The sequence below is a fragment of the Triturus cristatus genome, chromosome 5_2, assembly GCF_964204655.1.
Source record: "Triturus cristatus chromosome 5_2, aTriCri1.1, whole genome shotgun sequence".
In the NCBI taxonomy this organism is placed as follows: domain Eukaryota; kingdom Metazoa; phylum Chordata; class Amphibia; order Caudata; family Salamandridae; genus Triturus; species Triturus cristatus.
This window is the reverse complement of record NC_140588.1, coordinates 501,030,639-501,174,817: the sequence shown is the minus strand read 5'-3', so window position 1 is coordinate 501,174,817 and position 144,179 is coordinate 501,030,639. Positions and strand designations below refer to the sequence as shown.

The 144,179-nt window shown below is 44.4% G+C and overlaps 1 protein-coding gene across 1 annotated transcript; it reads right to left on the bottom strand.

Moving 5' to 3' along the window:
* Positions 1 to 29,506: 29,506 nt before the first annotated feature.
* On the bottom strand, positions 29,507 to 141,126 carry RP9 (RP9 pre-mRNA splicing factor). Its single transcript, XM_085607499.1, has 6 exons — positions 140,759 to 141,126; positions 91,797 to 91,827; positions 64,128 to 64,257; positions 55,407 to 55,498; positions 45,685 to 45,746; positions 29,507 to 30,309 (listed from the first exon to the last, which is right to left on the bottom strand). The coding sequence occupies exons 1-6, from the start codon at positions 140,944 to 140,946 to the stop codon at positions 30,123 to 30,125; spliced, it is 690 nt and encodes a 229-aa protein (XP_085463625.1). The 5' UTR covers positions 140,947 to 141,126; the 3' UTR covers positions 29,507 to 30,122.
* Between the last annotated feature and the right edge of the window lie 3,053 nt (positions 141,127 to 144,179).

Below are 144,179 nucleotides of genomic sequence, written 5' to 3'. Positions count from 1 at the left end.
TGCTAATGCAGTGCTCCAACAGTTTCAAAATGCAAGGATGTGCCGTATTTACAATAATCCATTGCACCCCTGCGTTTCCATTAGCGATGGCACTAAATTTAGCTGCCTAACACCAACGCAGGAACCCTTGCACCATATTGCAAGGGTGCCTGCATTGTAGAGCATGATTGTTCATGTGCAGGAAGGTGTCCCTTCCTGCACATAAACAATTACTAATGGCGATTTGTAACTTCTGCGTGTGCTGCATTCTGCAGCACACATCAAAGTTGCAACTCGTCATTATTTAATGATTGTTCATTTGCAGGAAGGGACACCTTCCTGCACATGAACAATCACTAGTGGCGATTTGCTGTTATTTTAGATGCTGCCACATATTTTCGCCACCCTTGTAAATAGGGGGCAGCATCAAAAAGCAATGGGTATTGTGGCGGAACGTCCACCGCAACACCCATTGCTCACCGCTTTCACACAAATGCTGCATGTATAGGGACATTATTTACAAGGTGGCATTAAACCTTAAGAGGCTTAACGCCCTCTTGTAAATAAAGTAAAAGGCTTGACGCCACCAGAACGTCTCAAACAATGACGTTCTGGTGGCGTTAACTCCTTGTAAATATGCCCCCCCCCAAGGGTCATAAAGCTGACCTCCTGTTTGGGCTTTAGCAACACTAACCCTAGGCTTTGTCCTGCATTCCCAGCTGGCCGGTTCCCGCTGTAACTGCCCAGGACCCTGCTCGAATGAGTCTTTAACAAGTGCTGATCAAAAATCCTGGACCATTGGCTGGCGACTGCTCTGAACTTTGCCTGAAACCTGGGACTTAAAAACGTTTTGCTCTGAAAACCGACGGGGGACTGGGACCAACCTGACAGGTCGAAGGTGCTTTGCAACTGGGCCAAAGATTCAGGTTGTCCCTCTACTTACTTCTTTGCAGCAGCAAATCCAATCTAGCTGGCCCTCAAAAGTGGTGTTGGGCCTTGTGGTGCCCTCTCTGCTACAGCCTGCAGCTTTGCCCCACTGTAAGGACCTGAGCTCCAAAACACAGACTAAGTTTAAGGTAGAAATCATCACCGGGCAAAGGAGCGAAAAGTATTTGGCTGTCAAGGGACCTTCTCTAGGAAGATTTTTTTTTATTTCTCCCGCTCAAAGGTCAACTGCTTAAATGAGACCTTGTCCAGCGGCTATTCAACAATGTGGAGCCCTCTTCACCCAAAGCCTTGCCCAAAAGAGGACTTTTTACTTCCATTCCTGAGGCTAAGGGGCATATTTACGAGAGGTTTGTGTCATGTTTGCACCACGCAACGTGGTACATGCGTGATGCAAAGCTCCAAGTTATATTTTTGAAGCCATGCACAGCCACTTTGCGTGGCTTTGAATGGGTTACAAAATCTGGAGTAATGCAGTGCAGTGCAAATTGCTACGTTGCATTACTCTGTGCAACGGAGGTGCTCCATGGGTGTTGCGTTGGTGTTCCCAAGCAACTTCCATGGTTTTTGATGCATTTGCAGATTTACCAAACTTGGAAATACGCCAAAAAGATACACCTTCCCAGGAGAGGCGTAATGGGGAGAACTATCTTTATTTCTCCTCATTACTTCCTCTGTGTTCTGCATTCTTCAGCACACATAGATAAATACGCCTCTAAGGATTGTTTTTGTGCAGGAAGGTGCACATTCCTGCACCAAAACAATCATGTATGAAATGCAGGCACCCTTGCACCATTGTCCAAGGCAGCCAACTTTGGCGCTAGGCAGCTCATTGTGCGCCAACGCAGTGGGAAAGGAAAGGAATGTGCAGTATGCCTTAAATATGGCACATTCCTGTTCTTTCTTAGTGACGCAGCGCAGCTAGGTGACTTATAAATATGGCCCTAAGTTGGAAGGTAAAACTTTTCACCAGGGCAAACCTGGTTCCTGTAGCCCACCCGTGCACAATCGCCGTTGGTCTTAAACCATCCCCTTGTCCAGATCAAGAGCAACCAGATTAGCTTGATTGGTGCTTAAAAATGTTTGCCGTGATTTGGAACCTTAAACATTAACAATTCATATCTCTGATTTTACTTATTGGATTTTTGTCATTAAGATGTCTTTTATGTATTACAATAGTCAATATGTTTCTAAATTAGTTTGGGATTATGGGTTGTATTTTCACTTTATTACAGTTTGAGTATTGCATAAATTCTTTACACATTAGCTCCAATGTAAGTTTGGCTGATTTATGTCACACTACCCGAGGATTAAGCACAAGTGTGCTTAGAGACTTTGATGTTCACTCTGACACGCATTGCAAGTATTATTTGAGATGGGTTCTAACCCCTTCCCCCAACCCCATCAACTAATACTTCCACCCCTCTCCCCCTTAACTAATACTCCAATTTCATAGAGATGTTAGTACACCAAAATGGAATGGGTAGTGCAAGAGTCATCACATGGCCTTTAATCCTGATGGCAACATAGGAAGTGCCATTACAGAACTGGATGTAGAATTATTGATATAATTATTGAAATAGTGATATAGGTGCACATGCATCAACATCCCGAAAAGCGATTCCTTATTAGCGAGAAATAAAGAATCAGTAATAAGGAATCGCATTTCGGAATGCATGAACAGATTCGGTAAATCTCAGCGATTGCTTAAAAATCTCTAATATTTACCGATTACTCAATAGCGATTTCTGAAAATACCGAATAGCAATTACCGAAATCGGTATTACCGAATTCGGTATTAGCGAGTTCGGTATTAGCAAATTCGCTAAAAACGGGTCGCTCCAGAAGCGGGCTGATGACATCACAACCAGGAAGTCAACCAGCCCCACCCTCATTCACTGCCCTGAGGAGCTCACAGGAGGAGGCAGAGCACACAGGCTGAGGCAAGAGAATTCACCCACTGAAACCATCCACCCTACCTTCATCCAGGATGGACAAGGATGCACCAGCCACTGCAGACACGCCCAGGAAGAGGAAGAGAAAGTTCTCTGACAGGGAACTTGAGCACCTGATCGAGGGGGTGAGCAGCAAGCATGACAAGCTGTTTGGCAAGCTGTCACTCAAGGTGCCCAAGCTGAGAAGAGGAGAATTTGGCTTCGCATCAGGGAGAGGGTGAATGCTGTGGAAGTGACGCACCGCATCATCGACGACCTAAAGAAGAGGTGGTATGACCTCAGGAAGAGGGCAAAGGAAAGAATTGCTGAGAGGGTCAAGGAGGCAGCTGGCACAGGAGGGGGGCCATCCACAGTACCTGCAAACACTGCCCTGGAGGAGCTCGTGGAGGGGACCATTGAGCCAGAGGCGGTCGTCGGAGTAACGCAGATGAACACTTTCGGCGCAGCCACCACAGAACAAGGTAATCAATCAATCAATCAATCATGGAACTTATATCGCGCACTACTCACCCGTAAGGGTCTCAAGGCGCTTGGGGAAGGGGGTCTGCTACTGCTCGAACAGCCAGGTCTTGAGCTGTTTCCTGAAGGCCAGGTGGTCCTGGGTCATCCGCAGGTGGACGGGTAGGGAGTTCCAAGTCTTAGCTGCCAGGTAGGAGAATGACCTTCCTCCAGCGGTGGCTCTCTGGATGCGAGGGACGACGGCGAGGGCGAGGTTAGCGGAACGTAGCCGGCGGGTGGGCGTGTAGAAGGTGAGGCGGCTGTTGAGGTACCCTGGGCCTAGGTCGTGGAGGGACTTGTGTGCGTGGGTGAGGAGTCTGAACGTGATCCTCTTGTTGACCGGGAGCCAGTGCAGGTCTCTCAGGTGGCACGAGATGTGGCTGCGTCGGGGGACGTCCAGGATGAGTCGGGCGGAGGCGTTCTGAATACGCTGAAGTCTTTTCTGAAGCTTGGCCGTAGTACCGGCGTAGAGGGTGTTTCCGTAGTCTAGTCTGCTGGTGACGAGAGCGTGGGTGACCGTCTTCCTGGTCTCGGTTGGGATCCATCGGAAGATCTTTCGGAGCATGCGGAGGTTGTGGAAGCAAGCTGAGGAGACGGCGTTGACTTGTCTGGTCATCGATAGGGAGGAGTCCAGTATGACGCCCAAGTTGCGTGCGTGGTCCGTCGGTTCAGGTGCGGTGCCTAGTGCCGGGGGCCACCAGGAGTCGTCCCATGCGGAGGGTGATGGTCCCAGGATGAGGACTTCTGTCTTGTCCGTGTTCAGTTTCAGGCGGCTGATGTTCATCCATTCAGCGACGTCTGTCATCCCTTCGTGCAGGCTGGCTTTGGCGGTGTCGGGGTCTCTGGTGAGGGAGAGAATTAGCTGGGTGTCATCGGCGTAGGAAATGATGTTGAGGTTGTGTTGGCGTGCGATGGCAGCGAGGGGTTTCATGTAGATGTTGAAGAGAGTGGGGCTGAGCGACGATCCTTGCGGGACGCCGCAGATGACTTCGGTGGCCTCGGAGCGGAACGGAGGGAGGCGTACTCTCTGTGTTCTGCCGGAGAGGTATGAGATGATCCATTCCAGAGCCTTCCCTTGGATGCCGGTGTCGTTGAGGCGTTGGACTAGTGTGCGGTGGCAGACAGTGTCAAATGCTGCGGAGAGGTCTAGGAGGATGAGTGCCGCTGTTTCGCCGTTGTCGAGCAGGGCTCGGATGTCATCGGTGGCTGCGATGAGGGCGGTCTCGGTGCTGTGGTTGGCTCTGAATCCGGACTGTGATGGGTCGAGGGATCCGTTCGTCTCGAGGAAGGCTGCCAGTTGCTTGTTGACGACCTTCTCGATGACTTTGGCGGGGAAAGGAAGGAGCGAGATGGGGCGGAAGTTATTGAGGTCGGTCGGGTCCGCTGTTGGTTTCTTCAGCAGAGCGCTGAGTTCGGCGTGCTTCCAGCTCTCCGGGAAAGTTGCTGTGTTGAAGGAGGTGTTGATGATGTCTCGGAGGTGGGGTGCGATGGTAGAGGCTGCCTTGTTGAAAACATGATGGGGGCACGGGTCGGTCGGAGATCCGGAGTGGATGGTGTTCATCATGCGTGACGTGTCTTCGGGGGTCACCTCGGTCCATGTCTGGAGGGTGGCGGCGGGGTGCGAAGGTACGACCGATGGGTGCGGGGGTGAAATGTCGAACCTGCTGTGGATGTTGGCGATCTTGCGGTGGAAGTACGAGGCGAGGGAGTCGCAGAGGTCCTGTGAGGGAGTGATGTCGTTGTTGCCGGTGCTGGGGTTGGAGAACTCCTTGACGATGTTGAAGAGCTCCTTGCTGTCATGGGCGTTCTTGTCCAGTCGTTCCCGCAGAGATTTCTTCTTGGTGGTGCGGATGAGCTGGTGATGTCTGCGAGTGGCGAGTTTCAGTGCTGTTCTGTTGTCGGCGGTCTTGTTGAGGAGCCAGGCCTTCTCGAGGGTGCGGCAGGCCTTCTTGGAGTCCTTAAGTTCGTCGGTGAACCAGGGGGCCTTCTTGCTTCTGGGCTCTGGCTGAGGGGGTTCTTCAGTGGCGCGAGGTCGTCGGCACAGGAGGTCAGCCACTGCGTGAGGTCGAGGGCAGCTGTGTTAGGGTCCGTGGTCCTGACAGGTGGGCTCTGGCTGAGGGAGGTGGCGAGCTGGTCGGCGGTGATCTTGCTCCAGTTTCTGTGGGGAGCCTGCTTCGGGTGATGGTGGACCGTGTTCTTTCTGAAGCTGAAATGAACGCAGCTGTGGTCGGTCCAGAGAAGTCCGGTGGAGTGGCTGAAGGTGAGATGCATGCCTGCGCCCATACGCTGCGTATCGTATACCCATCCCCATCCCCCCAGGTCAATCACAGTGTGCAGCCAGAAGAGCATAACACATATGCCCTCACATCAGTATTGCATCATGGGAGTCGTAGTCATGTCAGCAAAGTGTGCATGTATAGTCACAAATGCAAAATAAATGAGAACAGCAGTACAGGGCCAACAGAGAGTCAAATAATGTAATTCATTGTAGGACATAAATGCAGAATGACAAACAGATGTAGACACAAAATAAATTAACAATGCACTGTTTCATACACAGATGCATCTCCTGGGGATTCAGATGATAGTGAGTGCCTCATCATCTTCGAAACACCGGCAGATTCCGATGGCAACACTCCGCAGCAAGGTCAATCCCCACCACCACCAGCAACAATACCACCACCACCAGCAACAATACCACCACCACCACCACCACCTGCGACAAAACCACCAAGACGCAGGGCACATGTCCCCTCCCTGCAGGTGATGGATGCATGCCCGAGTCCTGCACCCACAAGTGGGCAAAGTCATACAGGTGTCACACCGCCAGCACCACCACCAGCACGTGGCAGAGTCATGCAGCGGCGCAGGTCCATGCGCAGTACTGCTGAGGGAGCCGACCAGGCAAGGAACATTTATGGTGGAGTCGAGGCTCAGATGCTGCGTGTTCAGCGCCTGCAGGGGAGACACATAGGGACAATGAACCTCAACATTTCACGTCTCGCCAAACATATGTGCACTCTGACGCAGTGCGGCACATGACCACAGTTGTGGCAGAGGGCAATAAGGACATTAGTCAGAACCTCCAGGAGCTCACCCGTGCCATCCGAGCAGGACAACACAGCGAGCGCCGGAGGCATAGGCAGAACTTGCTCTGTTCCACAGCATCGACCAGGGCCATCACAAAGCTCTGCAACAGCACTGCTGTGTTGTCGCGCTGCTCCGTGTCACTGCAGGTGGACCTCGAACATTACTGTGGTGCCGTGGCGAAGGCCTTAGGCCAGGTGACCACTGCAGTGGAACACTTGCAGTCAGGGACATTCAGTGGCAGCAACTTGGGAGGGGAGGATGGCAGTGAGGCTGCATCCAGTGTGAGCTGCGTGTCTGTGCTGGAGACCTGCACCAGGAGGCGCAGTTCGCGCTGCTCCACAGCCACAGAGACACAGCGTGGTGAGGTGGAGGTGACAGGCGATAGGAGGCTGGGTGTTAGTGGGAAGTGCCACTAGACATTCGGTCCTGCATCCCTGACCATGGTGGGGTAACCATGGCCCACTTTAATTTTGCATTAGCACCCCGTGAAGCCAACGGTCATGTTTTTGCCCACAATGTGTGGGGGAACCCTAATTTGCATGTCAGTGTAACATTACCTACATAGGTGCTCCTGTGAAGTAAACAGTAGCACTCCTAATGATATCGTCATGGCTCATTCTTACCTGGCTCTGAAATGATGCTGTGTGATGTATGTCCGCCTCCTTTGACCTTCAGCTGTGTTTGGAACATGTGACTGTTGGTGTTGTGCGGGTGGTTGATCATCCCGGTAGTTGTCATTCCTGTCCACCTCTATGGGTATCCCCCTTCTGGTTGCAATGTTGTGCAGCATGGCACATACTGCTTCAATCCTGCAGCAGGTGTCTGGTTTATATTGCAAAGCACCACCAGTCTTATGTAAGATCCGGAAGCGACTCTTCAGGATCCCGAATGTCCTCTCAATCACATTTCTGGTGCTTATGTGGGCCGCGTTGTAGCGTTGCTCCTGTGGTGTTGCTGGGTTGATGTAGGGGGTGAGGATATATTCCCGCAGGGCGTATGCACTGTCACCTACAGGATGGAAGCAAAGACTTAGCGTCAGTCATAATGATACATGTGTGATGCAGATGTTATGAATAGGTATGTTTACGTACCAAGCAGGAGTCCCTCTCCGAATTCTCCATTGAGCAGACGCCTGTGGATGCCACTGTGTCTGAATATATAGGAGTCGTGTGTGCTCCCAGGAAATTGTGCCACTATGTCCGTGATGATGTGCTTGGCATCGCACACGACCTGCACGTTACTGGAGTGATAGGACTTCCTGTTACGGAAGATGTACCCATTGGCTGAGGGTGGACAGATGGGGACATGTGTGCAGTCAATGCATCCTATGACATGGGGGAATTGGGCCACCTGGTAGAATTCCTGTTTGGTGTGGTCCATCTGCTGGGGGGTTGTGGGGAAGCTGATGTGGGTATGTATCAGTCAGCATGGCATCAATGAATTTACGGAAGAAGCGTGAATGTGCGCTTTGTGATACGCCTCCCGCTACCGCTATGACCCCCTGGAAACTTCCAGACGCCAGTAGGTGCAGGCTGCATAGGACCTGGACGTGCGCAGGAATGGCATTGGTCCGACGTGTCTGGTGCTGCAGTAGTGGTTCCAGGTCAGCAATTAGGCGCATAATCATTGCACGATTGAGACGGTACTTGTCGTATACCTCATCCTCATTTTGGCCAAGCAATGTGATGCGCACTCTGAATACTCTCTCCTGGATCCTTATCCTGCGCTGTGCTGCTGCATTTATTCTCATCCTCCTTGCAAGCACGTAGAGGGCTGCCATTTTGTGAAAGGAAACAGGGTCTCCGGGTCCAATTTGTATGGCTTTCTGATTGATTGCATCTGTGGAACACTTGTGAGTTTTTCTGATTTTTATTTTTCCAGCAACTTTACCTCCTGGTTCCGATTCCCCCTTAATCTGATACAAAATACAGTGGTTCTGTCGGGTATATCCAAGCAATTGCTTTGTTTTGTGATTGGTTCAAAAAGAAACTAAGAACATTAATCAAAAAAGGAAAACAGAACTAATCATAAGAAAAGTTGTGTTTAAGAGGACCACATGAAGAAATGACAGTGTACAAATCACGATGAAATCAGATTTGTAGGGTGGCAGAATGTTCTTTATATATAAATTGCATCATTTATATCGACACCCATATCATTCTTTTTTTGCAAAGTATGGCTACCAAAGTTATAAAGATTAAAGTGAATTCGTGAATCAGTGACAAAGTGACATAAGTGACACAATTAGTGCACAATATATACAAAGTGAATACAAAAGTTTTTATATACAGAATAAAAACGGCCAGTATTTGAAAGAGCACAATGACCCAGTTTCCACGGAAAATTCAGGTTCTATATGAAACCGAGTCTTGAACTGGTCCTAGGTACTGTCGACGTTTCAACCCTATATATGCGATCTTAAATCGTCATGCGGGTCTTCATCAGGACTTAAATTTGACAATGGCAACCTACAAGAGCAAATAAAGTACGTGTCAAAAGCTGGTCCTAAATACTCAAATACATATGGTCCCAATACTACAAAGAATGTGGTAATGGAGATGGCCATGACTCACCTAGCCGTTGGTCTAGGATGGCCTAATATTCACACATAGTAGATCCGATGCACTCATCCAGCGGAGTTTCTAAAAATTAATTCAAACAAATTGAAACTAGGTTGATGGTATTGGATAACATTCAATCATCAACCGGTCACCATTAATGCGAAAAAGCTCCAACAATTCAGGGAACTAAGAAACACGAATAACCCCTAACAAAATTAATGTACAAGCGTGACATGTGAATTGCTTAAGGGTAAGACACAGTTATAAACTAACTCAAGCTCTCATCGTAGTAGAGAGAGCCGGTAATGCGTATAGATTCAGTTATTGGTAACGCAATTACCCGGGTGAAATCATCACTAACCAAGAGCTAATTGAAAGACAACTCATAGAATTTAATTCAAAACCGGACCTGCAATTTGTTCAAGAAAAAACACACATGTTTAAACTAACTTGAGCTCTCATCATAGTAAAGGAAGCGGGTAATGCGTGTAGATTCAGTTATTAGCAACGCAATTGCCGGGATGAACTCGTCGCTGACCGGGGGCTAATTAAAAGACCACTCATAAAATTAGTACATGCAGAAACAGATCTACAGTTTGTTCAGACTAAATAGAGCTCCCATCGTGGTAAAGAAAGCGGTTGTTGCATATAAACTCGATATGAACAGCGCAAACACCCCGGTTAAAGACCATCACTAATCGGGGGCTAGTGGTGACAGGCTCAGTGTTAGATTCAAAATTGCGAAGAATAAAATCAACCACAGAGGACACTACTTAAAGAATGCATGATTGAGGACCTGGTCATGGCTCACCTTAAAATCGACTTGTAAGCTACAATACTTGATAGGTTGAATGGTAGCCGTCAAATCCAATTTGGAACAGGAGTTGTTAGAAAAATCTAACTGCGTCTATAAGGTAAATAACAGACGCAAGCTTAGTTGTATAACCTTGGCAAAGCAAACAAAAAAAGAAACGCTTCAACGTGTTATTCGCAGACTCACTTTCAGTAAAAGCAACAAATTGCTTCCAAGCGGTCTTGATTCACGCTTCTGTGCCACCTTTCGTTACTGTGGGGAACCTGCGTTAGAAATACAATTGACGAACCGGCTGATATATGTAAGTGACCTGGTCCCTCCCTGTATGACGTGAGACGTGAAAAGCGCCGAGTTGGTTGCCAAGCAACTCGGGTAGCGTCAAGGAAAACCGGGGCAGCTGATAGAACGCAATGGCCGTCCATCCGTACTGCTTTCTATGCTGACGTCAGACGTATAATCTTCAAAGGAAACTAACGAGGAATGTGTCATAGTGGTTGCTAGGCAACGGGAATTGCCGCCGAGAGCCAAAATAAGGAATCAGAATCCGTCCATTTAAACGCTCTAATGCTGCTAATGCACCTAGTACTTTTCAACAGAAAACGAACGTGAACAGAGATTGAGCATTGTCACGCTGTCCTATGTGCCAAACCAATTACAAAAAAAAAAAAAAATTAATTACAAAAAAATCTTTTCTTTGCAAGTGAGACATACTGAACATTTTCCATTAGATGTAAAAAACAGTTTGTTTCAATAAAGTTTCAAGAAACATTGGTGACATGTCGGACACAATTCTATGCAACACAAACATCAGAATACATCCATATAAAATATTCTGATACTGTTATTGAACAAAATAATTATTTCACATCAAGCCAAAACAAACAAAAATTAGACATAGTCACGCTATGATTTGTAAACCAGTTATCTGGACAGGAACAAATTCAGAAATATCTCTTCGCAAATGGGGCACACTGAACATTTTCAATTGGATGTAAAAAACAGTTTGTTTCAATAAAGTTTCAGAAAGCATTGGTGAGATGTCGTACAGAGTACATCCTTGTAGAAATCCTATTACAACTATTGTGCATAGTAATTTTTCACATCAAGCAAACATGAACAGAATTTAGACAGTCAAGCTATGATTTGTAACCCATCATGTTACAACATGATCTCTCAGGAGATGGAGCACGTTGAGCATTTTCAATTGATTGTGAAAAACGTGTGTTTCAATAAAGTTTCAAAGAACATTGATGACATATCTTATAAAGTTATACACTACATATAAATCTAGGAACGCAGATTAAGTTGGATTTAGGCAAGCGTTCACGTCCACTCCCTAACCTACTCTAGGAAGAAGAATTCAATGGCCGGCAACATTTAAGGGATATCTGTACAGCTGAGGATATATCAAAGTGACAAAAACAAGTGGATTATAATTGACCCATCTGTCTAGATGTTTCCTCAAACTCATTCAAACCATGTTGAACAGTGTCTAGGGAATGTATCCACCTACATTCTTTTCTCTTTAGATTGAATGTGATCGAACCCCCTCTTGGTGCTAAAAATCACCTTTTCCAGCACCCACCATTTGATATTCTCAGGCTGATGTTTCTGCGCAAGGAAATGATCCACCATGGGGGCCCCGTGTGTACTACATCTGATACGACTCATGTGTTGGAGTATCCTGACTTTTATCTTTTGCGTGGTTTGAGCCACATATAGAAGGACACAGGGACAGCTTATTGCATAGATTAAATTGGTACTGTTGCAATTTGTGAAACTCAATGATTTGTATGTTCTGTTATGATATGAAAAAGAGGAACCCTCCACTGTCAAAGGACAGGCTTTACAGTGGCCGCATTTGTAGTGGCCCAAGAGGGGAGGCAAACCCAGGTGATCTCTGAGTCCAAGAGGTTTAGGTGGTTCCAGATATGCCTTGACAACATTATCTTTCACACTCCTGCCCCGTTTAAAGGCAAATAATGGTTCCTCAGTAGTTGGAAGCTCACTGGCAACCAGGTTCCAGTATTTTTTCATAATCTTCTTCATGTCATTACTTTTAGTATTGAATGTAGTTACACATACAATATTCTCCATTTTCGTTGTTCTCTCTTTCACTTGTAGGAGTTGGTCTCTCGGGCAGTACCAGGCGCGTTTCCGTGCGCGTTTCAAAAGGCCAGTTGGGTAATCCCTCTCCTTTAGGCGAGTAGTGAGGATCTCAGTTTCTTTAAAGAAATCAGCTTGTCGTGTACAATTCCTTCTTAATCTAAGGTATTGACCGTACGGGAGGTTGTCCCTAAGGCTGCGTGGGTGGTGAGAATCATATTTGAGGAGAGTGTTTCTTTCTGTAGGTTTGCGATACAGATCACAAATTAACCGTCCATCATCAACTTCAGATGTAAGATCAAGGAAGTCAATTGTTTTGTTGTTATTCGTCATAGTGAATTGGATATCAATCGATCTTGTATTCAACCAGTCATAGAATTGCTTAAGTTCCTCGCCAGTGCCTGTCCAAATCATTATCACGTCATCTATATAACGTTTCCAAACCATAATTTGGTTGATGAATGGGTTTTGATGGCTGTAAAGATGTTCCTCCTCGTATGAATCCATAAAGATATTGGCCAGGCTCGGCGCATAGGTAGCACCCATTGCAACGCCTTTACATTGGTAGTAAAATTTCTTCATGAATACAAAGTAGTTATGCTTCATTGCAATTTCTAAGAGGCCAATAAGGAAATCAGTTGGTATCCAATGTGGTCTCACTCTCTTATCAAGGGTAGCTCTAATCACCTCGAGGGCCCCAGCCTGGGGAATGGAGGTGTAGAGCGAGGATACATCCAGTGTGACAAGTAATTGGGTTTGGGTGTCAAACGGTTGTCCCTCCAACAGCTGAATAATGTGCATTGTGTCCCGCACATATGATTTAGTCTCCGGTATCCAAGGTTGGAGAAAATTATCTATAAACTGGTTGAGTGGTTCCAAAATAGATCCACAACCAGAGACAATTGGTCTCCCTGGCGGTTTCTCTAGGTGCTTATGTATTTTGGGAAGGGTATAGATGGTAGGGATCCTAGCTTCCCTTTTGTTTAAAAAAATCACACTCAGGTTGACTTAGGAAACCCTTTGCCACTCCATCCATGGTTATCTTCTCAATCAGTGATTTAACCCCCGTCGTGGGATCCCTTGGTATAGGGCAATAACTGTCTCTGATCCCCAATTGGAGCTCTATTTCAGCAACGTAGTCTTGTGTGTTTTGTAGGACGACTGCACCGCCCTTGTCGGCGGCCTTGATCACAATTGCATCGTTGGTTCCTAATGCAGATAATGCCAGTCTTTCCCGCTTGCTGATATTGTATTTTATATATTTCTTCTTCTCCATCAGATCCATGATTTCTTCAAGGACAATTCTTTCATATGCGAGTATTTTCTCGCTCATCATATACGCACTTGGAGTGAACGTAGAGGGAGGTCTGAACGGTGTCGCAGCTGCTGCCGGAGCATAAACATTTTTACTGAAATAATATTTCAAACAAATTTTCCTGAAAAACCGTTGTAGTTCAACCTTAACATTAAAGGAATCAGGAGCAGACGTAGGTACAAACGTTAACCCTTTCGCAAGGACCATCCTTTCCTCATTCGATAGTCCATAGTCAGAAAGATTGATTATAGGATCTTGGGTTCCGGCTATCGATGGATCAGACACCTCTTGAATCATTGTAAGACAAATACTGTTTTGAGGATTCAACGCAGTATCATCAGAAGAATTGAATTGGGGGTTTGTAATGGAAAGTATATCAGAATTATCCAGCTGTAAGGTTTCTGCCACAATATCATGAATTTCCTGTCGCTCCATTGTGCTCCCATTAGTGGTTGTGGCCGACGTGCTCTGTGTAGACATGTGTGTCTCAGATCTATGTTGTGAGCAAGGTAAAGTCAATGACATAATGGAGATGCCTGGGTTTCTGATAAGGCCCATATTGATGGGAGTGGGAAGTGTATTAGCAACCGCTAAAGTATCACAATGCGTATTCACCATCTGTATGTTTGTCTGCGGGTCGAGATCTCGCCATGTGTTTCTGGCTGAAAGAAACGGACCCGTGAGATGGTACCCTGAGTGTTCCCACCCCTGTGGTTGTTCCATCCTCTTGTGCGACCCCAGAACTGCTCTTGGCCACCACCCCTGTTTGATTGTCGCTGGCCCTCCCCTAAAAAATGGGACACTTGGTTGTCCTGGCGGCTGGTGGAGGGTCTATCTAGATCTGAATCATAGCCATTGCCAAACGAGGAATCAGAGAAGGTCTTAAATCTCCTAGGACCTTGTCTACTTTTATTGGAAAAGAAACCCTGGCTGTCCTGTTGATAGTAATCGTCTGCCAGGTATGGGTATGTGAATTTTTTATCGTAATTTCTTATATCTTTGGAGAGTTTGTCCAACTTTTTATTAAGGGTTATTGTATTAAATTCTGCTAAGGCCTTCTCAGCCCTTTTCAGGGCCTCCTTAGCAGTCGTTAAAGCACTATCCCCCAATATTTCTCTTTTAAGTTCCGCAATCTCTTGCGTGAGTTTCTTGACGTACTCAATCGCAGTCTCTACTCCAAGCACCATCCAGTGCCTGGAGCAATTATTGGCCCCCTTAATCTGCTCATGCTAAATAGCGATTTTTGAGATTTTCGGTATTTGCGACTTTTGAAATGAAATGAAATGAAAAAAATATTTGATAAAGCGCACTGCGGCCAAGCGGCTTCCTGGCGCTGAGGTCCTGATCAAAACTCACAGAAAGCATCCCGAGGGACTAGGAGGGAAACGCCTGAAGGAAAAGAAAAGTTTTGAGGGCCTTACGAAAATGAGAATAAATGGGAATCGAGCAAATAGAAAGTGGGAGACTATTCCAGAGTTGAGGTGCCAGGACTGAAAACCGTGTGCCCCCCGTTCTGGATTTGCGAAAACGGGGAATGTGCAAAAGGGACAAAGAAGAAGAACGAAGGGTGCGACTGGGGGCATGAGAAGAAATAAGAGAGGTGATAAAGTGAGGAGCGGAACGGGAATGAGCCTGAAAGGCTAAACAAGCCAGTTTAAAGAGAGATCTGAAATGGACAGGAAGCCAGTGAAGGGACTTAAGTACAGGTGTGATGTGAGAAGATTTAGGGAGAGAGAGGATGAGGCGGGCCGCTTGGTTTTGAATGGCCTGAAGTCTGCGGGATTCAACAGCAGGTATGCCCGCATACAGGCCTTTTCCATAGTCGAGGCGAGAGATGACAAGGGCCAAGACTATGGTTTTAAGTGCGTCGGTGGAAAAGAACCGCGATATCTTCCGGATAAGACGGAGGGACAGGAAGCAGGAAGACACAACAGAACTAATCTGGGTGTGCATGGATAAGTCATGACTGACTTTAATACCAAGGGTACGGACAGAGGGGACTGGCAGAGGGGGGGGACCAAAGGAAAGGGGCCAGTGTACCGGAGACCAGGGATTGGAGGGGCCACCAGTAAGGACAAGTTCCGTCTTGTCCGGATTGAGCTTCAAGTGGTTGGCACTCATCCACTCAGCAATAAAAGCTAAAGTGGAGACGAACTTAGAAAGGGAATCAGAGGGGGAAGACAGATCAAAGACGAGCTGAAGGTCATCAGCGTAGTTATACACAGAGACCCCCAGCTCAAGAAGGGAGGTGACAAGAGGTTGGATATAAAGATTAAAGAGAAGAGGGGAAAGGGAGGAACCCTGGGGAACACCACAAGTGACCGGACGGGGAGGGGCAGAGAAGCCAAGAAGATGAACCGCCTGAGACCTCTCGCAAAGGAAGGATGCGAGCCAAGAAAAGGCCGCGCCCCGGATGCCAGCCGATCTGACACGGTCGAGAAGAATGGAATGGTCGACCGTGTCAAATGCGGCGGACAAATCGAGGAGGACCAGGGCTTGGGGGAGATTAGAGTCAGCTTTCCCCTTAAGTTCATCCAGGACCGCGAGGACCACCGCCTCCGTGGAGTGGCCCGGGCGGAAGCCCGCTTGATGGGATGCCAAAAGGCCATTCTCCTCGACATAGGTGGAGAGGCAGGAGGTAACATGGGCCTCAAGGATCTTACCCAGGTAAGGAAGAAGGGAAATGCATTCATTAGAGATTCTTTATTTGCGATTAGCTAATGCCAGGCTCTATTTGTAATTTCGGTATTTCCGATTCTTTATTTAGCGGTTCTTTATTTTAACGGGGTTGTTTTTAGCGATTCTTTGATTTAACGGGGATTTATTTTGCGATTCTTTATTTTTTCGCTATTGGTGTTGATGCATTGGGATTCGTTGTTTGCCACTCGCTAACGGGAGATTTTTGCGATTCGGTATTTTTGCGAGGTGATTTTTGCTTGATGCATGTGCCAGATAGTCTATAGCAAATATAAATAATAAGAACTGCTTCAACAATATGAAAATCGTATGACACTGCCTCAAGTGTTCAGGACTTGACGTCCATGTGTAGAGGATCAGGACTGACAAGAATTACAGAGATGGGATGATGAAGCTGCCAAGTAGCTCCTTTTGTCATGTTGCATGTTGGCTTTTTCGAAAATTATTTTTATTTATTCAACAGGACAATTCCAGCCTGATACACAACAAGCAACAGACAATCCTGTATTATACAGCCTCCGTCGCGTGGGAAATAACAGTGTACACATATGATAAGAGGCAAATACCTCGAGCGGGTTAGAACATTGCAAGTGTTTTCCCCTAGAACCACCGGTTCCATATTGCCACTCCCTTCCCCCCCTACTAAGATCTGTATTTCTCACAAGGGCTCTGTGTATTTTCGCACTTCTTTGGGCAGCCTCTACTACTTTCTCTGCCAAGTGGCACCAGTCCATGTCCGAGATCCAGCCGGAGAGTTTTGGTGGATCTCGTGCCTCCAACAGCCATGCAATATTGCGTTTGCATTTTGGCTTTTTAAACAACATCACTCTGCATTGTGGGACTAGTAGTTTTAGTCTATTCTGGACATGCATTAGAGCACCAAGAATGCAAAGTGCTGTTGTATTAAGAGCCAGGAACAGCTGAGTGTCACATGTGACATGGAGTCACTTGGCAGATATAGGAATGACTACTTTCTGGCACAGACTCTGAGCTGATAGCAAATGTGAAGATGGACATACATGGTACAATCTACCCCGAGAAGGATCCATGTGACAAAATTAATTTTCATGTTTAATATTTGCAGTTCTCAAATATAGGGTCATGAAGCACTTAATGAATTGCCTTTCAAGTGCAAATCTGGAAAATGCGCATGGTATGAGAGAGCAGCAAAAAAGGAAATATAAACACTAGCTATAAAAGGTCATCACTGCCAAGGAAAGATACCTAATGCACTTGCCTATGTGCTAACTCTTGTAGATGAGTTGTATAGCAATGGGGTAACCCGATAGGGCACTGGACCCGGGTAAATTGTGGTACAAAAGGTAATGTCACAGTGGAGAACAGTTACAATACATAAAGAAAACAAGAAATGGTCTACGTTATCTAATCAAAGTCGGACACCACCATTAGATCATTCAAAAAATGGATGTGATTTTATTTCATCACAATATTGAAGTAAATGAAATCATACAATACAATGTATTTCACATTTAAATATTTTTGAAAGACAGGTGCACACAGGGTGGAGTGATGAGTGCATGGAAGGGATTTGTGAAAAGTGATGTGAGAAGGGAAGCATTTATAAATCAGCAATCAATAATAGCAACCTATCCAGCCAGATGCCTGGCATCTACATGAATGTTGTTTTTGTTTTCCAACAGTCGGCTTACTTCTGCCCATTGCTTACCAGTGGTTGGCTTCATTGTCACTCCCATTTGCTTGCTTCTTATTGGTCAGCGGTTGTAGGCTTCCTTCCTCTGGTATGGGTGTCCCTCCCTCAGAGCATAGACGCCTTACTTGTGTTCTTCCACTGATAATTTTTTTAGGTGCTACTTTATTTTGCATTTAGACACTTTTCCAGGTAGCTCCCTTGTGTACTTATGGCACCCCCTGTTACTCCAACAACTGTGTTGATTGGATCCTCCACCGAAACTCGCTCATCTGTGTTTTTTGCACCCACTGACCCCCCTCGTCTGTGCTGCTTGCCCAAACCTGTCCTCCTTTCATTATCCATGTTGTTGTTTGCTCCCACCCATCCTCCCTCTGTCAGTGTTGTCACTTGTCCCAGATTCTCTCACGCTCCATTGTTCATCATTTTGTCCCCTTCCTCTCACCCTGCAATAAAAATAATTGTATGAAACTGAGAAACATAGGACTTTCTCCCCCATTGTGCCCCCAACATCTCCCTCCTCCGTGTTGTCTCACACCTCGCAATAAACAAAAAAAAAAGCTGACCGTGACATTGTGCTTTTTCCCGCCACACCATCTGTTGTCCTTGTTACCCCCAGACACGTCCTCCCTCCTTCTATGTGCCTCCTGTACCTCCACCAATAACAAAAACAAGCGCTATGGCACACCTGCTTCATATCATTTTTTTCTGTCAGCTCTGCTGCTTTACAACATGGCTAAAAGACATTGACAAAGCCAATAGCTCTGTTGTAGGCTAGACTAGTTGACTTTGCTAATACCGGTTTCTTTTTCTATAGCCACTCCACAAGACTGCATTTATTTTCCAGTTATCTACCAAGTATGCTTCTCTTCTCCCTCAGCATTTTGCTCTTTCTCTAGCTCGTGTGCTTTTCCCCCCTGCTCCACGTTGCTGTCTCTTCCCATTGGTTTGCTACCCTCCCAATGACCTCCATGTTGCTTTGTCCTTATTCATGCCACCCACCACCACATCAATTGCTGTCTCTAGCACGTGTCTCCCTTTGCTTTGTGTTTGACTATCAGAGAAGCAGTAGCTATTTGGATCTCCTTCAACGTCTGCATGGCCCCCCTCGCTCACGGCGCCCACCAGCACTACCTCCACATCATCTCCTACAACGACGACACCCAGCTCATCCGCTCCCTCACCGAGGACCCGCACACCTCCAAAACCAACCTCCACGAGGGAATGAAGGCCGTCGCCGAATGGGTGAGAGGCAGCCGACTGAAGCTGAACTCGGACAAGACGGAGGTATTCATCCTCGGACCCACCCACTCAGCCTGGGAAAACTCCTGGTGGCCGACCACGCTGGGAACAGCACCGACACCCACCGACCACGCACGCAACCTAGGAATCATCCTCGACTCCTCCCTCTCCATGTCCATGTCGAAACAGGTCAACACCATCTCTTCCTCCTGCTACAACACCCTCCGCATGCTCCGCAGGATCTACAAGTGGATCCCCACCGAGACAAGAAGAACGGTGACACAGGCCCTCATCAGCAGCAGGTTGGACTACGGCAACGCACTCTACGCAGGAATCCCGGCCAATCACCTGCGACGACTGCAACGCATCCAAAACGCCTCCGCCCGACTGATCCTCAACGTCCCCCGCCGCAGCCACATCACCCCCCACCTGAGAGACCTTCACTGGCTCCCCGTCGACAAGAGGATCACCTTCAATATGCTCACCCACGCTCACAAAGCACTCCACAACATCGGACCAGCCTACCTCAACAGCAGACTCAGCTTCTACACCCCCACCCGCCAGCTCAGCTCCGCCAGCCTCTCCCTCACTGCCGTCCCCCACATCCAACGAACGACCTCGGGTGGCAGATCCATCTCCTTCCTCGCCGCCAAAACTTGGAACACTCTCCCTACCCACCTACAACAGACCCAAGACTTGCTCACCTTCAGAAGACTCCCCAAGACCTGGCTCTTCGAGCAGTAGCACCCCCCCCACCCCTCCCCTCAGCGCCTTGAGACCCTCACGGGTAAATAGCACGCTTTTTAAGTACAATGATTGATTGATGACCTGAACAGCTTTGGGATCAGCTTCACCAGGAAACAAATGCTGCAGTTCCTTCTAAAGGGTTATGGTGGCACTAAGAGCCCTGGGAATACAATCACAGCCTGGGTGACACAGTGGAGGTCAAGCCCATGGCTTACTTTCACTGAAGTGAACAACTCTCCCCTCGGACATGTAATATCCTGCCCTTGCAGAGACGCTGAAGCAAGGAGCTTGTACTGGCATACTCACGATTTCGGGGCTGTCCAACTATTATTTGCTGCTCCAGGTTCTGGAGACCGGGTTCTCTCAGAAGAAGCAATACCCTGGTCATGTCCCAATTCTCAAAAGGGTTGGATCCCTATTCTAGATTGAAAAACGGGTCCAAAGACTCTGCAAGACCCTGCATATGTTCCTATAGCGGCCTGCTTTACAAGGAATAATTACTTCTTGTATCTATCTGATTTTTTTTAATCATACTATCAGGCTGATCACCAAATAATTTCCGACCTCGAAAAGGCTCTCCGCAAGTAAGTTTTTCTGAGAGGCATCTGCCTTTCATAGTCTCATCCATAATTTGTGGTGAGCAGCCACGGTTTTACCTGTAGCAGAAAAAGCCGCACTAAGAGCATCGTAGGGGGAAGTCTGACATAAATCTCACTTGTGGTTCAATGATTGCCAATGCCGGACATGCTTCTGCACCTTGATCCAAAAGTTTTGATAGCATTCTAGAGTCTTTAATCAGGGAGTGTACTCTATAGCTAGCATATGCTGCCACCCTCATAGTACAATTTGAGGCAGCATAGGCACTCTTTATTGCCTAATCCACCCTTTTATCAACAGGATCCAACTGAGTAGCATCTTCAGAAATAATGTAACATTGTTTGGCAAGACCTGCCATAAGCGACTCCACTCTTACCATGGAAGGGTATTTATTCATTTGAAAAATCCTGCAACAGGTAACTCACATATAAAATAAAAATAGGAAAACTGTTTACCCACCTCCTTCCACTCATATTCTAATACCGTTTCAACAGCATTGTGAAAAAAGAGATCCAGGTTCCTTCTTGTGATAGTGTGAAAAAAAAATGTAAGTCTCATCTGGCATCCGGAATGCCACATTACGTCTTTTGTGTTTTAAAATCTCCTTCTGCCCTGCACCTTTTATAAATCTGCTTCGGACATCCTCCTCAACATCAAAGTCATCAGGCTCCCCTCTTGTTTTTTAGGAGAAGGTGCAGTCTCTCTAAATTTAAAAGCAGCAACTGCTTCTTGTACCATTACCTGCAAGTCAGACATAATATGGACAGCAAAAGCTGGTTCCTCCTATCCTGGGACGCAAAATAGTGAAGCTCGACTACACTCAACCAGTATGTGCACTAAATCTGGAGAACTAAACAGGCCCACCGCCGTCCTGTATCCTGGAAAGCACTGCTAAAAGAAACAACCAACCAACCTCCTTTTTTGATGATCTCATGCTTCCGGATTGTTTTCCCCAGTAACCAGGACAACCAATCACAGTGCAAGACCATCAGCGTTCACCAAGAAGAAAAGGCGGTCAAGCTGCCTCACAGTTTCACACAGTTCTTAAAAGATCCGGGTGCTGCAATATGCCACTCTAAAGTGCATCAGCACAACAGACACCACAGTCTCAAAAATGTATTAAAAAACCACCAACCGTTTCTTTGGCTATGCTTACATGCAGTCTTGCTTGCACCAATTGGGAGTGCTCAGCAGAATCTCTTATATTTATGTTTTTGCTGTTTTATGTAGGACAAAGGACCTAAAGCTTTTGGAGCGCTTCACTTCAGAACTAGTTACATTACACAAGGACACATTCATTTTAAGTAGGCACCGGAAGATATAGGGGCATATCAGCAACAACCGGCGATAATTATCGCTAAGCGCACTTAGCGCTAGGATAAATATCGCCGGCTAGCGTGGATTTTTATCGCTGAGATAGAGTGCTATTAGCAACGCTTATCTCAAAAGCGATAAGAATCCTAGTGCTAACTGCCAAATGTGTGATTATCGCTGGAAACCCAGCGATAATCCCATGAAGTCTGGCGATAGCTTGCTGATAGGGCCTCACATACTTAGCCATGATATCCACCTTCCATAGGATATCATAGCTAAGTCAGTTTCAAAGCAGGCGTAAGGAAAGTAGCGATAACAGAGGTTATTGCTACTTTTCCTGTCGCTATGCTGCTTTGCGTGAGGCTTGATAATAGGAGAAATGTCGCTTAGCGACATTTCTCCCGATATCCTGGGGAGGAACGCCCACTTTGCATCTCATTAGAGATGCAAAGATGGGCGTTAAGGGAAATGGAGATAAGGCAAGGTTTCACCCAATAGCGTGACCTTGCAGATAAGGTGATATATTATCGCAGCTTTTCGGACGCAAAAGCGGAGCTAATTTTATAACGCCTGCTTGCTGACATGCCCTTAAGTTATTTACCCAAAATCACCGGTTGTTGAGCTGACACAGACTCAAACCTGGTTCCTAGTTTAAAAGTCTGTAGCTCTGGCCCTTACACCACATCCTCTTTCCATATAAGGGTCTTCCTTTAATACTTTTGATGCCGCTAACCAGAACCTTCTAAATAAAAAAAAATAAAAAAAAAATTCTTGCCTGCACTTGGTGACTCACCACAGAAGAAACTAAACCGGACGAGAGGTTGGCTGCATTGCCTTTCAATGTTTAACATAGACAATGTTTGCACTGTCTCTTCCAGACATGTTGGATATCCTTTGTGGGCTTACAGCCTGCCCATTGCTCTTCATTTGTTTCGTTCAATGTACTTTAAAAATCCCTGCTGCCTAGTGGTTCATCTTTCCTATTTGTCCCTCCTTTTCATCGGTTTTGTTCACTCCCACTGAGCGGCGCCTCATTACTTGGAGCCTTCCACTTGTATTATTTTAGTTACTGCCTCAGGAACTTTTTTTTTTTTTTTTTTAACTCTGAAAGAACACTTCACACAAGCATTCGTGTTTTGAGTAGCTACAAGCTTTTCTGTTAAAAGGGCTACAGAGCTGTTAATCTTGGTCTTATCTCATCACATTTTCTGTTCATTTAAATACCGAGATCAAATATCAGAGGCTGTTTCCACGAGTGCGCCTTTTTTCCTTTTGACTATGTTTTGACCATCTGCCCCATTAATTACAGCTTTTCATGGCAAGGGTTTTTATTGCACCAAACTTTTCAAATTTAACGTAAGTTGTTAAAAGTTTTGTCTCATAAGGTGTGATATTGCATTGCCAAATTTTCACCTAGGTTCTTTTTTTTTTATGATAAAGATGTTCAATGTTTTGAAAGTGTACCAACTGTTCACATGCGCTTATCTAAATGAACGCCTGTGTGTACTGTTAGTAGGTTATATGCATCGCTTTTGAAAATGATTTTTAACATCCTAGCAGTATGTTGCTACTTTGCTTGTTTTTAATATTAAAGATGTTACAGGTTTTGAAAATATACCAACTGGCCGCGCTTGCCTAAATGCACGTGTATGTGTACTATTAGCAGGTTTAGGTTGTATGCATCACTTCTGAACATGATTTTAACATCCTAGCACTACAATGAAAATATATTGTTTTGGGGATGTACCATTAAGTGAGCGCACACACTTATTAATTATTCTGCCATCCCATTCACCACCCCCACCCAATTGCCAAAGACAATAGCTCGGGCAAAACCGACTGGCTTTGCCAATGCTTGTTATACCATGCAACAGGAAATGTATTAGAAGACATGTTGCAAGGATGGGAAACTAGTATATTAAATGCTTTGCAATTCTTCTGGTGAAGGGAGCTATTACGCACTGTTAGGACTGTGATGAGGAAGAGGGATGAGGCAGTAACTGAATAAATAAAATAAATCCTTTGCAAGCTTAAAAGGTGGCAGTCCAATGGGTTGTAGAACACCGTCGGCCACTCCCAGCTCTTTTGTCAAAAGAATGCTCAAAGCCAAGATTTTAGTCACATATTTAACAGGATACAAAAAAAAAGTTACACAAAGTGCAGTATTATGGTTACCAGCATGTAAAAGGAATCAACAGAACATGCGTTTGAGAACTACGCCTTTATGGTGTCAGGTAAGGTGCATTTTACATTTACACAATTTTGACAAGCTCTCCGTATCTCATCTCGTTTACTACCTTCTCCACAACCTGTCCCATAAACATATATTAATGTACAGTCACAGAGCACCAGCCAGTACACCCAATATTTGTGAAGCAGCTCTGCTTAATCTGTGCCTTAACTTTCTTGGAAATTAGGAAGCCACATTTCTCTCTGGAGCTGCCTCAGTGACTAACAGGAAACCGTGTACAAGTTTCCATCTTTTAAAAAACTCACAGGGGATGGCAATTCTTGATGAATGTACCACAGCCCAAAAGGCTGCAACTTCGCTCTGTGCGGCACAGTGCTAACCCCTTGATATTTTCTGCAAAGGGGGCATTTCACGGGCAGGGAAGCACAACAAAAACACGCCCCAAAGTAGTTCATGCAAACTGGATGAATTAAACTAATTTGACCAGATTTTTGTGTGAAATCCTAATATCAAATGAAACCAGATGTAAGGAAACAAGGGGCAAGTAGATTATTGTGTGATATTCCTACATACAAATGCAAATTCAGCAAATCACACATCTTATGTGGCTTACCCTTTTTTGTTTGTCCTTGCACTGAAATTTGTACTTTAAATGTTTACCAGGAGTACAAATCTCAAACTAGCGGCAGTTGGCTTGCTTTGCAGTATACTTACCTGTCCATAAAATATTTGTGTGTGTGAGCCGATAAGACCAACAGTGGTACAGAGAAACTTCCAAATAAAAGTTAACCCCGGCAATAAAAAAATAAAAAGGCTTAGTGTAGCATCATCACACTACATGCGCTAGGAACCTAATGGTTCTGGGCCGGACTATAGACAGGAAATGTGTAATATGTTGGGAATATGTTAGGGTGTGGTTAATAAAGAGTATGATGTAATGTGGAAGTATATGCTGTGTAATAAAGAGGTGTTAACTCGGCTCTTCTGTGGTGTCATCTATTCACGTGCTTCCAGGCTGGGGAAGATGCTAAATCTGGCGTTTAGTAGAAGATAAGTGCCCAGAAGAAGAAGAAAAGCCTGGTCTCCCTGAGAATTTGCAACAGTACGGCAAACTGCTTGTGCATGTCAAGTGTGCCTCAAATTGATACAAAGCAGTCTGCGACTGGTACATGTGGAGTAAAAGCCCTGCTCCAGCCCATACCCGTCCAAAGAAGAAAGCGGAGGCCCTGCAGAGGAGCACATTCAAAACACCCATCACAACTGCCAGTGAAGAAGTCAATGAAGATGTGATTTATGCTACAAATATGGAGCGATTACTCAAACAAAGCAGAAAAATAACTGCAATGACAACCACGTACGATAAACAGAGAATCTACTCACCAACATGTAAAACACTCTACAACCTCGGATCGCACGTGGTGAACCAAGTACAGGCACAAGCGTTGTGCTTGCAGAAGATGCATATACTGAAGAGTGCAGTGAAGGCTGTCTGAACAGCATGCGTTATCAATGGCAGAAAAGGAGAGCAGGAAATACAATACAGACATGTTCCTGAAACTGTCACCGCCTTTCGAGACCTCTAAAAACAAAACATTGGCGCCAGCTGGGCTACCCGGATGGAAATATTTGATGACTTTATAGATGCACTAGAAGAAGTAGATCAAAAGAAAATCATCAAATACTTAAAAAATCTTGCTGGTGATGGTGTGACAGAATTGCTAAAGAAAATTGCACGAACTGATGCAAAATCGTACCAAAAGGTAAAAGAAGCGTTGAAGGCCAAGTTCTATCCAATGCCAAATATAGACTATAAAAGATTTATCTTCAGCCAAGCATGATAGGTTGGTGAAACAATGGATGTGTTTGTTGATGATATGCTAATTAGGCACTGCAAGTTCTGCAATTTCACAAACAAAGAAGCCATGCACCTCCGAATCACTGATAGCTTCCTTTCCAATTCATTTAGAAGGTGCATGTTGAGAGAAACACAAAGTTCAAAGATACTATTGATGGCTGCGAAAGCAGAAAAAAGAGCAGGCTGACAAGCTTCTAATATGGAAGCGGGAATGGCCCCACAGTGAATTGGCCCAGACTGTGAAAACCTAGCATAGGCAAAGACTGGATACAAGTAAGTCGACATCTTCCAAAAAAAAGTCAATACTATGTGGATTTTCATTTCCCCATGAAAGTGAAAGTCTAGCCATTGGCCAGATATGCAAAGGTTTTGGAAAAGAAAATGATTTCATAACTGTGTGCTGAGCTAAGGAAAAATCAAGTGCGGAATGATGACAAGATGGACACAGGAAAGTTCCAGAAGCACACTCGCCACACCCACAAGGCCAAAACGCAACTTCAGCTACAAGTGAAAACAAGGTTACATAAATCGTCGACAAGCTCATCATGCAAAGGCTCCTCAACATCACGATTAAGTACTGATGAAGAAAAACCAAAGTGCGTCGAGTGCATATAGGGTTAGTTGCTTATAAACAAGCACTGACAGAGTCAATAGGTCTCGCCTACACAAGAGCTATTGGCAATGTGTTTTTGTTTAGCATGTGGCTGCTATTCAGCATCGCTAAAAGTTATAGGCATGGAGTGTCCTAGAGTGGAGTTTGGGTGGGGAAGGGGAGGAGTAGAGTGTTGCAGACTGGATTTGTGGGAGTGGAGTTTTATAGAATGTAGCAGGGGGATTAGATTGTTGGAGAGTTGAACAGAGGGGAATAGAGTTTGGTGGTAGAGTGGAACTGGAAGAGAACTGCAGGTCCATTACTACTTTTTCGACTCATGTTGGTTTATCATGATATAAGAGACTGAGTTTTGGCGTGTCCTCTGCTGCTGAAATATTTCAAGGTAGTATTTGCTGAGTAAGTCAACCTGTTTCACATGCTTTCAATTACAGTGATGACCTATTGGTCTTTGGAAAAACACCAAGAAAAGCACAAAAAAGCCCTTCTCCAGGTATGCCAATAACTAACTAATGCCGGTCTCACTCTGAATGCGACAAAGTGTGAATTTCACTAAACAAAACTAAAATTATTAGGGCATATATTCCTTGATGGGGAAATGACTCCAGACCTAGACAAAGTGCAAGTACTGTCATCCACTAGCCGACCAAGTTGTTCCATGCTCCGATCCTTATTAGGCATTGCCAGTAATTGCTGAAGACACATTCACAACTTTGCTACATTAACTGCCCCATTAAGAGACTTGGCAAAACAGAATGTACTGTTGCAATGGTCTCCAGCATGAGACAAGAGTTTCGGAGACATTACGCATGCAACAGAGAACACAACTGAAATGGCCTACTTTTACCCCAAGTTACATACAGAAATAATAGTTGATGCAGGCCTGGGAGGGTTAGGGGCCATTGTTGCTCAACACAATGGTTATCCAAATGCTCAGACACATTGTGGCCTATGCCAGTGGGAGCTTGTCTGAAACAGAACGTTCTTACTCACAGCAGGAGGAGGCTGTGGTGTGGGCCAGCAAACTCATCTATTCCTCTATGGAAAGCGATTTACTGTTGTCACAAACCACCATGGGTTAATTACAATTTTAAGAAACCCGAAAGCCAAGATGCACCCTCGCATTGAGAGGTGGGGACTAAGACTTCAAGATTATGACACAGATCGTGCAACACATACAAAAGATCAAAATGTGGCAGATTACTTTTCACGAGTACTGCGGCATTGTCACAGTTCAACATCCAAGACAACTGAAGCATATCTCAACTTATTTGTGAAATCAGATACCAAAGGGGATGATGGACGGAGCGTTTGAGCAAATCAAACACTCACCCCCAGTCAACTGATTTGGGTTTAATCCATCATCATTCTTTAGCTCACTCCACCACCTCAGTTCAGATATGGCCATATGCAAATCAGTCTGACCCTGTGCCTCATGGGAACAGTCCGGCCTGAACTGCCAAGCCATGTCTTCCCTGGACTGGAAATAAGCATCCAGGGATCGGTTTTGGGTTCATAACCCTCATCAGCCAGGCTATCTTGAACCCAGTGGCAAAGTAAGCAAGAGACCCACGTCTGGGCCTACCCTGCCAACTTAGGGCGAACAAAGCGATACCAAAGGGGATGATGGACGGAGCGTTTGAGCAAATCAAACACTCATCCCCAGTCAACTGTGAAATCCAGCACACCAGCGGCTCGGTCAGTGGAATAAAGCATTGCTGCCACAAATACTGATAAAGGTTTTATAGTCAAAGAAATCATCGGCACGCAATAGTGGAGAAGAAAGACCTGACCCCCTATCGATGATGTTAAATAAAAAAAATAAAAAAAATGTACAAGACGAGCTATCAGTCACCCAAGAAAAACTGATCTTAAGAGGCTCGAGAATCATCATACCTGAAAGCCTAACACAGTGGGTCATCAAGCTCACTCATTAAGGACACCGAGGTATCGTAGCCACCAAGAGATCCCTGCTATGCAGAGTGTGGTTTCTTCTGCTAGATGAGTGAGTCGAGAAACCGCTCACGGTGTGCCACATTTGCAATGGTTTGTCTCCTAAGGTAACACAGCGCCGGTGACAATATCTGACCTTCCTACCTGTGGTTGGGAGAGGGTTGAAGTCGATTTTTTGGGGCATTTAGGAAATGGACACCATCTTATGGTAGTCATTGAGGAATATTCCAGTTTTCCTGGTGGAAGACCTATCGTCAACAACTCATGACAAAGTCATAGAACAACTTGATAATATCTTTCCAAGATATCCCGAAATTCTCAAATCTGACAACGGCCCGATCTTCAATAGCAGAGTTCAAGATTAAACACCAAAAGAATACATCCCTGTTGCCCCAAGCCAACGGTGTAGTTGAGCGATTCATGAGCACCCTCAAGGGATCATTTAAAGAGCAGCCATGAAAGGGATAAACTAAACCAAGCTTTATGTCAGGCCGTCTGGGCCTATCTATCAACTGCTCACTCCATAACTGGGGAGAGTCCGTCCACCTCGCTATTTGGGAGAGGCATCAGAATAAAACTCTCTCGATGGACCTCGGATCGATCCGTGAGCACCGACAAGGTTCGGGACACCGACGCAATTCAGAAGAGGAAAATGAAAACCGATGCTAACCAGCATCATTATGTATAGGAAATAGTCTTTGATGAAGGAGACTGGGTACTGGTTAAACAGAGATGAATATGGAAAACAGATACTCCTTTTGCCACTGATCCTTTACAGGTTGTGGCATATAAGGGACATATGGTGACAGCATATTGTCCTGGACAAACCATCACCCAGAACACATCACATTTTAAACACCTACCATGACGTTTGTAGAGTCCTGAAACAAGTTGTGAGGTAACTTTGTCAGCAGTCCTGTTCAAGCGCCTGAAACTAAATTGCCGTTCTCTGATCAAGGTGGACCTCGAAAATCTTGGATCACCGAACCAGCAGACAAGTGCCTCGCCAACTAATTACTACAGCTTCTGTGTGGTGTCCTCTATCCATGTGCTTCCGGGCTGGAGAAGACGCTACAATAGGAAACAGTCCTTTCCTGATCAAGAGAAGACAAAATTATTAAAATCTGCTACTATAGAATAGTCCAATGTGAGCCTGGAGAGAGAAGGCTTGAATTGGTGAATTCTGCATTACAATAAAACTTAAAAACTGGGATGGATGTGGGAGAGTACCATTGAATTATAACATTTACCATACAGGACTCTAGCCATATGAAAATATAAAGGATGGCATTAGTGTACAATCAGAGGGATAATTAGTTCATTAAAAAAAAAAAGGTGCTTCATGAGGCGCAATAAGAATCATACAGCCTAGTTTTTATATTTTTATCCGACAGAGGGTCATTTCTTTACAACTAAAGATATTCACTTTTTTTATATGAATAAACAATTATAAAAGTTTGTTTGTACCATGGCCAGCAACTGGCAAGTTATTCTATGAAGTAGCAAAAAAAATTTGTCTATTCTGCATCTTATTTTGGAGCATACTTAACTATGGACACCATACGCATGCAGCACTTGGATTGAGATCCACTCACTGTGCCTACAGCCGACTTTGTCTGGCAACTACACAAAGTCTATTCAGTTAAATACATTTCTATTGGCACAGGTTCAAAGTCTAAACATATCTATCCAAGATATGGAACAGGACCATGATCAGTAGTAGACACCTCTAGGTTAGTTAGGAAGATATATTCAAAATAACAGGGAACAGAAGTGCAGAAACATCAATCGGAACACTTTCAGTTGTGTTTTCTTTCAAGCGCTACATGCTTCATTCAGTTGGTCGAACCGAACAGTTGGCACAAGCCCTTTCCACTTCCATGCTATAGAACTGTACAGTACTGACACTTTCCACAGTTCATTACGTTTACTGTGCCGGTGAATGCTGCAGGCAGACCTAAAACGGCCTCATAACTGCTGCTTTTCAGTCTGAATCAGAGCCGCTGTTCGATTTGGCAGATTTGTGCTTCCTTTTCTTTTTCTTCTTTTTACTTCTTTTCTTTTTATCTTTCTTTTTCTTCTTTTTGTGTTTTTCCTTGGCGTCTGAGCTGCTGGAACTGCTGCTTTCATCGGAGGTAGAATCCTCCAGTAATTTCTTCAGCTGTTGTATCCTTCAAAAACAGACAATGTTACTTTGAGACATGCTTCCATGAGAGCTTTTCGATGTTGTGAAAAAAAAGTTATAGTAACACATCTTTTAACCAACATCCCTCACAAATGTTTTAAAGCTCTGATAAAGTTTTACTTACCTTTTACCATCCGTCTGTAGCTTCCCAATGTTCAAAAGAAACTGAAAGAGTATGCATTTGAGTGAATTGTGCTTGAGCATAATGTAGGAAGAGCCATTCAAATCACGCAGGTAGCAGAGGTTGGTCAAAAAGACCTATATGGCAGGCATATGCCAAAATAGACTTCACACATGCTAGAAACCTGATGTTCCTACTCGCACTTGCAGGGAAACCCCTTCCAAATCTTAAAAGCATGAAAAGCAGAGTTGGCCCATCTGAGGTCCAAATATACGGCCAGCGGACTGCACGCTGTTTATGTATTAAAACATCTATCGATGTTCCTGTCGCTGGCAGCATTCTTCAATTTGAGGCATAATAATCACCTTCCGAACAGTTAATCGGAAAAGTCATATTCTGATTAATTCATTACAAGCATCTACTAGGACGACGAAAGAGCGCTATATATATATTTATTAACATAAATAGACCAAATGCCACCATAGGCCCGAGTTAATTACGAACCATTAAATGAATCAATGAACACAATGCCATAGCAAGATAGAAAATGTGTACAGCCAATTACTCATGAATCGGAGTACTTTGTTTAAAATTAATACCACAGAATAGGGACATGGGTTCCACTAGTGAATCACTCCCAGATTTTCAACAGATGAAGAAATGGGCATCAAGGGATCAAAAAATGAGTGCTCTCTTCCAAGAAGACAGAGGGGCTTAGATGTCAGGGAGTGCTGGAGTGAATCGGAGCACTGCTGCAGAAGCTTGTCAGGACACCATCGGAGCATGTAGGAGGACTAGCAATTGCTCAGCCACATGGGCTTTAGTTTACCAGTAAGAATAATGTGGGAACTGGAGTAGCTGTTGTCTACATAGCTCAGTGTAATTTTGCCGGTTGTGTGCAGCTTTACCACATCCTGCTTTGGTGTTCTGAGGCTACAAACACACATCACAGCAAGAGAACTTTACCACTGTTCAGTGACTTCTGAGCTATGAACATTTATAGTGTGATAGCATTAATATAATTTACCCGCGTTGAGCGGTCAGGATCGGATTAGTCTATACGGCAATCAGGCAGTGACTGACGAGCTGGTCTGACAGGTCAGTGTGTGGGACGGTTTTCTGTATGTTTCTGGGCCAATGTTATGCTCTGGTGGGCCATTTTTGGGCCAAAGCCTACCAGACAGCACACATTGAGAACAATCGGAAAGCTACCATGGGTATGCATTCCCCCCATTGTCTACCATTTGCTTTGAGGTTTGTAACTCATATTTGTTTGCTTTCTATTTATTGACTCAATTTGCTTTAGGCTATCCAGCTCTAGTTCTTCCCTTTCCTTTCACAAACCATATTTACTGTAGGCATCCACCACTGCTCGATTTCTGTAAACAGGCCTTTAAATATTGTTCTCATCTTTTCACATCAGCTGTGCATTCAAAGAAAGGGGTCAGGCACCGTCTTCCAGGAAGCTTGGTGTTTACTTTTCTTTCCCAGCCTTCAAAGTGAGAGGATTTATGTGACAATCATGCAGGCGAAAGGGGAGTGCTTGAGGAAAACTGTACAATGTAATATATTTCTATAACACACAACAACATTTAAATGTCTGTAAATGACCTGTGCAGATATTTAAGGATTAGAAAAGCCCAAATGAAACATTTCTGGTAATTGTGAAGTATGCTAGAAACACATTTTAAAACAATTAAAACAAATCACGCTAGGTGATATTTCCACACACTGTATGTGTGCTGTATACTTTTACCAGTGATACTGTAGGACTGTGCAAATGTAATGGTGATTTCAACTGAAGATGTGTTGTCTGTAATGGAAGTGTACAACCACACCATGCATATTCCACTCTACTCTGCACTTTACTTAAATACACTTAATTAATCTGTTAACATTATTTAATTTTCTAAGCTGTCGCAGGATATACTCTGCACCACTGTATTTTAAGCCATTCTATCACATTCTGCGCTACGAGACAACACTCTATGATACTTCACTCTACTCCATTGAACTCTACTCAACAACACCCTACTCCACGCCGCTCTACGCAACACTCTCCTATTTTGCGACACACTACTCCACTCTATTACAACCCACTCTTACACTCTAGGCCACTCAACTCTACAACACTCTACTCCACTTTATACCATCCCACTCTCCTACACTACTCCACTCTATGACAATCTACACCACTGTACTCAAAGTAACACCCTCTACGCCACTCCACTCAACACCGCTCAATGACACTATGTCACTCCGCTTCGACACTCTACTCCACGCCACACCACTCGATAACACTTCACTTTACTCTACGACACTCCCCTTTACACAACTAGCTTTAAGCCACACTGGTGTACAACATGGCTAAAACATATTGGCAAAGCCAACAGATCTGGCATAGGTGAGACCTATTAGATTTGCCAATGCTTGTAATGGTTTATTTCCCTGCTATTACCACAAACATTGCATGCAGCAGGCATGAATGCATACATTCTACCATACCCAGCGAAACACCTATACAGCGTGTCTTTACAAGTTGAAAACTGCCGCAATTTGCAAATGTGGCCACTTTTTAGATAACTGATTCGCTAAACAGGTCCACTTTCATGCCAGGGTCTATTTTCTGCAACAGCGCAACTCTATAGACGGTCCCAAAAGTATTCCCTATCACCTGGGTCTTTGTGTAACCACTGCAGTCTGCAATGTGGCCTGTGTCTGATGTGATTCTTGAACGAACTCACTTGTGACTGGGTCTCACACTTCCGCTGCAAAATGTACGGCAGATTATTGCTGGGATATGGAACTACAAAGACTAGGATTATTTCCTGAGAGCTGCAAGGGAGAAAATTGATGCAATGATGGGCAAAGGGGGTACTACTTTCTATCGAGCCGCAGAAACCGGTTCAAAATGGTGAAAGCTGTGCTAAGAACATATTCCAGGTTATACTTGGTCAAGATAAAATCCTTGCAGAGAGGGTACATTTGTCTTCTGATGCGGGGACTGCATTGCAGGAGTGTACTGCAATGCCTTACGTTAAATCTAACACAAAACCATCTTTCAACCCGCTCAAAGATCTTACAGGTATGCAAGACATCCTGTATTCATTCTGTGAGCTTTACATTCTCCTATAGGCTTGCAATTAGCTGGTTCCATTGTCACTCTCGGAATGTGTCTTTCTATTTTTAAGTTTTCTTTTGAGGCTGTGTTTTTTTGGGGTTTGCGTTAGTGCCTTTTTTCAAACTCTACTTTCAGAAGCAACCTTTCGGTGTGTTTATCTCGGAATTGGAGAGCTTCGTTTTGTATTTTTTATTACATTTATTTGAATGGAACATTGTTTTGTTTTTTTCGATATTGCGGTTGTAGGTAAATGCATTTTTCAAAGCAACCCGCACTGATGAGGGTGTAAACGACCATTGATTACTAGCTTTAAACCGGAGGAAACAGACATCTCACAACCTTGCCGGAAGCTGCACAACCTCAGTGAAATTGAGAATGGAGTTAGAAATGGTGGCACTTTAGCAACAATACATTTGGTCTGTTGGCGCTCCAAAGGTATTTTACCTGTTTTGAATTATCATAACTAACAAATATCTCTTTAGACAACACATGTGCAATTTCGTTTAGTACAACGTTGCCGTTTCTTTTTTTCCCACGACTGTGAAAAACAATAACTTTAGGAAATACATCAGTGCAAATGTCTGTATACTTGGATGTAATTTTGGGGGTTTTTACAAACCCTTGGCTCTTTCTGGTATTGCATGCAATCACGGGATTCTAGGAGAACTCATGCAATAAAAGTTTTATGAAACGTTTTCCTTTTGTGCGTTTTGCTTTTATGTACATTCCACTGCAGCATCAGTTTGTTCCCGAGCCTCTGGCTCCCTTAATTACAATGCTGGTTCTGTTTTTAAAAAGCACACAAACTAAGACAAATATTTTACATCTCAACCACAAGTTGTTTACTTACTTGTTGGCAACTTTTACAACTTAACACTGGATACAAAGAGGCATGAAAACCTGACACAGCCTTTACATTCTCTAGCTCAGCACAGTAGGCCAGTGTCCATCCTGTCGTAGCTCCATATTTGTAACAAAGAGGTGTGAACGCTATACAGCTGCTGTTTAAATATTATATTTGCTTGTGTTTTAGCACTTCGTTTACATCAGAATTAAATCTATATTATAGGATTATGCCTCCAGTTCCTTTCTTTAAAAAAACACATACGCTCATTATTTTGAACTGTAGTAATGGGGACACAAGTACTACAAAACATAATATCTGTATCGTCTTAAAGGTAAGCTGGAACGAACACCCCGCCAACAATAGCAGTGTTCTCCAGCTAAGCCGCTGCTGTAGACCAGCATAACTGCCATGTCGACATGTTGTGAAGCTTTCAACACTCCATTGTCACCACATTCTCATCATTAAGCAGTAACAAGGGGCCATACACGCAGACAGGAGACCACAGGCTATCCTTAGATTTCAGATTGAAATGGGGTCAAGATTAGAGCTATTGCGAAGTTAAAGGTAATGTGATGGTTGAAATGCATGTTTTCCCTAAAGTAATTGGTTATAGAGGTTTCATTATTGAAGTCTACATAATGTTACTTGAAATTTAGCTTGGAAGGATTCTTCAGAGTGAGTTTTTCTTAATGGTATTGTAGATTCCAACACAGACCTCAAAATGACAACTTAAGTGATCAATATAATTATTCTAAGAATTGCAACTGAAAGATAAGCAGAATTGCTGTGATTCAGACTCTCCCTGTAACCTTGCGGTTCAGCTTAATAATTTGGATACAAGGAATTCAGCAAAACGGAGCAAGAAGCGCCATCTTTGACTCCCAGCAAGTTCGAATGCAGTTCTGACAGAGTCCGCTCTGGACAAAAATCTAACAACTTCTGGGCAGGTATCTCAACAGTCCCCAGATGTCTTAAGGAATGTACTATGAGAGATGTCAATGGGACGATTCTGCAAGTGTTGATTTGAGTAACTAGAAGCCGAAAAGTATACAGTAAATTCAAAGATTATTTCTTCCACAAACACTATTCAAGTTGAGATTTTGACCAGGATTGCGCTGGCGGTGGCATTCATCTACTGAAAGCAACAGAAACGCTGCTTTACCACAGTTGAATTTACGGCCAAGGTAGGTCATTTGGACCTGAATAGACTATAGGCAGCAAGGTATTGTGCACAATTTTTTGGGAGGGCAATACTGGACACAATCAATGTTAACATGAAAACACTAAAGTGGCTGCATACAGTGGGACGCAGTGACCAGGGAATACTAGGGAGATCACTGCTACCAAAGCCCATTATTTTATTCATTTATCTACTGGCGTTCCTATGTACAATGGCATCCCTGCTGCACCGAAATCTAACAATTAGAAAACAGGCATCACAGTAATCCACAAAGCAGACTGTGCCATGCAACATTGTGGAAGTGAAACTTTCCTTGAGGAAGGTCAAAAAGAAGCACACCAGAATATCTAATACTACCTTTCCTAACAGCTTTCAAAAATCTTCCCTTAACATTCAGAGAAATGGAAATATTGGTGAAAAAAAACATTGGGAACAAAGCATTTCTTAGGTGATCGCTAAACAGCTAAGAAACAATATTAGTTGCTTCTTATCAGTGAGAGGAAGTCAGTGGAGTAGAGAGTAAACACTTGCATTTAATGCCTTTCCAGACATTTGAAAACTAGATCCTTAACAAGTACTTTGCCAAGGTCCATTCTCGAGAATAATCACCAGCAGAGAAGAATAGCAGAGGAGATTTATTCCAGTGAACTATCACGATGTAGGCCTATCCCTATCGAGATCCAACTGACCAAAACCATTGCATACACCACCTTCTCAATGGCACCATCCAATGACCTCAGGAGGCTTTAAATAAGAAACAAAAATGCAGCAACTCTCTGGTTACGTAAAATAAACAATATATAGTCAGATAGTTATAAAAGGAACAGTGAATCACATGAAGATCAGCTCAATGCATAGTAAAGAGCTGAACCTGAACAAGTGAATACATTTTCTTTAAAGATAAGATACAACATAGCCCTTCACCTTAAAGGGAAGATAGAACATAAACCTTCACATAAATGATCAGGCTTCCCTCTGGCCCAGTGACCATAATGTGGTTCAAGCAAAGCGGGTCCAAGAGACCTATCAACCTGTTTCCGGTTATTACACCTTACATGTTCACTCATTTCCCCCAACTCATTCTCTGTGTCCAATTTTGAACTCCTGTGACCCCCACTCACAACCAGGCCATACATGTTCTGAACCACCTCCTCCCTTTCTTTCCCTTTCCTTCTTCACAAACAACTCCTCTCCAACCTCCTATTCTTTCTCTTTTACACAACGCCTATCATCATACCATCTCAAATATTTCTTCTGGTAGTTCTTCCTCCTTTCTGAGTTGCCTCTTCCACCAACCACATCCATTCAGCCCTGATTCTCAAGCACAACAGATTATGCTTAATACCAGCAAAGGAAAGGAAATCCTTCATGACACTATTGAGTTTGTTACGCTGTGCTCACAAATACCTTGAGTAGGACTCCATTTCAGTATGGTCTGTCTACGCACAGTTTCTTCATCCAGTTATGCATCCTGCTGGCTTGGAGTGAATAAAGCACCATCTTACAAAAATTAATGGATAGGTTGCAAAGGAAATTTAATCTCATGTGTGGCAAATTCAACACTATTGTCTGTAACAATTTCCTTAGTTATTCATTTACAAAGATACACATTACTTAAGAAAACCAAAATGCTCTTCATTGTGACAGAACCCGCACAGCTCTGAGTGGCTCATTTAAGCAGGGGTCAGTAACTAAAATGGCCTCAAGACATCCAAACATTGCTTTGGCCACAGTTCAACAGACACATCAACAGGTGACAAAGGAGCTGCCCTCACTACCTTGAAAATGTAATTCCCAGCACATTGGATACAATCCCCGATTACACCTTCCACCTGCCTTTCCATTCTGGGCCACCAATATCACTTTCTCATGCTAGCTTTAGTGTGAATTCTCGTCAAATATCCTTCATGGGCCGGATTATTGATCTTTGCCCATGTTCTATTGGGGGTACCAGCCAATCATTACAACGTATCCTCTGCAATCTTCAGCTCATTTCTCACATTCCAATTGACTTTTAAAGTTTTAAATAAGTCAGCAAGATTCGACCACCTTCTTGCAAAATACTTCATAACCTGAAGAGACCCCTTGTCGTGGGCTACTTGTTGAAAACCTAAAACTATTTCTTCGAATCACCTTACTAGTGCTCAGCATCTAAAATCACAGATTTCTCCATAGGGATATAGCCCGAAAACAAGCTACTGCATTTCTAATTCCAGGTACGTACTGCACACGGGGCAATGATTTGCAATATTCCCTCCACCCACCTCTTAATCTGGTGGTGTGGAACGGTTGGGGGACATTACTCTCTCAGCACCTCTGCAGGTAAAAATCTGGGCTACAGGTCGGTACTCGCTTCAAACAGAAATTCCCACAAAAAAAATCTAAATAGTGCAAAGAATTCCAGTCATCCGCTCCACTGAGTGAGAATGAAGCAAATGCAATCACCTTCTCCCCTCCATTTACCATTTGGAACAAAACTACTCCTATCCCTTTCAAGCCAGCATCAGTGGTCACTATTGTTTTTATAGCCACATCAAAATGTCTTAGGTTAGGCATCTTGCTGATCTTTAGTTTTACAGCGCAAAATGCCTTGTCAAACTCACCAGACCAATAGAATCTAGCCCTCTTTTCAACAACAGCTAAGGAGGTGTACCATACTGGGAAAATTGAAGACAAACTTGATTAAACTGAATTTTTGCCACGACTTTCTTAATCATTTTCTGAAAGCAAGCGGCCACAGAGGCTAACGCAAATGCATTCTGATGAATTGAAAGGCACCTAGTTGTATAACAAACAATGTCAAGGCCCTAGAATCAGAAATACAAAGAGTATGCAGTTCCTAATCACAAGAGGGAGGGGAAGAGTCAGGCTCGAGTGGTCTACACTAACAAGGGGAACGGGGGTCCTCCTGTTGGAATTAATTCAACTCACTATACTTCCCATCTAAGAGGGCTCTCTACTGTAGTCAGTCGCCGAATAACACTCCTACGTAGGGGAAAACCGGAACCTTAGCGAGAATATGGGGGCGAGCTTTAAAACCTTTCGATCCATGCCCCTGACGACCGGCAATTAAAACATACCACTTAGCAAAATTAACAGTCAGGTCCAGCCTGTCCATAAAAGAAACAAAGCAATCTATTAAAATCTGCAGGCCCCGGGTCGTGCGGGCCATGAGCACCACATCATCAGCGTAGAGTAAAACTGGCAAGGCTCTTCTCCCCACTCCAGGGGAGTCCGACAGGAGTGCCAATAAGGCTGCCTCAAGACCAGTAATGTAAACCAAAAATAAAAATGGAGCCAAAATACAGCCTTGGCGAACCCCCCTCTTCCAGTTAAAATTATTTGTAGGTGCCCCCTCACATGTGTATCTCACTGCCGCTGTCGTCTGGGCATGTAATGATTCGAGCAAGTAGACAATACTAGGGTCTACTCCCAAGGAAATTAAAATGTGCTACAACTTAGTCCGGTTAACCCGATCAAAAGCGGACGTAAGGTCCATGAAGGCTAAGATAAAGATTGAGGCATTGGTCAGCAGTAGACATGCTCTCACAGAAGCCAAATTGAAAGTTTGATAAAATCTGATTGTCTATGGCTGTCGAGGACAATCTGGATAAAAGAACCTGACCCATAACCTTTCCTACAGCATCCATAAGGGATATCAGGCGGTGAGATTGCGGATTGTCCTGGTCCCCTTTTTAGGTCGAGCCTAGTGCAGCGCGCATGCGCTGCTCTAGGAAAACAACCTCTTGGAATCACTCTGGACTCCGCCCACGGCTTGCAGTTACAAGCAGCGGTGTGCACGCAGTGTGCCATCTGTTGTGTGTCAGATTTCACACAAGCGCGCATGCACCACTCGCGGGATGCTGCATTCCTTTGGAGGGGTTGCTCTCTTTGATGTTTTCACCCTTACGCTGCCATTTTACGTCAGAGGCCCCAAGAGCCCAACATTTTAGATGCACAATGCCTTTAATTTATGTGTTGGATTTTAAAACATGAATAAAAGGCATTATCATTTACAATGCCAATAGATTAAACTTGTGCAAATGCGAGACTTATTGCATTGCAAGGACAAAAAAACTAGGAGACATTTTTTATATTATTTAATAGGGTTTTTCAGTTGTACAAAATGTCTTAAAGTAACAAAATGAGGTAACAAAAAAAGGATTATAACACTTCTTTATAATAACTTTTCAACGTGCTGCACAGCAGCCATAATGCTCTACAACATAGCTTGGTAACATTTGCAAAGCTAATAGCTCTGCCTAAACAATTATAAGGTTCCAAAGGCGAGACCGATTGGCTATACCAATGCTGGTTTATAAATTGGGATTATTGTAGTGGTGGACCAGGAGGGCAACATTCCCTTTGAGGCTGCCCACATTTAGGACTTGAGTTAGAAGGGGGGCCCCAGACCTCAACATTATCACGAAGGGGATCCAAGGGTACTCCATCGGGATCTGGGGCCTTATTTGACGAAAGCAGCTCTATGCTTGAATATACCTCATCCAGAGAAAAGCTAATGGGGATTAGATCTGGACTAGGGGGTATATCTACCCATGGCTCTACCAAGAAACCTGCGGTATAAACATTTTCAAAATGGGAAACCCACTGGTCTGACGTGATATATTGGCACAGGGTCTGTCTAGCTGGTTCCGCAAAGCAGGGACTATTAATGATCTTCCAAAATAAAGCAAAATCCCTCAACTCCCCTGCTTTGGATAGATCTTCTCAGGCCTGCTTTTGTAACTGGCGCCTGCGCACTTTCACTGAATCTTTATAAAGGCGCAGGCATTGAGTCTTTCTCCCAGGGCACCTGCTTCAAGGCTGCTTTCAGCCTCCTCAATGCTTGCGATCGAACCACGAATTAGGAGCCTGGACATCCCTCGGTATATGTTTAGTTAAAAGGCCAGAAACTACCTGGGCGATGAAGGTAAACAAACTTAATATGTCCTCGTTCGGGTACAAGGTTCCAGACAAAGGCCTATCTCAAGCTGACAGGAAGAGAAGAGACTATGATTAAATGCTTTCCCCATCTATACTTGACCAACGCAGGTGAGTACCCTTATCCGTTGAAATTAAGGGTGCCTAGGATTTATGAGGGGCCGTTGAGTGGGTGCCCACCCCCCCTCATTATAAATATCAGAGGATTATGATCGCTAAATGGGTTATGTTCTATGTTAAAGGAGCCCGCGCCCAAGGAGGCAGACAAAAAAAATAAAAACTATAATTGTGGCGGCTCCAGTACCTTTGTAGGAAAGGGGCAGATGTGAGATGGGCCCAGTGTACCAATGGTCTAGGGTGTGAACAAGACTATGAGTGAATATGAGATTGTGTAGATCATCCCCATCCATGGTATGCTCCATGTGCAAGTCCTCTAAAACGGGCAGGGCTGTGCACTACAGGGGTTCTAAATGAAAGACGAACACAGATGACAATTAAAATCCCCCACTAAAATAGGATTCATGTGCCTAAGACCCTCGCCCTTTAGGGAGTCTAGGGCAGAATTAAGGACATTAAAGTTGGAAGGCCGACCCTTACCCTTCTTCAGATTATAAAAGTAGATTATACCAAGTGGGGGTTCTTTTCCCATACACAGTTTTATACCGTGGAACACCTGAGAATACCTGAGAATTCCACTTTATAGTCTGCAACTCCTTACATAGTTCTAGTTCTTACATGTGATAAGGCCCCCGCTAGCTCTCCCCATGTTAGTCTTGTGCTGGGCAAAAAAAAAGTCTTATACCCTACCAGGTTTCCTGTAGACATACGATATTATATGATCTAATATGTGAAAGGCATCTGTCATCAGAAAACTTGGCGGACAAACCAGCCACATTCCAGGAGATCAGCTTGAGTTCTCTGTCGGGATTGTAGGTGGTACCTCCTGAGCAGACTACAGGACAGGAAGGCATAGAAGGCCTAACCTGGGAGTTGGGGTTGGACACGGGATACACCTCAGGAGGAGGGTCTAATAAAATCCCAGTTGGGCTTGAGACAGGAGCCTAACTGCCTCGGGCCCTGCCACAGGGGGCCTAATTGACAAGGCGGCGGAACATGTTTTAACTCAGATTCACAGAGTCAATCCAGCTCATTGAAACCCTCTAAAGGAGTAAACACATTTTTGAGTTGCAGCTGCCGCCCCATGCCTCCTTCAATAAGCCCCCCCCCCCACACACAAAGTTCCTCATCCTGATTACTCAGTGAGGGTCTATAAAAGGAGTAATTTAATGCATGAGCCTGCTGAGAATGATTTAGATGCCCCAAAGAGGATCTTCTGAGCTAACTCGGGGTGACGAGTGGGGATGATGATGTAATCTCCATTGAACATTTTCCTTGATGGGCCTATCCCGGCCACCCTCCAAACCATCAAAATTTCACGAAAATCCCTAGCAGCAAACCTAGGGCGCTGCCCTAGCCAATGTGAGGCTTTATTAATCAAATGAGTGGTAGTTTCCTCTTTGTGGGCGGCTAAACCTGGTACCCCAGCCAGGACCACTGTGAAAGGAGCACAAGTTGGAGGGAGGTCATTTACTGGAAGCTATAAAACCTTGAGAGAAGACCCCTCAGGATGGGGGGGCATCTACCCTACCTGGGGTCTGAATAATAAGAGTGACAATGGGTGCCCCACCTCCCTTTAAGCACGAGCTACTAGGCCCTTGTGTTGTATAATGAGCCGACACACTCTTGAGCACGTTAACATCCAAGCTCCCATTAATACTCCGGGTATTGCCAAAGGGTATAGAGTCAGGTAATGGGGGCACACAGGCAAATTGTCAGATGGAGGTTTAGCCTAAGAAGTTAAGACAATTGCCAGATTGCGTGCCAACTCCATAGATGCCGACTCCAACTTGTCCAATCTTGTCAGGATCGGTGATATAAGGTCGATGAGTCACCTTAATTTTGTGTAGTGCAGGGCCAGCTGGTTGAACACTTCCTCCACGTTGGGCCCTGATACAAAGCTTGCATGTTCCTGTTGTGTAACCACAGAAGATTCCTTTGCCCGCTTAGTCTTCCTCTGCAGTTTTGGAGCTGGATGATTCGCCACATCCACAGGAGGAGTAAACTGGCGAGTGGGGTGCATGGGCCTAGAGGCTGCAGACTCACAGGAAGAAGATAACTAAATCCTGGTTTAGGGGCAAAAGGGATGAAGCTGGGGATGGAGTGGTCAAGAAGGCCTTAACGACTAAAGGTGAAGTAGATGTAAAACACAGCCCTGAGCTTCCCCATATCAGAAGAAGGCCACCTCTCGGCCCGGTCGCTCTTTATTAATTGATCCCACAGCCTTTGCTAGAAATGTATCAATAACGAGGCGCAGCTGCCCCGCAGGTGTCACAGGCTTTGACTTTCTCTTTCCCATTCCCATTACGCTATATGAAGCAGCGACCGAGGCAATAAAACCAGCTGCCCAAGGTGAAAGAAAGAAGGGCAACGGTGATTACCTCGGCTAGCGCACAGGGACCCAAGATATCTCACGAAAAACAATTTGCTGATGGCCTATTGATCTGCTTCTTCCCCTCAGTATGGCAGCATTAGTATGGACAGTACTGAGATCCAGAAACTGACCCGAAGGGCCAGCCAATAGCGAGTACAGGTGAAACCACTTTTGACCAGGCACATGCTACGGGGGACAAATCGATGTTATGAACGCTCCCACAGTTTGTTAATTCACCCGGTTATCAGCAACCGTTGTGTCACAGTCTTGGAGGCCCCTGGCCAAGTGATCCTGCCTGGGCAGAAGACAATCAGGGCCTACGTGCAACAAATGGTTCCCCAAGGATGCCCTCTCACCGTCTCCAGAGCTCCATGAACCAGAATCCGGAGGAAAGGGGAATGACCCAGCCCAGCCTCCTCTCGTCTATGACAGGTGCAGACGGGACCGCTCTTGGCCCGGGAATGCGACCGGTCACGTCCCGCTTTCTGTGAGCCCTTCTGGACTTAAATGCGCGCCTCCTGGTGCGAGCAGCACGGTCGGCTTCTGGGCCGTGGGTCAGCTGGGGCTTGGAGTCCGCCCCTCCTTTGCAGCAAACCGTGGCTCCCACATTGTGGGACCCCTTCTGGACTTAGATGAGCGCCTCCTGATGCGAGCAGCAAGGGTGGCTTCCTGCGGCTTCAGGGCCACAGCGTCAGCTGGGGCTTGGAGTCCGCCCCTCCTTTGCGGCAAACAATGGCTCCAACATTGCGGGAGCCCTTCTGGACTTAAATATGCACCTCCTGGCACAGGCGGCTTCCAGGCCACGGCGTCAGCTGGGGCTTGGAGTCCGCCCCTCTTTTGCAGCAAACAATGGCTGTTGTGGATATAGATAATGTTGATTATGTACTATTTTTTAAACTGATAAATAAAATATGCTAGAAAAAATTAGAATCCTTTAGAGAAGGACTACTTCCAAGTAACTTCTCCAGTAAAATAATAAATGCGGGTGCACAAAGTTTTTCTCAAAAGCTTGCAGTTAGCGCAGACAGATGTTGAGATTCCCGAATAGCAAGGCTGCGTAGTCTTGATTCGACCTCATGTCACCATCGTCTACTACTATACACATCCTGCCACTTTATTTCACTTTTGCTGGTCCTTTTTCATGTGTGCATTCTCCTTTTAGGACAGTTTTCCTGTCTTTCTCATCCTTTCTTCCTTTTGCATTTTTCTCTCTCCTGCTTGGGGTCAAAGTCTGATGAGGAATCGATGGTCCTCAAAAATTAGTGCTAGTGTGCACCATGCAACCCCTGGCTCCAATTAAGCACTCTGCATGGAAGGCTTTTTAAACAAACCACATATTGTCCCACCTTTTCCTTAGTCAACCACGGTGCTGCATAATGCAAAATGCCCTTCCAGTAGTTTTACATGCATATCATACACATATCAAATCTCACTCTTCTCATTCACTGGAGTTAATTGGTCGAGGCTTGCATAAATATTCCTCCCTTCAATCTAAACGCTATCTTAGCGTACTCCTTTCGGAAAGAACTTCTGACCATCAATCGCATTCAGATATGAATCAAACAGTTATTTCCATTTATTCCAAGGCAAAAGGTGTTCACTAGCCTCAGAGGACTGAAGAGGGTGAGACATACTAGTCAACACAACAAACTAAAAAAGGAAAAGATCAACACAATAAGTGAACAAAACAATAGTGGGATGATGTTTTCAGAACACACCTGTTCTGTTTCATGTCATATTTCACTAGACATGATACTTCTTCACAAGGAAACTTGCAATGCTGGTCAATTCACCTACTCACAGCTTAAAGGTTCCGTTAATTGATTCAGATGCCCATAGTGTGTAACCTCATATCCATTCATTTAATAAAACAAACCATTCCTGATCTTGATTTGCCCCTCTTTGCCTGAGCCTGTTCGAAAAAAATCCTGTTGGCAAAATGGTGATATTCATAGCAAAGTCAAAATCAATTAGCTCAAATCAAGATTACACTGAAAGCGTGACAGGGAAGTTTTCTTTCACTTCAGACAGGCACTGTAGGCAGTACTTCCTTGATGCGTCTTAAGAACAACACTACAGCATCTCCCTAGATGATTCACTACACAGCTAGGTATCATCAGGCATTCAGCGGCCATCATTGTGGGCTAAGGCACCGGTTGCCTAAACGCTGTGTCCCCTCTTAATGATGGTATACGCAGATCTTTGTGTGCAAGGAAAAAAAGAAAATCTGACACCATCACACAACTTGTTATTAACAATTGAAAAAAAGATATGCAAATGACCGAGGTGTGCCAAAATCATCCTCTTGACGTCTGGAGATATTATTTTCTTTAAATAAAATCTGCAAGTCCAGTAGACGAAAACACACCAAAGAATTACTCGCTGACAAACACCTTCACATACAGGTTACATATCAATCATCTATATTTAATGTTATGTGCAGAAAACAAAGTGTTGCAAATGCCTTCATGCAATATGAATCGGTTTTGCATAATATTACAGAATGACAAATTTTAAGAATCGATCTTTTAAACTATTAGGGACTAGAAAAAATAGTGGTAAATGAAATGAGAACTTAAAATGTACAAATGCCTAGTTAACGACTGTCCAAGTGATAAATACAGCCTTTTACTAATCACTGCACCCAATAAGCTTCTCACCTTCGTTCCTTTTCACGACGCTGGTTCTCCCTTATTAAATCATACATGGGGTCTTCATGTGCCTTAAAGATATCAAAAACAGAGAAAACAAATTCAGATTATTCGATTGAAATAATAATTTTGACTTGCATGGTGCTTATATTAACAGAGGGAGTGGAGCCACAAGGAAGTAAAATAAATAAAGACAACAGAAGCATCCAAGAGTTTCTCCTGAAATGTACTTTATTGTAGTTGCATTTATACAGCGCTTCACGCCCTTGAAAAGGCACCAAAGCACATTTGCGCATGAGTAGAGCGGCATTCTAAAAGATTGGTATGAAAGAGTGTAGGCCGGTGAGAAGACCTGTGCTTCTATCATGTTTTGTCGCTGTAACTGTGTGTGTGAAGTTGAATATGCTACTTACCAGTATGCATCTGTTCTTGGCATGTAGGGCTGCTGACATTCATATCTGTGCATAGATCGCCGCCTAGTGTTGGGTCTGGATGATTGCACATTGTTGTCCTGGAAGAGTCTTCGAAGTATCACGAGATAGGTGGCTCCTCCCCTGGACTACAGTGCGCATGGGCATCCTCTCCATCCTTAGATTGTTTTTCGCCATTGTGGCAGTGATGGAGTAGGTACAGTAAGTGATGACCATGCTATATAGTAATTCTGAGTGCTGCAGCCGCTACAGGCGCCGGGGAGGAGGGTGGGCGATATGAATGTCAGCAGCCCTACATGCCAAGAACAGATGCATACTGGTAAGTAGCATATTCAGTTCGAGGCATGTGGGCTGCTGAATTCATATCTGTGCATAGAATACATAGCAGTTCCTCCATTAGCGGCGGCTACCCGTGCCAGCTGCAGCAGTCTGAAAAAGAGTTTTGAGAACAGCCTGTCCTACAGCTGCCTGCTGTTTTGAGTCTACATCTACGCAGTAGTGTTTGGTAAATGTATATATAGTGGACCATGTGGCTGCTCTACATATTTCCTGTAAAGGAATGTTTCCTAGGAAAGCCATGGATGCCCCTAACTTTCGTGTTGAGTGGGCTCGTGGGGGAATCGTTAATGTGCGTTTAGCTTTTTGATAGCAAATTTGAATACATTTAACGATCCATCTGGCTATCCCTGCTTTGGAAATGGCGTTGCCCTTGTGTTGTGGAGAAAAGGCAACGAAAAGTTGTTTTGTTTTCCTAAAGTCCTTAGTTCTGTCTATATAGTACATGAGGGCCCTCTTTACATCTAGTGTATGGAGCATTCTCTCTGCGACATTTTGTGGATTTTGAATGAAAACAGGCAGTTCAATAGTTTGATTCATGTGGAACTGCGATATCACTTTGGGCATGAATTTGGGGTTGGTACGTAGTACAACCCTGTTTGCGTGAACCTGTATGAATGGCTCTTGAATGGTTAGTGCCTGGAGTTCACTAACTCTTCTTAACGAAGTGATTGCCACTAAGAAAGCTACTTTCCAGGTGAGGAATTGAATCTCACATGAATGGAGAGGTTCAAAGGGTTGACCCATTAATCTGGTGAGGACCAAATTGAGGTTCCACACCGGTGCCGGTGGGTGTCTTGGGGGAATTACTCGTTTGAGTCCCTCCAAGAAGGCTTTGATGGCAGGCACTCTGAATAAAGAGAGGTGCTGCCTGTTCTGGAGATAGGCTGCTATCGCGGTTCAATGGATACGTATTGAGTTGTATGCCAGATTGCATCGGTATAGGTGTAAGAGGTAACAGATGATGTTTTGAATGGATGCGTCCAGCGGGTTAATGTCATTGTTGTTACAGTAAATGACAAACTTCTTCCATTTAGCCGCATAGCAAGCTCTGGTCGTGGGTCTCCTGGCTTCTTTGATGATATCCATACAGTCAGGTGGGAGGTTTAGGTAGCCAAACTCTAAAGACCTCAGGAGCCAGATTGCCAGGTTCAGCTGTTGCGGGTCTGGGTGCTGAATTTCGCCATGGTTCTGCGTCGAAAGTGCGGGTTTGATCCGCAGCCTTTGATGCGGCACCACGGAAAGCTCTAGAAAGGTGGTGTACCATGGTTGGCGCACCCATGTGGGAGCAACTAGGATGAGTGTTAGTGAGTGTTGTCGCAGTTTGCGTGCCACTAGCGGTATCAATGGCGCTGGGGGAAAAGCGTACGCAAATCTGCCGGACCAGTTCATCCATATCGCATTGCCCTGTGACTGTGGATGTGGGAACCTGACGGCAAAGCTTTGGCATTTTGCGTTTTCGTTTGTGGCGAATAGGTCTATCTCTGGATGACCCCACTGTTGGAAGTACGGCTGGAGTACTGACGGATGTAGCTCCCACTCGTGCATCTGGTGGCTGTGTCTGCTGAGCAGATCCGCCATCTGGTTGTCTTTCCCCGGGAGGTGTTCCGCCATGAGGAATATGTTCCTTTGAATGGTCCACTTCCACATGCTCTGAGCCAGATGAGACAACTGTGGAGAGTGTGTTCCTCCCTGCTTCTGTATGTAGTACATGGCAGTCATGTTGTCCGTCCGGATCAGCACGACTTTGTTGCACAAGTGTACTTTGAATGCCTTCATGGCTAGGAAGATTGCCATCAGTTCCAGAATGTTGATGTGCATCTTCTTTTGCTGTGTCGTCCATAGTCCCTGCACTGTGTAATTGAGTACATGAGCTCCCCATCCCTGGAGAGAGGCGTCTGCCGTCAGTATTATTTGTGGAACAGGCTCTTGCAAAGGTTTTGTGGATTCCACCAATGCAGAGAGTTGTATGCCTGACCGCTCACCAACACTAGGTCTTTTAATTGTCCGTGAGCCTGATTCCATTGACGTGCTAAGCACTCCTGAAGCGGGCGCATATGTAGTCTCGCGTGCGGGACTATGAAAATGCAGGAGGCCATCATGCCTATCAACTGCATGAACACTCGCGCAGGAAGGGAGTGTTGAGGTTTGAACTTGGAGATCAGCAGTTGCATGCTGTTGATCCTCACTAAATTTGGCTGAGCTGTGGCTGCCAGAGTGTTTATGGTCGCGCCCAGGTACTGTTGTACGTGTGCGGGTTGGAGATGTGATTTTGGGTAATTTAGTGAGAATCCCAGACTGTGAAGAAGGTGAATGGTGAGGGACATGTGGCTGGCACATTGCTGGGCTGACTTTGCCTGAACAAGCCAGTCGTCCAGGTAAGGGAAGACGTGAATGTGTTGTCTCCGTAGATGTGCAGCCACTGTTGCTAGGCACTTGGTAAAGACCCTGGGTGCTGTTGTTACTCCGAAGGGGAGAACTTTGAACTGATAGTGATGCCCCTGAATAGTGAACCTGAGATATTTCCTGTGTGATGGGTGTATGGGTATGTGGAAATACGCATCTTTCAAGTCCAGTGTGGCTAGGAAGTCTCCCTGACTGAGTAGCGGTAGAACCTGCTGTAGGGTGAGCATATGGAAATGCTCTGAGAGAATGTAGTGGTTGAGGGGTCTCAGGTCTAGTATAGGTCTGAGCGAACCGTCCTTTTTGGGGATTAAGAAGTACAGAGAGTACACCCCTGTCCCCTGTTGGTTGACGAGCACGACTTCTATTGCACCTTTTTGCAGCATGCTTAGCACTTCCTGCTGCAATAATGCCAAGTGCTCTACGGACATAGGACGGTGCTTTGGCGGTATGTTGGGTGGAGTGGACGTTAACTCGAGACAGTAACCGTGCTGGATAATGTCCCTGACCCACCTGTCTTTGGTGATGGCTTTCCAAGCTGACAGGAACCGTTGGAGTCTCCCCCCGACAGGTGTTATGTGGTCGGGGGGCAGGGAGAGGGCGTCACTGTTTGTTTTTGGGAGAGGACCTGGTGTTGCCGTACCCACGTCCTCTGCCTTTGGTGCTGGAGCCACGATATCCACCTCTGGTGGTTTTATCATAGTTACTTTGTGTGCCCCCTTTAGTGTACTGCTGCTGTGGCCCCTGACCTCTAGCTGCTCCTCTATTCCCGGGGCGACAAAAGGAGCCACTACGAAATTGCTGCGTCTGCAGAGCCCCCATTGATTTCGCAGTGTCAGTGTCTTTCTTAATTTTTTCGAGGGTAGTGTCAACTTCAGGGCCGAATAAATAGTCTGGGTTGACCAGTTGATTTAAGATATTGTTCTGAATCTCAGGCTTGAAGCCGGAGATTCTCAACCATGCGTGCCTCCTCAACATGACGCTTGTGTTGATTGCCCTCGCCGCAGTGTCGGCTGCATCCAGTGCGCACTTGATGGATGCATTGGTAAGGAGTTGTCCCTCTCTGATAAGGAGCTCCGCTGCCTCTTTATATTCATCTGGCAAATGTTGTAGCAGTGATTCTAGTGTGTCGTAGTGGGACCTATCATAACGGGCCAGGAGTGCCTGTGTGTTGGCAATGCGCCAGATGTTTGCTGCTTTCGCTGCAATCCGTTTGCCTGATGTCTTCAGCACTTTGGACTCCTTGTCTGGGGGAGGAGCATCACCCGTTGTTTGTGAGTGGGCTCTTTTGCGAGCATTAGCAACAACCATGGAGTCTAAAGGTAACTGACCCCTAATGTACATAGGGTCTCCGGGTGCAGGCTTGTATTTCTTTTCAATCCTGGGGTTCAGCACCCGTGCCCTGGTTGTTTCTTTAAAAATGTCTTTTGCAGGTTTTAGAACTCCTTTTAACATGGGCAGAGTTTTGACAGTTTTTTCAGAAGAGGCGAAAGTGTCCACCAAGAAGTCTTCTTCGACAGTGTCAGAATGGAGTTCTACTCCATGATTGGCAGCAGCCCGTTCTATGAGGGCATTAAAGGCAGCAGTGTCCTCTGTGGGAGATGTCTTTATGTTATAAAGCTGCGTGTCATGGGTATCTGGTGCGGTACCCTGGTCGGTGGGGTCATCCCATGCCTGATCTGGGTCTTGCAGGTGGTCATCAGGCTCTATATCCCCAGGGTAGGTGGTATCATCCCCTACATAGTCCTCTCCTGCGTCAGCCTCTGAAGGCGTAGGAGAACAGGACGGTGGATCCTGATGGAAGGGTTGAAAGGGTTCATGAAGCACTGGCTCTGATCATGCTGGCAATTATTTTTGAGAGGAATTTTGTAGGAGTCCAATCCCCTCTCTGGCGTGATTTTCCGCTTGCGGAGCATCAACCTACCAGTGTTGGCGTCGATAAAGTGCGCCTGTGAAGGCTCGATACCCGTTTGTCCCGTGGATGGGGACTGTGTTTGGCGGACACGTGTCCGAATCTCGAACAGTTTCGGCGCCGTGGGTGGCGGCAACCCAAACGTGATGTTGGCGGGCGCCGAGTGTGATTTCGCAGCCTTGTGCGTGTCGGGACCCGACGTAGAGTGGAGGGCTGCCCGTTCTGTGATGCGTTGCAACGATGCCGAGACCTGTTGCACGGTGAACGCAGATGGCTCCTTGGAACCGATCGGCACCTTGGAGGTAGGCGTCGAAGCGGCATCCGACTTCTTTGCAGTCATGGGGTCGTCGATCCGAAGGGAGGTATCGACGCTCGTTGGAGTCGATGATTTGGCATGCGCCGCCGCCTTCGATGCAGACGGGGTGGCCACCTTGACTTTGGTGGTTTGGGCCGTAATCTTCGGTGCCAGAGGCCGAGGCGCCTTGTGGGGACCGAGGGCCTTCTTCTTCGGCTTGGCACCCGTATCCGCTGCGGTGAGCTCGGCACCGAAATCCCTTTTTGCGCGTTCGGAGCCGATGACCTTTGCCGGCGTCGAAGGAGTGGAGGGCTTCGAGGCCTTCGAGCCGATCGATCGCAACCAGTTTCACTTTCGGTTTCGCTGAAGGGAATCCAGTCGTTTTCGATAATAATGGCTCTTGTGAAATGTTCGAGGCCGGGCCTGGAGGCGGGGCCAAAGAACCGTGAGATTGATCTTGGGTAAGGCCGAAAGGCGATCCCTCGACCTGAGCCTTATGACGACTTAGTTTTTCGGCCTCCGTAGCGACAGGTTGGCCTAGCTCTTCGCTGGAGCTATCTTCCTCGGCCCCAAAGGCCTCATCGTAGTCTCCTACCTCTTCGACGACTTCTTCTCCCTGAAAGATCACCTCATCGTCGTCTTCCGATCGTGAGTCGTGTTCGGAAGCGGGGCTGGAGTCTACGTCTTCCACGCTCTCGGCGTCCTCGTCTTCGGTGCTAAAGATGTTGACCGGGGCAGGCGCCGATTGCTGCGCCTCCAATCTCGCTGCCCGTCGATTCCGGAGAGTCTTCTTCGAGCGGAACCGGGCACAGGCCATACATTTCGACTCATCGTGATCCGGTGAGAGACATTTGTTGAATACCGGGTGGACGTCGATGTGTGGGTATTTCGCGTGGCATAAAGGACATCTTTTGAAGGGAGTCCTCGATTCCATCGTCGATGGAAGTTCGATGTTCGGACCAAACTGATCTGAAAAGCTTGAAGAAGGTGCTAAAGCACTAAATAAACGAGTCGACACCGAACGGGAACAGTACCAACGATAACTAAAGGCCTTTTGGCCTTAAACTGAATTTTCCTAACTTGAGCTAAGATAAGCACATCCGAACCCAATGGCGGAAAAAAACAATCTAAGGATGGAGAGGATGCCCATGCGCACTGTAGTCCAGGGGAGGAGCCACCTATCTCGTGATACTTCGAAGACTCTTCCAGGACAACAATGTGCAATCATCCGGACCCAACACTAGGCGGCGATCTATGCACAGATATGAATTCAGCAGCCCACATGCCTCGAACTGAAGTAATATGATATGGCTCTTCCCCATTAGGTGTTAAGTGTATGGGTGTACACGTATGTAATGTGTGATAGCAGTGTACACGTAAGCCAGAAACTACTCAAACCATTCTGCAGCAAGCATGTGCTTCAGTCTGTGTGTAAAAAGAATTGAAAATAAATGTGGATGTCACACGTGCAAAGTAGTTTGTACCAGACAGTTTAAACCATTTGACTAAGGGGCACTGAAATATGTCTTGCTGTAAACGGTCCAGAGACATGCAATTTTGCATCAACTACAGAATGTGTTCAGGAATTCATGAAGGAGCAGCACAAGAGCAACCCACTGGAATGACGATATACAACCAGCCATTCGATATGATCTGGGGAACCCACCCAGAAGCAGCACATAAACAAAACCATGAGCAATTATACAACTAGCAATGCAATATAGCATGAAGAGTCCACCCACAATCTGCGAAGAAGCCCATGGGAATGGATGTATACAATAAGCGAAGGTAAGTTCTGTGGCGCCAGTCAAAGAGAGGCAGGAAGTAAGCCACAGGAATCGTTATTATAGAGAAAGCCACAATATATGTCATGATGAGTACACCCAGACAAGGCAGAGGAGCAACCCAGGGTAAATTACCACCTCCTCCATACTTTGATCCGAGGGGTCCACCCAGGAGCAGCGATAGACAAATCCATTTTGTGGACAACATTTATGAACTCACAGTAAAAAGGCATCAATCAGCGATCTAGTGGAAACAATGCTTATGGTGTGCTTCAACATAGGATGCAAGAGAGTGAAAGAGGCAGGGGTCCTGGCCCAAGGTCCTATCTTGCCCGAAGAGGAAAGACACCTGTAACTTGGCCGCCCTTTATCTGCAAACCTGAGCTGAGCGCGGGGGAGGAGAGATTAAGTAAGTCTGCACCTGTCAATGACAGGCGGTAAGAAGTCTCAAGCTTATTTCATCCAGGCAGTTGGCCACCAACAGTTTGGCCCAACTCACAGTGACTGCGCAAATTGAGAAACAAGAGAAACCTGCAAGCCAGACATTACTCTATGATGTGAAATTACTGATAATTATGCAATTACTGCTGCTTGTGCAATTAAGAGTAATTTGGAGTGAAAAAAACCTACCATGACAGGACATTTAGGGAGGGGCCGCTCGTGCTATTTGTGTTCTGCTGCATTTAGCACCGTTTCTTATAGTAAAATGCATCCAGGCGTCCATTTTGGATGCAAGGGGCATTATGCACTAATAAAATACCACTAAATGCCGGTAGTAAATTGGGGACAAATCGTATGCTAGGGGCACATTTAGTCAGCGTGAGCAGCTGCTTAAGCTTGCTATTTGTGTTCTGTTGTATTTAGAGCCATTTCTTAAAGCAAAATGCATCTTTGCGCACATTTTGGATGCAAGGGGGCATTTTTGTGCTAAGAAATATTGCTGAATGTAAAATTACTCTTCTCGTTTAATTAAAGCATAATCTTGCGGAATTCTTAGGTAACTTCATGTGATTAAGCTACACGGAATTACTTGAGTTACGCCCACCTCTATTTATGCTCCGTTTATAAAAACATATAAAAATAATATTAAATATCACAATACACTACATATCGATACGTTTGATAAAATGATCACAAACTTAATGAGGGGCGTTAGTGACGATTTATAATCATTATTTAAAACAATCCTCTTGCCTACAGTGGAAGAAGCAGCCAACAGTGGTTTAACAGAAGTTGAGCCAATTGCAGACAAGACCTTCGCATGGGTCAAGATATTTTCAAATGCTTTCACCGGCTTTGGCATAATCTACACAATCTAGTATCATATCGAAGTGCATTCCAAACTGCACTGATTTGATCTCGAGAAAAGACAAATGGCTTAGTCAAATTCTTAATGTTAGGAGGACAAATGGGTAAAAGTGACCAGCACCCATAACTACGTCATCAAAGCTTTGCAAAAGTTCATACAAGTCTGTGTTTGTATTCCAGACATCATTAAATTATTTACACAAATAGCTCAAAGTGTCGAGTGTTTTCCTACTTATTTTAAATACTCATGTCAGAGAACTGTTCTTCAGATCCATTTCTGATCTAATAAGTTCAAGAGGATGTTCTCCACATATACCAATAATTTCCTTCAGACAGGTCTCGAAAGGGAACCAATCCACGGACTTGGTCACTGTAGATATTTAAAAGCGCCTTCTCTATTTTCTGCCTTTTTCTAATCAATTAATTATTCAGACCACCACAGCTAGGTAGTATGTTTGTCATTGAAAAGTCTTACCGAAATAAGGGTGAGGAAGGCAGTCTAACAGGCAGCTGTGAATTATACATTTTATTACACATGCCCGAGCCATCATTGTTTTTATCGGCTAGTAACAGTCAGCTCAGAAAAGGTTGTGATATCTATCTATTATCTTCATTTGTAGAGCACAATAAAAAGGCAGAAATTAAGATTTTTATACGCAATCTTAAGAATTGAATAATAGCCGACTTGCAATTCTATCATGTAAATGAGAACTCAGTCACCTGAAACTCAGAACAACTTATGCCTCTCTAATAACTTGATTCATTATCAGGTTTGTTTCTTGAAATGAATGGGAACTCCCATATTCAGTTTCATAACCAATTTATCACAGTCAAAATTGAGTTCACAATGCACCGAAGCCCACACAACACAGTCACTCTTATCCAAATAAAACAAATCTCATTAATCAACAGTAGTTCCTTTATAGTCGTTGATAGAAGTCCAAGCAGATGATGGTACATCTACATTACTTCGACAGTAGAAAAAGGCAGCAACAGACAGGTGTTTTGTCGTCCAGGACTTTTTCAAGGCTGCAAAATTCTATACAATAATATTGGTACCGTGGATGTCAACAAACGTTGCGTTATGTAAACGTGCACGTGGGAGATTCCACACTAGGTGATCATGTAAATCCTCAAAATAAAAAACGGGGTAGAAATTGCACCCATTAATAAATAATATTTACAAAAAATATAAGAGTCAAAATATATTTATGCAACACTGGTAATAAAAATTTGGAAATGACAGACAATATTTTTCTCACCACTCTGAATTGTTCAATTTTCTGATTGCCTTTAGTGAAAAAGGGGCATTCACGATCTCCTGTTCGGTGACCATACTGTTTACATCTCCAACCTATCAGAGGAAAAAAGAGAATATATTATAAACTAAACAATAGAGATTAAAATCACAGAACTGCAAACATGTAAAATGAGGTATTAGTAGAATTTTGTTCCAAATCTGGAACTCAATGTTCTGAGCACAGTACTTTTTTTCTAAGCAAAAATTCTTGGATTAAACACACTAACAAAATGAGGTAATCAAGTTCTCATTTTAACCCTATTAGCAACATTTGTACAATGTTCAAATTCATTTATATGAAATTTTCAAAAATTTTTGCAGTACGCAATTTTAGGTAGTTTTTTTTTTTTTTTTACACCCGATCACATAACAAAAGGCTTGTGAGATACCATTGGAGACTGGTTTGCATACAAAATGTTAAGCCGAGAAACATTTTGTGCATGAAATGGTTACTTGCCGCAAGACTTTTTACTCTAGGTGAGTGTACAGGTTAAAAAAAAAAAAGTGATGTAAGATACCAACATTCCACATTTTGCTTCTAAAGTGCAATTTTGCACAACTGTTATGGAATTTCACATAACTTTACAAGAAAATATTACTCAACTTCACACCCCCCTAGAAAATTATACATTTGATTCAACTCAATCTCTCTGTCTAAATCCCCTAACTACCTGGTAGAGATTCTGCCTCTAGGATAAGATGCGGGAGCAAATATTTTCCAATAGGACAATGCATAAATTTGATGTAATACAAGATGGGGTCCCAATAACGTTGGGTCATTATATATAATATATATGTGTGTTCTTCCCACTCCAAATGAAATTAGCTTAATTGAGAAATAAACAATGAAAACATCACTAAAGCCAAGACGGATCTCTCCTAAACATACAAAATTCCCAACTTCCATTTGAGGTAGCCCATCTTCAAAGAAAACTAGTTCATGTTCTCTCACATCCCAAATCTAATCCTTCAGTCGTAAATGGGCCCTTCCTCTCTTTTACTATTTCTCTCAATGTAGTAACAAAGAAGATGCAAACAATGCAAAGGTACCTAGAACTGTGAGTTCAGCTGCACAGTATAAATAGTGGATATGGCCAACTAAAAATCAAATATGAAATATGGCTGCTGAGACCAATACTACTGGTGACAAAGAAGAAAAGCATCAGCACAGTTTCTTCTGCCACGCGAGCACACCTGAAGGCAAAGAACAAAAGGGATCCTAATTAGTGACCTGGCTTATGCTTAAATCATTTCAATGATTTTTTCAAACTTGGGCATTTACAAGTGTATCAAGCCGAAAATATGCCAAAGCACAGAGAAAAGAAGACCTTGAACTGTGCTTTTCAGGGTCAACTAGATAACACTATTGAACTGAGCAAAAACTATTCTGAATACCTGCATAAAACATGTGAACAAAGCAATACTGTAAATACTCCATAAAAGACATGAATAGTGTAAGACATTGAAATGTAATCTGGATCATACTGCGTGATCCATGATTCTTTCTGGCAATAAACTAATATTTAGTAATACACTAAGGTAAAGGATCTTAAACGTTTGACTTCTGTGAACCCCCACTTAATCATTTTTGAAACACAGGGAACCCTACTGAATCATTAGTGGAATCCGCAGACCCACAATGAGTAATTACTGGAAGCTGGGGATCCTGGCCTAAGCATTTGCGTTAATTTGAACCGCATAATAACAGAAAAAAAACACAAACATACATTCGTCAAACAATTCTTTAAATGATGAAATATTGTATTTTATTCACAAACAAATATAAAAAGAATTAATGGGAAGGTTGGAGCTTTTCTAAATTCAATTGAGGCTACTCATCGTCAATATTAAATTCTTGCATGCACTTTCACTGCTTCCATGAATCAATCTGAGGATGCTAACTTAATTTTTAGCCTCCAATTACAAACTCTGTCACATTCACAGAATGTTGCAAAATTGTACACTTGCTTCTTTATTTCTATACACTTTATTATTCTTTTAATATTATTTCTAAGTCGCGGCTCCCCTGAGCAGACTTTGTGGACCCCGAGGAGTCCGTGGACCACAGGTTAAAACCCACTGCACTAAGGAAAGAGAGAGAGGGAAAGATAGAGAGAGGGGAGATTTTAGAATGGACATATGAACAGATATTTTGTAAGGGATGCAAAGATATGAAAACTGATTTAAAAAAAGAGATCAGAAGATGTGCCACTGCTACAGAGAATTATATATGTATGCATCTGCTGAAGTTTTGTCTAAACTGTGAATTCTTTACATAGACATATCAAGTACACATTGAGTAATTGCAGGGTGAAAATGCCTGACATTTTACACAAAGATTAAAGCTTCAAAGGCCAGCTAATATATATTTCAAGCATAAAAGGGATAACACTCCAGTCAATTTCGTTCTAACATCAAAATGTATCATGCTAAATTAGGAGTCGTTACGAAAGCATAATTTTCCATGCCCTGTTTTCTGTCTACGGGGATCTTTTTCCAGGGTTACTTCTCAACCCCTCATTGCTGTCTGTCACCATCTCACCCAAATGTACACTATCTTAATATTCTGTACTTGATCGTATTGATATTCTAGTTTTAAATGTTTACTAAAAAGGTTTCACCCTCTTAAGCAAAGTGAATATTTTTTACATATTTTATGAGGCATCAGTGTATGTATTTATTTTTACATACCACCCTCAAATTACCCCCCTACTCTTATGTTGTAATATTTTTTCTGAATTTGTTTTTCTTAGCTATAGGTCTCTTAAGTATGAATAAAACTGACTGAAACCTATGGACTGTTTTATGTGAATGGAACGTGATAGAAACATCTCATAAATTCGTAAATACGTCTAACGTTATCAGCATGCACAACAATGATCTAAGCTTTTACCAAAATATAAAAAATACTGTTGAATAAATAGATTGTCTGCATGAAGAAAAAGGTAACGCGGATTAGGTTCGGCGGGGAAGGTGGAAAAGCCAGGTTTGGATTTAATGTGTTAACACATACAAACAAAAGTGGTTTGCATGCATTAGGCATGAACATCCAACCAATTTTTTATTTTTTTTTTTTAAAACAATTTTTATTGAAACAACGAACAAAAGTACACCTTTCGTCATTACATGGTAGATCTGTGCGGTACAATGTGCTGTCATATCATCCAATTTCTGACATTGATTGCTATTGTCATACCGGTACATCCAAGCCCAGTTTTCCGCCACCCGCCACCTCCCTCCTCCTCCCCGACCCCCTCTCCGGTCAAGTCCCACTTGACAATACTGCCCTGAGTTTAGTCGCTTAGCTCGGACTCCGAGTCATCCAACCAATTTTTAATGCGTTATTTTCCATGTATTTACGAATTTGAGCATGAGTGAAACTTCCTTTACATCTCAACATACAGCAGCAACACCCAGTCTCAAGAAATTAGGGATGAATCCCAACGACTCACACAACTTTCTCCTGCTATCCAACATTCAAGCATTAAAGGTGAAGCTCCGGACGATGGCAGTGTTCCCTCCATTCAAGGCTTTCGTTGAATAACATTAAGGCATAAAACCCATACAATCTCGGGCATGCATGTCATGGAATGGGATTTGTGCTGGTAGTGGTGTATGGCATCAAGCAGGCATGAACAGCAGGAGAGTATTACTTCCTCTGCCTAACCATCCTCAATCTATATCATCCCTCCATACCCAAACATTCTCAGGTTTGACCTGTGGTGTGTCCCTAATGGTCAACATAAGCACAACTGTTTGCAGCAACTACATCTAACCCTTGAAAAGATTATTACAACTATGCAGATGACCTCCGGATAAAGCTGGTGCTTCATGGATTACCTGTAATTTCAGTACATTGAAAAATTGCTTGCATATCCTCGAAAAATAGATATGCATTAACTAACCTAAATTAAATCCCATGGAAAAAACAATTCTAAGCCAAGCCAAAGTACACAGCTATCAAGGATACTTAAGCAGGTCCTCTAATACAGATTGCATGCTTAACAAGCATTGGCAATGCCAAAAGGTCTGGCTTTTAATAGAAGCCAGTGACTGGTGAATTTAGGCATTCTATAACTCAATTTATATGCATTCTATCACTCATTCTTGAATGTATGCATACACTTAAAAACAAACAAATTAATTAAAAAAAGAAGGAAGGAAATGAAAAATAGGAGAAAACTAAAGAAGGGACCCTTCAGGCCCGACACTGAAGCACAATTATTTACAGACAGATGTGCAAGGTGATCTGGCAAAAAGCAGTCATTCAGTGGGCAATGAAGACAATAGTTGAAGGGGGCTGACCCACTGCCCCATGCTGCAGGCAGTTACCTATGGAAGCAGAATGTAAATGACACTTAAAAAGACAAATGGCAGAAGAGGAGTGAAACAAAGCTCCGAGAGTCCCTGTAACAATATACCAGTCACCAGGCTTTAACATAGTTTAATAACAATCCACATTTAACAGGCCTATTGAATTTAACATACACTTTTCATAATAAACGTCAGTCCTACTGCCGTTTTGTTGTAATATTTTATAATAGACAAATCAGATATTTGGCATCTGGCATAACTTTCCCAAATAAACCAACCAACCTTCACAAGTGTCACCAAGACCAACTTGGGCCTGCTGCACTGAGCATATGTTTACCAAAAAGCTACCATTAGTCATATAAACATGACATTCTAAATATTCAGAAAATGAGATAATAAATAATCCCTCTCATGGGAATTAACAAGAATATGTAAGTCTTCTTTCAGGGTTTGCCAGAGGGGGTCACTAACACTAAAACTGTTGCCTCATACAGTAATATGTGAGATTACATGTAACAAAATACTGTCACCAGGATTTAACGCAGTGCATTAACAATTCACTCTAAAATGCCTATTGGCTTCGACAACTGCTTTACACAATAAATAAAGAAGACCATCCAGCTTAGTCATGTATTTTTGATTAAAAAATTCACTACAAACCTATTGAATCAGACATCACCTCTGTTACTGGCTTGTCATGTTACCCGAAACAACTCGGGCATAAGCTTTCCACAATGCAAAATAAAGCAACCAGTCACAACAGCAAATATTGCAGTTCACAAAACAAACTACAATAAACCCGTAAAATGGTTGAACAAAGATTTTTACAGTGCAAATATTGTACTCTAGGGATTTGTTTGGTGCGAATACCAAAATATTTGCCTACTAAGGTAATCTGCGATTCCATGAAATAAAATACCCGTTTCTAGACTGCAGCACAGTGTAATAAATATCCAACTTTAAATGCCTATTGAATTCAACACGTTTTTTCATTATAAACAGATCAGGCCTAATGCCTTTATCACTGGCTTATCACAATCACCAAATAATCTCTGCTGTATTTAAAACTCTTTGATTAGGGATGCAAAATAATTTATGACAAAGGTAACGTGCTATACCCACGAGAGGGAGTGATGCTGACTTATTGTCAGTGCCTTGACTCCTGCTTTTGCTCCAGGCAGCCTTGATTTGGATCAAAATCGTTGCTTTTTATTTTTATGCAGGCCTTAAACTTCAAAGGTTAGATGTCTTTAAATTTTTTGCAGAGGTCATGAAAACCCTTTTTTGAGGGAGGTGAAGATGTAACATTTAGAAATTTAGCAGTGATCAGTACTGTTTGCAAATCTTTATCACTTCGTGGTTTTATCATAACAGGGTTAATTTATATATCTTGTCCTAAGCATCATTTTGAGGATTTGCTGAGTGAAATCAGTCATAGAGACTCACATCTTCATTCCTCTATCTGTGGTGTCATCTGTATCTTCATTGATCTGTAGGTGATGTAAGGCAGTGTTTGTTGCTTCTGAGAAAGTAAGCATTACCACCTGCACCTTTAAGAAGGAGTTTTTAAAACAACTTTGGTTGTCCAAGCTATGTAGCTTAAAACAAGACAGCTGACAATTTCCAACCAACTCACCATCAGGCATGCTGAATAACATATGTGCTGCTAGACAATATGGCTAAAAGACATTCACATTGACCAGGCCAATTGTTCGGGCATGGCCAAGATCTATTGGCTTTGCCAATGCTTGTCTGGCCTGGACAGGGTCTTGTTGAACAAATGTGGAAGTGATAGTGAGAAACAGTTGAGGAGCTTTGTAGTGAAGCAAGGATGTGGCTTAATAGCCAGAGCTGCCGACAGGGGAACTGGGGATCCAGGTTCGAATCTCATGGTCGGTTGAACAGCTTGTGATTCTGGGCAAATCACTCACGCTTCCCCCTGCGTATGAAAATGAATGTGTCATGGTGTAATGTAACTGGTGAGCACCTAAAGCGATCCAATATCATCGGCTCGTGTTCGCGCTATAGAAAGACGGAGGACAGAGCAAGCCCTCCAATACCTTTGTATTATGTGCAAAAAAATAAACAAACAAGTGCGAATCGTGTTTTAACAACTTTTTAAGAAATGCATTTGTTTAGCAGTGTAAGGAGACATGCACTTGGTTCATGAGCTATGGGAGGGCCAAACACAAGAAGAGGGTATGATGGCTGCATGTCATGACAAATGGCATCAAAGAAAATGAGAGTGACACCGCAGTTTACCAATGATAGGAGGAGATGGGAGGCCTGTAAGCCCACAGATAGCACATGCTCTGTCTTGAAGAGATGTGTTCTATCTAGCGGAGTCCAACAAATGGCTTGCTATTTCGATTGTCATGAAAACACTCTCACACATTGCTAACAAACAACAAAACTAACATAGGACTACCACATCATTTTTATTTTTAACCAGAGACACATTTCATGCAAATTAACTTTCTGCAAAGAAAGAAAAATACCTACAATATCACTATTTATTTCCATACCGATATGTATTTAGGTTAGTGAAGTACCATTGCTCTTGAATGTTTTTGCTATTTCTCAATGACAAACATCTCAAATTTACAATTCTGCAATCTGGGAAGTCAGGCATTCAGAAGAAAACTGCATGTCCTGAGGGCTGGCACACTAAATTGTGTAAAATATATAAGTGAATATATAAGTAAAATATATAAGCTAAATCATTTAGAGATCAGCAAGCCTTCTCCTTTTAAAATACACTAAGCGCTGTCCCTAGGGGGAACTGCTGGAACCACTATAATTGCCCAACCTGAAACTCCCATCAAATGTTTCCAAGAAAAACACACACCTTGCCTCAAATTCAAAATACATTGAATTTCATTAAGATTAACAGCCAGCCCGTCAGAGAATGTTCTTTCACCCAAGAACAAAAATCTTTTATCCAAGAACAAACAGTAATATTCCAAAAATCGAACAGTAAGTCAAAGTAGCGCAGCACGATGTTGGAAATGAATGGTACTTAAGAAGTGCAAGTAATGACGTTATGCTTTGATCACAACAGTCCCTATAAAATGCGGACAACCACAAGGAACTATCTTATACCCTACCTTTTCAATTTCAACATGGAACTGCTTGGATCCATGCTTCAGGAAAGGGAATCACCATCCATCAATATGCCAACTACATAACTTTGCCCACAAGTATCAAACTCTTTCAACAAATTGACTCTGAAAATCTTCCACAAAAACTACTAGCTAGAAGATTCTCCCTTGCCTAAAATTCAACCCAGCAGAATCCGAACTTCTCCTCAACCATTTTAGAGACTCCTCACACAATACAAAAAGTATCCAATTTCCAGGCAAAATCACAAGGCTTAGCAAAATCAAATAATAACTATGCTATCTTACGACTTGTGCAACATGTTCATTTTCACAACTTCTACTTAAAAAAAAATTCTATCCCACCATCCCGTCTCCTGACTTCACAACAGTATAGGCCCTAATTCGTTGTTGAGTAGATAAGTCTAAGACCCTACTTTATGGCATCCCCAAATCTGCCTTTCCTCCACCTCAATCACATCCTTCGCACAACAGCATGCCCTCCTCAAAGGCGCAAAGAAATCCGATCACATCTCTTTCATTCTAAGAGACGCCCACTGGTTTCCCCCTGAAGCCAAACCAATTTCAAAATGGCCTGCATCTGCCACAACCTCTCCATGTCAACGCTTTAGGACAAGCTAAGCAGTAGCCAAGAGGAAAGAGACACTGAAGGGAAATAATTTTTTTCACTTGAAATTCTGAGAGCTTAAATAGCCTAAAAACCATCAAATAGGCATTCTTGTGCCAAGCACCGATAATATGGAACAACTTGTGTGAAGAACTCAAGATTCAATCCAAATCAGTTATACTTCCAAAAGGGCCTAAAAATACAACTGTTCTGAAATCAGAGATATAAACGCACCAAGCTTCCTTCTTTATAATTCTTCCTCTTGTTATAGTTTATATTTAATGCATGTGGTATTATTGTGTTTTGCGAAGCACCACCAAGCTTGGTGAACCATAAACAAATATCACTAATAAAATAAAATGTAAAAAAAAAAAAAAAACAACCTTTACATTTTAAGGGGCATTGGGAATTAAAAAACAAAAAAAACGAGTTCACTTTTCTTGCCACTGGCCATTTCTCCACTTGACCCTAATTAGCTGCTTCTGATTTCTAGAGAGCCTACTCCTCAGGAATGCTCGAATGCCATTATCAAATAATGCTAGCATATGATTTTCAGCTCCATTATATTTTTAGTTTTACCTCATTTGAGGAGCCATGTCAGAAATAGCTTGAATATGTAAACAGTAAATACACAAACACTTACACTGCATGACCTTGACTTCTCTTCCTAAAGGCATCCACAATCCTTTGGTAGGAGCATGGGCCAGAAATTCCCTTGCATGCTCATTGCCCGGCACATCTGGTATGCAATCTTCTGGCTTCGTCTCATCCTCCTATGGTAAAACAAAGAACCAAAAAGGTGTGCAAAAGAAGTACACTAGGCAATTAAGGAAAGAACCGGAAACAGTGGTAATTCTAAAGACCTATAGTATCTCTTTTTTTCCCCCAACACCCTATAGGGGAAGCTCTAACTTTAAAACAAACATTGGCAAAGGAAACAAGTCTGGCCTTGACAAGCTAGTATTAAGCTTAACACCTGAATGTTGATTTAATTTATTTTACTACAAGCATAGGGCACACAAATAATGAGCAACAGCACTGCCAATAGGTCTGGGCAATCCGAGAGCTTTTGGGATTGTCAATGATAATGTCTTTAAGCCATGGAGTGGAGAGGATGTATGTGGAGTGTAGTGGCATTGTGTTTTGGAATTATATGTTTTTTGTGGAATTAAGGGGTGTGGAATGGAAATGTGTGGCGATTATTAGTTCCAATTTTAAGGCAAGGGCAAAACCTCCTGAGGCAATGCTGTATGATGGATCGCGGGAAGAGCTGTGACATGAGCCAGTTCTCAGTTTTAAGTTGATCGAGTAAAGGATTTTCTACAATTCTGAGGTCGACATAGTTTAAAGCATTCCAGACTGAAGTGGGATAAATGACGCTAATGATCTGGCATGAGTGTTTAAAAAATGTACACTGTTGCAAATGTCTCAATTTGTTCTGCAAAGAAGGTAAAAGAGCTAAACTGAATGCAATCTAAAAAAACATGAAAAGGTGTTGGAAGGCAATGGATAGATTTCCAATAGAATAATTGAAAGAAAGCATTGCAGTTCTTGGCCAAATTGATAAGAGTTGTGAAAAGATCTACCAGGCTGACATGTTTTAGTAATCTTTTGAAAACTTCTCTAGGCATAACCTGGCCACATCTTGAGCGTGGTAAATGGGAATTTGGGAAGGGAATATCAAAGTTATTGGGACCAGTTCAGCTGAATGGAGTGTATTGGCTGTAAGCATACAAGCTTTTGATAATAATAACGTTCTCTAGTTTGGAGGTTGATAAGATCACTTGTTAGTTTAGCTCATGGGTGGATCAATTACTTTAATACGGAGGAATAGTTCTTTGGGTGGTTCCAGTTAGGATACAAGTCAACAAGAAACAAGTTGAGACAGTCATTGCATCAATTTTTAGAATAGCATCTGTATCAATTTTTAGATTTTGCCAAGCTTCAGCTATGACAAGAAGATCTAGAGTAAAGCAGTAAATTCATGCTTTTGGCTGCAAGGGTATGAGCTGAATATGCATTGAAGAGCGTGCATTGCAGGTATGTAATTGCAATGAGTTTGGATGTGTGGAATTTTGCAAGGGAACAAATGAAGCACTAGAGTGAGCACCTACCAGATTTTGGTTGCAAGGGGTTAGTTAATAGGTTTTCTAAATATGTGTGAAATTATTGGGACACAGAATGATTTGATCTCAGAGTTATAGAGTATCAACAGAATAAAAACTGCAGACAGGATGAAGTGAGATTGAGTTGGTGTGTGGTAAAGAAAAAGAGTGGAGGCACACATGATCAACCAGCATTGGTGCTAAGGTACAGGGATTATAGATAGTTTTTTTTATTACAAATCACATACACTGATTCATAATACTTGTAGAGCTAAAAAACCAAAACGGAATTGTATTGAAATGTTACTTTAGAGGACATTCTTCAGGAGCACAGCAACTCTCTGAACCCGATATTCTAATGGTTGCTTCTGGATCACATTTAAGAGCGGAACAGGCTGAAACACCTCGGGAAATTTTACTAGCTACTTCTATTACACTGCCACCGCATATGATTTAAATTGCAATTACGAGCTTCAGATACGCATTTACTACAATATACAAAATGCAAGATGTCCAAAGTTTATGGTTCATCTGTACAACCCTGACTCCCGAAGTTTATAAAAGTGGTGAGATTACCCAAGAGTGCGATCGCTTACATGCGCCTGTTCTGCCCAGTTATGGACATCCCATCATCTAACAAACCCCACATACGCTAAACATGATGAAATAAAATACGAGTGAATGGGTGGGGTAAAAGGGAGCACTGCTACAACTGTGTGGGTATACACCATAGACCTGCCCTCAGTAGCTCTTGCGGCCTGTGACAGCACAGGACGTCAGATGGTGTAATGCAGGCCCAGACAATCACAGCAAAGCACTATAAATAGCCGGTGCAGGAGGCTGCCCGTTTGCCTAGCAATAGTGGGACGCAAAATGGGGAGGGTAGTGCTATTGCGTGACAAGAACAATTAACACTCCAGTGCACAGAAATTCCTTTAACACAGCACTGCCCCAGAGTAATGCAGACAAGGAGGTTACCCGCTTCGCACCAACTCCCATGTACACACTAAAACTGAGAAAATGCAGCATCGCATCACCCAATCACACAGTTGCCACATCAGGCCTCACAGAGGCGCACAAGTACTTGCTATATCAGAGCGAAGAAAAAGTTGAGAAATGCCTTTGGTGATACACGCTAAGATCCATCGCCACTGCGCTGTGTGTCACACTCCCATGGCGAAACCACGCCACCTCCGTGACCTGTTGCCCCCGCCCTTCCCCATGTGCAGCCAATAAAGGAACGAGCAATAGAAAAGTGGGACAGGTTAACTAATTTAAAAAATAAAACAAATGGCGAACAAAGCGAATTAAAAACACCAGCGCTTCTGAGGAGGGCTGATAAACAGAGACAAATGAAGTCCTTAAATTGGTAATAAAATGAGGGATAGTGGAGGGATTGTGCACTCAGTCCCTGCTCTTGGGGAGGAGTAAACAGAGGAAGAGGCATGACAACTGCATGCCAAGGACAAATGGGGAGAAACAATGCGACGAGCGACGATGGAGCCTATGGACAGGCACAAGCCCTAAAGTACATAAAACAGATTTCTTTTCGAGACAGCATACGCGTGCCGTCTAGAGCTGAGACTTAAAAAGACACAAGGAAGTGTGTCCGTAAGCCTTGGTCACATCAGGAAACAGTTTCAGCTGCCAGAAGGGGCAGCAGTGGGACTGGAGATGATCACTCTTCCTTCTGCTCTGATTAACAACTTACTTACCTTCGGTAACGCATTATCTGGTAGAGACAATATCTAGCTGCAGATTCCCTTACCTTTGAATTTCCCAGGCGTCAGACAGGATCTGGAAACTTTTGCGTGAGCAGTCCCCCCGACTGCCATCGGGTGACTCCATCTGGCGCCGCGTGGCTTCGATGGTGCTGGATATGATGTCGCAGTCACCTATATTGGTGCCATCCAGACGCGGGGAGGTCAGTCTCTTTCCATGACATTCCACAACAGGAGCGCAGAGCCATGAATTAGACTGACCAGTGTGTGTTCAAACTAGTTCTAAGCTAACTAAGCTAAGAGACCAACCCTAGCTCTAAAAATGTGTCTGCAGAGTGGGGAGGCATGGGTGGGTCTGTGAGGAATTTGCAGCTAGATATTGTCTCTACCAGATAATGCATTACCGAAGATTAGTAACTTGTTCGTCTGATAGAGACTTTTAGCTGCAGATTCCTTTACTTTGAATAGATACCCAAGACATACCATCCTGGCGGTGGGCTGCGGACAAATTACAAGACTAAAAAGTCCTGCAGGACCAAACAGGCAAAACGACCATCCCTGTGGCCCTGAAAGTCCAGGCAGTAGTGTTTAGCAAATGTATGCAGGGAAGCCCACGTTGCTGCCTAACATATCTCGGAATGGCACTGGAGTTAAATCCGTGGTTGCAGCCTGCTTTCCAGTGGAATGTGCACTTAAGCCCTCAGGAGGCTGCTTTTTAGCCAGGACATAACAGATCTTTATACAGAGAACGATCCAGCACGAAATGGATCGTTTCTGTACTGCCCAACATTTTGTTTCGCTCCCACACAGCCACAAAGAGTTGATCATCCACTCGAAACTCTTTTGTGCGGACAAGGTAGAACGACAACACTCATTTTGGGTCCAGACGATCAAGTTTCTACACTTCCGTAGAGGGATAGGTGGGCAGTGTGACCGAATAACCAAATTGGAATGGGGTCACCATTTTAGATAGGAAAGAGGCCTGGTTACGAAGCACCACCTTATCTGGAAATATCCTAAGATAGGGAAGCTTACATGATAAAGCCTGCAGCTCACTCTGCAGATATTGCCATGAGAAATGCTGTCTTGATGGCAAGCAACCGGAGGGGACAATTATGCAGCGGCTCAAAGAGCGCACATATGAGGTATCCCACAGGTTCAGATCCCACTGAGGGATTACGAAGGGCATGGGGCGAAGAATATGTACAAGTCCTTTCAAGAACCTATTTAAAATAGGGGACTTGAAAAAAGAGGCTGGTCAGGGAGCGGCAGGAAAGCGGACAAAGCAGAAAGATAACCCATGACAGTGCCCAGAGCAGAGACCTGCTGGGCAAGGTTAAGAATGAAGAGAAGAATAATAGAAAGAGAAGCACAAAGAGGGTTGATAGACTTTTCTGTATAATATTTTATACATTTTTGCCAATGGCAGGTGTATACCGTTTTGGTGGAGGGCTGCCAGAATACCTGTAACAAACTTCTGGAGGGAAGTCAAAAGCTATCAACTGTCACCGCTCAATCTCCACGCAAGGAGGCGGAGAGTTGACAAGTTTGAGTGGAGAACCCTGCCCTGCTGTTGCAACAGAAGATCTTCCTGAAGGGGCAGCCTGATCGACATTTTCAGAAACCCGCGATACCACACTCTCCGCACCCAGTCAGGAGCAACAAGAATGATTTGGGCCCGGTCGTTCCTGATCTGCTTGAGAACTCTGGGCAGCAGTGGTATGGGTGGGAAGGCACACAGGAGGCCTGAGCTCCACTTACAATAAAAAGCATCACCGAGCGATATCCGCCTTGGAAACTCCAATGTGCAATATTGCTGATATTGCGCGTTCTCTTCGGAGGCAAACAGATCTAACCAGGGCTCTTCCCACCGCTGAAAAAGACGTTGCACCACCTCCATCTGGAGGCGCCATTCGTAATCGACTAGGCATCGACGGCCGAGTTTGGCTGCCTTGGCATTAAGAGAACCTGCCAAGTGGTGAACCACCAGGGTTATGCTCTGCTGTTCTAGCCATGTTCAGAGGCACAGGGCCCACGACCCTACCCCACTTTGCATGTTGCAGTACCACATGGCGGTGTTGTCCATGAACACCTGCACTAACTTCACCTTGACAGAGGGAGGAATTACTTTCAATGGTAGGCGGATCAACCAGAACTCAAACAAGTTGATGTGGAGCCCTGATTCCGCCGGAGATCAGAGTCCTATGATCGCCACCTCTCCCAAAAGGCCACCTCATCCCAGGACTGACACATGTCACTACTGAGAGATCTGGTTGGGGACGGGAGAGAGGTCTGCCTCTGACCCAATTGCAGCCCATTAGGCATCACTGCAGTTCCCTCCAAGATCTGGACCACATCGGAGAGATTCCTCTGATGCTGCGCCCACTAGAACTTCAGGTCCCACTGCAGAGCCCTCATACGTCATCTAGCATGATTTACCAACAGGACACAGGAGGCCATGAGGCCTAGCAGCCTCAGTCATACCACTTAAATCCAGGATAGAGGTTAAAACATCGGTATCATAACCTGAATATCCTGGACTCGCTACTGAGGAGGATAAGCCCGAAACTGCACTGTGTCCGGAACAGCTCAGATAAAAGATGCATCTGAGAAGTAGTCAGGTGTTAATTTGGTACGTTTATAGGGAACCCCAGCAAATGCAGGAGGTCCGCCGTAGACTGGAGGTGGGAAACGACAGTCTGGGGTGAAGATGCCTTCAACAGCCAGTCGTCAAGGTAAGGGAAGACAAACTCTAACCTGTGCAGATGAGCTGTGACCACCGCCATCACCTTGGTGAACACCCGAGGGGCAATGGTAGGGTCAAAGGGTAGCACAGTGAACAGAAAGTGCTTTTGGCCTACCTTGAACCGCAGGTAATGCCTGTAGGCAGGCAGGATGGGGATGGGAAAATATGCATCCTGCAAGACCAAAGCTACCAGCCAGTCTTGTTCGTCTAGGGCAGACAAGACCTGAGCCAATGTGAGCATCCTGAATTTTCCCTTTTTGAGGAAGAAATTGACAGTTCAAAGGTTTAGTATAGGACGAAGACCTTTGTTCATTTTGTGTATGATAAAGTACCAGGAATAACATCCACTGCCTACTTCTGCTATATAAGCACTTTCTATAGCACCCTTTGCCAGGAGACTTGTAACTTCCTCTCAGAGCAAGATAAGATGATCCTCCGCCAGCTGTTCTTGAGAGGACGGTAAAGGGGGAGGGAAAGATCGGTAAGAAAGGGAGTAACTTCTCCGAATGATCTGCAAGACCCATTTGTCCAATGTTCTGGACTGCCAGAGAAGCAGATGATGTTGGATTCTCCCTCCAACCGGACACCCATGACCTGACAGAACACAACTAGGAGGATTTCGAGCCTGCAGCTGCCTGGGGGTTGGTGGTGGACAAATTCTGGCTACTATACCCATGAGGTCAGACTGCACCACGTCCACGTCCTGGCACAACTTGGGAATCTTGTGTAGGATGGTGGCCGTGATATGGCTGGCACGGCTGAAAGCCCCTTCCATTGCCACAAAAGGGGCAAAAGGCAGACTGGGGGCAAGGTGCCACTGAGAGGCCCAGGAACTTGGCCATATCCCGCGAGTCATTGAAGCGCTCCAGCGTCGAGTCTGCCTTCTCTCTGAAGAGAGGAGTCTGTTCAAAGGGCATGTCCATGTACAACAGGACGATTATTGAGAAATAACATATATTGTGTCAGATTTTGAAGGAAACATAGCTGATCATGTAAAAATGTGGGAGCGCAGACATTGATGATACGATGCAAGGTACAATGTTATTCACAGATGTATGATAGCTATGTGTGGCTTTACAAAACAATAAAAACCGATTTAAAAAACACAAAACAAGGTGGAGAGAGTATACCAGTATCTGGAGAGGTGTCCAGTCCACTGGCTTCTGAAAGTTTCTCATCCCAGTCCAATTCCTTCCCAGGATTGTCTAACTGAGGTTCTAAAGAGTCCAGTGACTACTCCCACTTTTTCCATGCCAGTAACATCCTCAAAATGTTCAGGCAATGACCTAAAGCCCCTAGGGCAGAGGTCTTCAAACTTTTTAACTCTGAGCCCCCCCCTAAACAAATGTTTTGAGGTCGGGCCCCCCTCCAAAACTTTATGACAAGGATTGGGGGAGCGGGAGAGACATGGCTGCGTGCAGGGAGCTGGGCTTATGAGGTGATTTTAAAAATATTTTTTCTGTAGCTTATGAATTGCACCAAATATGAGACTTATAAAACAGCAAAAGCATCAAACAGAAACAGATATCCCAAACAAACTGCTCCACATAATTGGGGTGTTGTGAGCCCCTCACACTCTTTGACCCCAATGCAACTAAACTGAGTAGCAGGCTATCTCCTTTGCCTTTTTTACCTCTTCCCCTCCATGATGGCTCATCACCTCTGTCCTAATGCTTGAAAGGACAATAAGCTCTGATGCCCCCTTTTTTTTTAAAGGTAGACAGTCATAATTGTGATGCAGTGGGCCCCCGAAATCCCTGGGCCCCAGTCCTGCTGCATCTGCTCCTTTATGATAACCAGCAGTGGCCACTTACACACTTGGCAGCAGTGCCAGCTTCACTAATGAATGTCCCTTTTAAAAAAACAAAAACACTTATATTGTCCCCTTCTTTGGGGTATCTCTCTGAAGAAGCGGTCTCTGGCCATTTGTAAACATAAAAATGAGTCCGCATACAGTGCTCCCTATTCTGGGCCTTCTCTTTGACAATATCTATGAATCTCGCTCCTTTCCTCCGTCTCCTAGACCATTACTGTGAGGCCCCAAGGATCGAGAGGATTAGGGCTTTGCATCTGAATGCAACCCTGCTGGCCTTCTACCTGCCACCCCATGTACTAAGCTTTCACAAAAAAACTGCCCCTGAATGGTTAATACTGACTTTGACATGCCTTTGCCTGAAATTGAAGTGTGGGTGGCAGAAAGTTAAAAAAGAAACCTTGGAATTATGAGTTTCTGTAGCAGCGTTTTCCACATAATTATCAGTGTACTGCATTTGCGACATAATCTGCAGATTTCAGCAACAAAAATATTGATTCTAGCTCAAACGGAACAAAAGTTACTTAAAGCGTGACAAAGTGTTCCAGAGCAGTGGAAGGCCCTTTGCAAAGATTGACTGGTAATCTTGTAGTTGCTTACTGCTGTATTTGGGTGTTACGCTGGTACTAATGAGGTGAAATATTTCCCCTGACAGTGTTACCGTGAGTTAAAATGACAAAATAATGAAGTAATGCTAACCACAAAATGTGGCGCATTGTGCTGCATAATTTACCTTTTCTTGCTGCATAATTTAGTCAAACCTGCCACATGTTGTCCTCTTCTGCTGAATAATTCCAGTGGATCTGCTTAAAGCTTTATGGCGGCAAAGATCTATTCTTTTTAAGATGTAATGTAAAGGAGTTATCAGCTGGGATCTGGAATAGTGAAGACACTTACAAAAATGTCTGCATTAGATACAGTTTGATCACTTATTACTAAAAAGTATGTTTTGTAAGAACTTGTTTTATCTCAATCACTGCATCATTTTGCAGCGGCCTAGCTTAGAGTATGTAAATACTGTTTTAAAATAATGACTTACAATATCACAGTGCTTTCTGCCACAGGTTGGGACCTCATAGCACTAGAAACAGGGCCATTGGAATTATGCGGCAGGAGAAGGCCAAATTATGCAGCTTGGTTGACAAAATTCTGCAGCAAGCAAAGGTGAATTATGCTGCCTATTTTGTGATAGCATTACTGCACTATTTTGCTATTTTTACACTCGTTAACATTGTCCTGGCTTTTATTGCCCCTCATAAGTACCACATTAACACCCACATATAGCAATAAGCAACAGAAAGGTGACCAGTCAACCTTTAGAAAGGGCCTTCCACTGTGAGGTAACATGTGTTGCTGCATTTTTTAATCTGCAAATTATGCAGCAGACGATAGATTATGTGGCAAATGCGGGAAAACCATAACTATGCGCTGTGAGTGCAGGGTGAGCGTGAAAGTGAAGGGTGAGAATGAGGAGTGAGTTATCTGAATGCAGGGTGAATTCCCAGACACTTGAAGTTAATCAGCATGTTATTGACGGGGCATAGGGTTTCAGATATAAGATATACTATTGCTATTATGGAATTCATCAGGTAATCGAGGGTGAAGGAAATAAATAATGTGCTGATCCTGCAGCAAACTTTCAGTCTTGTGATTAGGGTTGCCAGCTCATTATTTTTATGTTGCAGATGGTACAAAAATAAACAGTCATCTAAAGCCCTATTTTCAGCACTTATCTGTGCGTACTCAGAAAAGTCAATATAAAGCACTTTTTAATGTGTTCTAGGGCTGTCTGAATGTTTCATGACTGAAAATAAAAGGAACAGACAAAGTCAAATTACAAATGAATACGTACTTTTTTATTTAAGACCCTATTTAGTGTCAAATCAAGGTCTTTGCCGGCTCTTTAAACATACATGGCTGGCATTTTTTCTACACTACAGCAGTACATTTACAATACAAATGTAAGGAAAAGGCAGAGTCAGGGCCCAGGGGGTACTGGAAAAAGAAAAAAAACGAAGCCTCTGTAACCAGTTTCCAAAAGGTATGCATCTGGTCTTTAAAGACCTGTGAAAAACTCTGGCGTGCTGGAGTCTTAATAAGACTCCAGACTCTGCCCAGCCGAGCCCCCAGCAGCACACCCACTGACCTCTAGCCCCAGGGCACTCTCAGGGCTTCTGAGAAAATGAAGACAGCCTCGAAATGCAGTAAACATCGCTGCACTTCCAGACGTCTTCATTTACATGTGCTTACAGAGGCCTTTGCGCTCCCCTGGGAACCCATCCACGCCCCCCCAGGGGGGCGCGCCCCAGAATTTGAAGACCTGTGCCCTAGGGTCTGTCGGCACCGGAATCGACTCTGAGTCATCAGGAATCAGAATGGAGCCTATTGCGCTGGGAGCATCGACTTCGGGACCGGCGCTGGGGAAGGTCAAGTTGGCAAGATCAGGGCCAATCCAGACCCGGAATTGGATCTATAAGACTCCATCGAAGTCGAGGCCGAGCCGTCAGCGCATAACCTGATGGGGGCTCTTCCGATCCCTCGGCCCCAGAGGCGCGTAGGAGGGGTCAGCTCACTCAAATACTAGCTGCATGGCCTCTAAAAACTCTTATTTGAGCAGGGGCGCTCGGACTCCCGGAAAAGGTAGGAGAACTGGAGTCGGACCTGGCAACAGCTCCACAGAACCGTGCCTGGAATGTAGATTTTACACTCATCTCGTCAATCCCAACGGACAAGGTGAAGTTGAAGTCAGTCTAGACTTGTTCTTCTTGTGCTTCTTTCAAGGAGTTTCCTGAGGACCTCAAGTTCGAAGACGACTTGCGGCTCCAGGAACGGTCCCGCGACCTTCTCTTCCTCGATCGGGACCGAGACCACCTAGGAGCCGTGCTAGATAGTGTTGACAGCCAGGCCTCAAGCAGCTTTAGGGACAGGTGCCACATGGCTTAAAACCTACCTTTCTAGAAGTCATTCCTTGACACACAAGGAAAAATATTTGACAAAACGTCGAAAAAAAAGTCTGTCAAAAGAGACAGAGGGGTAGCTTTTCCATGGATCAGCGCTAACTGGCGTGAAAAGAACTGACATCCGCATGCCTGCGTGGCACCTATATAGGTGACTGCGACATCATAATCGGCACCAACAACACCACGCAGAGCCAGATGAGCCATCCGACGGCGCACAGGGGTATTGCTCACGCAAAACTTTCCGGAGCCAGTCTGATGCCTAGGAAATTCAAATGTAAGGAATCTGCAGCTAGATGTCTATCAGATATCCCTCTACTTCCCCTACACTAGGGTTCCCACCCCCTTGACACACCGTGCACCTGAAATAATCCCACCATAGTCAAACAGCCTACTTCACAAAGCCTACAATACCAAATCATCACACAACGACAAAACAGCACTGTCAACGTAAGTGCAAAGCGGTGCAGTACTGCTGCTAACAGTGCTCATTCCACCAGGGAAAGACTGACAGGACCATACCATTATCAATTAATCCCCCCTCCCTCTCTACCACCACCTAGAATGCTCATAATGCTGTACCAGTGGCCAAAGCCAGCCTTGCGGCTGGAACAGCAGGGCCCTTCTAATTGAGACAGCCAAACTTCAACTAACAATAATATGCTACATCCAAGAACCAACAATACACACTGAAATCTTCAATAGTTCCAGCAATTACGATCAACTTCCTCAAGGGTGTGGCATCCCACAGACTATTCAAACCAGGCCTTAAATTGAGCTACAACAACCTTCCAACACTACTTCCAAGGGGCAAAACACAACTGCCAAAAGTGCCACTACAATCCCACAGACAACAAAGCTCACATCTTATTGCCAAAAGGAGCAAAATTGCCAATCAGGCCCCACAACTGTGCGACCCAATCCACAGTATGTAATCCACATTCCACAGGGACCTCACACTTCCACGGCATATCACAGTCCCCAACCAGATCTTAAAAGTTTCATCAACCATGCTACTTCTTGCTAACAGTTCACCAATACCAAAAGGACACCTGCATGATCGGCCACACAAATATCACTACTTCTAGTCCTGCTAAATCCACAGCAGCACCCCCAACATCTGAACCAAACGTTTTCAAGAGCGCTGCCCAACAGATCAGCCCAATTGTTTTTGCCAACATACTAATAGCTACATCAACACAGTCAATACGAATGAGCTTGCACTAATGGTGCCTATAACATCTCTGAGGGGCTCCAATGCCACCAACAACATGTTTTCAAAACACTGCCAACATCTGAACATGAAGCAATAATGCTACAATATAATCCAAAGAGCTCCAAAAGCTTTCGCCATCCCACCAAACTGTTACCCAATACCACCTTCAACCGCCTTAACAAGATACTACAACTTTATCTCAAAGAGGTGCAATACCACTGCCAACAGTGCTGCAACAATCGTAGAGCACCAACAATGTATACAACACCAACATAAGTCTAACACCACAAACACTTCCAGAAACACTGAAGATACCACAGCTCCCCCAATACAATAAATCATGCCCAATACCACGCTGAATGCCACCAATATCAATACTCGAACCTTTTCAACTATGTTGGTAACTTCAATAGTGACAAAGGAGCACACTTAATATTACCTTTTAGAAGTGAAAAACACTTGCAAGTGCCCCGCCCACTGTCAACATCCTGATAATCCCACCAATAGTGTCCTAACCCAAGTGCCTAGAGTGCGCCAACACTCCCGCCAACATGGTCCCAACATCTACGCCACAAACAAATCTACAATGTTCCACACGCCTCCAATAAATCACTTATCCAGGCAAAAAGTGTTAGAACACCTTAGCTAACAGTGCGTAAAGCATACAACCACTTGCATCAATACTTGAACATCTTCCTCACCAGAACTACACCTCAGACCCAACAGTGGTAAAAAAACACAACTGTGCAAAAACAACATGAACAGTTCTTACAATATACTCATCATTCTTCTGAATGTTCCCCATCAGTGACCCACCAAGACCACAAACACAATCTCAAACGCTTCCAACACTGAAAGCAGTGTCTCAATATCATTCCGACATCTCCACAACACCAAGCAAGCCACTCCAAATACCACACTACGTGCTTTAATAGGATTTCAACATTTTCCTCAACACCTAAACATTTTCGTAGTCATGCCCCACCAGGGACGCAATATCACTGCAACAGCGTCCAACAGCTCAAATGCACCCTGTGCTAACTATACTGACACCACCCAAACAACTGCCTCACATTGGCAGGAAACCTCCGGAGGCACCTTCAATATCTCCCCTGAAGCACCAAACCAGCTTACAGTTCTCACCCAAACACCAGCAGAATACAGACCCCACCCAGTTGTCCAAGAACTCTCTCAGAGAGTACCCACACAACATCAACAAGCCATCCTTGGCGGTGGACCCAGCACCGTAAACACACCCCACTGCAGCAGAACCCTAGCGCACACATTTCCATACTACCACCTCCCACAAGACACAGCTGAATAAAGTGGGTACAAGTGTGATATCAGATTTATTCAAGTTGATATTGAAAAATAAACTCAAACAACCTCCCAAAAAAAGTATAAAAATTGTGTTAGAATTTAAAAATACCCTACACAAAACCCAGGGCAACAACAAGAGTGGATGAACTAAGTGCATGGCTGGATACATTGTAGGCAGTGTGAAAACCCAGGCATGACACTGGCAGGAGCAGTGGTAGCTATCGGTCATCAAAGGTCAGGTGTGCGGGTCTTTTTTTGAGAGTTCGAAAAGGAATTTAATCACTCGGGTTCCACGCTACAAAACCAAAGAAACAGTCGCTTTGCAAACAGGTTTGCATGCCTCCACAGAAATGTAAGGATAAGAGTTACTTTGTAAGGACAAAGAAGAAAACCATAAAACTTCAGAAATTAAGCTAACGTGTGGCCTCGAAGAGGGAATTCATTCCTGTAAGAAAGAGGGGTGTGGTGTTGCCAGGAACTGCCTCTTCTGATTACCAGTAGCTATGCATTTTCATGTCTAAATCTTTACAAAACTGCACTCGTGCAACATCACCACGCTTCTAGGTAAGCACTACTACCCAAAAACCTTTTAATGGTACTGCTATGGTTCATATGTCGCACAAGCTGCTGAAGGTAATCCAAAGCACCTGTGTACATTTTACCTGTCAAGAATAGAGCAAACCAGTTTAGCTGTGTGTATGTGAACTGTACATCTGTCCCCTCCTACACATGCACTCAGCTCAATGCTGGAAACGAGAGAGGGGCTGCCTGGTTCAGACTCTGGCTCAGAATGCTTATACATTGCCTTTGCTATCATAGGGCTGCTTCAAAGTGCTAACGATGGGTGGAGGGAGTAAGAGGGGAGGTTGCATGATGTTTCATGCTGCTTATATGGCGCTTACTCAAACCTACGGACAATTCGAAAGAAGTCTATTTTAACCAGATTTTCCAATTCATCACTAATCGCCTCTACCATTCAAGTATTAATGCATTCCTTCAGTTGCCTGTCCAGTGTACAACCTTATTGGTGCCTAACAGCGAGGACAAGACAATGCTAAGAAGTGCTGGGTAAACAAAGATAGAAGTCCTTAAATTGCTAACAAAATAAAAGATTGTAGAGAGATCGTGTACTCAGTCCCTGCTCTCAGAGAGGAAGAGGCATGACAAATGCATATCATGGACAAATGGGGAGAAACATTGGAAGAGTGACGATTGAGCCAGCCAGCCCATGGCAAACCTATGGGTGGGCTGAAGCCCCTAAAGTACATACAACAGGTCTCTTTTCGAGAAAGCGCACCATCTAGAGCAGAGACCTAAAAAGGAGAAAAACATGTAGCAAGCTACCTGAATGAGGTGAGCCATATGTTTGGTTCCTTGCAGACAAGTGTGTTTAGAACAGTTACTGAAAGCTTTCTTCAGTTTTAATGTACATCAAAGAAATATCATTTTTATTGCCACAAGGAAAATGTACTGTTTTTAATTACTGTAACTTTAGAGATACAGCCTGTGTGCCCTGCCTGCAAAAACTGCATGAAATATAAGTAAGTCACCCCTATAGCAGGCAGTAACGCCCTAAGGCAGGGTGCACTCTACTACACGTGAGGGCAAAACTACATGAGCAGATATGACCTCGTACAGGACAGTTCCATTACTGCCAGTACCAGTGATCAGGGAAACCATTCTAAAAGCATGTGCAGGACACTGGTGAAAACGAGTTCCCCAGCTACACGATGGTTTCATTGAAAATAGGGATGTTTGGTATCAAACATCTTGTATTAATAAACCCACACTGATGTCAGTGTTAAATTTAGTAATACATGCACCCAGAGGGCATCTTAGAGGTGCCCCCTGAAAACCGACCTGCTGGTGTGTTGACTGACTAGTTTTCACCGGCCTTTGCTCTCTGGGGGCCATAAACCAAGTCTGCTTGACAAAGGCAACCCCGCCCACAGGATGACCTGCGTATTAGCATTCCAAGTCTGGCGAGTTTCAAAAAGGCCCACGAGGTATGTGAACGTGGCTGCTCTCACAAGAGAGAAAACTGACCCGCTTTGTCCAGAGTCCTTTGGCACCTGGACAGGCAGGAAAATTAGCTAGGCAAGACAGGTGTGTCCATCCTCAGGCAAGCACCACTCCTGAACTGGGCTACCTGAAGTGGATGCGATTTTTCAGAAGTGACCATCTTGGCGATGGCGAATTTAGGATTTTTGGAACAGAGTTCTGCCCACTTCCCTCAGGAAACGGTCACATAGAGGGCATAGTCACCCCAGGGGTGAGTAGCCCATTAGCTACTACCCTACACTCCACAGACGCCCCTAAATTCAGTATTTTGGAAAGTACTGGCACCGGGAAATCAGATCCTGATGACTAAAAGAAGAAGGGGTGGAGTGCCACAAAAGCGAGGACTGCAGAAGAAGCATCTGCCTGCCTAGTCGTATCTTCTTGACAATTGCACCAAAGTAGCCTAGTCCTACAAGTTGCAGATTGTCCAAAGCCTGAGAGAACTGCCAGAACTTCTCGAAAGACTCAAAAACTCCTGTGGAGCAGTGCAGCTGCTTCCCTGCATCCTGCAGGCACCCCAAAGAAGACTAGGAGACTCCTGAACTGCAAACACCCGGTGCCGCAAAGCACTACTGCATCCACGCTTCCTAGCCTGAGCTGAAATGGCCCAACGGTGCCAGTGTGGCCCCCTCGCCCTCCAGAGACAAAGCCCACCTTGGACTTGCCCAGTATGGACTTCCAGAACACCGCCTGCAGCCTCTCGGTGCAGGCCCTCTCTACCACGACTGCTCCTGGTGAGGTAAATCCGCTGCCTAAGGACATCTCTGCACCAGTCACCCCTTGCCAGTGAAGAAGAGGACCAATGGTGTCCCCGTATCCCCGAGTATCGTGAGGCCTGAGGCCCCTTGTTGTTTCAGTCCGAGCCTGCAGCCCCTTTTCCGATGGACTGATCTCCATAGACTTGAATGGGGCACCCAACGCTGTAAGGCACCCCTGCACCTGGCTGCCCAAGTGCTGCCTGCAGTCAATTGTTGGTGCTACATTGGACCTTGTCCCATACTCACCGAAGTCCAGAAGATGGATCCCGTAAGTTGATGCTGAGTGCCCAAATGCAATACATGTCTTTCCTCCAGTGGTTTATATTACCAGGAAGTGCTTCATATACAATTTAAAGCATCAAAATCACCTGATGCTGAAAAACACACCTCTGCACCCGGACGTCCTGGTGCCTCCCAAAGTAACCTGTTGGTGTTGCCTGGGACCTTGTCCCATGCTCACCTAAGGCCCGGGGAAGGGTCCTATAAGTCGTTGTTAAGTGACCGTATACAGCGTATGTTTTCTTCCCAAGTTAACATTGCCGCAAAGTGCTTCAATTATGATTTAAAGTATCAAAACCTCTTGGTGCCTAAAGCTATATAAAGATAGGTGTTATTTTTATAAATTGGTTTGGAGTAGTGTGTATAATTTATTGGTTGTGTGTGTGCAGCCGATGTCTAACACTTCTATCTGATAAGCCTAAGGCTGCTCAGCCACACTACCCCAAGAAGAGCACCATGGGGTTGCAAGAGCAAACCCCTGTCCACTAATAAGGGAATACCTGGACTATTTGCACGTATACCCTTTTTTTGGTATACCATATAACAAGCCAGCTTCTTACAGTAACCATTCTAAAGTGCTGCATCTCTAAATAGAATTCCAAGACCAAAGAATCTTTATTATTGTTAGGGTCTTGAGCCCAAGAGAAAAAGCAAACCAAGCTCTCTGAAACAAACTCTTCTGAATGGCTTTCAGGGAAAGTTGGACAAGGCATCCTACATTCTGTAAGAAGGATGAGATATTGGTTAAAAAAATCATGATCAGTGCAGAAGACCAGAGTGACAACTGCCTGATAGTCAACACCACGAACAGTCTCTCATGCAATTTTCTAAGGCAAATAGACCCGCTAGTGATCCAACTTTATTAGGGAGACTAAGTTTACAAAACCAAGCCACGTATAATGCTCCCCTTTGACTACTGAATCAGAAGTAACAATCACAACCTAACATCAAGGGCCAGTAACAAAGGGAAATAAACAGTGAATGTTCAATTTAAGTAAGGAAAAATAAGGAAGAAAAGAACACAGCAGAGTGCAACTCACAGGGCCAAACTCATACCAATTATGAGGTAGTGCAAGCAGCTGGAAATTGAGAAATGTCTGACAAGAAAAAGGATCAAAAATAAAACTGAAGTACTAATCTTGCCAGCAGATCAAAACAATAACTACAAATTTGCAATAAAGAAGTTTGCTGCGGAAGACTGACAACTGATTGAAGTACAAATCAAACCCTAAATGAAAGAATCCAGAGATGGTCCAGAGGCACATTCATTGGAAATCCTCAAAAGACAAGCAAAGATTCCACTAAAGATGTAGAATGTCACTGGGGCGGATGGGAAACCGAGAAATAACCCGGAGAGCCTTGCTATTCAGATGGGATAGGATTTGCTTACAAGAAATATGGACACAGGAAGCCTGGCATTTACAAGGGTCTATGTCAGCAGTAAATCCAGCATGATTCTGGGATTTCTCCTCCCTAGAAAGTCCGCTTTGACCCACAGCAGCTTTCCCCTTCTCAGGCACCCTTTTAATACCTTGTAGGCACACTCAGCGCTTGAAACGCATTACTGTGCATGTTTCACACCTGTAGGGGGTTTCTCCCGTTTTTAAATATGTGCCCTGTCATGCTGTTGTCTTTACCTTGTCCTTTTCCCCCCCAAGGGCCACAGGATCCAGAGGACCACCACAACGAGTGAGGACTGGCCCTGAAGGGGCTGGGTCTGTGATCTCTTGCTCTGCCGCGACGGTCCTGAGTGGCTGGGGCTGTAAATGGATGGCCCTCTGCGGCTGGGGCTCTCTCGCAGGAGCCACTGAACTCTCAGGGACCATCTTGGGATTTCAGCTGGTATTTATACCCTGGCCCGGCACTCCTCTGTGCTTCACATTGAGTCTTCCTATTGGTGCGGTCTGGCAGCTCTTCGTGCTTCCTCTAGGGGATGTCCAACGTCAGGATTCTTGGATTGCTGTGATTCCTGCATCACCACAGATAACTCCCTACACCAGTTTGGCACAGAATGTCTTTCTTTGGGGTTCTCTCTCTTGGGCATCAGTACTTTGACTTACAAAGCTACCATCTTTGTACGAGACATATTTGCCTTTCTTTACTACTCGTCTTGCGTTTAGGCATACTTTATGTTACGGTCTATGTACGGAATGGCTCATTCACTCTCCTAAACTTTCTCGAAGTCGAATGTATTATTATTTGTACCTACATTATGATTTATGTTTTGTGATTTACGGTTTGTGACTTTAGGCTCAACAGGAAGAGGTCTTGGTAACGCTCCCTGCCTTAGTTGAGCAGGTTTCATGTTGTGAATGTTCATATGTTGGTGTGTAGAAATTCGGTGTTATCTTTGTGACCGTGTGTGAGTGGGTCATTAGTATTGTACAGTCACTTTCCAAAGTTTATGCATTCCTGTCACCTTGACTTCTTCGGACATATTAAAGATGTTTATGCATGCCTGTCTTTCGTGTTGAATAATTGTGTGCTTACAACATAATATTCCTAGGAGCTGGTCTCCCTCTTTTAGGTGTCAATTGTCAGATATCGCTTCCCTACAGCCAGGAATGGTCTTGAGCAAATCCTCATAGTACCATGAGTTGAATTCCCACGGTGATATTGTGACACTTCGTTTGCCTTTTCCACCACCACAAACGCGCACCGGTCATTTCCTTTCATATTTTAACTTTTTTGGTTGACTTATTTTAGTTTGTGTGTTCCCAAACCCCCTTCCCTTGATGTTATCAAATTGGCACTGCTGGCTCTGTGTCCGTTGGATGGTTTCAGAGGATTGTTGGGTTCCAGCTGCCTCTGCGATCCAGCAGAGAGAAGAACGCGATCCAATGTTCATCGTCCCAGCATTTGTTTTATTAGCTTCCTGATAATCATTCATTTTTCCAGAAAATCAGAATTAAGAATGCCATCCTAAAGAAATCAAGCATCTATGTGTCCTTCCTAGATCACACCGCTGCCTTCGACCTGGTAAACAGGGAGAGGCTACTGTTTGATCTGAAGAATACATCCATGAATCCATACGCAGTGGCAATAATTTGCAACCTTTACCTAACACCAGAATATGCGAGTTCAATGCACGCTATCCAGAGAAATCCTTCACAGGAGAGGAGTGATGCAGTGTTACCGCCTGGATTAATTTCTGATCAATCTATACGTGTATGACCTACCGTTCTACCTGTAAGACATTACAGAAAACCAAAAAATGCTCAGACCTAAACTCCAATTCTATTCTATGCCAATGACTTTGTCCTTGTGGCAAAAAAAACCATGTACCTTTACAGAAATTACAAAACCGTGGAGTACTGTCAAAAAAACTTAAATTCAAATATATTACAGATATTCAAAAGACATGATTTAGAATAACAAGACTAAGAAATCAAAATAAACTTCTACTTAGGAAAGGATTACTTAGAGACTCAACCACTTACTCTTTGGGGCTGACACCATCACCGCTGGGGCCCTGACACCGTCTGTTCTCCCCCGCTGCCGTTGTTCGTTGCTTCGCACGGCCGCCGTGGGGGAAGACTACAGCTCCCAGCCTGCACAGCGGTGTCCTGCACCGCCCATTTCCCGCCTGAGCGCGCCCGGAGGCGCATAAACACCAGCTGCTCCCTCGGTGGAGCGGGAGACTCAACCACTTACTCTTTGGGGCTGACACCATCACCGCTGGGGCCCTGACGCTGTCTGTTCTCCCCCGCTGCCGTTGCTCGTTGCTTCGCACGGCTGCCGTGGGGGGAAGACTACAGCTCCCAGCCTGCACAGCGGCGTCCTGCACCGCCCACTTCCCGCCTGAGCGCGCCCGGAGGCGCATAAACACCAGCTGCTCCCTCCGTGTCGCGGCCGCGCGCGGGTGACGCCGGGCAAAGCCCGGGCAAAGGGCGGGCCGTCTGTGGCCGTCAGGGGCCAGAAGAGGCCGGGCCGAGCTACCCCCTTAACAAGCGGTCACTGACGTTCATTAGCTGCTCAGGAGCTAAGGTACTGTGTCCCGGCGTAGGAAATTACATGTATCTCCCTGGGGGCTCGTGACATTGTTAACTATCCACTACTCAGCTCCTGTCACATTCTGTGTGTTGCCATTCTCTTGTGGCCATCTCTTTGGGTGTTGGACTCCCGTTATGGGTAAAAGGAAGGCTGTAGAGGGAGGTCAGATGGGCAGCAGTAAAAAGGGTAAAAAAGCAAAGACAACCACTCATGCTACCATGAACTGTGTTTTGACTAGAATCGAGGAGATGGTCAATGAATGTGAGGATTCACTGGGCGGTGGGCAGGCGGGGAGTAAGATAGTCAATACCACTACAAATCATAAGAACACAATTCCATCTATGTTTTCTAGCCAGCGTTTGAATAAACAACAATGCATTCTCTCCACCCCTATCAAAACAATCCCTGATCCTCAAGTTACCCCTGCACAGGCTACGGATACGGATACTATGAATGATATAGAAGCTGGCCCAGCCATTCTCGATTGTGCCCTTCAACCTATCCCATGTTCTAATAGGTTCGCCCCCCTCGACTCTGATCCATCTTACTCCACTAATCCTGCTGAAAAGCTCAATGTGGATTTTGTGACCCCTAATGGGTCTGATGTTGATACTCTGGTGGTGCTTCTAGATAGAATCAAGAGATTAGAGGAGTTGGTGGTGGACCTTAACAAGAGGGTGGAGAGCCTTGTTGCAAGCCAAGTACCCCCCTGATACTCCCTGTTGTCTCATCATTTTCTGGGGTTGCACCTTCTATGAAGAAGTCTGGTCCATCCAAGCTAATCCCCTCAAAAACCAATGTTGGATCTGTATATGGAGGGGTTCACAGCGAGGATAATAATACCAGAATAAATGGTCTCGTTAAGTCATGTGCAGACATGGCAAGACGCCCAGAGCCAGCGGGGACCCCAATTACAAATTCTCTTAACAGGCGCCCCTCTAGTTCTCTCCTGCCTCTTACACGGAGTAATAACAATCTACCATCTCATATGCCAGCTAACTTGCCCATGTCTCATCTTGTTCAGGCTAAGTCCTCTGTTTTCATGACCTATGTACCAAAATTACCACCATGGTGCGGTTCTGAAAACAGTGTCTCATTACATAATAAAGCTACCCACTGGCTGAGACATGTTAGAGGGTGCAGATCGATTATTAGAGGATATAACATGGGTAAGAAGGTTATCACGGGCGGATGCTACTACTGATTGTGTAGAGATTGTACTTGGGGATCCTACTTTAGCAGAAAATGTATTACTAGAGTATAGGTCATCATCTCCCGCTAACTCTTCAATTCAGATTCGCAGGTTTCCTGCTTGGACCTATTCGAGGGAGGGAGAGGACTCTGGTCTACGACAAGTGGACTGACTATTTAATTCTCGAACAAGGCCCCCTTCACATTTACACGTACCCCATGCAAATGAAGGGCCAGCTCTGAACATCACTTCTCCTCCCAATATGTCTTTTAATGGTCTGGGCGAAATTGTCGAGACCATGGTAGTTGATGAAGGATGTCAAAATAGTAGGGCGGTGGATGTGGGGACTGTTTCAATGTTTTTTCCCCCGGGAGCCATCAAGTTTTTATCGTGGAACATTGCGGGGTTAAATAGGAATCTTATAGATCCTGTCTGGAGTGATTTCATCGATGAATTCGATGTAATCCTCTTCCAGGAAACTTGGAGCCTGGTCCCTCTATACAGATCAGGGTTCATTACCTTTTCCATCCCGCAATTAGGTCCATACGAGGACGACCCTCGGGGGGGGTCTTTTAATCTGGGTCAATATCAGCTTGAACTGGGCAGTTAAGAGCCATATAAGCACATCTTCTGACCTCTTGCATATATCCATCAATGGGGTTGACCATCAACCTCCCCTTGAAATATTTAATATTTATGCTAGAGGGACCCCCGGTGAACAAGTAAGCTCTACCGTATCAGCTCTTGAGTCTGAACTCACAGCCATTACCACTCAGGCGGATGTCATCGTTGCCGGGGATCTCAATTGTATTTTTGAGCCCCCGAGCAGCGATGACATCCTGGGCATTGGAGATGTTGATTCCAAGCAAGGTATACCCCAACTCACTCTCCCACCAATAAAGAAATGGACTAAGAGAGCTGTACAACTCAATGCGTTAACCCTGGAGTTTAACCTGAGGGCGACAAATGGGCGAACTCGTTCAGATAGTTTGGGAGCCCCTACTTTCACAAGAACTGGTGCCCCCTCGCGCATTGACTACATCCTGCTGGTTGTGGTCGGATCTTATCGACATGGAGGTTATCCCTCGGTGTGAGAGCGACCACAACCCGCTGTCCATGCAACTCAGGCGCAGGCCGGTCACTACTTCTATTGAGCCCTCAAATAAGCAGAGGCCTGGGGCAAGAGAGATCGTCCCGACTAACTGTAATAGGCGCCTCAAGTGGCCTAGGGTAGTCAAGCGAGAGATGGACCTGAGCAAAATCAAAAGGATAGTGATAGAAGGTACTGTAGCATTGGACACGCCCATGGGCTGTTTGTCACAGGCCCTTTCTTCTAATGATTTTCTAGAAGCATATCAACAGACCATGGTAAGGGTGGGGAACTTCTTCGAGTTGCACGAAAAGGGGGTCCGCAAGCCACCCCCCCCCAAAGACAGAGAACCCTTGGTTTTCACCTGATTGCAGGGAAAAGAGACAGATTTTATCTCAAGCTATAAAATCTAAGGAACAGCCTTCCATTGCCAATGCCCGGAAAATCTACTATAAAGCTATAAGGAAGGCAAAGCGATTGTGGGATGAAACCCACTGGCAGGATTTAAAGGCTGCAGCCTTATTGAAAGATTCAACCCCCTTTTGGAATCTTATTAACAATAGCGATAGGGGAGGGGCGGACACAATCCCGAATCATATTACGGGGAGTCAATGGCACCTACATTTCTCTGATCTCTACTCACACCGGGAAAGTGTGGTTTTAGAAGAGCAGACCCCGGTGGCAGAGTATCCTGTATCCGGGGAAGGCTGCTGGACCTGACTGTCTCCCTGGTGACCTTCTGCTCCATGAAAAAGATCTTTGGGCAGAGTTCATCCTTCAGACTCTAAATAAATTAGCTTCAGGATACCCAGTCCCGGATTCATGAAAAGGGGCGGAGGTGGCGGCCATCTATAAGAAAGGGGATAGGGAAGACCCTGCCAACTACAGACCGATTAGTTTAATCGACGCGATACAAAAAGTTGTTGGCAGAGTCCTCCTGACCAGGATCAAGGCTTGGGTAGATGAGGAGGGTATTTTGAGCCATTTTCAAGCAGGATTTAGAGAGGGAGTAGGAACTATTGACCAGGTCTTCAGATTCTGTACAATACACTGGAAATCCGTTGTTATTGAAAAAGGCAGCCTTTATTTGGCGTTCATTGATTTAAAAACGGCCTTCGACCTGGTCCCACGATTAAAACTGTGGCAGGTGCTCTGTGATCTGGGCATCTCTCCTCTAATCCTGGACGTCCTCAAACGCCTTCATGAAGGCAATTTCGCAAAAGTTAGGTGGGGACATCAGGGACAGCTCACAGAGAGGATAGCTGTTGAGAAAGGGGTCCGCCAGGGTTGTGTGTTAGCCCCGACCCTGTTCTCTCTTTTCATAAATGGGGTGGCAGACCATTTGAGAGACGACATGGCCGATGCCCCTACCCTGTGCGGGGAAAAAACACCTACCCTGCTCTTTGCTGATGGCACTCTGTTGATCTCAAAAAGCCCTATGGGCTTACAAAGATTGTTGTCCCGTTTCTCCCAGTTTTGCGACATCAGGGTCTTGAAAATAAATACAACAAAAACCAAGCTGATGACGCCGTCACCCTCAAAAAGCTTTAGGAATAACATCAAGTTAAACAACACTACACTAGAGCTAGTGGAGGCTTTTGATTATCTAGGAGTGAGGGTCAACAATAAGCTTAAATGGGCTCCCCACTTGTCCAAAATGCTCCTTGTCCATAAAAGTGCCTTAGGGGCAACAGCGAAACATCAGAGGCTCTCATATAGCAGGCCAATAGCTGCAGCTGTCAAGGTCTATGAGGGGAAGGCCATGTCAGCGGCCCTCTACGGGGCGGAATTGTGGGGATTCGATAATCTAACAGAGCTGCTCAAATCCGAGAACAAGTACTTTAGGGACCTAGTCTCGCTTCCTCTGTCTACCCCGCTAGTTCTGCTTCGCAGTGATCTGGGTAGACATAACATCAGCAATGTGGCTAGGTTGCGCCCTATATTATATTGGACAAGGCTCAGAAGGTCCCCTGCACTTCATCATTAAGCTTCTGCCCTGGACGAGCTGTTAAAACTTGGAGCAGAGCACAAGATTCCTTGGGTAAGGAATCTGAAAAAACAGTTGCAGATGATAGGCCTGGAAGAGGCCTGGGAGAGTCAGCTTCCCCCACCCAAATCAACGATAAAAAAGATCTATTGGGAATGGGTCACGACCAATACTGTAAGAAATCAGAGGTGCGTCCTAACTGGGAATTTTTTAGACGTGAAACCCGTTCCCAGTATGGAACCCCTTATGGACCTGATTGAATCTCCTGGAGATAGGTTACTATACCTAAAAATTAGATATGGTACCCTCCCACTTCATGAGTTTCAGTCTGGATGGAGTAAGGTAACTGAGACCCCCAAAGGCTGACTAGGCTGTGCTTCGCCCACAGAGTCTATTGGCCATTTTATGTTTGCTTGTCAGGCGTACAGGCAGCCAAGATCAAGATGGCTGAAACCGGTTTGCAATAATCTGGGCACTAGGTCGTCCAGGATGGCGCTGCGTATTCTGACCTATGAAACATCAGTCCCCAGTGTCATCTGTGGGACTGCCAAATACCTGGGCTGGGCCTGGAAGATAAGACGCAAGCTCCTTAAGGCGTATCAACCACAAGTGTAACCATCCACCTTCCTGACCCTGCACGAACTCTATTGCTTATCTACACCATGCAATGGAGGAGTGGGAAAATGTTGTAAATATATACACACATATATATATATAAATATATATATATATATATCTTTTTTATTGTTTTATCTGTACAAAGAATGACGCTATTGTTGTAGTGGGTTTTAAATTGTTTTTATGCACTGTACTACACTTTTAGGATATCTTTTTATATCGACTAAAGTTACTACAACAACAACTACTTAGAGAAAGTAACTTCTTGTAAATATTTAGGAAATATGGTTTCTTCAAGGGCAATTGGAAAGGTCCACTATATACAGACGACAAAACGGCAGAATTTACAGCTCGGGGTTCCATTAGCAATCTAAATCAAAACAGATTCAACCTTTCTACAGAGGTGAACTAAGGGCACCTGCAAGGGCAACTGGAATCCTGTGACACAGCCTTATAAAGGCATGAAGAAAATTACTCTGAGTACCCTACATACTTCTCCAGCACAATTTTAGAAGATGACTGTGCTTACTCAGATACCACATAAAAGGCATAATATGATTCTTGAAAGTTGAGAGCCAATGGAAGAGAATCAGCTATTGGAATACTTACTGGTTGACTAACAATAGAGTTAACACTCAGAGAAGCACAATTGCCATGTACAAACTAGATGGCCTAAGCTGAGTGAGGGCACCCATATTAGCAGTGTTGCTCAACCAGGGTAGAGAGTGCATCCATGTAACACCACTAATTAAGCGACCCCCACCTGGAATGTGTTACCCTCTGGCTGTTCATCTGTCTCCATCTCTTTTGTGTTTAAAAACGACAGAAGAGACAAAAGGGGAAACCATGGTGACCAAGAAAGAGGACAAAGAAGAAGCCTTTTAAGACTTCTTCCAAGACAAATCAACACAAGGGTTAGAGGCAGAGGGACAAATACTAGACTTCGTAAATTGGCTTAACCTTGCATCCACTGCACGGAGTTGAAGAAATAAACCTGTAGAAGTTGCATAAGATTGCATGGCTTTAAAGAAATTGAATACAGGAAATCTCCTGGACTTGATGGTTTAGGGGACAATATTATAACATATTTCTAACTACGATGGAAAGCCCTTTAGTAGCTCCGTTTAACTCTTTCACGTAGGAGACAGGAATTAACTCAACAAAGAGGATGGACGACATTATACGGATACATAAGTCAGGGGAAATTAATGGGGACTGTGCCCCATATTGTTCACTAGCATTGCTAAATCTTCACTAAACTTATGGCCAAGAGAATATCAAATCTGATGCCATACCTTACACACGCCAACGAGGTACGCAAAACTAAGGAGATACACGACTGTGAATCTTAGACGGCTGGCACACATAGTGAAAAGAGTCAAACAAAAACAGATACCAGCCGGCCTGATCAGTCTCGATAATGAAAAATCATCTGACCTTGTCAGCTAGAAATTAAATAAAGCTGTCCTGGAGAGATTGGTCTAGGGACTAGGGATGAATTTTAACCTGAAACAAAGAACCAAAGGCTAAGATTTGGGTAACTGGCTTAAAACTGTAGAGAATTGGCCCGCACAAGGCATGGATGTCCCATATCCCCCTTATTATTTGCTTTAATGGTATAACCATTAGCAATCAAAATACACAATCATTCTAACACTATAAAGATACCATTGGAGGGAGAACATCATAACATGTTTTTTTTTTTTCAGATGATGTTCTGCTAACATTACTCAGACCTGAATCACTTATACCAGAGGTATTACTGGAAACATTGAGAAAATATTATGTTTTAGGGTGCATAAACAAAAATCTGAGATGCTGAATCTCACTGTCACAAGAAATAGTGTTAACTATAAAATAAGAAATGGTGCCCATTCAGATGGGCGTCACCATCCATTAAGTATTTGGGAATACATGTAAGGAGCAGATTAGAGGGAGAGAGAGAACGTAATTGGCCAGAACTAAGTCCCCCAAAAAATCTGAGTTAAATAAATGGAAATCGCTCCACATATCTAGGTTAGGGTGTATTAATGTAATTAAAATTAATATCCCTCCCTCATCTCTTACCTTTTTCAGGCTCCAGCTAGAATACCACAAAAAGAGGTTATAGCAAATGTGATACCTGATTAGTCTGACATATTACAGGGCATGACACCTCTGGTTAATAATTTAATGGACCACTACAGAAATAGAGAAAAAAAACTAATTACCAGACAGCAGTGTAACGACCACTGATGGATACAGCATGGCTAAAAAAAAAAGTGCAACGACCCCAAAATCCTGTTTAGCCATCCCTGATAGAATGATGTTAGATGTATGGCGCATAATGACAGAGAGAGAAAGGCTGACTAGCTTTCCATCTCCAAATTTACTTCTAGAATACTATTTGCTTACTAAGATTAAGTAATCATCAAACTGAAACTGTTAATGCAACAAACGAAAAAATATGTGCTCACCTTTATTAGACCTGGAGGTGGTTGTTCGTAACTGTAAAACAAAAATAAACAGGCATGTCAAAAACATTTACCTATACAGATCAGTAATTGTCACAAGTTCATATCTGGTGGAGTTTGCATTCTCAAAACCATCAAATACATATTCTAAATGAGAACAGACCCACAATTAGACGCTGAAAAGGCATTTGATTCACTTGAAAGGCCCTCTAAAATGGTAACGCAGAGATAATGAGGTGCAAGAGCACCAAATTTCTCTCCTGGGCAAAAGTTCAGCATATGAGACCAGAAGCGAGGGTGAAGGTCAATGAAATACTGCCTCCCCCTTTTCACCTGGAAAACGGTGTGAGGCAAGGATGCTCACTGTCTTTGCTGCCGTTCACTTTGGTTCCGAAGCCATTGGCATATTGGGTTAGAGGGGTAATAGGATTAAGGGCCTGAAATGTGATTGTGAACGACATCACTGATTAATCTCTTTATGGGGTTGGTATGCTGCATTAAGGCGCCGATCTTGAGGCATCAATTTCAAAGATATTATATATTTGTAAGAGCTGCGGGAAATACTCTGGAATGAGGATAAACTGGTGAAAGTCCTACCTTCTCCCATTCACAAATTGGGTTCCATCCCATTGTATGGAATGCTCATTTCAGATTCAGAAATTACTGCCATTACTTGGATGTGTGTATGACAAAGAATGTGGGTTTGTTGCAAAAAACTTTGACTGAATACCAACTGGATTTAAGACAGATGTAGTAGATAGGAGTGGGCTGCCACTTTAGCTACTAGGTTGGACAGCATTGTATGTACAAAGTAGTCTGGAAATGCTAGCGAGGACACCGCCGACTGCCTTGTACAGGAGTGCTTATGGAGCAAGAATTGCCCTGCCAGCTCTGAGGATGTACTACTTGGCATCAGAGTTACAGGTGATTAATGTAAAATTTCCTAGCTAACGTGAAGGAAAGTTTCAATTCTATTAAGGACGCGGAGGCAAGGATTATGCATTTCTCCTTTTATTTTTAGCTCAGCAGCCCAACATATCAATAATAACCTACAAAAAAACCAAAGACTATATTTCCCGTGAGTCTTTAAAATCAATGACTTATTCCACCAATGGCCTTCTTCCATCTTGTATACAGACATCAAGAAAGGCACTTCTTACTTTGCTACTCAGCAGCCAGAATAGTGCCTTTCCTATCTGATTGTCATTTATTATAAGTTATTAGCACTTTAATGGCTTCTTGTTTATTATTGCAACAGGTCTGTTGTTCGTTAGATATGATGAACGTACATACAGTACAAGCCACCCCAAGGTCCTGGCATCTCGTTCTTACTCAGTTTACTCTTGAGAGCTGCCTACATCTGACAGCCTAACATGGCTGCATCGAGGTCTTGACCTACACGGTCTGCTTCAGAGCTGAGTGAGATCTGGATCCTGCGTCCTAATCGAGTCGCATTTGAGTTCTCCCAGCCTATTCAGGCCACTTAGGAGCTCCTGGTGTCCACAGAGGTGGGGATCTGGGGGGGGGATCAGAAGCGCGCCCTGTTTGGGTGCGGTAATCACTAGTGGGTGCACAAATGTTTCAGGAGGCTTCGCGACTCGCGAGTCTGCTCTTCTGCTGCAACTCGTTCAGTGGTGTGGCCTTTCTGACTGCAAGCGTGTGGGGCTTCCGTCTGTTCCTTCAATCATCTTATTCTGACTCCAGTTGCCGGTACTGTGATTGCGGAGTTCCCCAATGCAGGATTTTCCTGACGACACGTTTCCTGCTTTGAGTTACCCGATGTCGAGCATCAGCAAATCTACCCAAATTATTACTGCTTGCACAGAATAATTACGGCCAGAATAAATACTTACTTTAATATAGCAGATCCCAAAGAGTAGGCCATTGAAGCAGTGCACGAGGAACCAATATTGTTGCCCCTTAATGAAAGGCTTGTGATTGTCCTGGACATTTTCCTCCAAGAGGCCACTTCTTCTGCATAAGAGCCTATTAGTAAGCAATACCTGCTGCTGGGTGGCAAAAACCAGAGTACTCTCATTACGGAAAGGAGCATTTGGGACTGTCCCCCCAAGGGGGCCCTAAGGTACCCCAGAGTTCAGCCAGTGACAAACAGGTAGTCCCTAAGGGGCAGCAAAACCCTCAACAATTCGATGCTTTTGGAGAGGCTGTATTTAGTCTTCTTGAAGAGACTGGCGGTGGACCAAGATAGTCGGGAAACGGACAATCCTGGAATAACCCCAGATGAAGATTCTTTCGTGCCCTCTGGAGAGGATGCCGAGGAAGCTTCTGACAATGCTGAATCGGAGGATGAACCAGGTCCCAGCAGACCATGGAGACCGGAAGGAGGCCCAAACGTCCCAGGACTATCCTGATAATGCGACCATACAGAGTTTGGCTGACTCCTCGGACAGGTTTAACCCCCGCCTACATTTTCCACCCCCATTCCTCAAACTGGACCCCAGCCGCGAAGGTGGCTCCGTATGTTAGCAGCCGCATTAGAAAAATGTTGGATAAGGAGGTTCGGGGAAGGCTCAGGGCTGAATGCACCAGAACATCTCTGGAAGGAAAGGTGGTGAAAACCCCCGAAATTGAACCCAAAATGGCCACGTTTGTAACAAAATGTATCAAGGACCAAAAAGGGCCTTGATCGCTCTTCAAAGTCCTATCAGGACAAACATTTAGATATCATGGGCTCTCTGAGCCAACAACAAAAGGAGAAATGCATAATCAGAGCCCCTTGTCCCGACATATAATCAGTGGGTTCTATCCTTTCAAGGGGCCCTTCTCTAACCATAAACCTGCATGTGATGGAGGAAAGAGTATGTGGAAGGGCTCTAGGGGAAATAGATGCGGGGGGGAGCACCTGCTACTCGCAGCAACCATCTTACAGGTGTGAAATAAAGCTACTAACCGTAATGAATGGGAAGGCAAAATCTTGGTGGTAATATGGCAGTGGGATAGCACGGCACTAACAGATGGAAAAGTGCTGTAGGACTTTGGGAAGTGGGACATAAAAAGGCATATAAAAGTACAGGATGAAATTGTTTGAGGCCCCAAGAGCTGAATTTGTATTCTATACGTCACAACATTCTAGACGTTTGCAGGTGATGCTCGCCCTAATGTCTTATGAAAATAACTTGGTGGATGTCCAAGATAGCTCACCATTAGAAAAAAAAAAGAGTGCTAGCTGAACCACTTAGGACCAAGGCAATATCCAGATTATATGATGGTTTAAGAATGCTGTGAGAGAGGTGGAGTGTAAAGTGTAGACCTTTGAACAATGGATGGGATGGGAGAATGCATATAAGTACTCCCCCCACCCCCGATGAAGTGGCAATATGATCAGTGTTCAGGCTAGTGCGGTTGCACTGCATGTATTATGCTGGTTTGGTAGGAACAAAAGCGGTGAATGCCTGTTAGAATGGAAAGAAGAGGAGACCCTCATTAGTACATTTGAGTGCCCCAAACAGGTACCATTCTGGGGTAGAGTGGAAGCCAGACTATCACTAATGACTGGGTTAACACCCAAATAAACATCCATACTAGCTTTTTTGCGGATTTGGCACAAACTCAACCTGCTGAAATATGAAAATATACTATAGAACAGAGGGTTAACATTGGCAGAAAGACAATGCTAGATTATGGGGCTCACCATTGGTACCAGATTCTGAGGCCTGGCATGAACACATGGACTGGTGTAAGATGGCTAAAATAGTAGTATATATGAGGGAGAGGTGCCAGAAGAACATTAAAAGGACATGGAGTCAATGGATTGGAGGTTAGGAAGGCGAGACCACTAGAAAGATCCATATGTAATGCTGGATGAAGGAGCTTTGGAGAATAGTACAAATGAATGCTGAAATGTGGATCTCTCTGCTCTCTGTCAGGTTAGACTCCTAATAATATGCAACCTCAATGTCAACATTTTTGTAAGATTTTGGTTTCCTTTCTTGTGTTGAGAAAACTGAAAAAAACAATGAAAATATTTTTCAACAGTAATTTGCCACCGCTTTGTAGCTGCAAATAGATGTACACAAGTTTGGTAGTGTGCAACCTTCATGCTCACAATATGTGTGAACCTTTTCGTGGTTTACTGGGCTAAGACTATGTCAATCAGAACCGTTTACCACTGGTGTACTGTGATTGAACCATAGTTTTGGACACAAAACTGAGCACCAAATACACCCCTTTAAACTGCACACAACCGAATACGGCACATAAAAGATTCAGCCGTAATAAATCGAAAAAGTGAGCAGTAATACTACTCTTCAGAAGTTTCTGCAGGAGGCAGCCTAGGCTACTCCATGTTTAACACCTTTCAGTCTCTGGAGCTTCCCACTACAATTTCTTTGAGACTTTGAGAACCTGAGAGAACGACAGGCTATGTCAGGTATTTTTCAATTGGTAAAGATATGGGTCTCACGCCTCCCATGGCTCAGGCTCCCTTGTGATGCATAATAGATTTCTATTGTTGAGATGTGTGGGGTGCAGGCTGTGTTTACGTGGGTCAGACACCCACTCAGATGTTGCAGGGGAATTCCAAACAGGCTGGGGTTTCCAGGCACCCTCTGCCATGGGGGTAATGCCCAAATTCCTTGGATCCATCCAAGGCAGATGGACCTTTTTCTGCAACATATAATTTTCCCTTAAGTAAAACTTTCTGGGTGTATATCTGATGGTAATAATTAATTGCCTAAAGTGTTGTCAAATATTTTCGATGCATACTTATTACACCCTGCAATTTACATCTGCTGTCAGAGTTCTCCCTCTAAAACACCATTTTAGTTACCACTTGAATGTAGTGAATACAAAAGGGATCCCACTGTGGCTATGGCCACCTGTGTTATACACACTACATACACTCATCGTCTACACACACCATAAATGAAGGAAGGACCAGGTTGCGGTGGACTGGCAGACTGCTTTAAAAAGTAGGCTTCCCAGCTATAGACTGATAAAAAGGCCCGTCTTGTTACTATGGATGGAATTGCTGCCATCCACTGTAAGTCCTCTACCGCCTGGTGAGCTAACCACAGTAATGCTTGGCAAAGAGAATGAACAATGTGTGCACTACTATCCACATAGCCCGATTCTGGGTCTCAAATAGTGTAACAAAATACAGTATATGGAAGATTGTTGTGCGTCTCAAGTCACACCTCGCAGTGATGAACTTGAGACAGATGTGCATGCTCTCCAGTGATGTAGGAAACCTTCTCCTTCCCAAAGTAATACACCATTCAAATAAATTGGCTATTGAATTTCACCATACGGGCTTGTCTGGTCTCAATTTATAAATATCTCAATACATTATTAATGTATTGTCACCGTAATACTTGAATTTCAAGCTTAAGTGGCATGTTTCCACGAAGCAACCTGTACTCATGTTATCTTCTTATCAAGGAATATCAATCTTGACTTTTGATAGCTTAACCAAGGTTGCCATATTAACTTTCACTATGTTTGTACCGGCATTCCTTTTTGCAGAACTAAGTGTACTATAATAAAATATTTTAAACATATGTGATCTAATCCTCATGATCTGTCTGACATCTATCTCACTGCATCACTTCTTCTTTGCTAGCCCTTTATCTAAATGGGTATCTTATTACAATTCTAAACCTTATATTGGATTAAACTTTTGTAGAGAAAAACGTCCTTGTATACAAAGAAAGCTGTTCCAACTGACTTTCTGTTGAGCACCAATTTTCCTCTAGCAATCTCAAACTAAGTCCACTGGAGGGGCTTCATGTTCTGATTGCGGTTACATCAGCAGGGGGGTGTATAGAAAGTATACCTTTACACAAAGTGGTTACTCCCCTCTTATACCTCTCTGCTCGGAGACTGACTGCTGGTGGCAAAACATAGCTTATGGGCAGGTTTTTCTACCAGTACCTCTATTAAGGAAGAGCCTACCTGCTTTCCCTGTTAAGTATACCCAGTTCCCCATAACATAAATCTTGCTTTCCATCCCATTAGGTGTAGAGAGAGTCGGTGCGTCATGTTTCACCTACAGTAGCATCAATGGGAGCCTGTGTGCATGCTCAAGTGTGCGCAATGGACAATACAGCCAATGTCGGGCAAAACAGCAGTCTTATCATATGTTGCATTTTTCCTTTGTGTAGATGTAACAACATGCATGCCAGCATGTCTAGCTCCCTGACAGACGTCTGACTTGAGGAGTATTTTCAGCCAGATCTTGTAATTCCTAAAATACTTGTCGAGCAACAATACTCGAGTTTCCCTTCCCCCATTGACGTCACCTAGAAATAAAGAGCTTGCATTGTGTTTCTATCCAGTCTTTATCTGAAATAAGCAAACTGACCATTTTATGCCAACCCCTTCACAGCCTAAAAAAGTCAGGAAATGATGCTTCCCAAACTATACCAGATAGAGGTTTCTATCAGAGCCACTAAAGGAGGCTGTACCATCCTCAACTTTGCGGGAACCCAGCTGCGAGAGATACAAAGACATCAGCCCTTCACTCTAGGTCCTAGGGAAGTGCCACTAACTAAACATTTGAGCCAGCCTTTGGGCCCCACAGTTATGGATAGATTGTGGACTCCTATTATGCCTATAGCTGAGAGGATCTGTTCCATCTTTAGAGTCACGTGGATGCTGATAGTAGCAATCAAGAATGCAACAGCCTACTTTTGAGATACGGGCCTATGAATACTGGTTACCAAGGGGAAGTACTCATGAGGGCTCGCTAAATTCCAGCACAAGCAGTCCCCCACTTTGAACATAAATTCTTAAGTGTCGTAGGGCCATATGGGAAAGGAACTGGTCTTTCCACTCCCGATTTGTATTTGGGGCCACAGACACAGATCACCTAGTCTTCAACCCACTGAGTTGATCCTTGGGGCTCGGAGAAATCCTGGCCAAGGTCAGCAATCTCGTAGAAGACTTGTTTATTGTAACATACTCTGTTCAGTGGTGTGCCCCAAACACACCACTGAACTTTTTGCCTACTGCTTTGTAGGCGCATTCCAGTATAGAGATTATTTTATTTAAAGAATAATGAGGGGATACATAATTATGGGGAGAGAGGGCAGAAGAAGGAAAGTTAACCTTTGAATGCTCTCCCTCCTTACCCCTGAAGATGGAGAGATTACGCCAGAAAGCATAGTGAAATGTGACAATACACGTGGACCTTGGACACCAAGGGTAAACTACAGCACTCAACATGGAGAATACCCAGTGATAGCCACCTGTCTCAGCATGAGAGAAAAACTCACAACTTTACCCAGCCTTTGTAGTTTCTCAATGCAAGTACTCTGCTACCATTACCATTGCTTTAATAAATGGAGGACATCAGTCTCCAGTACCCTCAATCCTTCACCTTCTGTGTTACACTAAAGCCCTAACCAAATCACAATCAGTGTTTGAAAAGCACAGGGATGCTTGTTATCCTTGTACCGGTTCAAACTATACAGCGGCACAATGCTTTGGGTTGGGTATGTAGATTAAAATTGCAGGGCTGTCTTATAAAAGAAATATGCTGTCAGCCTCTGATTTGAGTGTAAGCATCTTCTGTTTCCTGATGGTTAAACGTTTAGTAAATGGAGAATAGGCACGTTTGCATAATGACCATTTTCTATTCCACTTTGAGGTGTACGATTAATTCCATCTATTCTCTTTACAAAAGGCTGATTCGGTTTGTTAGGTTCCAAGATGCTGCTCCACATGGTTTATCCAAAGACATCTGCAAAGCTCATTCTTTTATGAGAGATTCCTCCTTCAGGTTTTGCAACTTCAACCCACCTCTTGAGTGGTTTCATTTTTAATCACAATGTCAAAGCTGCCTGCAGTTAAAATTGCAAACCCGTGAGAGAGATTCACCTACCCATTTAACCTAAGCCCCCAGTATGAGGGTAAGAGCTAAGCTGCGACAATGTGCAAAAGTGACACTCCCTTTCCATTCAAAATGCATACATACACAGGTAATACATATGTTACTACTGGTTTATATGGCTCTTTTATACCTGCTTTGTGGCTTAGTTGCACGGAAAACAGCCATGTCCAGGATGAAAAACTAAGTTGGAAGCAACATTGTTATCATAGACACATCAACCACAGATCTAAATTACGGACTATGCTTGCTGACTAAGTGTATCTGCTAAAAAGACAGCTCATTGGGTTAAGCTGTCGCTGCAAAGGTTACCATCTGTACGACACACATTTTACTGAACAAATGTTAGACCTGGCATCTTTTGGCATGGTTTCCCCTGTCTTTTTGCTTCTGGCCTCCTGTTTTTGATTGTCTGCTGGACTTTGTTTTTGCTGGTGTTTGGACTCTGGGCACTTTACCACTGCTGATCAGCGCGAATGTGCATGTACTGCATGTCTAAAATGTAATGGCATTTGGTTTCTCCACGATTGGCATATTTGATTAACTTGTTAGTCCCTCATACAGTGCACTACATGTGCCCAGGGCCTGTAAAACAAAATGCTACTAGTGAGCCTACAGCACTGATTGTGCCACCCGCATGAGTAGCCCTTCAAACGTGTCTAAGGCATGCCACTGCAGAACCTGTGTGCAGTTTTTAACTGCCATGTCAACCTGGCAAGTACACCTACTTGCTGAGCCCAAACCTTCCCATTTACTACATGTAAGGCACCCCTAAGGTAGGCCTAGGTAGACCCAGGGGCTGGGTGCTATGTATTTAAAAGGTGGGACATGTGCTTTTAAGTTTTACTTGTCCTGGTAGTGAAAAGCCGCTAAATACGCTTTTCACTACAACAAGGCCCATCTCTCACATAGGTTAGCAATGGAGCAGCCCTGTAGCATTTTACACAGGTATCTTCCAATTCGGAGCGGATTGAAAACTGGAGTTTTGTGTTTCTAGACGCCTAAATTAAAAACATATTTTAGTGAAGTTGGTTTTTAAATTGCAGGTCTGAAAATGTCACTTTTAGAAAGTTGGCATTTTCTTACTTTAACCAGTCAATGCCTCTGCCTGTCCATAGAATATACGTCTGAGATGGATGACAGACGGGCTTTGGTAATTCACTCTAGACACCCAAAGGGAGCCGAGGTGTTCCCTGCATATCCTGATGGCCACCACCAGGCTGATGGGTCTTCGTGAGCTAGTGGTGGGGGGAGTTGACACTTGCACCTAAATAGGACTGTGCCTGTCCCAACACAAGAATCTGCATAAACTCCTGTGTGTGTACTACAAAGACTTTTCTTTGAAGTCTTCCTACTTCAAAGGATAACAAGCATTTGCAATGCAATAGGTCTCACATTTGTGAGAGTTTGAGCTACTGGCAGTGTTGTAAATGACAATCCCTTTAATTTATGGGCTTTGAAAACCTGTAAGTGGTGCGTAAACACGTACTTTGTACTTATAGTCTTTGCTTATGAGAAGCAAGGCTGGCAGTAACCTTGTCACTTTTACTGCCAGCCTTGCTTGTCATAAGCAAGGACTATACCACACTGCTTGCAGGTTTTCAAAACACAAATAAAAGGCATTGTCATTTAAAATGCCAATAGCTCAAACTCTCACTAATGCGAGACATTGCTTTGCAAATGCTTGTTCTAAAGAAGTGTGCTCATAAATGGTGTGTAGGCACTTGCAACATAGGGAAAACTGTATTGCAGGAACTGTGCAAGCCTGTGGAGCTAATGATGCAGTGTAAGGGTTTTCAAAGAGCCACAGTGTGAGCATGAAGAAGGGAAGGCTCTTGTTTCGCACCTTCACCAGTCCTCAATAAACAGCTTGAATTTTATGCTGTATAGATGCTTTTTAAATTCAGTCACACTTGAGATTCATGCTGAATCTTCTTTGGCTAAGTTCTGAAAACGGTTAAAGACATGGGTTTTTTGACAATATTAGAATGCATGTCTTTCATAGAGTCTGCAGCCTCACTGTGGCCCCAATGTAGATTTGAGCCTAAGTGCAAAGAAACTTCACTAGACTTTGTGACGCGCTATTTATAAGATGCACTAATAATAGTAATATAGGCCAATTCAAATGCTTTTGGTCATGAGTGGGCTATATCATTGGTCCTTGGGCCCCTCAAAGGTGTTATAGATGCAAGTCCTTCACTGGTTGCAATAAGTGATTAGGGTGCTAGATTGACCTATTCATTGGCAGAGTTCCGACTCTCAACGAGTCTGCAGAACTGGAATAAGGGGAGAAGACAGACTCCTGGCCAGAGGTCAAGCACAGCTCAGTACCAGAAAACTTTATAGCAGTGGCATGGCCATCGACTCACACTTTTAGAAGACATTTTCGTCGTCAGGCGACTAAGATGATTTGGAGCAAAATGTGAACTGAACTGAGCCCTGTTTGGAAATGTCTTATTGTGTGCTACTGACATACAAACATTTCTTATGTGTTTTACAGCAAGAAATCAACGCAGACTCCAAAATTCACTTAGGAACTGGGGCCTCCCTGCGAGATAGACGCATCACCACTACCTGCACCAAAGCCTAGGTCCCCGCTTCCTGAGTGCGCAATGCAATGACCATGACCAACAATGCATGCCCGAGGGTGCTGCATTGCCTCCAAAGTACCGCTGCGGCATAAGTCACGAGAACGACTTCACCGAAGTGTGTGACGCACCGGTCCAACTCCGACATAGCACCTGCAGCCTGGTGGTACGACATCAAGGTTGTGGAATCGACGCACCGCGCTGTGACATCAATGCATCGACACCGCGTTGCCTTCAGGACCGGAGGTCTCGTACCTGCAACCGACGCATCACCCCGCCACCCTCTGCACTGTCCTGGGCGTTAGCAGCTCAATTACCTTTCACTGCCTCCAGGACCGACGCATCACTTTGCTACAATGACACCTCACTTCCTTTGTGGAACGCATCATCCCAGAGCGCCAATGACCTGGATAGTAGTAAGAGATTGTTGCATTATCTGCCTTCACGACGTCTCACCTCCTTTGTGATCACACCGTTTTTGACTTTGTGATGCATCCAAGATAATGTACTGGGGTCCATGTGACTCCCGTAGCCGGCCCGCGCCTTATCGCGGTCAGACTGAACTTGTGGATTTGTTTCCATCAAGCGTGACCAAAGATTCACTTCAATGGTTTATGTTGGATGTTTATAGTTACAGTCTTGTTTTACTACCATAAATATTGACTTTTTTTCTAAACTGTTGTGGAGTACTTTTGTGGTGTTTTCACTGCGTTACTGTGCGTGTGCACAAATACTTTACACATTGCCTCTTTAGTTTAGCCTGACTGCTCAGTGCCAAACTACCAGAGGGTGAGCACAGGTAAACTTAGTGTGTACTACACTTACCCAGAAAATATATAAAATATATATATATTATATATATATATATATATATATATATATATATATATATATATATATATATATATAAAATGTTTCCCTAGTCAATTAATGTAGTCTATAGTTTACAGTATCTGCTATACCATATTGAGTGGGTTATACATCCAGTGCACAAAATTGCACGCAATGAGCCGAATATCAATCTCCCAAAGTCAATAAATGTTTGGTGCTACATGACGGATTACATTGAGCATAGCTGTACTACTAGACCGCAAAATGCAGTTAGTACATATAGTGTACATCAAGTAGCCCCATTATGTTTCCTGTCTAATCTAAAAACAAACAACAATTCTGCTTATTTTGGAGATACTTCTGCTGTTTTTCTTACGAAGAAATTAACTTCACAATCTATATGGAAATATTTGTTATTACAGATGAATTCTGAAAGTGGAACACTTTTTTTAATCTTTCGCGTAGCCAACTTGTTAAATGTAAGGCAGCACTCCTGCAGGTTTTCAATTATGGGTAAATTTTAAGCTTTCCTCCCCCAGTTTACAAACAAAACCTATATTTGACATTCCCTGTCCTGGATACCCAATGGAGTGCAAGAAATCACAGACTCTGTTCCCCTCTTTCCAAGTGGGACTGGAACAAGTAGGGAGGGCTGATCCGCAATTTCAACTCAGTAGTTACGGGGTTCAAAAAGTGACAGGGTTACTGCAAGAGCAACAAATGAGCCAAAACCAATCTGCGATGAGTGTGGAGAAAGGGATTCTCCTCAAGACATTCAGTAATTTGTAAAAATATCATCTTTGGTACATGTTTCTAAATGAATGGGTAAAGTGTGACATTCATTGTGAACACCTGGTTAAACAAAATAGCGTTTTGGGGCTGGCGGCGTGGCCTAGCCACTGAAGATGGCGGTAGCTCTTTGCTGAGCTCCGTTGCCTCGCATTTCATCCGACAGCATCCATATTGGTTATCACATTAGAATCGCCCCAGATTCTGCTCCCGGATGCCTGGTGAATTGCTGGTGAGAAGGAGAAGTGACTGTTATCAGCACAAGGCGCCGATATACAGCAGAGCGTCCCGAGGCCTAGTAGGGCCCAGCAAGCCGCGGGCAAAGAAGGCAGAGTTGCAAGAGGCCCCAAGGTGGCATGAACCCCGTGGGCCTGTGCGGTAATGGGGAGGACCACCTGTTGCTGTAGTGGAGTGGGGGTGAGCGGTTCGCTGGTTTGGGAGCCCCCCCTGCCCCGGAGCCTACTGCCTGAATAGCTGCAGGGCACACGGAGGCGGCACTGGAGGCATTGAGCAACCGCCTCACCTGGCCTGAAGCAGGCCCTGGGCTGGAGAGGAGCGGCATCGGTGCTCCCCGCGGCCCCAAACAACAAGAGAGGGGGACCCCATAAGCCACGAGGAATGCGACGGTCCAATCGGTCCGCTGTGGCAGAGTGTCCGAGAGCTAGGGGCCTGCAGTGAGCATCAGTGGTTTTGGGCCGCGGAGGCCCTAACGTGACGGAGGGTGAGTCGGGTCTCTGGGCTAGCTGCTTCCCTGGCCACTGCGGGTGGCTCGCGCCTTGAACCCCAGAACCCTTTGGGTGGAAGGTGAGGATTAAGTGTGAGGCGCCTCGCCCCTCCGTGTGAGGTACAATCGTCGGCCCTATCAGGCCACTGAGAGTACACCCTGCATGTCACTGCCTCTGGACCATGCAAACTTATCGCCTAGCAACCTCAGGAGTTGCGGTGTCAGTGGAGTGGTGTGGATTTGTGTGTGCAGGCCTGGGACTGGCATTAGCCCAGAGGTTTGACTGTGGCCTTGCATGCGGCCTGTGATCTTTGGCCAGGTGTCAGGTGTGGAGCTTCCCTCTCTCTGGGGTCAGTTGTGTCGGCGGCTGCATCGGGCTGTGGGGAGGTGCAGCTAGAGGTGCATGCCGTCTGCAGTCAGTTCGGGCTGCGCTGACCACAGTGACATCAGAGAAGGGCGCTCTGCTTGCAACAACGAAGGTCTGGTGCTCTATGGTTCGCCTACCAGCCACCAATGGTCATGTAGCTTGAACGCGAGGGGATCTTACCTGTGGTCTGCTCTGTCACGACCCGTCTCAATTACAGAGGGAGCTTGTGAGAACTGGGTGGTCGTGAGGTGTGCCCTGACTGGATGTCATGGGGAAGGACAAGCAGCCCCAGCATGGCAAGACAGACAAATTCACAAAACCTACCTCTTCTGCAGAACCCCTGGCCCGCCTCGCTGGAATGCAGGGAGGAGATGCTGATCTGGCAGAGGTGTCCCCCATCCTGCAGTCCATCCATGATCTCTGCTCCTCCGTTGAGGGGAAAACTGGTAAACTTTGAAGTTCGGACAGACCTTTCGCTTAGTCAGCAAGATCTCCGCGACACAGAAGATAGAGTCACAGCAACAGAGGGCTGGATATCTGAAGCAACGGGTTCCTTACAGGCCTGCCAATCAAAGGTGAAGACTCTGCGATACACAGTGGCCCGATTTGTAGCACGAGCAGTTGACGCAGAGGGCAGATCCAGGTGGAACAACATTCGTGTGGTGGGGATTCTGGAGGATGCGGAAGGGCCGAACCCGTCCGCTTTCATTACAGCCTGGCTCCATACTTGGTTGCTGCCAGACTCTGCCTTTACCAGCTTTATAGGAGAGTGCGCTCACAGAGCCATGAATGCCAAGCCCCCGCATGGGTCTCTGCCGAGGCACATAATTGCCCGTATATTAAACTATGCAGACCGTGACGGCATACCACAGGCATCCCGTGCAAGGGACTCTTTGCAATGCAAATCATCACAGATGATGATTTTTCCTGACTAGACCTTCAAAGTTCAGCAACGGACCCGCTCCTTTGAAGGCGTCAAGCAGAAGTTGAGAGCCCTGGGCGTTCAGTACATGTTGCTTTTTCCCACTTGACTGAAGGTGTTGTTTGGGAGCAAGTATTCTTTCTTTGACACGCAGGAGACTGCCTGGGAGTGGGAAGGAGAAAGGCCTTGTTAGAAGAGGAATGCCACGCGGAAAAGACATGACTCCCCTCAGACCAGTAAGCGCCCACGGAGGGGAGGAGACTGCAGCCTTGGGGAGCCTGGCATGGACATGGCTCCTGTGGCCCGGTCGGAACTGAAGTCCATTATCACCAGATTGCCTTCGATGGTGATGTTCCACCGCCACGGGGGTATGGTGGTAAGACCTCCAAACTCGGAATCGGGTCCTAAGTTTGTGTTCAAAGTTGTAGTGCAAGTAAGTTGTCCCATCTTGGCTTGCATGGGATTCATGAAGGTGTTTCATTCCGGGGTCTAGAGAGGTCACTATACTGTTGAAGGGGCATGTCTCGTTCCAACACAAAGACTTGGCATAATAACTTGGGTTGGTACGAGGCCATATCTGGAAAACATTTTCTACACACTGTATATGCACCTCCTCTGTCTGAGGCATTTATGCACACCATCCGTACCATCACCGCTTCGTAGATGGGATGGATTTATTTTATGCACTGCAGTTTGTCACTCATGGAAAGGGGCTAAAAACATTATTCTGGGGGCATACAAAACCTTTGAGACTGGACTATTTTCTCCTCCCCATACTACACGAGGAGCGAATTTTGGCTCAAGTTTTGTCCAATTTTACACCGGTGGAGCTGCTGGTGAAATTTGGGGAGCGGGGAGGCTCACCCTGGTGGTGTGCGAGTCACTGAACCTTACTCAGTAATGAGTTTAGAATGGCCACAACACTACTCGAGACTTCTCAAGATAACCTGCGGCACAATCCGGGCTGTGTAGCCTCCAATGGGACCCTGTGGGAGGCTTAGAAAGTCACCTCGCGGGCTTTATTAAGAACATTCATGCTGTCCAATGTAAAAGGACGGATGCTCAGGTAGAGGACCAGGAGGTAAGATTTCTTGACTTGAGTTTCGATATTTAGAGACACCAGATCTCGTGATTCTTCAGGACTCGCTACATACCAGCTCCATCCTTTGTCATACCTTGATGGATGAGGCAAGGTTAGCCTGAATGGCGACCCAGAGCCGGATTTATCAATGGGGTAACAATCAAGCAAAAGCTTGCAGTGGCTGTGCTCCACTTCGTCCTCCTTTGAGCCCATCTCGCATACTACGATACTCGGAGTGAGAGAGTGGCCCATTGCCAATGCTTTCGCTTCCTATTACGGTGCTCTATATGCTTGCCACGAGACAGAGAGCCCTGCTGAGATTGAGACATTTGTGCAGGACCTCTCGACCCGTTCTCTTTCGACCAAGGACAGGTATGTGTTGGACATGCCCATTACTGTGGATGAACAGTGGGGGCTATTGGCGCAGCTTCAGCTGGGGAAATCACCAGGCCCCACTTACTGGGTGTCTTTTGGGTGGCCCTGATAGACAGGTTGTTCCCCCTAACCTTCAGAACCGTGGATATTATTGTCCTACCGAAGCCACGCCAGCCTATGTATCTTTGTGAATCATACCGGCCGATCTCTCTTCTTAGAGGTCGATTCCGATGTCGTTGGGAAGGGCTCCGAATCGCATTCATGTTTGCCAAATCCGATCGAGAGCGCTGGTTTCCGAGCGAATCGTACACACTTCCCCAACGACAGAGTACAATACCTGCAAACCGGCAGGGCTGTCCGAATCTGTTCCAAAAGGCATTCGGACAGGTCAGGTTTTTTGGAGCCGAATCGTACAGCTCTATGGACTTGGTTTCCGAGCTAGCGAGTACGATGACCGATTCGGACAGCCGTTCTGATTCAGTTTCTCGGAACGAATCTGTCTTTGGGAGCCCATAGCAGGCCCCCCTTCGTCCGGGGCCCTCCGAATCGGCCCTGTGGGGGTACCCAAGGGACCCCCTTTTCTATCTATGCACAATGTGGCAGGCAACATGGGGTGCCCACCACAGGGTGCACGATTTTCCCCAGCCACCCTTTTCCGAACTAGATCAGAATCGGGCCCTTAATATTGAAGTCACAGTGTGTGCAAAAGCCCTAGCAAATAGGTAAAATCAAAGTTACAGATAACCTGATCTGTGCCTTATTTGGGCACCCACATTTATCATGCCCATGGGGATATGCTAGATGGTAACGTAGGGCGGGCACTGCGAAACACCAAAAGTAATTTTGACTTCTGGGCGCCCCTCCCATTGTCGGTAGCGGGTTTGGGTTGCTCTTTTAAAGATGGTGACACTGCCCCGCTTTCTGTATTACTTCCGGTCGCTCCAGCTTTGGATACCCCCTAAAATATTTACTCAGCCTAAATCAATGGCCACGGGCTTCCTCTGGGGCTCTGGAAGGCGGCGAGTGGCTCTCTCTACCATGATGAGACCTAGAACAGAAGGGGGTTTGCAGTACTGGATTTTGAGGCTTATTATCTCGTGGCGCAGTTGCGGTGGTTTACGAAGTGGATGGTGGGGTGTCTCCATCAAGTGGGGGACCATGGTGGTGGCGACCCGAGCTTGCGGCTTCTGTCTCGGGTGCTGATGCGACTTTCCTTAAGGGAACGGACGGCCCCCTCCGACCTGAATATGGTGCGCAAATGCTGGAATAGGTACCTCCGATGGGCGCAGATACGATGTCCCGATTCCCCAGACATCCCGCTGACCATATGCGAGGCATTGCCCCATGGTGGGAGTTGGCACAGATTGCGGGAATGGGAGGAGGTAGGAATCTCCACAATAGGGGACTTGTACGAGGAGAATACTCTACTCCCCTTTAATGCTCTCTTGGGAGAGATATGACCTCCCGAGAGGCGATTTCCTATTACATGCCGCCTTGACAGAAGCCATCAGAAAGCAATGGCAGGAAGGGCTGGTGAAACCTCAAACGTCCACCGTCTGCGAGTATGTAGTGATAGCTGATGGTTACCTGCCTGTATAGGCGTCTGACGCATGAACTACGTCGACCCTGGACTACCTTGCGTAATAAGTGGGAGAGGGATCTAGGAGAGGTTATAGACGAGAAACCCTGGGAAGAGCTTGTAGAAAGGACCTGGAAAAGCTCCAGAAATGCGTGATTTCAGTTGATCCACTTATATGTGCTGCATAGGGCATATCTTACCCAAAGTAAGATTCCGGAGTATTTTGCTGTTTCGGCTGCCTGTCCGCGATGTAATGCAGAAAGTGCTGGATTTTTGCACATGTTTTGGGATTGCCAGAATTTGAGAGAGTTCTGGAGGGGGGGAGGGGGGGGGGGGGGGTTGGGTTACTGAAGTGTTGACGGCTACAACAGAGAGGGAACTGGAGCTGACCCCAGGATGTTGTTTGCTAAATTGGTTCCCTCACACGGCCAGGAATAAGGTCACTAGTAAGTTTATAGATTTGGGGCTGGTATTGGCGAAACGAGAGATCACTAGCCATTGGAAGGCAGGAAGGGGTCCTAGAGTGGCTAGTTGGATGAGGGAATTTGAAAAGTGGGCGGAGTACGAGGGGGTGTTCCGATTACAAATGGCCTGCAGGACGAGGAACGAGAAGACGCTGGAGGCAGCAAGGGTGTGGGTGGCACCTGTAGAGATCCTGAAGTACCCAGTTGATGACGAAGAGGAAGGCCTTGATGGGGAGGACCCTGGTGAGGATGAATGACCACCTGATGCTGCTAATGTCCCAGACTCCTGGTCCCCCACCAGATAGGACTATTATAGCATTTACCCTACACTGGCACTGACACATACTGCATGGAATCGCACATGACTCACTTGTTTGGATACTCATACAACTGCATTTAGTTGAGCCGAGTATAAGCGGCATGCCTTGGGGGAGAGGGAGGGTGGGAGGGTGGGGGTAGTTCCACAGGGTGAGTTAAGTTGAGAGAGGAGCCTTGGGGGTCGCATCAATAATGTACTGTGGTTGCAGATATTGTCGGACAGCAATTTAACAAACGACCCAAATGGATATTGTCCTCTTATTCCACAAATGGTACTGATGGACACTTGCAGTGGACATACTGGGGGTCATAATGGTAAATTGTTTACTTGGGGCTCGAGCATAATCCGAAGAACATTTGTGAATTGATTACTCATGTTTTCTGAAAACCAATAAAGTCTGTTTAAAAAAAAATAGATAGATAATCTTATCTGCACTGATCAGTTTGGTTGCATGCAGGGCAGGGCTACATGACAACATCCAATAGGTGAGCAATGCAATAGTCCTGTTGGGGCACCACCATTTTGAGTGCGCTGCTGCAGGTAGACTTTCGTAAGGCCATTGATTAGGTCAGATGGTCGTTCTTGTTCACTCACCTGACCAAAATGAATTTTGGACCCCGATACATCAGCTATGTGAAGCTCCCCTACACAGAATTATTTGCTCAAGTGTAGGTGGGTACTTCTGTGCCATTTTAAACTGAGCGGGATACCCGGTAGGTGCCCCCTTTCACCATACCACTTGTTATTGAGTCACTGGCAGAGTGGCTCAGAGTGGATGCACAGTTGAGGGGGTTCATCTGGGGGCTGGGAAAGGAGGAAAGAATTGCATTGTATGCTGATGACGTGCTCCTGTGCCTGACGGACCACCTGCAATCAGGACGCATGCATTGCAGATGTTGAAGCTCTATGGGGACTTCGGGTGAACATCGGCAAAACCTCGGTTTCCATAGTGGGAGATGGTGTCCCAGAGTTGTTGTGGGGAAAGGATCTTGCGGTTCTACGGCAGGGGTTCCGATACTTGGGGGTTTACATCACTTCAGATGCGACCCAGACATGGGACCGAAACATCCAGCCCCAGCTGAACAGAGGGCTTGAGGTTCTGGACCTCGCTCCATCTTTCACTTTTGGGGAGATTGGCTACATTCAAGATGGTGTCTTTCCCCCGCTTGCTCTGCCAATGTTAAAAATTCCTGTTCCCTGTCTCCGCATCCCTGTTCACATGCATTAACTCACTTTTTTACGGAGTTTCCTATGGACAGATGAGCTGTGGGGGGTTCGGTGCTGGGACCTTATTGGCATCTTTCGGCTAGGTGATATATTCCAACATAATTCACTTAAGACCTTTACTGATTTCCAAGAGGAGTTTGGTCCCCATCTGTCCCAATTCTTAAAATATTTACAACTCCACTATGCCCTTACACCCTACATCACACAGTTGGTCAATGTCCCAGAGTTCAGTCCTTTGAAGGGCAAGCTGCTTAACATTTCCAACATCTACAGGTCGCCATGCCCGATACCTTTGGGAGGCCTGGGATTGGGATGTGGGCCCTTTTACAAATGAAGACTGGAAGGGGGCGCGTTCCCCTTCGCAAGAGAAGGCCATTGCCTGCCAAAAATCGCCTGATACAGCTGCATTATCTACATCGGTCTATTTTACGAGGGAGAGACTGTGGAGGAGTATGCTGACTGACTGAGTCTGCCAGCTGCTTATGCTGCCAGGCGGAGACAGGAGGTTTCCCGCATACAGTTTGAAGCTACAACATTTTGTCTCCTTTCAGGGAGGGGATGCTTAGCTGCCTGGAAAGTGTGTTGGGACTGACCTGCCGAGGACCCCACGGTACTCCCTGCTGCACAGCGCGGAGGATGGTAGACAACAATAGATACAAATGAGCCTTGATGTGGCTGCGAATTACCATCACCAAGAGGGACATTGGGAACGCATGAAAAGACGCCTGAGCCCTCTCCCTAGAGGTTGGCATGGATCGCAGTATGGGGTTGGATCACCCAATTTATATAGCCATGGGATGACCCAAGAAATATTACAAAATATGGGAAGGTTGGGCAGCCTTTTGTGGGATTCACTTGGAGCCATGCTCCCAGCAAGGGTGGTCCCTGGAATCCGAAATTAGAGCGTTTGGTACATCATCATGTCATGATGGGGAGGGGCGGGTAAGACGGGTGACTAGGTGCAAGCCGTATTCTGTCTGATGAATGTTGTTTGTGGAGCTGCTGGAGGGTGTGTTGTTTTATTGCATAGTGTATTATTATTGTGGTTTATCCGGCAGGGTTTGGTGGGCCGATTGGTCCAATTGTCAGCCGGCTTGTGTGGTAATGGTGCCCACCAGCTGTCTACTTTATTATCCAAATACATTTTGATACTTTTAAGTTTGTGCGCAAATTAAAATTTAGAAAATTCTTTCAGTTCAATCCTAAGATCACAAGTGATCGATCAACATCACATCCAGTACAAAGTGACAGCACAATTCGGGACATACAGAACATACAAACTCTCCTGTCAATCAATGAAGAGGAAAATAACATCCCCATGATATCACAAATCCTATTAGATCTAGATATACCCACAGATTAAGCCTTGATAGCGGTTTTAAACCAAAATCTACTTTCCAATCCATGTTAGGGAGTATAATGTGCTAGAAACTTTTCTCCGATTGGTTACTGCAGATCTACATGCTTGAGAGGACACATTTGAATCCAGTACGCTCCATAAGAACGACAACCTAACTTGGGATGAGAGACATGCTTTACAAGAACTAAATCGACTTCCTGGGTTGATTCTAAAAGAGGCCGATAAAAGGGGGCAACCTGGTCCTTATGGATACCAAGGACTATCTTTTGGAAATTGATAGACAGCTGTCAGACACTACTGCCTATGCCACACTTACCTGTAATCCAATGAAGAGTATTACTACCTTATTGGAGAGCAATCTTAAGAGATGGAGGGAACTTGGTCTTATCAACGATCTGGAGTTTAAATATCTATTTGTTCCACATCCTGTGGCACCGTGTTTGTACGTTTTACCCAAAATCCATAAACCTGGGGGTTTCCCACCTGAGAGGCCCATTATTTCGGGAATTGGTTTTTCTATAGAACACATTTCCGAATATATCGACCAGTTTCTTCAACCTTTGGTTAAAAATCTTCCCTTGTTTGTCTTGGATACCAAGGATCTGCTCAATCAACTAAGTGATTTCAATTAGACTGATGAATGTTGGTTCGTGACATTGGATATCAGTTCTCTCTATACCTCAATTCCTATTGTCTTGGGGTTGGAGGCGGTTAAATACTTCTTGGCAAATAGAGCTGCTTCCCTGTGGGAACATACCACATTGCTGTTGGAAATGATAGCCTTAGTTCTTGAAAATAACGTTTTTCTACACAACGGCACCTGGTATAAACAACATCAAGGGGTGGCCATGAGCTCAAATTTTCACCCTCATTTGCTAATCTTTTCGTGGGTTGGTTAGAGAAAACATTTATCTGGTCTGAATGTCCTGAGTTGTTGATTAATCGTGTAATATACTGGGGACGATATATAGATGTTGTCTTGTTAATCTGGACTAGCAACATCAATACGTTACATGATTTCTGCACTTTTCTGAATGCATGTAATATTGCTTTCACTTATCAGTTTAGCAAAGATTAAATTGCCTTCCTCAATCTGAAACTGTATGTTAAGAATGGCTCCATTCTATCTGCATTATACAGAAAACCAACTGACTGCAATGCAGTGTTATATGCGTATACCTCAACCCAAATCACAAATAGATTCCATACCGTTTGGGGAGTTAACACGCTTTAGACGAAACTGCAGTGAGGACGGGGTCTTTAAGATGGAAATGGATGATGCCATCACTAGGTTTAAAGTTAGAGGCTACAGTACTAAGTCAAACAAGCATTGGCATAGCCAACAGGTCTCGCCTTTGGGACCTTATAAGTGTTTAGCCATGCAACAGTTGATGTTGTTGCACCAAGGATATTGTGCCGCATAACTAAATACTTATAAGGTCCCAAAAGCGAGACCTATTGGCTGTGCCAATGATTGTTTTTTTTTGGTAGCTATTATCTTGGGAACTATTAAATATTTAGTGGATTTCACATCCATTGTAGAAGACACAGAGCTCACTTTCAAAGTGAAAATAATAATGTATGCAGTTTTCCACATAACAAGAAGGCCACTATATAGATTGAGCCATAACATGGCAACATTTGACCAGTTGAGCCATGCCCACTTGATTTCATAATGTTTGTGTTCCAAGACAAGTAAACAAACACAATAAAAAATACAAAATGTAGTCCATAGTTTAAATGGACACATTTGAAGTCCCTGATTAACAAAGCAATCATCACAGGGGATTCATCAGCAGTGTTCCTTTTGGAAAAGAATCTATTCGCTTTACATTTTTTTCCACATATTCTTTTGCACACCAATAAACCTCTATGGTTTGTTACCCTAAAGGGTAAATTCTCATCACAAAAATGTGAGGGTACATCCCATTCTTGCTAAACGACTCCACAGAAACCTTCATCCCTTATGTTTTCTGCAAAAGGTCATCAAATGACAGTATTTGTTAAAACCACCACAATTGACTCTGGGGTCACTTCTGAGCCTGCTGATCTCCAGCTCAAACGCACGCCTCAAACATTCTTTGGTGATTATTTTCAATATAAGTCCCGAAAAGTTTGCTTCAGCGTGGTATGCAGTGCCCGTTAGAATCCTTGGCGCATTTTTGATTTGAAACATCCCGGGAACGGGTGTGATTCTACAGGGGTCCCTCACAGTGTATCGTGTCTGCTTCGTTGTCTCCGGTGTGCATGCTTTAGATGGACAGATACAGATGTCTTGCAGCCTTTAGGAGTGACGCATATCGAAGTGTTTCGTTTTTATTTCCCTGTATTTTTTTGTATGAGAACAGGCTTGAGGAAGAATGGTGCACAATAGGTAGTATTCAGGACACTGGCATACACATTTTTATTTGATAAATAAGGGGGTATGCATTATATTTTTATTTATAAATCCATGCCAGAAAAGACTTAGTTTGGCACTTAGCGGCTAGGAAGCGAGAAATGGCATCTTGTGTGTGATACAAAGGACTGGAATGGTCTCAATTGTTGTAAAAATAGTAGAAGAAACAAAGGTTCCACCCTTGACTTTGTGTGATTCTAGGGCAGTTACGGGTAATGGGGTGATACGGGTGGTATAATGCCGAAAAAAGGCAGGTATCAGTGGCACACAGGTGGTCAGATGCTGGAGGTCATCTAGGTGGTGCCGTACTTGGACACACTTGTGTGCCAGCGGTAATGCAGGTAAGGTTACTTACTCCACCTAAGAAATGACAGTCTCCATGCCTATTCAGCCTCTGTCCCCTCACTCAAACAAGGCTTATACTGCCTGCGGTTCATACTGTGAAACTGCAGGAGGACCACCCACCACTGTGATTTAAAAAAAAAAAAAAAACAGCCAGCCACTACATATCAGCCCTGAGATGTACTTTGCTTCAGAATCATGTTCTCTAGTTCTGAACCCCTAATCTGTTTGACCTTTAATGGAGCTGCATGAAAAAAAAGTACTTTCGGAATGTAAAGATCACGTTGTAAAAAAAATCAACACTTGTAAATAAAAATCTAAGATCGTGAGTTCTCCAACAGCATACTCCAAGAAGAACCACTTTCTCCCTAATTTCAGTAATTTAGCGAAAGCTCCGGTGGAGAGTGTTCGGGAAGCAGAGAAAACAAGCAGGCTCCGAGTCCGCAGTGTACTTAAAAAGAGGAGGAACAGGGGCTGTTTATGACAGGTCCAGCATACATAGCCCAGATGTACTCGAATAAGTAAGAAAGTATGCTGTTCCTAAAGAGAATTACTGGTGAAAAAGAGATAAATGAGTCCCTGAGGTCAGGAGGAAAATCCTCCTTTAGGAAAAAGACCCTCACACACCCGGCAGACTAGCTGTCATATGTCGTCAGCATGTGGCCCAGATGTAAAGTGTCATCATCGGGTCTGCTCCGAATCGGGGCGGCGCTGCAATCCCCGATCGGCGACCCCAATGGCGCCTTTTAATGGAGATCTTTATTCCATAGTTGCCGGTGGGTGAATGCAGGTGAGGGCCTTCAAGTGAGAAGTGTGTGGTGAGGGGAGTGTATTAAAAATAAGTAGTGGGGAACCTGAATGGTGTTTATTAAATGACTGTGGTCCCACTCTTACACTAAAAACATTAGAGTGCGTAATATTACAGTTAGATTGACTGTATTACGCTGTGGTCATAGATGGTCAACATGTTTCTTGCTTAAGTAAAGTAACCGCAATTCTTCAGGACCATGTGATTCACACACTCATTGGTAGTGGTAGTGGCTTAATTTTGACACTTACCACACATACAGCACCCTAATAAGTGGTGACTAGTGCAGGTTAGGAAACAATGCCTGAAAGAGAAAAATATATACAGGGACACAAACATATAAATAACAATCACATTGCATCTACCGGATGTAAACATCGCGCACTAGTCTCTCCGCCAGCATCTCTCTGACGTAGCAATTAGTGCACGGCTCGGATTGGCTGGTCTGCGCTAGATAATCCCTTCGGGAGTTCTGAGATTCGTCCCCCGAGTCGGCGTGGATCAAGGGTAGGTGGATAGGCGTCCTGTACTACGGACTTCTGTAAGTATCCCCTCGTGGCATCTGGGTCCTCATTTTCTGCGGATTTCCTTACTATATGATCATGCTACTAAATGATCAGCTCTCTATTCCATTTTCTTGTGGCTGCACCTTCTGCCCGCTGGTCGCCGCTCTGTGTATCATTAGGACACTGTACTATCCGGTGTCTGCCTCCAGCGCCAGCTCGTTGGATTTTACAGCCCTGCAGTGAAGGGTGAGTGGTTGAACTAAAATAAACTGTTATCTCTGCCCCGATGCCACCAAACACCTCGCGCATCCGGCGTTCTTAATTTTCTGCCCTAGCACCAGTCACAGTGGGAAGTGGTCAAAAATACATATTTTTTTAGAATTCTCCCGTTTTTAGTCCACTTCTATAGGGTGTTCACCACTAGTACCACCTTATAGCTGAACACTTGGCAGTATTGAATTTGCATGACAACTGATTATCGTAGTTGTTAAGAGATAAGATCTATAATGCTTGTCGCAATGTGATTGTTATTTATATGTTTGTGTCCCTGTATATATTTTTCTCTTTCAGGCATTGTTTCCTAACCTGCACTAGTCACCACTTATTAGGGTGCTGTATGTGTGGTAAGTGTCAAAATTAAGCCACTACCACTACCAATGAGTGTGTGAATCACATGGTCCTGAAGAATTGCGGTTACTTTACTTAAGCAAGAAACATGTTGACCATCTATGACCACAGCGTAATACAGTCAATCTAACTGTAATATTACGCACTCTAATGTTTTTAGTGTAAGAGTGGGACCACAGTCATTTAATAAACACCATTCAGGTTCCCCACTACTTATTTTTAATACACTCCCCTCACCACACACTTCTCACTTGAAGGCCCTCACCTGCATTCACCCACCGGCAACTATGGAATAAAGATCTCCATTAAAAGGCGCCATTGGGGTCGCCGATCGGGGATTGCAGCGCCGCCCCGATTCGGAGCAGACCCGATGATGACACTTTACATCTGGGCCACATGCTGACGACATATGACAGCTAGTCTGCCGGGTGTGTGAGGGTCTTTTTCCTAAAGGAGGATTTTCCTCCTGACCTCAGGGACTCATTTATCTCTTTTTTCACCAGTAATTCTCTTTAGGAACAGCATACTTTCTTACTTATCCGAGTCCGCAGTGCCAGCACACAAGGAGGTGCTCCCCTCTGCCTCCCCCACTCGACACCTACCAGGCTTCTTCTCCTGCCGTTGGAGTTCATGGTGCAGGCTCTGTGGGAAAGGCTTCATCCGATTCCGTCGTCGTGCTGGTAAATACAACTCTGAGCCGGGAGTTGTGGCTGCAGCAGTGTGGGCACTTTCTAAGTAAAGTAGGGGAGGCCACCACTTGTAGCAAAAACAAATTGGGCGTGCCATTAGTGATACAAATGAAGTGCAGCAGACATTCTTAAAGTGAAAGTGCGACATTGTGCGCTTTAAAAAAAACATTTGTTTGTGAAATTTACAAACTTTTTTTGTTTGTTGTAAAAGCGCCCAATGCTGCGCTTTCACTTTAATTGCAGGCGCACACCTTTCTTTAGTCCTGGCTCGTGAAAAGAAACAGTGTTGTAGGCTTAGGAAATAACAAGCATTTGCAATGCAATAATGCTGGTTATTTCCTTGGCCAGCAACTCCGTTTCTTTAGACGCGGCTCCTCAAAAGAAAGGGACACAGTTGCCATTAAAGGTAGAGCGTGTAATGGGGCGCTAACAAAACAAGCATTGGCATAGCCAATTGTTCTCACTTTAGGGACCTTATAAGTATTTAGTTATGCAGCACAATATCCTTAGTGCAACAACATCAACTGCTGCATGGCTAAACCCTTATAAGGTCCCAAAGGGAGACCTATTGGCTATGCCAATGCTTGTTCTGTTGCTAGCTGTGCTCTCTGTGGTTCAGTTCACACCCAATCAAGAAAGCTATTCTTCTATGTTAATCTAACAAAACAGTCCTGGTGCTTGCCATTGTAAACTGCCATGGTTAAGAAATAAACTTTCCTACAAGGAGTCATCATGCAGTCACTCCCTTCGCTGAAGCAGTTCTGATGCTGAACGGGTAGAAGGAATGCGAGATGATATGAACACGGAAAATGTTACGCCGAATAATTTTAGCAGTAAGCCACAGTGCAGTATCAGAAAATGTATGCTACCTACCTGGAGAATCAAAGATCGGTTAAAACAGTATCCAAAAGCGGGCGGGCTGTTTAGTTCAAATTCAACAGAAAGTTTTATGTATTTTTTCTTATATATAATTTTAGCAGGTATGGCCTACTTGTTTGAGTTCAGAGAGGGAAGCTGCAGTGTAGAGAGAGGGAGAGGAGAAACAGTGTGGGGAAGGAACTGCAAGGGGTGTGTGAGATTGTGGAAGAGAGAAGAAAGGTCAGAGAGACAGTGTGAGAGGGAGATAGGAATCAGTCTGGGAACAGAGCCATGATAAAAACCCATGCGAGAGACTTTGGAATAGAGAGAAAGGGGCGGTGAGACAATGGAAGAGGGAGAAGAGAAACCGTGTGAGAAAATAACTGCGTGGGATGTGTGAGACGGTGGAAGATTGAGGAAAGGGTGGCTAGACAATATTAGAGAGAAAAGAGAAACTATGTGGGAAAGGAACTGCGAGAGGGAAGGGTGGTCTCGAAGGGCGAGCTTTACTGTGCAATCATCGGGGGAGTAGGCAAGAGCATCCAATAACCATGAGACATGACAGCGAAGGGGCTGTCAGGGTGAGTAGACCTGGACCAGTGGCATTCTTTTTTAAGGCATACTCAAAAATAATTTAGGGGTTCCTGTCGTACTTTGAAGGACTTTTTGCAGCTGCGTTCTGGGACCTGTAGTTAAGTCTTTTAACAAACACTATGGACTTCAATGCAACGCACTGTTGATTTAAAGCAAAAAGGTGTCACAAGCGACACGAGACCCGCTAGCGGTTTGCAAAAGTACGCGCAAGCAAAACGATTATTGTCTTCAGACCAACACTACACTCGGCTTGCGGTTCCGGTTCCTCAGTCGCAGCGTGAAATCAGAAATACCGCAGAAACATATTCCCTCAAAGAAAACGCAAAGCTCTTTCTGAAAGACGTTCCCTTCCAGACAGCGGTGGCGAATCTTTCACGACAGGGATCGTGCTTTCCAAGTTGTGCAGAGGTAATTCTGATTAACCACAGAGTTCAATACAAGGTTTCAACGCACCTAGCGGTAGAGGTGCGCGAACTGCGCCTCCCCCATGCAGCAGGGATATGCAAAACCAAGCTTTTAAGTCGCCTTTGTCAGCAGGACTCTTTAGCTTGGAAGTAATTACAGGAAATTAGAACAGGAAATAGTGTAGATGGAAAGCATTTCTCAAGTGAAAATTAGCACATGCGGTTCTGCAAACATCGTCATCTGGGTAACTCTAAAAACACATCACTTGAACAGCGAATGAGACGTGAAATGTATTAGGTCACCTGCCTTACACTGGATTTAAAGGTTAATAACTAATTAGAAATAATGGTCTCACTCCGAAGATCTATTAATAAACCTCTCAGCTCATTAAATGCATTCTGTACACCGTCACAGCAGGCATTCTTAAATATCCGATAAAGGGAAACCCTACTGAAAGGATTCGTGCTGTTGCAGGGAAAATTGGTTCTATTTGTAACCCCACACTTCACGGGTTTTAACTCACAGAACGCCAACGCACTGCTCAGTGTGAGATGACCTGCCCTGAATGATAACTCCTCTTTACTTACACGCACCGCCGGCGGTGTAGATGTTAAGAAGGAGGCTGGGTGAGGTGCAGTAGGCCCCTGCCACTGAAAAAGAATGTCTGCTCAGCTAGCGGCCTCGAAAGTCGCAAAGTCACATAATAAAGCATCTAGGTTTCATAAAAGGTTAATGCTCCTTAAAAGCACCTACAGGATCGAAGAGAAAAGAAGCAGAGAATAAGATAGAGGATAGCAAAAAAGCCAGGGGCAGAAGTAGAAATAAAGGTGTTAAGGGAGAGGCATGAAGAGAAAGAGACAGCTGGGGGGGAGGGGGCGTACGAGAACGGCAAGGAAGAATGAAGGGAGAAAGAGAATGAGTGAGACCGAGAGGGCCCGGCGTCGCGCCCGAGCTCTTGACACGACTCATAGATCACCAGCTGCATTCACCACGCACTGAAGATTTCGTTAGAGGTTGCTGGGAGCTACAGAGCATGCAAGAAGACAAGCTGAGAGAAGCGGGGGCGAGTGAGAGTAGTGTGCGCCGTGCACGCAGCGCTAATTAACAAGCGTGCGCGCCTCGCGCTTGTTAAACATAGAAAAGAAAGGCAGGCAACAGCCATGTTTAACTAGCACGCGCGCCTCGCGCTACAAGTAAAAAAAAAAAAAAAAAAAGAGGAACGTCTGGCGAGTGGGGTACGCACACCAGGACGAGAGAGGAAAGCCAGATGGCGCCTCTGCTCGTCATTGTGCGCGTAACCGCACGCTCTATGCCACCCCAAAAGCTGAGGTTGGACTTTTGAAAACCCACTCACTAAATGTCTCGCAGAGCAGCGCATGCGCTGACTCAGGCGAGACCTAAAAATAAATAGCAAGCTGAAGTGACAGGGACTGGCTGAAAAATGGATTAAAAGAGGCCCGAGATTGCATTAGGATTACGCTGACTCAGTATTGTGGGCTTGCACGTTTAATCGAAGCAGCGTTTAAGAGGAGAGCTTTAGGCACCGGCACCTTATTTACAAATTAAGCAGTGACATAAATACCAACACATACAAAACAACAGAAGGGGTGTCAACTGGCCTGTGCGCATCCGTGCCTGTCTGTATGGCGATGAATGGGTTTAGGGACAAGTGGAGGTATTTTGCTGTGCCGGTCAGAATATGCATCTGGTGTGCACACACACGCCTAATGTTTTATGACATGCATTACACAAGTGCTAGACCCATTGGTTTACCAACGCTTTGTACTCATTGGCTGGGCGATTAGAAGAAAGGGGCGCAGCACAAACTGTATCACAAATACTACTTTAGGCGAGTTTAAAATACACCTGCGGTATCACAAACAGCTTCTGCGTACATTATGTAGTTAAATCGTTCTAAAGACAAAGTCCACTAATACCACGCTACACAAACTGATCGTGGGCTATTAATGTGTATGGCATTTCCCCCCCACCCCACCCTAAAATAAACAAAAACTCTTCATATATGAGAGCAGGGCTCCGAAGGTTCAGTGCGAGTGATTCAAAGCCGAGCCATCTTAAAATCGAACTCCCACCAGCAAATTGTGATTAAATCCTCTCGTCCTGTTCAGTTGAGTGAACATTAACGATTCCTGCCCAGATCAGCCACTGGTAGCAACAAGCTGTAGCCACGCCATTGCTCGAATGAACAAGTAAAAGTCTCTGCATGGTCATCTGCTAGCCTGCGAGTGGTGTGTGTGCACGCGCGCAATATAAGGGAAAAAAAAAAGCAAAAGTGAGAGCAGTCTTCACTTTTCAAGCACTGCATTCGTGCTTGTGGCGCGCCGCTGCTCGCTGCCGCAAGGTGGATGCCACCTTTTTTATGCAGTTTGGTGTGGAGTTGATGTATGTGGTGTGGAGTGTATGTATGTGGGATGGATTGCGAGTGTACTGGAATTCTGTGGAGTGGGATTGTCTGTTATGGTGTGTAATAATGTGGAATGGTATTGTGTGTTGCGGTACGTAGTGGAGTTTAATTATGTGGTGTGCTGTTGAAGTTTGTGGCATGATGTTGAATTCTGTTGTGTGGATTGGATGTATGCAGTGTGTTGTGTAATTGTGATGAGTTTAATTATGTGGCTTGTTATCAAATGGTGTGTAATGGAATGGAAATGTGTAGAGTTGAGGTGTGTTGTGTGGAAGTGTGTGGCGTGGAGTGAAATTATGCTGATTAGAATTATGTTGCATGGGGGCGTGGTCTCGCGCCGCGAGGAAGATGACGGCCCGTCGTTGAGCTCCGCATTGACGCGGAGCCGGTCTGGAGATTTCGGCCGGATTTCTGCCTTCAACGAGGCATTTGAGGCGAAGTGCCAAAAGATGAAGGGTCGGAGCGGTGATTGAGACCGTTCTGACCGCGTTTCCTGCATCTGTGGAACCAGCAGCCGCAGCGGTGTTTGTCCCTCAGAAGAAATGTAAGAGGCGGCGGCCATTTTGCATCGGCTGCCAGCTTTTCACTTTAATAAGGTAAACCGGCGTTTCTTTCATTGAAAGGCGAGGCACCGGTGTTTTTTTAATATTTTTATATTCTCATTTTTTTTTCTTCTTCATGGAATATTGCTCAATGACTTTATTTAAAACAAAAAAGGGAAGGAGGAAAAAAAAAAAAGCTCTATTAATGGCTTGCTACATTTTGCATTTTTCCTATTCTACATCAGTTAATACCAACATGCATATCTCCTTCTTTATTTAAATGCATGGTTGCTTCTCAGAACGATGCTGTTTTCTACCTTTTTGAGCTTCTAACCTTTTTGCCTCGCAAGTGACTGTTTTAATTATTTTTCTTGCCACAGTCTAGCAATACCTCCTAGCCTCTTGTTAACTGGACATTTGACCTTACAAAATATACGTCGTTTTTTATGTTAACCGAGTGCTGACGGAGAGTGTTGTAATTTTTTATGTACCTCATTAATTAATGATGTGTAGTCATTAAGCATATGGGCAGATTGAAATCTTTGTTGAAAACCACTTCTCGCCCTCCACATCATTTCAAAATGGCCAACGAAGCTCCAATTTCGGTTAAAGCCTCATATTCAGGTACCAAACCCAAGAGAGCCAAAAATGACCCCCCTCACCCATCTTATCCTCTCAAAACCCTGTTCTTGACAGCATTCTAGATGAAGTGAGGGGACTTAAGTCTTTTATGTCCACAACCAACGAGAAACTTTAGCAAATAGAAGATAGATGGATTACTATGGAAGCCAAGGTGTTAGATATGGAACATCGTATCAGTGACCTTAATGATGTCTCTACCAAAATTCAGTCTACGTCTTTATGGCCTGCCAGAAAATTTTGAAGGACCGGATTTGCTTCTCTTCCTAAAGAAATTCCTGTCAGAACTTTTAGACCTTTCACCGGAACCTTCATTAAAATTCAACGAGTACATCGACTTGGTCGTCTTCAACCTCATGCTTCCAAACCTAGAGGAATTATTATGTTGTTTCTGGAATTTACTGATTTAATGCGAGTTCTTGCTGCTGCTAGAGCGAAACGTCATCTCAAGTGGTCTGGTCACAACATCTTATCACAGGATCTCTCCAACGCTACTAATGCACGAAGGAAAGAATTTTTGGCTCTTCGTCCTCAAATGAGACAATTGAACATTCGATATGGTATTCTTCATCCGTGCTTATGTAAAATTATTCACGATGGTTCCACACGTTCTTTTGACGATCCTCTTAAATTGAGGTCTTTTCTCCAGTCTCTTTCTACAAATTCTGCCACGGATTCTCCTAATCGTCCTTGAGTACTTGCCTCTTTTACATATCATACTTATTCAGCTGTTTCATAATTCTATTCTTTTTTACCTTTTTTTCCCGCTGTTTCTTCTCTCGTCGGTACTGTTGCACCCCATGCATCAGTTACTGTTATCGCTTAGATCTGGATGTCTATCCTTGATCTATCTTTTCTTCCTGTTTTACCTTTTCCTTTTTTCTATTGTCTCTTCTTTCTTTTTATTGTTCATCTGTTCTTTCTATTTGATGTTGTTCAATTTGTTGCATGTGTCTATTAGTGCTGACTGTTGTACTGTATTGTATCTCTTTTATTTATCTCAACCGCCTTATTTTTTTTCCTTTCTAGCTGTTTCCCTGAGGTGTACCAACGTTTTATTTGTATTACTCCCCTAATCCCTCATCATGTGTAATATTGTTACGTGGAATGTTCGTGGTCTTGGAAATCCCGTCAAACATCAAAAGGTACTTTCTCACTTATCTAAACTAAACTCTCAGGTATCTTTTATTCAAGAAACGCATTGTAATGAAGCGGAATCGCTTAAGTTAAAACGACAGTGGGTGGGTCAAGTTGTTTATTCTCCTGCCTCAAATAAGAAAGGGGGTGTTGCTATACTGTTCCATAAGTCAGTGTCTGTACACATTTTATCTACGCAAAATGATGCTGATGGACGATGGGTAATGGCCAGGGTTGTTTTACAAAACAAAGAACAGGTCTTATTGAATATTTATGGCCCAGTTAGACCAGGTCCTGATTTTTGGAATGACATTAAGATTTTACTTTCCTCCATTGAATGCCCTAATATTATTATTGCTGGTGATTTCAACCAATGGTTGGACCCCTTCTCTGACAGACAATTTAAGTGTGAGTTTAACCCTGATAAAACCCATAAGGCATTCCAATCGGCCATTGCCTCTCGTTCATTATATGATGTTTGGAAGACTCGTAATCCTGACTCTCTTGAGTTTACTTTCTTCTCTAATGTTCATCAAACACGCTCCAGGATTGATTATATTTTGGTTAGTAAACTACTACTCCCCTCCATTCAATCATCAGAGATTGGATCTATTTTTATCTCCGACCATGCACCAGTTCTTACTGTTTTGGACTTTTCCTTAAGCCCCTCAAAATTCAACCGTTGGAAGCTTAGTAATTCTTTATTATCAGATAATGTGTTTATCACAGAAGCCACTGCTTTTATTAATGAATTTTTTCAGTTCAATATTCCCTCTGACGCCTCCATTTCCAATAACTGGGATGCCTTTAAGGCTTCCTTTCGTGCCTTCACTATTTCGTATGTTGCAAAGAAAAATAAAATTACCTTAAATAAATATGCCACTCTACTGCAACAGCTTAAATTACTGGAGCATAATTATTTCACTACTAAATCATCTTTGGCTCTTCATGAGCTGATCAGGGCCAAATCTGATCTTAACAAACTTGCTACAGTCGGAGCATGCAATATCCTCCTTAAGATTAAATCTAAGTATCATGGAGGACAAAATAAAGCTGGTAAGAAATTAGCCAACTACTTGAAAATCAAATCTGAACGTAAAAATATTGGACCCATCTTAAATGAGTCCACTAATAATCTAGCGTCCTCAGATGAAGATATTGCTAATATCTTTCATGAATATTATCAAACACTCTATTCTGATGATAATCAAAATCTAGATACTTTCTTCACTGGTCTTCCCACCCCTCCTTCCATGCCAGTTGAATTTGAAACATTAGAGGGAGAGATTACTGTTCAAGAAATAAATAATGCCATTAAATATTTTAAAAAAATCAAAAGCACCAGGACCAGATGGACTTTGTTGAATTTTATTCTACCCTTTCCTCCATTTTTGTTCCCAAACTTTTGGATCTTTTTAATTCATTTATTGATGAAGCTAAAGCTTCTGGTTCTTTTATGGTCGCCTTAATAATTCTTATTCCTAAACCTGATAAAGATCACTCCCTGTGCAAAAACTACCGCCCTATCTCATTAATTAACTAACTAGGACTGTAAAAGTTTTGCCTCTCGACTATAAAGTACTATTCCATTTTTGATTAAGACTGACCAAGTTGGATTTGTTAAAGGCAGGTTGGCTGCAGATAATGCTCGAATGTTTGCAAATGTTATTTCTTGTGGTAAAAAGTCTAAGTCTCCTCTTGCAGCGCTGTCTCTGGATGCAGAAAAGGCTTTTGACCGTATTAATTGGCAGTATATGTTTAGAACTCTCCAATGGTTTGGTTTTGGCCCCACTTTCATTTCCTATATTAAATTATTATATTCCAGTCCCCGTGCCAGTATTTTTGTAAATAATCATTTCTCCAGATTTTTTTCCTTATCTAGAGGTACTCGTCAAGGTTGTCCCCTTTCCCCCCTGTTATTTGTTTTATGCCTTGAACCATTCCTTGAACGTATCCATGTTAATTCACATATTTCTGGCTTCACGCACAACTCCATCGAAACCAAAATATCAGCATATGCCGACGATATATTAATATACATGTCCAATCCTCACACTTCACTACCTCCATTTTTGGATGAGGTTCGTTTATATTCCAGTATTTCTGGTTATAAGTTAAATCTCTCCAAAACAGAAGTTCTACCTTTGAACTCTTTGTGCTATCAATATATGTTTAATGACACTAATTTTGCATGGTGTCCCACAAAAATTAAATACCTTGGTATTTGGTTTTCCGCTTCCCTGTCTGCCACAATTAAATACACGTTTAATGCACTAATTACTAGAATTCAATCACTCCTTCTTATCTGGACTCCCCTCTATCTTTCCTGGTGGGGTAGGTTAGATCAAAATGATGATTGTACCCCACAACCTCTATACATTATCAATGTTGCCCTTTCAAATTCCTATTTCATATTTTTCACAAATTAATTCCATATGTGCAAAATTTTTGTGGAATAAGAAACACCCCCAAATTGCACTCACAAAACTTAAATGTCCTAAATCCGAGGGGGGTGTACGTTTTCCTGATTTTAAAGCCTATCACTCGGCTTTTTTGATCAAACAATCCTTTGCTTTATCTTTTGATTTTACTGATGTTCCGATACCCAGATGGATTGTTTTTGCGATCCGCATTAAAGGATTTTCCTTTTCATAATGTAATATACATGTCCAACTGTACTTTCATAGCCAATAACCCTATTTTAAAATATTCCCATAATTTAATGTACAATACATTTACCAATGGTCTAACTCCATTTCAATGTTTTTTATCCTCTACTATTTGGTATAATAAATTTCTCAAATACAAGGGTAAATCTTTCTATTACAAACACTGGAAGGAGAAGGGTATTATTTTTGAGTATCAATTGATTCATCAAAACTCTGTCATTCCCTTCCTTGAATTACAATCACGTTTTCATTTACCTAATACATTTCTTAATGAATACATCTTAATTTCAACCGCTTTACAATCACAATTGGCTTCTCATGACCTTCCAAGTGTCGCACCTTCTCTTACTCCACCTTCACCACTATATAGTTTATTTCGGTTGCACAGACCTAAAGCCGCTCTTGTTTATAAATTATTGTCAGTACCTGTTATTGAAAGACCTAAATCTTCTATTGAAATTGCATGGGAAACAGACTTGTCTTTGTCACTTTCTATTTCTCAATGGGACAAATTATGGTCTAAGTTATTTAAAATTTCTGCTGCAGCTCGTATAACCCAATCTTTGTATTTTATATACAATAGAGCAGTTATTACCCCTGTTTGTATATCCAAGTTTTCCCCTTCCTCTTCCCCTTTATGCTGGTCCTATTCTAAATTCACCGGCACTTTGACACATCAACTTTATGAATGTTCCAATGTATTGAGTTTTTGGGAATCTGTTTGGTCGACTTGCATGAAAATCTTTAATTGTGATATTTTATTATCATTACAAAATGTTTTCTAGGTTCCTCCTCCCCTGACTTTAATGACTCCACTTCTATTTCTTTATTATTCGACCTATTTATTGCATTAGCGTTCAAAGTTATTTTATCAGCTTGGAAAGATAATTCTAAAATATCTTCTTTGACTTGGTGGAGCTTTATTTGTGATGAACATAGAATTGCTAATGTCTCTTTTTCTATTCTGTCTCAGAAAATCAAATCGGACCTCCTTTGGCTGCCATTTACATCTTACCTCTCTACACATGCTCCTATGCCTTAAATCTCTTTTCTTTCTATGCTCTTATAAGGTTCTTAGAACATTTTGTATCCTTTTTCATTTTCTTACTCCTCCTCTATTTTCCTTTTCCTCCTTCCATCTCTTCTTTCTTTCTCCCTTTTCTGTTTTGTATTTTGCACTTCCATATTAATTGATTAACTATTGCTTGTAATATGGTTTTTTGTTATGTGATTGCTTTTGCTCTTGTTCATTTTTGATAATTCAATAAAAATTTCTTAAACAAAAAAAAAAAAGAATTGTTTTGCATGGTGAGGAGTGTATTTGTGTGGATTGTGATACCAATTTTACAAATGATGAAATATAATTACAAAAAAAAATGTGGCCTTCACACAAAAATAAAACTTGTTGCTTTGACAAACAAAATGTCAGAAATGCACAACGGTCTCTTTAATTTTAGACCTAAGCAAGGAGGAGCTGCATACAAACCATACATGTTCAACATGAGCAGGCAAAAAAGAAAAGAGTTCCGAGACCCAACACTTTAACACACTAGTGGAAACTTACCAGAAATGTGAAATGTAGTGGCTTTAAGGGTATGAAATGAGCACATTTTTTAAAGCTTGTAGGAGTAAGTCAGCAAGAGGAACTGACAGAGGGGGAAGAAAAGAAAGAAAGAAAGAAAGAAAGAAAGAAAGAAAGAAAGAAAGAAAGAAAGAAAGAAAGAAAGAAAGAAAGAAAACGAACAGACTCCGGCAGAGATGGTGGTGGGAAAGGTGCAGAGGAAGGAGGAGAACCAGCATGTAGAGAACAAGGGGAAAGGTAATCTTATTTTCAGAGGTGTTATGAAGAGATGTTAAATAAATTCTCTGTTTGTTATAAAAGGTGTGGTCTGCATTTTGTTCATGTGCGTGTGCTACAAAACACTACAGCTAAAACATAACTAGCACTGCAGTTCGTGTGCACACATAGCATTACAGGGCACCACAACACAGTATTGCACTCAGATTATGCAGACACAGTGTTTGTATAGTAGCCAGAGTAAACACACTGGAACAGCAACCACAACTGACTCCTTCCCGACAGCAGCCATGGTTACTACCATTAGCAGGGGAACCTTCCTGCTGACCAAAGGTACAGGTAGCACATAAGACAGGGAAAACGCAACACAATAACAGGCACATGTTAATAAAATACTGTGCACTCGAGCGGACTATAGTTTCTCAGGCTCTAGATTGCATTTGTCTGCAGCGCCCACACTGTCATTCCAGAGGGCAAAAGTGTGTGTCCCCTAATCACTGGCAGCATAGGGTGCTGATGAATGAGAGTCACTGCTTCGCAGCGGGCTCCTGAACCCAACCCTTTACAACTACTGCACCGGCGACCTGCTCCAACCCCCATTTATGTTCTGGGGCTGCAGGATTGGCAGTGGTAGGAAACACCATATTGGAACTCCCTGAGGGGTACTCAGGCGAGGCCAGGAAAGAATGGAAAGGGAGGAGGTGTGGGAGGAACATTTTGCAGATACAAAATGCAGGTACTTGTTTTCCGCAGGAAAGACAACGGGTTCATGGCAGATGTTTCGTCAAACGTCATTGGTAATTAAAATAAAGATAGTTTGCGAGCTTTGAAAGCTGCCAGCGTGATGAAAATGCATGGATTAGGAATGCATTTACGAACGAGATCTTTCAGTGGTTGTTTACTGCAAACGTTTCTCTTTTTTGCGGTTTGGATGCAACATCTGCTTTTAAGCTTAGGCAGTCGAACTAATGTGTAAGACGCTTGATCACCTTTCGCTTCCAGGATGAATTGGTGAGAGGGCCTGCTATTAATATTTATTGGTGCTGTTGTGATTGAGGCAGCACAGATGCTGCCTGTGTAATCATTAAGAACATTACAAATAAAACTAAAGCCCTGCGCGGATGTAGTGGAGACGGTGCTGACTTGGGGAAAGAATAATATAACGGACCTCAGTAACTAGTTAAAAATGAAAGTGATGTCAGCCAGCCGCGCTCTGCGCATTTGATTTTGAGGAGTGTTTGAAACATTACTGAGAAATTATTATAGCAGAGGCATAAATTATATGACTGCATTAAAAGTGAAATGAGGATACCATAAATACTGAAGTTCATTAATTCCTCAGCACTATAAAGCAAGTGCTGGACTTAATGAGTCTTTGTTGATGGAATACACTTGGGAATGATACTTGTGTGTTATGAACTCTAAAGGTTATCTTCCCACATAGGGCCATCTTCTGCGCACACTGTATGTTTGAGAGTCCTCACCGGTTGCCCCCACGGCCTGCCCTGCCCCCGCCACCATAGAACCCACGGCCTGCCCTGCCCCCGTGCCTCCCACGGTCAGAGTCGTTGTCAGCTGATGGGCCTCTTCTGGCCCCTGAAGCCGCTTCCACTGCCCCATTATCAGCTCTTCACGCCGCACCCTCTGGCTCTGCGGGGACAAAAGGGGATGGAAGAGCCCCCCGCCACTTACCCTGAAAGCGGGGCACTTACTGGGCAATAGTATCTGCGCCCCCGCGAAGGAGATGGGGGGGGGGGGATTTACAGAAACCAGGATTCAATGGAATGGCAGATAAGCTTGTGCAGCCTGCCCATTTCCGGTCCAATGGGACATAATGACCCATATAGAACCCAAGCTTTGGCACATTTTTTTACAACGCGAACTCGACCCGAAGGTATTGGACAGCTTCATAGGATGTTGAGTCAACGAGACTCGAGCTTGGTTTCCCGGCTCTGAAGGCTGCTGCTCTGGCCATTACGCTACACCCACATGTCACTAGAACCTACCGCACAGGCCATCTCGATATGGGAGGTGTCACATTTTTTACGTTCGCATCCTGCCCTACTTGCTACGAAAACGAGGTCTCCCTGCCCATGAGAATGTGTAACAAGTTACAGGTGAAGTATAGAAATACGAGTCCTTCTATGAGCATAGCATAATGAATGGGTGAACCGAAGTGAGCACAGCTGCAGTTTCTTTGGTGGTTGCTGTTCGTATAGCAGGGTACACGGTAATACCCTAAACCACATTTACTCCAATGCAGTGTAAATGCTGGGGTCTGGCGGCTGTTCAATTGTTATTTGAGCATTGTTATAACGTTGGTGTTATTCTGCTGCTGGCGAGAAACTAGTAGATATGCTGCGGGACATCGCTGGTGGTAACAGAATACGTATGATAACATAAGTATAATAAAAATAAATACATTGCTTGTTCGTGAGTACCTTTCCCAGCGCCGCGAGCAACCGGCCCGGCTCTCCCGCAGCCCCGGGTAACAGCGCATCCCCCAGGGAGCAGCAAGCGGGCATGGCAAGGAGTCCAAGACGGCCCGCGCTGCCTCTCTGCTCCCGGGACAGCCAGCCGCTAAGGAAGAAGAAGGTGCAGCCGATGCTGAAGAGGGGCTGGCCGCGTGCACCAGGCTTAGCGGGACGGGTTGCAGCGGCGGCCACCCCGGGCTCAGGCACAGCAGGGCGGCCAGCAGCACCGTGGACACTGCCCCGGCGGCCGCCAACCCCCAAGGGACAGCCCCATAAAGCAGCACTAACAAGACCCTCCGCGGGTCGGTCTTTAGCAGGCTGACACCCTAAAAGAACAAGCGGAAGTGAAAGCGTTTGAAAGAAGCCCACGAGTGGTGCGAGCGCGCCACAGCGAGCGCTGGTTTCGGTTTCAATTATCGCGCCCCAGTCTGGGCACGATAATTGAAGCCATAGGGCCTATTAATGTCTATCACGAGCAACAAGCGCATAATAGACACCAATAGGCCGTGGGTGGAGCAACGCGCCCGCCTTTGGCCTATTGCGTGCTGGCTTTAAAAAAAAACACGCATGCAAAGGCCAATAACATGCCACAGAAGGAAAGGCAGACGCTTGTGCGTGTGCCATTCCTAGGGCAGCCTCACATCCCCATTTTTCACCTCCTAAATGTCTCGCGCTGCGCGAGCACTGCTACGCGGTGCCCTCGCTAGGCGCGAGACCTAAAAATGTGGTACTCAGTGACTGGGCTTGCCGCCGGCTGGTTTTTACAAATGTGGCCATTGCTCTGTCGCTATACGTTAGATAAGCTCAACAGTTTCAAATACAACACTCCGACAGAACATAAGATCAAATCATTCATGATTTGAAATACGAAATTCATGGTATATTGCATTATCTGTACATGTAATAACATCTATGTGGGCAGTACAATTAGACCGGTCAAAGAGAGGGATACAAGAACACATACAGGCTATTAGAAATGGAAATTCCAACAATCCTCTAGCTGTACATTTTAATGCAAAACATGGATCAGCAGAACTCTCTCGGTTGAGATTCCATAGGCTTGACACAGTTGTAGACAACCGGAGGGGTGGTGATAAGGTACATTGTCTGCGCAAACTGGAGGCCACTTGGATCTGCAAATTAAGATAAGTGGACTATGGTCTTGATATTGATAGAGAGATGTATGCATTTCTTAAGGATTGATTTGGAAACACACATGCTAATATTTCAACTTCAAAAAAATGTATGATCAACTGTATTGAGTGGTTGTGTGGCATGTATGCTTCCATTTCATGCGTTTACAATATCACACATGCCTGCTATAATCCTATACGTACTTTAAAATATCAACAAAAGTCTAAGTTCAACTGCATTATACTGCTTTATACATGCTAGTGTTAACTTGTTTGGACTAACAATGCCCTCTAATATGTTCACTGTTCTGTATACAACTATGTGTGCTATGTTCTGTATTAAGACGCTGTATGTTGCTTGGTAAAAGAATTACTAACCAGGGCCTGAAAATACGGTTTTTTGACTAATGCAAACTGTAAGTAAAGAATCTGCCAAAAATCACCAATAGCATGCCTCTGCACTGCTGTAGGGTATGAGGGTATGAGGGGTTCTTATTGGACCGGCTTCTTTCACCCTTTACTTTGTCTCTTATGCCTTCTAAAGACTATGACCCGATTACTATCCCATACATGATATATACGTTTCGTCTAGACTTGGAAGTGCTTTACATTGCCTTTTCCGCATGTCCTGCAATGTATGAATCACTAATTAGGTTTCCTCCACCACTGTAGGTTGCAAGCGAGTACAGGGGCATGCACTGGTAGTAGTGCCTAAACTCGTATTCTTGTTGGTATTGCATTTACCAGATGTTCCGTATCAATAAAGTTGGCCAGAACCATTGAAAGTCACGTGGCATGGCGCATATATTCTCGCCAAATGCCTAATACGGCATGGCTCTTCCAGTGATAGACGGCACTACCACCATGAATTACTAAAATGGCGTCATGTGGTGAAACTCTGTGACCACGGATGTCCGCTTTCTATGTTGATGGACACGCTGCGCGCGTCCACAGCATTTAAAATCCGCGTTTCAGAATTGTTCCCCGAGAACTGCAATGAAAGATATAAGGGAGCAGCTTATATGGGTAAGATGCGCTTAATCGCCCATCTGTTACGATTTGACTAGTAGTAAGATATAGAAACCTAGTTCTTTTGCGCCTAATATTGATATTTATACACTTGTGACTAGACTGTCCCTAAACTGTTACGGAGGGCGTCCCTCCACATAAAGGCTCAACAATTTGCCTCAATTTGTACTTCAGTTTCCATTTAGTAAAAGGAAGATAGGTTTGAAAGATAACTAGTAATGCAAAGGATTTGCTCTGCCTATCTAGATAATATAAACGCTAAAAAGTCGTTTCATCAAAAAGTCACTCAGGCTAGACCATATGAAAAACATAAGAAAAATAGACAAACAACTTATATTGACAATATATATTTTTGTCTTTGTTAGAATATACAAAGAAATAATTAAATATAAAAATTCATTGGTATAATATAATGAAGAATGTGCAAAATCAATAATGACCCCATCAGGATGATCATTTAAATGGACAGCCTAACATATCTCATTCATACAACACATGCATACGATAAATCCATTCACAACCTAATTCTATGTAACACATTCAACTCCAAAACATTCAGTCTATATCAAAGGAATCGTCCCAACCGGAGATTGGTATACGTGGTTAGGATCGATCTAAGGGACAGAGAAACAACAAGCATTTACAATGCAATGGTCTCGGCATTGTTAAAGTTGGAGCTATTGGCATTGCTCATGACATTATTTTTGTTTTTGTTTTTAAAACATTTAACCCGTTCCCCGCTCATGACGGAACCACTCCGTCATGAGCCACGGGCGCCGTGTGCTCATGACGGAGTGGTTCCGTCATGCTGCGGCCATTGGCGGCCGCTCCTCCCACGCGGCGCTAATTCCCCGCCTGTGCGGGCGATTAGCGCAGTGGGTGGAGTCATGACGGAACCACGCCGTCATGAGCACAGCTCGCCCGTGACTCATGACGGCGTGGTTCCGTCATGAGCACAGCGGCGCCGTCAACCCCCCAAACCCCCCCAGCGCTGCGGCGGAATTCGCGCCGCAGCGAAGGGGTTAAAGAAACGGCATTGTTATTTACAATGTCAATAGCTTAATCACTCTCAAATGCGAGACATATTGCATTTGCACCCACACACAGAGCCACACACACATAGCCACCCACACACACAGAGCCACTCACATAGCCACTTACACACAGAGTTACCCACACACAGACAAAGCCACCACGCATAGAGCCACCTACAAAAAAAGCCACCCACACAGAGCCACTCACACACACACACACACACAGAGCCACCCACACACACACACACAGAGCCACCCACACACACACACACACACAGCCATCTGCGCTCCCTCAGCCGGCTTGTGAGTGTAACGTCCCATGTGCTTGTGCTGGCGTCACTAGGATAAGCTAGTCCCCATTGTTTGGTTTGCTGCGCGCGTTAATGACAGCTTTGCGGTAATTGTTCATTGTATGTAAGACATCAGGCCAATCTGAGCTGTCAGTCTAAGGAACAGGGCCTGAGCGGGTTGCCCGGCAAGCATAGCCCCAGGGCTGGTGTCTGTTTAATCAGCCAGTGTCCTGCGGTGTTTAGGGAAGTGGCATGTGGTTAAACAGAGGAAATGTCAAGGAATTTTAATAGCCCAAATAGGCCCTGTGCTTCCTACAGGGGCTGACATCAAAGGCTAGCCTGCCCCCGAGCAGACAGTGTGTCACAGAGGTCAGCAGTCACCTGACAGCGCGGCAGCCGTGTGACAGTCGACACAAAGCTCGACAAACGCCGCACAATGGGCACCCTCTGGAACTGGCCTGGCAGGTCCGTTCGCGGATATCTGGGACGGCTTTGGTGGTAAAAGGATGCGCCACAGATTGGTAACTCGGCACCTGGAGAATGCGGCCGAGACCCAAACAAAAAGGTTTGCCCGGCTATTGTGCCAACCCTGAGACGGGTAGAGTTTCAGCAGGCGAGGTCTCCGCTTTCAAAGGGCTCTCTGTGCGCTGCGAAGGCACAATAGGGCCAGGCCCTTTGAAAACAGGGCCCTGGGGGCAGAGATATTCGCTGTACACAGCAACTGTACTTTGCACGAAAAGGAGCGCAAAATACGAAGGCAGCCCTGTCCCTCTGACTGCTCCGGGTCAGGAATAATAGAAGGGCGGTGAATATTGTGAGAGAGGCTTGGCCGTATACCTGGTACTGCACACTGCGTACACCGACCCCTCCCCCGATAGGCCCTTTTAAACTTCAAGCAATGATGAGGCTACATGAAAAACACCTTGTGAGGGGCAGCTAACAGGTTACTTTGGTGAACCACCCCACATACTTTGTTCAGTCGAGTGGAGTCTCCAAGAAGACGGCCTCCCACATCCATCTGCGGGGGTGAACGGGCTTTACTACTCGACTTGGAGTGGAGAAGTGAGAGTTTAGCACGGATATGCAAGAGATCTGATCATATCTGGCTGGTAAAAGAGGGCGGTCTTGGCCAACACAATTGTTAAACGAGAGGAGCACCGAGGGAGCAGAGAGCAGGGGGGAGTGGTGGACGGGGATGACACCATGAACACCACCACCTTTCTCCGAGGTCAAGCAGAAATGCCTCGGAGAAACGCAGTGGCATTTTCGGATTGGGGGGCGTGTTTTTCTTCCTCTCCTCTTCCTATTGGCTGGAATGTTTACATTCTAGAGGAGAGAAAGAAAGTAAAAAACACGCCCCCGAATCCGAAGAAGACGGGGCTTAAACGGACAGACGCCCCTCTCCTCCAATGGCTGGCCTCCGTTTAGGAAGCCAGCCAATGGAGAAGAGGGGCGGGTTCAAGCCCCGTACTAAAAAACATTAAATCTCGAGAGCGAGACTGCGCAAGCGCAGCCTTCGCTAGCCAAGACCTAAAAAGGACACGCCAACGCGCGTTTCGGTGCAATCACCCTTTGATGCGGGCGTCACCTTCTTCAGGGCGTACAATATATATGTTTCAGGAGTCCAAGGGGCCTAAGGTTGATCGAAGTTTTAGACCGATGAAAATGTACCGGATGTCGTATAAGCAATAATATAGGAATCCGATGTGTCTGAAATGGAAGAAGATGACGGATCAAATGAGGAGTTGCAGGTGTTCGTAAGAGCAGACTGGAAATGGAAAAGGTTCCACGTTGAGCGTTAATGGACTCTAATGTGTAATCAATCCGTTCGTGTAGATTTTGAAGCAATGAGCAATCTCGTGAAACTAATGCTGGATAAAAAGTTTCCATAGTCTCGATTTTGCCCGGTAATGAATGATTTTAAAGTTCCGTTTTGATGCTTCCGACACAAGCACACTCAAAAATGCGTTGAATCGCCGCTCAACAGAGTCGTCCTGCCGCGTTGGTTGAAGGCCGATGTCTTGAAAGATAACTAGATCTATCCTGCTGGGTAATTCTCTTGGGATAAAATGGCTCCTTCCATTCTGCACTCGTGTGCAGGTTATTAATATTACAAAAACAAGCTATTTTACTTCACTAGCTTTTATTGTTAGAGGTCATGTCGGGTTTTCTTCTTCCCTTTTGTTTTGGTTAACAGATGTAGCTGCTTCATAATATATTTACCATGGACCTTGTATTCTTGTCAGGTCACACTATAATCAATATGTATTATAGCAATATCCTTTTGTTTGGCAAATACACACATTAACCATATGATAGGAGTGTTTGCATAAACAGGGATCTAGAAAGTTCGCAGGTTAGAACCTAACAGGGTGTTTTAGTGCTCCATCTCTTAAAACATATAAGGTGGTTACCGTTTTTGTTCTAATTCACGTTTTCTCACAGTGCCATGCCAATGCGTGTTGACTGGTGCGTTTGGGAGATAAAACTGTTGCTCACCAGACAAATCTGAAATGGAGTGACACCTACAGACTTTCTAGGACTAAAAAAAGGTTTTTTTTAAAGTTTTAAGTGCTGACTATTCCCTCCTTTTTCAGTTCTTTCAACCACCCCCCCCCCCCTTCCACCACTGTTATCACTTTGGTTCATATAGGTTTTGTGTTTCTGGATTGTGGTTCTTTTTTCCTTTCTTACTTTAAAAATACGTCACGGTTCTATTCTTCTTTGGGTCCCTGCTTTACGTGGTATAAAATTTAGCCAGGTCTCTATAGGGCACATTTCCTTTTCTCTAGTTGTTAGATACGGGTCACTGAAAACATTATATGTGCTATGAAGTGCTTGAAGTGTTTGACACTGGGAGATTTGATCTATATGTCCCCCAACTGTGTAATTCTCAGTTGTACAATATATATATTCTTTTTCCAACAGCCTAGAGAAAGTAGTCTTACGACGAAACACGTGTCGGCTATGTGAATGTACATAACAACTAGGTGTCAGCAAATCAAGAATTGATCCATTTATGTGATATCTTCATGGACGTTATTACACTAATTGTCTTATAGTTGCAAATTATGAAATTAAATTTTACTGACAACATAGTCAGTTGAAACTGTACCTTGGCGTTGTGCTCTGTTGTTTAAAGTTTCAATGAGTAAGGATTTGGAGAAATTGTTCCCCACTTTGAGTAACACTGTTGGTGGCACAGTGTTGACATTGAGCATGCCCTTACACTAAGTGAATCAATATTGGCAAATAGAACAGAGGTGCTGACTATTCTTCTACCACTGCCATCATTTGTTTTGTGTGATACTTTAGTATCCTCTACAGCTGTCAAAAATAAAAACATGTTTCAGATAACAAAGAATAGTGTTTTAGGGCTACGATAAAAACTGTGGGCTACACCTAGAATTCCTACTAGAGAAAAGATAGGCTTTACTTTGATTACTAACTTATGATGGTCAGTTTTGATGCTGTATCTGAAGAAGGTCTCCTGAAATACACCGGTGCAACTCCAGAACCCTTGTTACTATCATAAAAGTGTTGTGACTAGTTGGATTCCTAGATGCACTTCAGCAAAATGCCTAACATCAGAAATGGTGTCCTCCCCGAAACACTGAACTCAAGCAGTAACACACATCACAATTAGTATCTCGGCATAAATGTGGTCATTCATAATGTATTATGGTTAAAAGCACTATCAACAACGGTGCCAGTAGAAAGTTATCAGACATATTATAAACTAAATAAACTTCAGAATATAATACCGTTGAACATGGGCCCTAATAATATTCGAATCAGACCATGCTAGGTTAGTAGGGAACAGAATATTGCCTTGCAATAGACTCTGGTAGAAGTCTTCATCTGCTAAGTCTAACAGGTCAGTGTGTACTACATGAATCTCAACATGCCACCCTTATTACATAACAGCTTTTAGACTAATACTGACTGCTGTCATATTCTGTGAAGATGTTCAAGTACAATTTCTTTTTTAGTCCAGCTTTTTGATTTTATCAATTTAGGTACAGAAAAAGTTGCTAGCTTACAAAGTTTAGCATTGGGAAGGAATAACATACTAGTACTGCTATTTCTATAAATAATATCTGTAATAGCTCTGCTCATAATAACAGTCACAGATTGACAAAATATGATGCTCTTGATATTATCACAGTACAGTAGTAGCTCTGCTCAAAAATCACAAATGCACTCAAACGTTAAACATGCTGTTTTTGGTATTATCACAATTTGCTCTAAGCTAAGCTCTATTTTTAGTATGTGCTCTGGTCTGAAAGTTAGACTCATGCAATACTATATTCTTGATAAAAATAGTTCATACAGAAATCTGCTCTTGGTAAACTTCAGGCTCATTAACACCTCTGCTCATTTTTAAGGTATTTCATATAGGTATAAGTATTTCATGTGTCACATTACAACACTGCGAAATATATTGCGTTTGGAATTTGTGAACTTCGGGGATTTTTTGCGCTAATGCTCAAGTACTCTAATTTATGTATTCAACAATTTATTGTGTTTCTATTGCTTATATGTCCATTAAGCTCATAAGGCAGAAGCAGATTATTTAAGGATGGACTCTTGCTGACCCTAATCTAATGCTGGATGATCTTCGGCTGACAGCCAGTACTGTTTCTTGTCCACAGTTTCTTCCAAATAGATAAGAACCCTAGCCAGTGTTGGCTCAGAGCCCATGATTGATTCCCAAGTGACCGCATGTCAGTCAGACATGCACAATGTACTATTAAATGCAGCATTTGTGCCATATTTTTCATAATAAACTGTGGGACACTCAAGATTTTGATTTGCTAACTCCATGTTGGTTGTGCCCGTTTAGATTAAGAGTCACTTGTGAATGTAATGGGACAGTCACTATTGAAATAAGTATTGGCTGAGTTTGTTTGAGCCAAGAAGAAATGTTTGTTCACATCATATTTGGCATGAAGAGGCTTACAAAACAAGGAAAATATTTTGATGGATCTATAGGCTCCAAAAGGTACATACGGTTACACTAATATTAGGGCTCCCGGTTTTATGGTATTTATTTTTTGGCCATTTCTGTCTTATTTATCCATATTTATTTTTGGGCAATTTTATCTGTATTTATCCATATTTATTTTGTGTTTTGCTTATAAATGAAGTTGTAAAACTGTACATTTCAATATCTATTTAACTGATAGACGTGCATTCATACTTTGATTCCTGTTGTGTTTTAGCTATTTAAGCTGCCAAGTATTATTACACAATATATCCACTGGTAAACACTAGCACTATACCATAAATGTATGTTAACATATGCCATTATTTAAAGTAATTTCATTTTGTTTTTCAATTTCCCATGCTGTCCATCTGCTGGCCTATAATTCATGTAATACAGCACGGGGAGTCACTTAAATTAAGCACAATTTTCTGTATTTATCCACTTTTAAAAATAAATGCACACAGAAATTTTCTGTTTGGATGTATCTGTAAAAATCCGTAAGAACGGAAAACAGGGAAACTTAATTACAATCTGCAGGCGCATCACATTTCATCACGGACTATCAGCGTTCATCAGTCCTGAGGCATACACTGTCGCATCTGTTTGGTTTGTGAACTGAAACATCCTATGATCTCACCTCACTGTGTCTATCAGAATGGTGCCACGAAGTGAAATGCGCACATCTATATAGTCTGTACTCTGCAACTATGTCAAAATAAAGTCGAAATGAAAACCGTTATCAATTAACATTCAATCTAATCGTATATACACATTAGCGGGATAGAACGGGGTTTTTAAAGCTCAATTACAATTTTCAATTTAGCTGGAAGCAGGAAATATTAAAATATATCATTAGAACTTGGTTTCTTCCTATGAAGACTTGTGTCTTGTTTCAATTGTTGCTTAGCTATTTCGGTATAGAAAATGTCATTTTATCAACTTCAGTCATCTAAGGGAGCATAAGATCCCATATTGGGATACATACTGTGGCTGTGAAGATAATGGGGAAGGGCAACTTCAGGGGCGAGACACGTGGTTCAGAGAGTACATGTTCTAGTCGCACATAATGTAGACAGTGAGCACAGAGTTCACATGCTGCTTACAAGGACTCGACGTGTTTGATCTGCTGGAGCTTGAGCACCTCTTCCTTCTTCCTCCGCTTCTCCCTGCGGTCTTGCTTCCGTCTGGGGGAGCTGGAGCACAGCTCATCCTGCTGCTGGGAGGAGGAGGATCGGCGTCGCCGACGACTGCTGGACTCAGCTTCTACTCCATGCTTCTCCCTCAGAGACATGACCAGCTCCTCCAACGTCCACCCAGACACAGAGACGATAACCTAAAATTAGCTTGGACGGCTGCTTCTTTGCCTTCTAACTAGGCACACAGAGAGAGCAGCCTCAGCCTGTACTGTAACACTATGGAAACAGAAGACGGCATTGAATTTTCGTAGCATATCTTTCGCCGCACCTAACTGTGGTGGCCATCTTGAAATGGTCTTATTTGTAATACGATCTAGAAATGTTTCCCCCACCAGATTCGTTTTAGAAATATCTTAACAAAATACATTTATAACGAATAACGGTAAACAAATTGTACTGAGTGACCATGTTTAAAAGAATATTAAAATACCATCGGGTCAAGACGATTTCCTAAAAGCTGGGTTTTCTCAAAACATCTTTTGTAACTTTTTATACTGTGGGGGAAAAACAATACAAGAAAAGCTTGATCCTCTGGTAAGAATAGCGCCACGACAACAGCTTCAGGTGCAATTTCATCAATTGGTTGTCCACTGTTTTTTTACACCAGTTTACTGAAAGAGCAGGAATTCTATCCTGCTTGGGATACCTGTCAGGTGTGCAACAAATAACCACTTTTGTAGTATGCACTCTCATAATATTTAGTGATGAAATTAGATGGGAGAAATGTTAACTAATTAACGTACCTTTGTGATATTAACATGATTCAATGTGAGTTTAACAAATGATTTATAGAATTGTAGTAATTACGTATAAATGATTTAATATATTTACATAGCGTTTATTAGTGATGTGGCACACTGACACATTCAATGCATTTTGAATGTTTATTATGCTAATGATGTAGTTGGAATAATCAAATTAATGTAGTTTAGGGAAAGTGCCTATTGAAAATGCTAATGAATTTATGAAAATGTTTTTTTTGATAAACACATTTTTATTGATTTCACAGAAAGCACCAGCCAGTCATCAAGATACCATGATAACAGGGGAGTATAAGCATTGATCAGGACAACCCCAAGATCAAGGACACACAAATTCCAAAAGACACATTTTTGGAGCATCCTCAGCGAAATTAAAACATGTCCCCTACCCACTTCCCCCAGACCCTACAATACTTCTTGGCGCTGCGTACATTGTCTTCTCCTGTGAGGTGCACCAGTCAACCCCAGCCTGCCATTTCCCAAAGGTGGGTGGATCAGGGCATTTCCAAGCAGTCGCTATGTCCCTCTTGCCACCACCATTGCCATGGTGTAAAACAATTTTTCATTTCTGGACCCATCCAGCCCGTCTGTGATGCCTAAGATCGCATGTTTCGGGTCATGTGGCATCTCCCACCCCAATACCTCGGTGAGCTCCTCCTCAATGTCCCCCCAGAATCGTGCCAAGCGCAGGCACGTCCATACCATGTGGAGGAAGTCGGCCGGCTCTTGACCCCATCTAGCGCAGGCAGGGGTCGGCAGGAGCCCCGCGCGATGTAGGCGCGCCGGTGTCAAATAGGCAGCATGCAAGAAATAAAGCTGTGTAATGCGCAATCTGGCGGAGGCAGTGACTATCCTGGGTGCCATAAGGGCGTCACGCCAGTCCTCCTCCTCCAAGATACCCACCCACTCCTCCTATTGAGTCCGCAGCCGATCAAGTGATGTTGGGGTATTGTTAATGAGTGTCCGTTAAATGCGGGAGATGCCCCCCCTCCCCGGGTCCCCCAGCATGATTTGTGCCTCAGGAGGGCTATGGTCCGGGAGTCTTGTACCAGTTGTGAGGTGCGCTTGAAGAGAGTGACGCAGCTGTAAACATCTATAAAACTGCGAGTGATGTAGGGAAAAATCTAGCTTGAAGGTCCTGAAAGGCGCGCATGTGATCACCCACCCAAACATCGCCAGTTGTGAAATACCTATAAGGTCCCAAGACCGAAAGCCCTGTAACCCATTGACCTTCCTGAGCCAGGTACCTTGCCACAAGGAAGTGCGCTGGGTCAGTGTGTGGGTTCATTTGGTGTGACGCAACGCGGCCTGCCAGGCCAGGAACACAGAACGCGTCACTTTCGGCAGACGGGACGGGACGGGACAGGTGCCCCATACATCATCGATTGGATATTGGACAGGCCCAACTCACCGAGCTCCAGCCTATACGCCAGATCAGACCATTCTCCATTGAACCAATCGTGCAGGGAGAGCAGTCGTGTAGCCAGATAATATAAATTGGTCATCCCTAAGTCCCCATCAAAGGAAGGGATCCGACAAACACCCAAGGCCAATCGGGACCTACCCTTTCCCCAGATAAATTTGGAAGCCAGGCTGTCAAGCTCCCGGAACCACGCTTTTGGGAAACTGAGGGGGGTATTTTGAAGCACGTAGAGGAATCTGCGAAGAATCATCATTTTGAAAAGTGCAACTCTTCCCATGGGATTCAGCGGCATTGATTGCCATTTCAACAGGTCTGCCCGAGCCCACTTCACCAGGTTAGTGACATTAAGAGCCCAGCTGAGTTCAGGGAGTAAAGTCATCCATATCCCTAAGTACTTAAATGATTGCCGGCGAAGCGGTATGGTGGTTTGCCAATGGAAGCATTCTCTGGACATATGAAGGGGGACCAAGACCGAATTATCAGGATTGAGCCGGAGGTCGGAGGCCTGTTCAAAAGACCAGAGGATCCGGAGGCATTGAGGGCCCGATTTTGTGGGGTCCGCCAAATAAATCAGGACATCGTCCACGTAGAGAGCGATTTTGTCTGGTTCCGTAGCAGGCCATTCCCAACCCTGCACCTGTCCGCTCGAGCGTATCAGGGCCGCCAGGGGCTCCATCACCAGAGCAAAGAGTAGGGGAGAGGGGTGGCACCCCTGCCTCGTACCCCTGCAGATCGGAAAGGGTTCTGATAGAACCCCATTCACCAGGACACGTACCCTCGGACGAGCATACAGTACGCGAATGAAACCACGAAAGTGGGGTCCGAAACCCATCTCCATCAGTACATCTTCTAAAAAACCCCACTCTACCGAGTCAAAAGCTTTCTCAAAATCTACCAGGAGGAGTGCGAGGTAGGGGGTGATCGAGTTGTGGTGGCCCAGGGCTGAATGAAGCCTCCGCAGACAATGTCTGGTACCACGCGATGGCATGAACCCACATTGGTCTGGATGGACCAGTGTATGCAAGCGTGGTTTAAGGCCCTGAGCAAGTATCGTGGTGTACAATTCTAGCTCAGTGTTTATAAGGGAGATGGGACGGTAGTCCGCGCACCGGGGGGAGGGTGGTTGGGATTTAGGAAGGACCAC

What these genes read in the sequence shown, in the direction of transcription:
- RP9 (XM_085607499.1), bottom strand. Translation starts at nt 140,946, where the DNA reads ATGTCTCTGAGGGAGAAGCATGGAGTAGAAGCTGAGTCCAGCAGTCGT. An exon ending in CACCTCCAGGTCTAATAAAG is followed by an intron (nt 64,258 to 91,796) that starts GTGAGCACATAT and finishes GTTTTACCATAG; the next exon opens with GAGGATGAGACGAAGCCAGA. An exon ending in AGAAGTCAAGGTCATGCAGT is followed by an intron (nt 55,499 to 64,127) that starts GTAAGTGTTTGT and finishes TTCCTCTGATAG; the next exon opens with GTTGGAGATGTAAACAGTAT.